At 37.6% G+C, this 144,179-nt stretch overlaps 3 protein-coding genes, 1 long non-coding RNA gene and 1 pseudogene across 13 annotated transcripts; 1 reads left to right on the top strand and 4 right to left on the bottom strand.

Annotated features, from left to right (window-relative positions):
- Window positions 1-34,922: 34,922 nt before the first annotated feature.
- On the bottom strand, window positions 34,923-38,388 carry LOC110876264 (protein FAR1-RELATED SEQUENCE 5-like). The gene is made up of 6 exons (XM_022124442.1): window positions 38,355-38,388; window positions 37,448-37,656; window positions 36,811-37,382; window positions 36,449-36,707; window positions 35,783-36,346; window positions 34,923-35,684 (listed from the first exon to the last, which is right to left on the bottom strand). Exons 1-6 carry the CDS (start codon window positions 38,386-38,388, stop codon window positions 34,923-34,925), a joined length of 2,400 nt encoding a protein of 799 aa, XP_021980134.1.
- A 22,273-nt stretch (window positions 38,389-60,661) lies between these two features.
- Window positions 60,662-61,961, top strand: LOC118481774. Its single transcript, XM_035977023.1, has 7 exons — window positions 60,662-60,701; window positions 60,800-60,887; window positions 60,971-61,092; window positions 61,171-61,258; window positions 61,347-61,455; window positions 61,745-61,785; window positions 61,916-61,961. The coding sequence occupies exons 1-7, from the start codon at window positions 60,662-60,664 to the stop codon at window positions 61,959-61,961; spliced, it is 534 nt and encodes a 177-aa protein (XP_035832916.1).
- Window positions 61,962-66,940: 4,979 nt separating this feature from the next.
- LOC110878505 lies at window positions 66,941-72,775 on the bottom strand. 10 transcript variants are annotated; one of them, XR_004867121.1, is made up of 8 exons: window positions 72,473-72,775; window positions 72,214-72,277; window positions 71,629-72,081; window positions 70,879-71,548; window positions 69,845-70,774; window positions 68,041-68,081; window positions 67,239-67,340; window positions 66,941-67,167 (listed from the first exon to the last, which is right to left on the bottom strand). It is a non-coding gene; the product is annotated as an uncharacterized LOC110878505 (long non-coding RNA). The 10 variants fall into 10 exon arrangements; XR_004867124.1 differs by lacking the exons at window positions 66,941-67,167; window positions 67,239-67,340; window positions 68,041-68,081 and having other exon boundaries at window positions 69,641-70,774; window positions 70,879-70,956; window positions 71,082-71,548; window positions 71,629-71,691; window positions 71,837-72,081; XR_004867122.1 differs by lacking the exons at window positions 66,941-67,167; window positions 67,239-67,340; window positions 68,041-68,081 and having other exon boundaries at window positions 69,641-70,011; window positions 70,138-70,774.
- Window positions 72,776-98,925: 26,150 nt separating this feature from the next.
- LOC110876265 lies at window positions 98,926-101,263 on the bottom strand (annotated as a pseudogene).
- A 13,594-nt stretch (window positions 101,264-114,857) lies between these two features.
- Window positions 114,858-116,371, bottom strand: LOC110878506 (F-box/kelch-repeat protein At3g06240). Its single transcript, XM_022126818.2, has 2 exons — window positions 116,310-116,371; window positions 114,858-116,197 (listed from the first exon to the last, which is right to left on the bottom strand). The coding sequence occupies exon 2, from the start codon at window positions 116,187-116,189 to the stop codon at window positions 115,086-115,088; it is 1,104 nt and encodes a 367-aa protein (XP_021982510.1). The 5' UTR covers window positions 116,190-116,197; window positions 116,310-116,371; the 3' UTR covers window positions 114,858-115,085.
- Between the last annotated feature and the right edge of the window lie 27,808 nt (window positions 116,372-144,179).

Below are 144,179 nucleotides of genomic sequence, written 5' to 3'. Positions count from 1 at the left end.
GCAATGGCCAGAAAACACTTAAAAATGTCTTATTTGTAAAACGCAATGGCCAGAAAACACTTAAAAATGTCTTATTTCTAAAACGCAATGACCTAAAAACACAAAAGAAAGTGTATTTTCTAAAACGCAATGGACTGAAAAAAACACATAAAAATGTGTTTACCTAAAACGCAATGGACTAAAAACACTTCAAAAATGTGTTTTTCTAAAACGCAATGGCCAGAAAACACATAAAACTTTCTTATTTCTAAAACGCAATGGACACATAAAACTGTCAGTGAGTTGTCTGTGCCCCTTGGACCCCGCCAGGGGCTGCCGCCCCTTGGACCCCCGCCAAGATCGTAAAACATAATGACTCAATTCAAAAATCCAGATCGTAAAAATGCAATTCAAAAATTTCTTACATAGATCGAAGCTGATTTCTTCACATTTCTTCAACGATTGACGAAATTTGAATGTTAGAAACACTTATCAGCGATCGAATCGAACGAATCGAGTGATTCGCTTCAAAATCACAGGAAAAAAATGATATATTGTATGAAATTAAACTCGGTTTCTTCAAAAAAGCGGAAAAACACGTTGATCGGGTGTTTGAATCATTGATTGGTGATGAAAATCGCACTATAATGTAGTGATTATTGAGATAGAAAGTGAAGAAATGGTTGAAGATGGTATTATGTAAAATGTCTTAGGAAAGACATTATGTAAATATTAAGACCAAAAAGAAGAGAAAGAAGCAAAGTATGAAGAATAACATTTTAAGCAAGAATCAAGAATGGTCAAAAATATGGTTCCTACTATAGACTAGGTCGAACATGGCAATTCTACCTAATTCCCTATAGTTATGGCTCTAATACCAATCTGCCACACCCCAACCAATGGCTGAATCATCGGAGTGGGACTAGTTCGAGATTGCAAGAGACTTCATAACACTATTTGTGACAATATTTAATTCAACCATTTTCATTTCATAATCAAATTCTCAAACATTACAAGGAAAATTCAAATAACAACATGTCCATAACATAAAAATAACAAAATTGATAAAACACTTTAAACCTAAACGTCTAAGTGAGTATCTAGGCATCATTTCTAATCCATTTCATAGCATCATCAATCCTCAACCTGTAACATGTTTAAAATAAAGTTCAATGCAAAAGCAAAGGCGAGTATACAAGTTTAAGAATAAGTATAAGTATAAGTTTAAAAGTTTAAAACGAATCCACATGGCAACTTAGTTTATACAAGATCATCATACAAGGCATGCAATATTTCTAGTCAACCCTCTGTTTACGCAAAATGATATAATTCAACATGACCTCTCGTTCACGGGTGGTGTGTTACTCCTATAGCGCTATACATGTCAAATGGAGGCTAGTAATAAGCTAATGACTATTGCATCACATAAGAATCACCCAAGTATAAACATCAAGTATAACAAACATAGCATTCATGTATTTGGATTGTTTTGGTGCATTTGCATAAAGAATAAGTTTAAGTGTAATTTAATAATTTAACATGTTACACCCTAAAAGTGGTAAACGTAAAAAGGGGTTACGAGTATACTCACGGTTTTGCAAGTCTTCAACTTGTGAATCCGCGAGTGAGTTGTTGTGGAAGGTTGGAACACCAAGTCCTTCTACACGAAGAAACAAAGGCGTATAAGTATTGGAGTATAATGGTGGAATGAAGATTCGGAGTTTAAAACATAAGAACATAAATATGAAAGTAATCATCTTTTAACACGAAATACTTGTTTGACACTATGAAACCCCAAGGGTTATAATGTTTTCATGAGTAGGACACCCATTAGAATCATAACAAGTTTTAGGTCTTAGATGATGTTAATCTAGTACTTTGACGAATGAACACAAATTCACCATCAAAGGCTCAAATGTTGGATAGTATATGTAAGTATTATATGGGTTATGTATTATACATTAATAAGTCCAATAATTCAAACATGAGATAGGAGGATGAATCCTCCATTTAGGAACCTCTTAAGTGTCATAGAATTCATGTAGGAGGTAGGAAGAACAAGTCTTCCATTTAGGTACTTCTAGATGTTCACCACTACACTTGATGTTATGAACATTTATGGAGGGTCATGAACTTACAAGAAACAAAAGCATATGAACAACTAATCTATAAGAAAACATCAAGCAATGTGTGGATTTACAAGTAGGATAGCCCAAGCTAATCCTAAATCACACTTTCATCAAGTCTTGAGCTTGAACATCACTTGTGGGTTAAACCCTTGAACAAAACAGAAAGTTTGTAAGGTTATACCTCTGATTTTGAATGTCTCAACCTTGTTTTTAAGCCTAACAAACCATAGAAGTGGTTATAAGCATAAGGACATAGGTTTGAGATGAGTTAGACTCAAGTTGAATCATGTTTAGTAAAGGTTGAACCAAAACAGATACAATGAGTGAAATTTGGAGCCTTTTTGGCGACATTCCAGGCTCTGAATTTCCAGGGAAAACCAATGGAAATGAAGCTAAGGTCAATCCAAGCATGTAGGAAAAAGAATCGAGTGAATCAGACAAGTAATGAGTAAGTTATGCTCACTTTAGTGAAGAGGTATGCTTCTGCTCGAACACTGATTTGCAGCTGCGATTAGAGAGTTTTAAAGTGATTTGGAAGTGTTTCCAAAGTGAAAATAGCTTGGACAACACTTGGGTTTTATAGGGGAGGATTAGGGTTGGGTTTGGTGAAGAATTAAATGCATTAGAGGCAAGTTTAAACTCAAAAATCACCAAATCCCGCTCAAAATAGTGAGCTGAACAACTTTTCTTTGGATTAGTGCCCGTGGCGGCCCATGGAGGAATTCTCCTCCACCCGTCACGGGTGGCGACGCCATGCAGCCGAGAAAATGTTGGATTTTTTACCACTTTTGACCCCTAGACTTTGGTATATTGATGTTTTAAGTTGTTTTCAATGTGTTTTAAGTATGAGAAACATATTTAAAGGTTTATAATGTAACAATATCATGAAGCTAATATAAAACGAGTATAAACAAGTATGAATGTCGAGAATAAGTATCGAATTTGCGCAAATTTAGCATATAAGGCACATGTTTACATGTTTGACGTATTTTGCACATATTGTGATTAAAGTGTCGCATGTTTGATAAATTTAAATGTACGAACAAGCATGAAATGTGTGTAACATGAATGTAAAGAAAAGTACGAATTTCATTATGATCCAAGTCTCGGATTTTACAATGATTACAACGAAAGAACGATTACAAGAACACAAGATTTCCAAAAATAGAAATACAAACAAGACTTTCTAATTATGGAAAGTACGAAAGAGCAGGGCGTTACAGTCTCCCCTCCTTTAGAAAATTTCTTCCCGAAATTTAAGAAGAAGTAACGAAAAGATGCGGATGCTTCGTCTTCATATCACTTTCGAGTTCCCAAGTGAATTCAGCGCCACGTTTTCCTTCCCATCGAACCTTGATGATAGGAATTTGACTGCGCCTAATGGCCGTTAAAAACTAACTGAGAACTTAGTACCCAACCTTGAACTTTGGAGAAACCACATGGACTAACCACAAAATTAACTCTAGTAATATATAAAACACAATTATTCTTTTTCTCTTATTATTTAATTAAACCTTTTTAATTATGTAAGTAAACCATTTTTTAAATTATTATACTTAAAGCTATTTTGAAGCCACTTCTGTAATTAGCTTACAAGTAAATTAAAGGGAATATTTCAAAAAATGATAACCAAGTTTTATGAGTGTTTAAGTTAAATTGTTACAAAATCAAAAGTTAAAACCTTAGATTGTTACTTTAAACTATTAGTACCTAAGATTGTTACTTTCCATAAACCACAGGGACTAACGGTGTATTTAACTCATTAATATGAAATAAAATATAAACCTATTTTATCTTTTTTGTGGTCATTTGAGTTAACAGAATGTAGAATTATATAACCCTACAAATACTAACTTGGGGTATGTTTAAGGGTTGCGTCCCTGCTTCATGATTTACGAAAGGATTTGACACCGGTTGGCACTAACATTCACACCCACTGGTTGAAAATGGAACTGACAAACATTCATGCCCACGCGCCTTTAGAAAAATTATATACATTCAACAAATAGTCGCCACTTTACATTTGACAACTGAAACCAGACTCATGCCGCCTTTTGAAAAGAACCCAACTGCCGCGTCAACTCCATCCACCGGTTCCCGTCATTTGCCACTGTTTCATGCACTATAAAACCCCATCCATCCTTTATCTTTGGCCACTCAGTTCCGCCGCCTGCCTTTGAAGCATAGTGGTCGCTTCTCACACCGAAACTCTAGATTCCTTCACATTGTTGCACTGGTGATTTACGTTTTTTCTTCTGTTGTGTATTGATTTTTATGTTGTCTAATTTATGGTGTTCATGTTTATTGTATTTTGTTTTAGAATAATAATAATAATTGTGATTGTTAATCTGTATGCAAATGATTTAGTAAATGTGTAATTTTAATTCTGCATGTTGTAGATACAATTGTTTCAGATACAACAAAGAGCGTCGGAGTATGGTCGGACCACACATAAGGGTTTCCGTCTTCTTAATATCGTGTTTAATGCAGGTTTTGTCTATTCATATTCTCACTTTAAAAAAAGTTGGTGATACAAAGATATGTTGTTAAATTCAAGGGACACAACCCTTTGGTTAATTAAAGGATGATGCAATGACGGTTTTTAGGACGGTGAATGGTTATATACAGTAATCCGGTGAACTGTGACGGCAACGGTTAAGTACAGTCATCCGGTGATCTGTGACGGCAGCGGTTAATGTGTTTCTCGGTTCCATTACTGATCTATAATGGCAGCGGTTAAGTACGGTCGTCCGGTAAACTATGATGGCGTTGGCGGCGGTTAAGGTGTTTGTCGGTTCCATTACGGCGTGTCTACTTCCGGTAGAGGTTTGAGGATAAAAAGGGTGTTTTTGTTGTATGGTTGTGACGGATTGTGGATTTGTTATCCATGGAGATACGGCAGCGACGTCAAACGATGGTTTGGAGATTATCAGTAAAAGAATCCATTGTTTTTTACTCTGTTAATATGTTGAGATGACTCAAATCCGAATTCCGTTCTTTATGTTTCTTCCGATTTCCTTTGATAACGTGGGAGCAGTTTATAGTTTATTAATTATCGTTTTGTAGCCTATTAATATAACATATTTCATTTTAATTTTTTTAATCCGTTCATCGATTGCGTATTTATTTTAATGTTGTTGGCGGTTTGTTTTAATTGACGCATCGCATCGGTTTGGTTAACGTTATACACATATCTTATTCCATTTGAATGTGAACAGGGAAAACCAATGTTTTGACAGTGAAAATTTGAAGATATGGATCGATGCACCTCCTTTTTATTGAATACGGTTAAATGACGATTCTTCATATTTCCTATTTAACGATTCTATTTTTTTAATACTTACCCCCTCGCCCAGCCCCTGTATCAATACCATTCCAATCGTTTGATTATCATTACTATTTACTATCCACCAGTGACGCGCCGTCCAACCGCCACACCAGTATCGTTTACTTTTTGTGGACGCAACGACTACATTTACCCCATTCAACCGTCCTCTTCATTTTTTTCTCCATCTTTCTCTCTGTCTACCGCATCTACAACGCCCCACCGTTTTCCGCCTCCACCCTGAATAGCCATCGAACGAACAAAGATCAATACAGGTTATTTATTGTTTCCCTGTTTTTGTTAGTGTTCAAAGATCTTTTCTAAAACTTTTTCATTGTCTTTAACAGTACATGATTAATTATTTAACTTGGTACAGTATGATGTTGTATAGCATATCCACGAAACAATTTTATAGATTATGTATGGTTTTGATTAAGATTTAGCCAACACATGTTCACATATTGCACATTAAAGCATTAGCCAAACATGTATGCATATCATATCATAAAGTAAATCGATCATATTTTTAAACTGTATCTAATACTATAACCTTGATTAGCATCCCGCTGCAACGCGCGGGTTAGCGTCAACTTGTTACTTTATATGATTTAAGGAAAAAATAAATAAAAATCCGGTTCAACCACATATAAAGTTCAAAAACAATTACAGGAGAACAAACTACAAGTAAATAGATTAACGGATCTTTTATGGCATCGAATAATCGATTAGTTGATGTTCAAACAAAAATAGTTCAGACCAGGTGTTCAAAAGATAACATATAACCAGTTTAATAGGGGAGATTCGGACTTCACTTGGCATTATTCGCGAACATTCTCTTTGTTACTTTCTCTCTCCTTTTGTAGGCGATTAGGGTTTCACTTTTAAGTTAAACAGATTCTTGTTGAATCTGTTATTATGAGTGCTATTCTCGTTTTGTTGTTATTATGACTGTCATATTGATAATGTGTGTGAGAGTTTTAAGTGGGAGGTGTGCGAGTCATATTTGGTTGTAATAAGATCTGGATGATATTGGGAATAAATCATTAAGTTTGGGTATCTCAGGTGTGTTCGTAGATTTGTTTATGATACCTTGTTTTTAACATGGTATCAGAGCTCTAGGAAGCTCTTAGGGTTATGGTTGTTCCACTGCAATTTTAGGGTTAGATCTACATTATATCTGACCAGATTCGTGCTGATCTGGGGAGTCTTGGTGGTACTTTGGATCTGTCGATTCCAAATCTTGTGTTCTTGATATTCTTGGGGTCCGTGCTCAGCGAAAAAGACAGAAACCCTAATTCTAGGGTTTGTGGTACTTCAAGGGGGTTCTTATTGGTCTCTGTAATCCTAGAAGATTACAGGGCAAACTAACAGAATCTTGTTATTGTTCTTCTAATCAAAAACTTGTAGCCCTAAGTGAAGGCTACAAGTATGATTCGCTTGGAGTTATACGCACTCGGTGAGATCATTCCTTGTTTGATCTTTATTTTCTAGTTGTTACACTTGCATAAGTTGAGTCTAGGCATTCTCTATTGCCGAGTTAGTCAGACCGGTGGTTGACCGAGTCCTATCTGCTCTAATTGTTGCATCTTCTCTTGATTTGTGTATATTGTTTGTTATCTGTTGTTTTTTATTGTTGTGTTGATCTCGTTTCTTTACTAGTTATTAAGTCTATTTGAGTTTAGGTCTAGATGGCTCCCTGATATGATATGCGGTGGCACCCTTGAGTGATGAACCACTGATCGAATCCTCTGTGTACGATGCGCCTTATTTGCAGTGTGATCGTTATCTTGTATAGTTGTTATAAATTGTTGTGTGATTTCTTTTTTGGTTTAATGGTGTGTTATGTTGTGGTTAATTGTCTTTTGTGATTGATCATGGTTGATGGTCCTGTTGTTACATCTGGTGGTGGTCCTTCCGATCCACCACCTGAGACTCTTGTTAGAAAATTGGATGCAAGTGATCCACTATACTTGCATCCTTCAGACTCCCTCGTACTATAGTGACAATTAAACTAAAAGGTTCTGAAAATTACACCATTTGGTCTAATGCAATGCAATTAGCTTTACAAGTAAAGAATAAATGGGCTTTTGTTGATAAAACGTGTGTCAAATCTGAAAACAATAAAGTGTTAGCTAAACAATGGGATATGTGTAACTCCATTGTTCCTACTTGGACTTTAAATTCTATTAGTTAGGATCTTTATATGGGTCATATGTTTTCAAAACTTGCTAGTGATGTTTGGTCTAATTTAAAAGAGACATATAACAAAATTGATGGTTCAATGATGTTTGAATTATATCAAAAAATCAATTCTTTTGCACAAAATGGATCAACTGTCTCTAAATATTATCATAAATTGAACATAATGTGGAGACAGTTGGATCAAATTTTGCAATTGCCTTCTTGCACCTGTGATGCTGCTAAGGATTTTAATGGTTTTAATAGTATGATAAAATTAATGCAGTTTCTTATGAGGTCGGATAATGAATATCAAGGGGTTAGGACTAATTTGTTAAAGAAAGAAACCTTACCTGCTGTCAAAGAAGCCTTTGTTGTAGTTTCTAAAATAGAAACTACAGTGGAGCTAATAAGAAAGGACAGTTAGCATTTGTGTAACACCCCGTGTTACGAAAGTCAAAGTCAAGATTGAAGTCAAAGGAAGAAAAGATTGCTAAATGCGATCTGTCACTCCTTGCTTAATTACTGATTTGACTTCTTTGACTTGTAATAGAATCTTTTATTTAAATCGCTTTAGTTGTATTATGTGGAGTATCTGTGAGTAATCGATGTTATCGCATGTTTTATCGCTTATCGCATCGCAATCGCATTCGCAACACGAATTGTGCATTCTGGATATTGTTTTACGTGTGTGTGCTATTTATGTGTTACTTGTGCATGCTTAGTTATGTTTATGTTGTGGTGATTAGTCGAAACGCAATCGCAACTCCATCACAATCGAATCGCAAACGCTAAACGCAAGTTATTTATGAGGATTGTATGTTAGATATAGTATTTGTGTGTTTATTATTCATCCATCGCATCGCATCGCTCAACACGCGAAACGAAACGCCAAAACGCAACTCGTCGGAGCCACTCGATCGAGTGACCGCTCGATCGGATGGCCATCCGATCGAATTACCATCCGATCGGATTCCCATCCGATCGGAGTGTCATCTGATCGAGGTGCATCCTATCCGACCACTTGCCCTCCTTTCCCTTTTTGGCAACCTACAAATACCCCTCCTGTCACATCACTTGATGTGACAGCTCTCTCACTCGACCAGCCGCGTTCCAAGCCTTCTTTCTCTCGATTTCTCGCGATTCTTGTAAGTTTTCAACCTAAATCCTGTACTTCTATGATCTACACACACTTCTTCATCTTTTTCACCTTTGAATCTCAACTTTTAACCGTGAAATCAACGGATTTGAGGTGTTCTAGGGTGATGTCATCATGGAGTTCTTATGAACTTCAAGTTTTGGCCTCATTCCACCAAGAACAACTTAGATATGAAAGATTTCCACATGATTAAACAATGTTTTCGCATAGATATACCCATATTCATGGTTAAAAGGATTGAAAGATGGTTTTTTAACTTTCTTTCAACTCTTTTACACTCAATGCACTCAAAACCAATAGAGTCGGAGCTCGTTCCGATCTTCTAATCATTCTTAGTGATGTGTCGGTTCAATATCCGATTTCTATCTAAGGGGCAACTAATTTCGGGTTAAACATGAACAACCGTCACGAACAGTTAACTGATCGGACTAGGGTGATTCCTGTTCGATCAGATCACTTGGGTCATGATGGGGTTTCTGTTGTTTAGCACATTGTCATACCGTCTCAATCAAACCACATAAACTTTCAAAATAATCAAGTGCCAGGACGATCAGATCGTTGGGACGGATTGTCGTCCGATCGGATTGTCATCCGATCGAACAGCCATCCAATCGGATTGCACTTGGTCTCAACACTTAACAATTTTCAACATGTTCGATACATAGACAGTTCTAACGGATTGCCACTCGATCGGTAGACCATCCGATCGAGTGACAATCCTGCTATGAACTTGTTCTCGAAAGAAATGTCTCGCCGAATGGATCGCCATCCGATCGAACTGCCATTCGATCGAACGACCTGAAAGGTAGAGATACTTCTCTGTTTTCAAAATGCTACAACGAAAACTTCAAAGCCATTATACACAAACACATCCTTACCAAACGAATGTCAATCCAATTGAATGGCCATCCGATCAGGTGACCATCCGAATGGATTGATATCCGATCGAATGGCCAACCAATCGGATAGCCATCCGACATCCGATCGGATTACCATCCGACGCTTAGAGACACTGCACTGTTTATCGCGCCGTTCTTTCGCTTATGCTATCATTAACTGTTCAGGCTAATCTCTCAGCGCTCCCTTCAATCCAAGAGAGTGTTTACTTGTTAAGCACGATCTGTGAGTATACTCTATCCCTTTTGCTTACGCACTTTTGGGTGTTACATACGTTACTTATTCAAATCACAATCAACACACAACGCAAACACTATTTATACGCTGACCGTTATTGCATGTTACGTGTTATTCGATGAATGCTTGTATGTTATGTTAACACAGTGATTGTTGCCTGACACCTTAGCAACGATGGTACTATAGTTTGGACTCAGCACCTGTCGTGGACAGGGGTTGTTAAGGGCTTTACTTCACGTGTCCCAGTGAGGATATGTGTTGCGCATTCTACAACTCGCAGTCACGTCTGTGCATATTTCTCTGTCGATAACCTACTAGCTTTCACTTTGCTACATGTTACATGCTGGTTATGCGTAAACGATTTCGAACTCTACTATACTATTAAACTTGTATGCTCACCTTTACACTATGTGTATTGACCTCTATTTTAACGTATGTGACAGGTGTTTGAATGCTTAGGATGCTTTGCTTGTTATTTGCTGGAATCAAGCTTGGATGGAGTCTAGAAACAAACTAAATAAAATCTGAGTTGTCGGAATGGATATTTGTATTTGTATTTGAGAACATCGTCTGTAATAACTATTTTTATTTTATATGTTCGTGGTATTGGACATGAACCTTTAATATATTATAACAAATAGTTGTTATGGATTCTCCTGGACAATCTGTTTCGCTCAGTACCGCGCCCCGATGTTTCCGTCATCGGTTGGGGTGTCGTGTCAGCGGGTAGGTTCCACACGTAACCGGACACATGGCTGACCAGGGTGTCGCCAGTGTCACTATGTCGCGCCCCGCGACAGACTTAGGGGGTCTGGGTCGCGGCCCGCGACAACCCCATATATTTGTTTTTATTTGATTTTTATAATTATTAAGGTATTTTAGGCTCGTTGCTCGTATACGGTGTATATTTTAGGGTTAAGTTAAGAGGTTTTAGGAGGGTTGTTATAATATTACAATGTTTTTATCTACCAAAACCTCAATCAGTATTTGTCACGTTGGCAGTTACAATGACTGTGGTCATATTACTATTGGCTAACTCTTTGTCCAATAGCAACGCTTGACTAGTAGTGTATACAAAACCCCACATACTGGCAGTAATTGTAGAATACAAAAACTTAACTATTGTAAGTATAATTTAAAAACATTTAGGATTTTGTAAAGTAGGTTGATAAAAAGAAGAATGACTCACTTTGTAAACTTAGGTTTTACTATAAGCTTCCTGAGAATATTTTCTGGTGATTTTCCTGAGTTCCAATTAAAAATATACAATGCACGCGTGTTAGTATAATAACCCAATTCAACTTTATCAATACGTCACGAGATCAGAACCCCAACATAGTTTACAAAGCATAGCCTTTATCAGGCAGCGCCTTGGCATCTATTGCTGGGCTCAAGATCAATCGGACATGGTATCGAACCAGTGATCAGGGGTTAAAATACTTACAACGGGGCAGAGCTTCAAAGTTATTTAGGGTATTATAACTTGAGCAAAAAGTTTGAAAGAAAGAAAAGAATTGAACGAGTTGGAATGTCAAGTGATCGTCCCTTTTATAGCTGAATTCTGACCGACGGGAAGCCCTTATTACCTTCGTGTAGCGCGAAGGCCCTGTCTAGGGCTTAGGTATGATTAGTCACCACCCTAGACCTGCCACGTGGCTGCCACATGGCTGCCAAGTGTCCCGATCATATCTAAGGGGGTTGCGTTGCGCGACGACGATCTTTGTATGCCGTTGCGTAGCTGTAACACCCCAAAAATGAAAAACACAATAAATGATAATAAACTTAATGTGATTAAGGAATGTATAGTAATATGGTACTTGAATGTGGATTTTTTTAGATTAGATTAAGATTTACAAGTCAATAAACCTTGAGGGGGAAAACATGATAATTATCAAACTAGTAAGGTTAATTGTGACTAAACCATAAAACACACACACTGTACGTGTGTGTGGATCGACCTGGAGCAAAGAAAAACAAGGGTTCACCCTTGTTCTCACCAAATTCACCAAATTAACAAGGAAAAATTGATGTTTATCAGTTGCATGTGGTGAAATTTCGATCATTTATCCATACCCAATCAAGTGGTAAGTCGAATTTCTGGATTTGATAAATTGTAGAATTAGGGTTTCAACCCAATCATGAAATTGTGATATGATTCGTGTTGTTTAGATGTTAAGGATACTCCCTAGAGTAGAAATCATGCTTGATTTTGGTTAATTGAAAGAAAACCTCTATAAACCCACTTTGTGAAATTTGTGTTATGAATATGAAGATTATAGGAATGATGAATATATGTAATTTGATATGTAATTCAGCTTATATACCCGAATGCTAGATAAATTGATGTAGATTAAAGGAATTGTAAGAATTAGATTGAGTAGTGATAACATATAGGATGAAATAGCAAGTCATGCTTAAAATGCTTGTATGTTATGCTTTATTAATGTAACGCACACTAGGTGTTCGATGAAATGCTTGAAAGAGTAATTATGTGTAAATTGGAACGTGATGGAATGAAAGTTAGGGTACTAAACGAATGAATGAATATGTTGATCTAGGTGTGAAGGAAGAAGGTTCGAATTCTAAGAAAGCGGAAGGATCACAAGACCGAGGTATGTTCCGTTGCATACGAAAGTTTACTTTTAATTGTTAATAATTATATTGGGCAACTTTTATTATAATGTTTATACTATGTGGTAGTGATTACGGTGCTAGTAAACGAATAGCAAATCCCTTGCGGATTTGTTTACGCTAACGAAGAATTATGCTATGTTATGCTAGTCGACCGGTTCATGTAACTAAGTCGAGTAAGGATATGAGGCCATCCGACTAGAACGGGTGGTCGTGTAAGCAAAAATCGTGATGCATGAAGATCAATCCGTTATATGGATAGAACGAAAGGTTTATGTTGAAAGCAACCAACCCGTCATTACCGGGTTGTAAATGATACGCTTGAATCTCTTTATGAGAATATAAGCTTACCCATTAAAGGGGTAAATCGAATGCGTAGTGATAACCATGAAATCAAACGAATGCGGCTAGTAAGTGGTATTGTAAGCGAAATAAGTAATATGACTAATTTTTTTTAAATTGTTGTTGAACGTAGGTAAATCCTCGATTTAGGCGTATGGACGGCTTGGAACGTGCACACTTGGTTACGCCCGCCTCACGCTTCCGTTATAAATTATTTTTGAAATGGGTTAAGTTTTGGTCATATGTATTTTAAGTCTATGTAGTATGTTGTTATCTTGTCGTTGGGTAAAAACTTAGTAGTTGTAGTCATGTAGTGTCCAATGTAAGATTTGTCCGTTTCGGGATTTATCAAGAATGTTAAACATTGAAGTTTGTTGTGTGAAACAGGTGGTTAATGGTTTTAAACGAATAGGTCATGCCGAAATTTCCAAAAATTTTCCTATTTATTTTACTTGTCGAATTAAGTGGAATATGGGGCGTATCAAGTTGGTATCAGAGCCTAGGTTTGAGGGATTCGAGCTGGAGTAATAGCGCTTGAACTCAAACCAATGGCTCGCTTGAAGGAGTGCTCGTTCCAAGATCGCCAACGAGGTAAAAAGTTAAGTTTCGGTAACCGCGAGTATGCATAGTAAGTTTATGATGTAAATATTGAAGATAAGTATTTGTGTAAAGTGGTAAGGGAAGGCGAAACGATGAATTCCAGGAACCATACGGCTGGAAATGGACCCGAAAAAAGAGTAAAATGCTTAAAATTAAAAGCAGCAGCGTTTCAGCATTTCGACAAGCCGTCGCCGACGCCGTCATTGTGCGTCGCCGACGCCCCCAAATGGCCGACGGCCTAACTCGCTGCCTACGGGCTTTTTCAGCCGACGGGCGTTTACAGTAGCCGTCGCCGACGGACCATCTGGCCGTCGCCGACACCACGCACAAATCCCAGATTTTGTTTTGTTTTGTTCTTCGTATTTTGAGTCTCCGAATTGTCCAAAGACCTATTAAACGCTCATGTAAGGGCCATATAAGGCCTAATAAGATATGTGAGACCACACGTAGTGGTTACAAAGGAAGGAAAATTGTAAAAGATGAAAGTAAGGTGCCAAAAGACACGAACGAATGATAAAGTCTAGAATATAAGAATGTTAATATAGTAAAGTCGGACTAATGAATTATGATGTACTGAAAGCTTGTTGTATTGATGAATGTAAATGCTATTTTATAGATGGCTGATGCAAGAAACGCTAACGAAGATGATGACACGGTTCGTCAAGAAGTGTTTAACAATAGGGTCGCGGAGGTAGCGGAAGAGGTTATGCAAGCTAATCTTCCACGATTAGCTCAAGAAGTAGAGAATCGGGTGTTGGGAGTTGTGGATGCCATGATGGCAAGTAAAATCGAAGAGTTGAAAGAATTAATTGAAGGGTCTAAAGGTAAAGGCAAGGAACAACGATGCACATATAAAGATTTCATGGCATGTAAGCCTACCACGTCGATGGTAAAATCGATCCAATAATGTGCCAAAGATGGATCTTAAGCATGGAGGCGGTGTTTAAACAAAGTCGGTGTGATAAGGAGGATCAAGTGATGTTCGCTACGGGACAACTCACCTTTCAAGCGAAAGATTGGTGGGATGCTTATAGTAAGGAGGTAGGTGAGGACAAACTTCAGACAATGACTTGGCAAGAATTTAAAGAACCCTTCCTGAAGTACCATTGCCCTCAGTCAGCCATTGATAAGATTCAAGAAGATTTCTTACGCCTCCGACAGAAAAGCGAGACGATAAATGAGATATCTAGTATTTTCTTGGATAAGATGAAGTTTTGTACGGAGTTTGTGCAAACCGAAAGAATGAAGATCAATCGCTTTTACGGCATACTGAAGGCAGAATTCAGGGAATTCATCACTCCCTCGAAATGCGAGACCCTTGATGAGCTCATCAACCTAGCGCGGGATAGAGAAATAGAAATCAAGAGGCAAGAAGAACGTGGTGAAAAGAGACTGTCACGGCCCCCGGCCCGGTTTAACCCGTTCCAGGAGCCGCGGGACAGAAATCCTGCGGTATTTAATTTAGACGACAGCGGAAGTCTTTTTAAAACAGGATCTTTCAATATTTAAAACTGCCCGTTTATATAATCTATGGATAAAACTCAATAATTTACAATAAGATGATTTCACGGGGAAATCTTTATTTTACAAAACATGTTTCTTTATTTATTTACATTGAGCCACCTTTCTAAGCTTGTAGTGCTTCATGGCACTTTTTCTTTGCTCACAACAGATTACCTGAAACATGTTTGAAAAAGGTTTGTCAGCGGGGAAATACTGAGTGAATCATTCTATTTACATAAAATGATGCGTAGTTATTAATTACAGCATAAGAGCGATTACAATGGTTTTATATCTTATATTTATCTGGCACTGTCACAATGGTGACAAATCACAATGGTGACGATGGTCATACCACTATTAGATCAATGAACCTAAATAGTGATGATTATCCCTGTAGGTCAATGAACCTAACAGTGATTATCCCAAGTAGGTCAATGAACCTAACTGGGAGAAAATTAGTAATGTGCACAATACCCCACTAACCAATAAAGCAAGATATCCACGACTTAGTCCCTGTAATTATAACTTTTTGAAAATACTTTGAGGTATTGTAAAACAGTTTGAGAAAAAGAGAATGACTCACATTGCAGATTTAACGAGCAGAGTATAAGCCTACTGATTAGCCTTGTTAACCTAATTTTAGATAACCATGCACACAAAACCAGGTTAATAATCAATACAACATTTACGATAACTCACGAGATCAAATTCTCACAACGAACGACAAAGTGCGATACTTAAACATCCATCGATTTAACGACGAACGACAAAGTATAACCCTAATGTGGGCGGCACTTAAACATCCATTGGATATATTGATCAGTCGGAAAATGAATCGTAATAGCGATCGAGTTATTACCCTGATTGTGGCAGCACTTCGTGAATTAGTGTGTGTTGTGGACTGATTTAACTATAACTCGACGTACACAGAACTTATGAGCGTCGTTTCAACTTCCAGATCAAGTCCCAATGTCCTCTATTTATACTAATTTTTTGGGACATGCTTACCTACCTGCTTGACATGCCTACCTACCTGCTTGACATGCCTACCTACCTGCTTGATTGACATGCCTACCTGCCTACTTGATTGACATGCCTACCTACCTGCTTGACATGCCTACCTACCTGCTTGATTGACATGCCTACCTACCTGCTTGACATGCTTGGGTGTCTTAATTAGGGTTTCCTTATTGATTAATTATCATCCTAATTATTGATTTTAATGAGAATTGTTACATCCTCCCCACCTTAAGAAAAATCTCGTCCTCGAGATTTACTGAAATAGATGAGGGTATTTCCGCTTGCCTTTTTGATTGTAAAGATTTGTCTAATGCTAGTTAAAGGTAAGTTAAGATCTTGACAGAATGAAGTATTTATAAAACTTTGGTTTGCACCAGAGTCAAATAATACTTTTGTGTAACCGTTGTAATCTAAGAACGTACCTGCTATCACATCTGGAATGAGCTCTGCTTCCTGAGCAGTCAATTGGAAGGCTCTTACATTCCTCTTTGCTCCTTCTACAGGTTTGGCTTTATTGTCAGATGGTTTGTTCAGTTTTGGACAATCTGGCCTAAGATGTCCAACTTCTCCACAGTTGTAGCAGACTGAAGATCTCTTCCTCCGGCAGTCTTCTTCCTGATGCCCTGGAATTTTGCAAAAATTGCAATATCCCTTGCATCTTCCAAAATGCTTTCTTTTACAAGAATTGCAAAATGGACTAGTGGAAGATTGCCCATTCCCTCCTTCCTTGAAATTGTTATGGTTACCCGAATGGAATACTTGGGTAATCTTTTGGGCTACTTCCTTTCTTCTATTTTCTTCTCTTGTCCGTACTAGTTCGTCAGTCAGAGTATTGGCTAAGTCCACCGCATCATCAATCGTGCGAGGTTTCGCAGCCTTGACGATATTACGGATTTCAGCAATCAATCCCCAAATATAACGAGAAATAAGTACCGGTTCTGGCGAAGCCAGGGTTGGTACTACTCGAGCATACTCGAAGAATGTCGTAGTATACTTTCGACAATCTACATCCACCATCCGGTGGGTTAGAAACTTATTTGTCATTTGTTCCTTTTCATATTCGGGACAGAATTTTCTTTCTACAAGACTCTTAAATTCTTCCCAGTTTAGAGCATACGCCATTCTTCTTCCTTTTGCTTGTAACACCGTATTCCACCATTCTAGTGCCCTTCTTTGAAAAGGTTTGACGCATACATGACTTGATCATCCTGAACACATTTACTTATGGCAATTACTGCCTCAGTTTTCTCTAACCAACGTAGTGCCGCAGTTGCTCCTTCATTGCCTGCAAACTCAGATGGTTTACAAGCAAGAAATTCTTTGTAAGTGCAACCAGGCGTTGCAACTTTCATTTTCTTAGGGAGCGGCGCTTGTTGTGGTTCATGGTCATGATTAACATGATCATTGCCTCTGTTTACACTATTACTGAAGTTATCTTCAGAAATGCGTTTGCTAGGAATGATTTGTTGTGGTTCTATTGGATTTTTAACAGCAGCAACGATTACAGGAATAGCGTTGGCTATCCCTTGAGCAATCATTGTTGGAATAGTGTTGGCGATTCCTTGAGCAACGATATTTTCTATATCCTGCCTAGTCATATATTGATCCCCTGATTGATGTTCAGATTGATTAATCTCGTTAACTGGTTCGTTATTAGCATTTTCCATCTGATAACTAATTTATAGATAAATAATTAGTATACAAGAAATAATCCAAGGTTACACTTAATTGCACATAATCACATAAACGAACAAAATTTGTAAATTTTCTAAAATTTCATTTGTTTTATTGATTATATCATGCTTCTATGTATAGCCGTTTTATTATTTATTTTACACATACTTACTTTTACTATTACATAACCACAGTTCCATATATCCCCTATCATGTGGATGATATTCTAGTAATGGCGTTCCCTCTCATCTGTTCCCCAAATCTCTTGGATTCTATTCCCAGTATCCATTAGTTCTTCAGCAAAGCGAAGTTCATCCGTATTCTTGTTACTTATTGGTGGATTTGGTAAAGGTTCTGAATTGAACTGAGGAAAAAGCTTATAGGGATGGTTTTGTAACTGTATTTTATTAGTCAACCATTCATCTATTTGCGAGTGGATTGAAGAATTTGGAATGGCTGGTTCTAAGTTCATTGGTAGTTGTGTTTCAAGAGAGTGATTAAAAATATTTTCATTAACAGGCTTAATAATATTATGGCTTGCCATTATAAAATCTAGCTCTTCCTGAGATGGTAACTTTTCAATTTGCCTAGAGTTTTCCCCAATTTCTATTTCCTTGGGCTTGGGTTTTTCGAGAGGTAAAGCATCAAATTCTATAGGTTCTTCTATATCTGGTATATATCTATTGAAATCTCTGGAAACTTCTACTCTTACTGGATAGAGATTTAAATTCTGAAGGGCCTCAGACAAATTACTCATGCTGTTTAGCAAAATAGATATAGTCAGAATTCATAAAATTTATAGAAAACTTTTTAAATATTAGTTTCTACTGGGTACTATTAAAATAACTGAAATTTACATTACACGAGGTTTTATTTTGTAAATTTTATTGATTTTCTTGATAAGACTTCTAGATTGTGGACAATAAAGGTTAAATTATTTAAGAATTTGCATTACTTATTACATTGACTAGCATGTAAAGATCTGCTCATACTATATACAATTAGTCAGATAAATAAACAAATAATTACAAAATAGCAATTAATGGAAATTAAGTATTTTCTAAATACTTAATTGGCTTAAATCAGTGGCTTGAGAAGTGGCTCTGATACCACCTTATTTCTGTCACGACCCCCGGCCCGGTTTAACCCGTTCCAGGAGCCGCGGGACAGAAATCCTGCGGTATTTAATTTAGACGACAGCGGAAGTCTTTTTAAAACAGGATCTTTCAATATTTAAAACTGCCCGTTTATATAATCTATGGATAAAACTCAATAATTTACAATAAGATGATTTCACGGGGAAATCTTTATTTTACAAAACATGTTTCTTTATTTATTTACATTGAGCCACCTTTCTAAGCTTGTAGTGCTTCATGGCACTTTTTCTTTACTCACAACAGATTACCTGAAACATGTTTGAAAAAGGTTTGTCAGCGGGGAAATACTGAGTGAATCATTCTATTTACATAAAATGATGCGTAGTTATTAATTACAGCATAAGAGCGATTACAATGGTTTTATATCTTATATTTATCTGGCACTGTCACAATGGTGACGATGGTCATACCACTATTAGATCAATGAACCTAAATAGTGATGATTATCCCTGTAGGTCAATGAACCTAACAGTGATTATCCCAAGTAGGTCAATGAACCTAACTGGGAGAAAATTAGTAATGTGCACAATACCCCACTAACCAATAAAGCAAGATATCCACGACTTAGTCCCTGTAATTATAACTTTTTGAAAATACTTTGAGGTATTGTAAAACAGTTTGAGAAAAAGAGAATGACTCACATTGCAGATTTAACGAGCAGAGTATAAGCCTACTGATTAGCCTTGTTAACCTAATTTTAGATAACCATGCACACAAAACCAGGTTAATAATCAATACAACATTTACGATAACTCACGAGATCAAATTCTCACAACGAACGACAAAGTGCGATACTTAAACATCCATCGATTTAACGACGAACGACAAAGTATAACCCTAATGTGGGCGGCACTTAAACATCCATTGGATATATTGATCAGTCGGAAAATGAATCGTAATAGCGATCGAGTTATTACCCTGATTGTGGCAGCACTTCGTGAATTAGTGTGTGTTGTGGACTGATTTAACTATAACTCGACGTACACAGAACTTATGAGCGTCGTTTCAACTTCCCAGATCAAGTCCCAATGTCCTCTATTTATACTAATTTTTTGGGACATGCTTACCTACCTGCTTGACATGCCTACCTACCTGCTTGATTGACATGCCTACCTGCCTGCTTGATTGACATGCCTACCTACCTGCTTGACATGCCTACCTACCTGCTTGATTGACATGCCTACCTACCTGCTTGACATGCTTGGGTGTCTTAATTAGGGTTTCCTTATTGATTAATTATCATCCTAATTATTGATTTTAATGAGAGTTGTTACAGAGACCAAATGAAAAGAGTGGAAGTTCGACTCCCACTAAAAAGGGGAAGTATCAAGAGCAAGGAAGAAAGGATAAGTCGAAGAGTGGTATCACGCCATGCAAGACTTGTGGAAAACTACATACGGGGGAATGCTTGTTAGGAAAAAAGGGATGCTATAAATGTGGTAAAGAAGGGCATTCGTCTTATCAATGTCCAACTAGCCCGAAGACTTGCTTCCATTGTTTTGAAAAGGGGCACATCAAATCGGAATGCCCAAAGCTCCAGCAAGAGTCAAAAAGGGAAGATAAGAAGCAGGAGGGTTCTAGGGCTAAAGGAAGGATGTTCCAAATTACATCCGAAGAAGCCAAGTCTCACCCGAATGTAGTTTCAGGTATCTTTTTATTAAACTCCATACCGGTTTATGTTCTGTTCGATACTTGAGCTACTATGTCATTTATTTCGAATGAAATTATACAACATCCGTCCTTTAAGATTGAACGAATGCCAATGCCTCTAGAAGTAGAAATAGCCGATAGTAAGATCTATATGCTACACGAGGTGTGTAGACACTGCAAATTCACTATAGAAGATGAGGAATTTGACATCGACCTCATACCTATGGTTTTGGGGGAATTTAAAATGATTGTGGGGATGGATTGGTTGGCGCGACACCACGTGGAGATTGATTGTGAAAATAAGGTAATGCTCATCCAAGCTCCAAGTGGAAGACAACTGAGTATTCAAGGAGAGAGAAACGTAGAAACCAAGTTGTGCACCTTGGTCCAAGCTTTCAAATACGTACTTAACGGGAGTAGAGCATACCTAGCTTATGTAGTAGATGCCCGACAAACCCTCCCGAAGCTTGAAGACGTTGAGATCGTGAATGAATTTTTGGATGTATTTCCGGAAGAATTACCGGGACTCCTACCCGAGAGAGAAATAGAGTTTCGCATCGAAGTAAATCCGGGTGCGAAACCCGTTGCAAAGGCCCCCTATAGACTTGCTCCCACCGAGATGCGCGAATTAATGACACAACTACAAGATCTTCTAGATAAGGGTTTCATATGCCCTAGTGTGTCGCCTTGGGGAGCACCTATCTTATTTGTTAAGAAGAAAGACGGGTCGATGCGCATGTGTATCGACTATAGAGAGCTAAATAAGCTGACCATAAAGAACCGCTACCCTTTACCTAGAATTGACGACCTTTTTGATCAATTACAAGGGGCGAGTTGGTTCTCCAAGATAGACCTGCGTTCGGGGTACCATCAAGTTAGAGTACGGGAAGAAGATATCCCAAAGACTGCATTTAGAACCCGTTATGGGCACTATGAATTTCTAGTCATGTCGTTTGGATTGACGAACGCGCCGGCCGCGTTTATGGATCTTATGAACCGGTGTGCCGACCGATGTTAGACAAATCGGTAATCGTGTTCATAGATGATATCTTAGTCTATTCGCGAAGCAAAGCCGAGCATGCAAAGCATTTGCGTGAAGTACTCGAAATTCTCCGCAAGGAGAAACTTTACGCAAAATTTCCAAAATGCGCCTTCTGGCTCAGGGAGGTACAGTTTCTAGGCCACGTGATCAATGCGGAAGGTGTTTTAGTGGATCCGTCAAAGATTGATGCCGTAATGAAATGGGTTCCCCCGAAGAGTCCGACTGAGATAAGAAGTTTTCTAGGCCTCGCGGGATACTACAGACGGTTCATACAGGATTTCTCGAAGATAGCTCTACCCTTAACCAGACTGACGAGAAAGAAAGAAAAGTTTGTATGGGGTAAGGAACAGAAAGAGGCCTTTCGTATACTGAAGGAGAAATTGTCGAGTCCTCCAGTCCTGACGTTGCCAGATGGGACTGAAGATCTGGTTGTTTATTCAGATGCTTCACAGCAGGGGTTAGGTTGTGTTTTGATGCAAAGGGGAAAGGTTATTGCATATGCTTCGCGACAACTAAAGCCTCACGAGGTAAACTACCCAACACATGATCTGGAATTGGCAGCGGTAGTGTTCGCCTTAAAAATTTGGAGACACTACCTATACGGTACGAAATGTACAATTTACTCGGATCATAAGAGCCTCAAGTACTTCTTTGAACAGAAAGACTTGAATATGAGGCAGCGTAGATGGTTAGAATTGATTAAAGACTATGATTGCGATATCCTTTACCACCCGGGAAAAGCGAATGTGGTGGCGGATGCACTAAGCCGAAAAGGGACTCCACCTTCAATTCGTGTGAGGTCCATGAAAATGATAGTTACTCCACAATTACTTGAGATGATACGGGATTCCCAAAGGAAGTCGCTTGTAGCAGAAGACTTAAAGAAAGAAAGGTTAAAAGGTGTGGCCGATAAGCTGGAAGAAAACGCGACCGGACTTAAGATGAGGTTCGGCCGAGTTTGGATACCGCGTTTCTGTGAAGTCAAGACCGCGTTACTTGAAGAAGCTCATAAATCACGATATTCGGTCCACCCCGGGGCTACAAAGATGTATCGAGATTTGAAGGCCAATTATTGGTGGCCGGGCATGAAACGCAATATCGTAAAGTATGTCGCAAAATGCTTAACGTGCTCTCAAGTAAAAGCGGAACATCAAAAGCCCTACGGGGAATCACAACCTTTGGGGATACCGTTGTGGAAATGGGAGGAACTAACGATGGATTTAGTAACCAAGCTTCCAAGAACGAAAAAGGGGCATGATACAATATGGGTAATCGTAGACCGACTTACGAAAAGCGCCCACTTTCTACCCATTAAAAAAGCTTATTCTTCCGAGAAAATGGCGGAAATTTACATGAACGAGATTGTGTCTCGACACGGGGTGCCCGTGTCAATTGTCTCGGATCGGGACACTAGATTTACCTCTCGTTACTGGCAAAGATTTCACGAGAGTGTGGGGACGAAATTACACATAAGTACCGCCTACCACCCTCAAACCGACGGCCAGTCAGAAAGAACCATTCAAACACTTATTGATATGCTGAGGGCGTGCGCTTTAGATTTTGGGGGAAGTTGGGATGACCATTTACCACTAGTGGAATTTTCTTATAACAATAGTTACCACAGTGGCATTCAAATGGCACCTTACGAACTACTATACGGAAGAAAATGTAGAACTCCCGTATGTTGGGGTGAAGTGGGGCAAAGGGAGCTCGCGCCAAGTGATTTAATAGCAGTGACAAATGAAAAGATTGAATTGATTAGAGCTCGTCTGAAAGCAGCCCAGGATCGACAAAAAGCTTATGCAGACAAGAGAAGGCGCCCTATTGAATTTCAAGTTGGAGATTTCGTTCTATTGAAGGTGTCGCCATGGAAAGGCATAATCCTCTTTCGTAAACGGGGTAAGTTAGGCCCTCGGTATATTGGGCCGTTTAAAATCTTGGCTCGTGTTGGAAGGGTTGCATATCGATTAGAATTACCGCCTATTCTAGACGGAATTCACAATACCTTCCACGTGTCGCAATTGAGAAAGTGTCTTGCGGATGAAACCGCGTTAGTACCTCTCGATGACATTGAGTTAGATGAGGGGTTGAATTATGTCGAAGGACCAATAGCCATTAAAGATGTCAAGGCGAAGAAGCTCCGCAACAAGGCTGTCCGACAAGTGTTGGTACAATGGCAGCACCGAAAGGGGTCAAAACTCACATGGGAAGCGGAAGATGAAATGAGGAAGCACTATCCATTCCTGTTTGGTATGTACACGTTTAAAAATTTTATATGTCCAGGTTTCGGGGACGAAACCTCTTTTAAGGGGGGTAGACTTGTAACACCCCAAAAATGAAAAACACAATAAATGATAATAAACTTAATGTGATTAAGGAATGTATAGTAATATGGTACTTGAATGTGGATTTTTTTTTTTTAGATTAGAGTAAGATTTACAAGTCAATAAACCTTGAGGGGGAAAACATGATAATTATCAAACTAGTAAGGTTAATTGTGACTAAACCACAAAACACACACACTGTACGTGTGTGTGGATCGACCTGGAGCAAAGAAAAACAAGGGTTCACCCTTGTTCTCACCAAATTCACCAAATTAACAAGGAAAAATTGATGTTTATCAGTTGCATGTGGTGAAATTTCGATCATTTATCCATACCCAATCAAGTGGTAAGTCGAATTTCTGGATTTGATAAATTGTAGAATTAGGGTTTCGACCCAATCATGAAATTGTGATATGATTCGTGTTGTTTAGATGTTAAGGATACTCCCTAGAGTAGAAATCATGCTTGATTTTGGTTAATTGAAAGAAAACCTCTATAAACCCACTTTGTGAAATTTGTGTTATGAATGTGAAGATTATAGGAATGATGAATATATGTAATTTGATATGTAATTCAGCTTATATACCCGAATGCTAGATAAATTGATGTAGATTAAAGGAATTGTAAGAATTAGATTGAGTAGTGATAACATATAGGATGAAATAGCAAGTCATGCTTAAAATGCTTGTATGTTATGCTTTATTAATGTAACGCACACTAGGTGTTCGATGAAATGCTTGAAAGAGTAATTATGTGTAAATTGGAACGTGATGGAATGAAAGTTAGGGTACTAAACGAATGAATGAATATGTTGATCTAGGTGTGAAGGAAGAAGGTTCGAATTCTAAGAAATCAGAAGGATCACAAGACCGAGGTATGTTCCGTTGCATACGAAAGTTTACTTTTAATTGTTAATAATTATATTGGACAACTTTTATTATAATGTTTATACTATGTGATAGTGATTACGGTGCTAGTAAACGAATAGCAAATCCCTTGCGGATTTGTTTACGCTAACGAAGAATTATGCTATGTTATGCTAGTCGACCGGTTCATGTAACTAAGTCGAGTAAGGATATGAGGCCATCTGACTAGAACGGGTGGTCGTGTAAGCAAAAATCGTGATGCATGAAGTTCAATCCGTTATACGGATAGAACGAAAGGTTTATGTTGAAAGCAACCAACCCGTCATTACCGGGTTGTAAATGATACGCTTGAATCTCTTTATGAGAATATAAGCTTACCCATTAAAGGGGTAAATCGAATGCGTAGTGATAACCATGAAATCAAACGAATGCAGCTAGTAAGTGGTATTGTAAGCGAAATAAGTAATATGACTAATTTTTTTTTTAAATTGTTGTTGAATGTAGGTAAATCCTCGATTTAGGCGTATGGACGGCTTGGAACGTGCACACTTGGTTACGCCCGCCTCACGCTTCCGTTATAAATTATTTTTGAAATGGGTTAAGTTTTGGTCATATGTATTTTAAGTCTATGTAGTATGTTGTTATCTTGTCGTTGGGTAAAAACTTAGTAGTTGTAGTCATGTAGTGTCCAATGTAAGCTTTGTCCGTTTCGGGATTTATCAAGAATGTTAAACATTGAAGTTTGTTGTGTGAAACAGGTGGTTAATGGTTTTAAACGAATAGGTCATGCCGAAATTTCCAAAAATTTTCCTATTTATTTTACTTGTCGAATTAAGTGGAATATGGGGCGTATCAGTAGCGCGACGAGACAAAAATCAGATTTTTCTTGTTTATCGTATTGGGTCTCGTTTTATGCGTTTAAAGTCTCGTTTATGATTCTTTGTGGTGTTTTTGAGTATTGTTACATCAACAATCCTCAATTAAAAAAACTAAACGAAGTTACGTTATGTTTTTTTTTTCGAATTACAAACTATGTTTTAGGGTTTTGATCTGAACAAGAATACGAGTCGATTTATGTCAAACTTACCTCGAAACGGGGCTCCAAATGAGGAAAATAGTGCTTCAATTTGGGTGTTTAAACTTCCAATTAACAAAAATCAAGCCGTTTGGAGCACTGTTTCGAGGTAAGTTTTACATCAGTTGACTCGTATCATCGTTCTAATCAAAAGCCCTAAAATATCAGTTTGTAATTTGGAAAAAAACTTAACTCCGTTAAGTTTTTTTAACTAAGGACTATTGAAGGCAAAATGATTAAAAGGTGGGACTACAGTAGGAATATTCATACGTGAGATCCGTAATGATGAATGACGTCTACTTAGGATTATCAGAATCCAATTTCTCTATTTTTTTCTCATGTCCGTTAACCATATTACACAATAATTTTACGTGATACGCTTCTTCATCTTATTTATCTTTTTTATTAACACCTTTCTACATCAACATATGTATTTTTTAAGGAATAATGGATTTTAATAATCTCAACTATTGTCCGTTGGCCGACAACGGTCCCAACTTTAAAAATTCCCACTGGCGGTCCCATCTTTTCACATATTGACCTTCAATGGACCCTGACTAGCAGAACCCTAATGTCGTTAGTCTCCGGTCGCCAATAAAACATTTTTGGTCGGAAAAAGGTTCCTAAAGGTCCGATCTATGGTTACAAACAGGTTTGGGATGAAAACTTTGAGTTTTCCGGCTAAAAAGTTGAGTTTGCAAGAGACTTCATAACACTAAATGTGACAAGTATTTAATAAACAATATTTCATTTCATTGTTAACATCAAGTATATTGTTCGAAACAGAATTACAACAAGTTTGAAACAAAACAAATTACAACAAGTATCGAATGACTAAACTAATAAACAGGAATTAAAGTTTGGTGCGTTTCTAGTCCTTCCTACTAGATTCTTTTAAACGCGTCATGATCATCATCAATTTCCTGCAATACGTGTTAAAGTATAGTTCAATACAAAAGTATTGGTGAGTATACAAGTTTGATTACTAGCATAAGTATGAGAGTTTAAACGAATCCACATGGCATAATTGTTATCAAGAATTAACGTATAACTAGCATGCAACTATAAATGTCAACCCAAAGCTTCCCTCTAGCGTAATCTTGTCGTAGCAACGACAAGACCGTTATGATTAACTTAACATGACCTCAAGAATATGGGCGATGTGTTACTACTATAGCGCTATACATGTTAAGGGAGGCTTATACGGAGTTATTGACAAATATAAAGCATAAGAATAGTCTAGCATATATGGACTCAAGCATAACGTATTAAGCATGTATGTTGGATTGTTTGTTTGTGATTTAAGCATAAAGTATGTGATTGTGTGTGCTGAATAGCATAAACGTATTGCACCCAAAAGTGTAAAAGTAAAAAGGGGCCATGTATTCTCACGGTTTTGCAAAGTCTTCCGATTATCCGCGAACTGACGAGTTGGTGAGAATGGGGAAACGAAGGTGTATGCTCATTCAGAGTTTATGGAGTGGTTGGATTCGAGATTTAGAATTCAAGTACAAAAAGTATGTATACACGAAAATATATCCCGTCTAAGTACTCGTTTTGACACTAAGTTTTTATGTGATTTCATGGGTCCTAACATGTCGATTAGAATCATAAACGAGAAACTTAGAACAAAGATAAAATAACCTAAGTTCGTAACACCTAACCACAAACCGGTTAACATCATAAATTTGGAAATATATATATATATATATATATATGTATATATATATATATATATATAGAGAGAGAGAGAGAGAGAGTAGGGTTCCTACGGAAAGTGTGTTTTTCCTAGAAAGTCTAGGAAGCGATCTGGTCCATCACATTGGTGTGTTTAAGGGTTGAGACTAAATCAATGGCAATCTTGTAATATTTAACTATATTTAATAGATTGTTTTAAATGATAAGGGGCAATTTCGTCATAACAGTGTTTTAAATCAATCAAAAATAACCGTCAACAAGTCACATCTCCTTATTACACGCGAATTTCCCTCTCTCTCACTTTATCTCTCTAAACCCACAACGAAATCACTCAAAAATCATACCAAAAATAACTAAAATCATGGATGAAGATAAGAGATTTTCCAACTTCTATATACGTAAGATCAAACGGACATTGTGTTCTGTGTTTTAGTAGGCGATTAGGGTTTAATTGTGTTCTATATTGAAGTGTTTTATGTTTGCAGGGAAGAGATTCAAAAAAGGGGGATTTGAACAAGATGGATGGGAGCAAACTTGAAATCGCCGGTAGAGAAAACACAGTCGCCGGAAGCAACGCCAGAAGCAAAGTTAAAGTCGCCAGAACCGTAGGTATGTGTTTTAAATAACAAATGTGTGTATGATTTCCGTTTGTTGGGGATGACTGTGTTTTCATTGGTTGTGTTTGGTAAAGTGTTTTATGGTCCGGTTATGTAGGTTTTATAGAGTAGTAATTTGGGTGTGTGGGTTGTGTTTTAAAATTTTTATTTGTTAATGGCTTTGCGACCAAATGTGTTTTAAGTGCATGTTTTAAAAGGATGTGTTTTAAGATCAGTTTGTTAGTGGGTTTTCCCTAAACAAATGTGTTTTATGGGCAAGTTTTTAACAAATGTCTTTTATGGGCAGGTTTTAAACAGATGTGTTTTAAGGTCAGGTTGTTAATGGTTTTTCCCTAAACAAATGTCTTTTATGTGCAGTTTCTAAACTCTGTTTGTTAATGGGGTTTTCCCTAAAATGTGATTTAAAAAGATGTGTTTTAAGGTCAGTTTGTCTAGGTTTTAAAGATGAGTAAGTTGGGTTTGTGGATTGTGTTTTAAAAACAAAAATGTCCTACTGTGTTTTATATCATAAATGTGTTTTACCATTAAATGGCACTGGAAGTTTTGAAAGCCTACTGAACTGTGATTTATAAGGGGAATGTGGGATTGGGAATCGTGTTTTATAATTCCTAAACAAGTGTTTTCCAGTCAAACGGAGAAAGAGTGAGAGAATAAAAGGAAAATGGCTTTCAAAAGTGCCCGGAAACAAACCTGACAAACCTATTATGCTGGATGAATCAGACACGGAAGAAGCATCACCTTTACTAGGTGCAGATAGTTGTGGCGGTGAAGGGTGGGGGGTAACTTATATGGCTATCTGTCTGATCAGTTGTGTTTTTTTGTTACTAACAGTTGAACCTGTTAAGAAAACTAAAAAACGGTAGACAACAAAGTAGACTGCGCACAACAACCGTCTGCTGGCACCCTTCTGTCTGACATTGCAAATCTGTTTCTAAACGTAATGGATAAAAATGACGATTTACTGTCGGAACCCAAAGAAAACCGTGAAATGCCCATATGTAAGTTAGATGAACAAACGTGAAACCATATGTTTGATGATGTAAAACACAATGCATAATACTAACAACTTTTATAGGCTTTATGTCAGCCGAGGCAAGCAACAAGGGTATCGATACCGGTAAGAAAAGGAAGGACAAAAAGGCTGGAATTGAACCAAAACAAAAGAAGGGTGCGGTTATACCAACAGTCAATAAGCCTAAAGAACTAGCACACGGTAAATTGAAAATTATGAACTAAATTTCAGTTACTAAAAAGACTGACTTGCTGATCGGCTTCGTGTGTTGGTGTTTTGTCAGGTTCCACAATAGAAGATTCTGATGATGATTTTGACAACCCACCTTGGAAAAAAACGAGGTCGGGTGCTAGCCCACAAGTTGTTGAAAAAACACAACGACCCCCAGATACTAGTTCAAGCAAATACTCAAAAACACGCAAGAGGCCAACAACGGTCAAGAATTACATACCACTTTCGGATGGGAAACTAACTTTGCGATTGGCTCTTAAGCACATGGGGGAGTTGATGGAATCTTTGAACGAAAGTCAACGGGGGGCTGGTAGAAACATAGGTTTCGGGTCAATACTTAGCTTTAGAATGGGTCCGATACCCTCAACTCTGGGTTGGTGGTTGGTAAATAACTACGACACTAAAACACGGGTCTTGAATTGCGGTAGCCAACACATTCAAATAACGGAGGAGTTGGTGCACGATGTGTTCGGCGTACCAAGAGGGAATGAAGAAATAAAGGAAGTAGAGAGAGCAAGGGCCGATTTCCACGAGGTTGTGGTGGAATGGAAAGGACAATTCGAAAACGCTCCTGCATGTTTGACGCCTGTTCAATTCAAAACATACATGCAGGGCCAAAAAGCAAGCGGAAGAATCTTTGTGTTAAACTTTTTGTTGTTCTACAACACACTGCTTGGAGAGACAACTACGAATTCTTCAATTAATATGGAGTTTTTACCAGCCTTGCATCGTGGGAAGGATATCAGAAGTTTTAACTGGTGTGAGTACATGATCAGGTGTCTTGATCGAACGGTGAAAACATGGACACCAAAGGAACCCTTTCTTGGACCAATGCCTTTGCTAGTGGTATGTTCTAAATGCATATATAATTTCCTAAATCACACACTATGATTGTGCTTTAAAACACATCTGTTTGCTGGTAAAACACATTAATATTGTTTCAATATATTAATGCTCCAATATAATCACAACATATTGTGAAAACCATTATGATGAAATATGATCATGAAAAAACACAATGTGAGGTAATGTGGAATAGGAAAAACCATCAACACACATTCGAAGTGTTGTTAAACAACATTAGAAGTAATAAAACACAATCTGATGTATATAAAAACCTTAAAACACATCTGACATCAGTTTGTTCTTCCTTTTTTACAGGCAGCGTTGATACGTGACCAAAAGAAATACAAAGAAGGTGAGCCAAGAGCAACCCATCTCATCGAAGATATCACTGATGACGATATCGAGGCAGTCAGCATAAAGTTGGACTCCGTCAGATTTGATCAAATGTTAGTGGATGCATATGAGTTGCAACCGGAACAAAGCTATCCGTTTGAAAAAAAGTCTGATGAAGAAGTTGAAGCAAAAGAAGTGAAATCAAATAAGAAAGATGTAACCAAGACTGTAAAACACATTAGCAAGTGTGATCCGGAAAAAAGAGAAAAGTCTGTTGTGAAGCCGGCCGGTAAAACGCATGGTAAACCTACGGTCTCAGAGCTACCAAAAAAAACAAATTGAAAAGGAACGGGCTAAAACCGATGAGGTTGGGAAGAAGAAAATTGATGTTGGAGGTGGCCCGGAAACTGCGTCTGTTGTCGAAGAAATTCCGGTTAATGCAGGTTTCCATGCAGAGTTTGAAGAATGCATGAATGTAGATGTTGGCCCGGAAACAGTGCCTTTTGTGGATACATCCGATATAGAGAAATACTACAGAGAAACAGGCGAGTGGGGGCAAACACAACAAAGTCAGCCGGGGATTACCTCACCTATGGTATCTCAATATGAATCGACACCACAAGCGACCCAAAGCGACGAGGTAATCTTATAATTTTCCAATTTATTCTACTAAACACAAACATAAGTGAAAACATTTACATTCAAATAAGAAATTACTTAAAACAAATTTTTTTTGAGATGTGGCACATGCAACACCTTATAACACATTCAGAATACCAAAAAACACATTTTCAGAATGGATGTATTACTATAGCTTTATCGGTGTACTTGGAAATACACATTCTGATTAGTAAAACACACTTCTGATTGGTAAAACACACTTCCGATTGGCAATAATGATTGGTAAGGCTCATTTTCAAACTGGTAAAACACTTTCAGAATGGTAAAACACATTAAAGATTGGGAAATAGCACACTGAACATTTGATACACTTTCTGAAATTTAAAACACAATGCTGATTAGTAAAACACATTAAGCATGGAAAAAAAAGGAAAAACAATAATGATTGGTAAAACACATTTTCAAACTGTTAAAAACAAAATTGCATATTGGGAAATAAGACAATGATAATGTGTGGATGATGTAAATCAGGTACATGCGGGAATGTTGGAAGTGTTCTTGAATCAATTCAACGAATGTGTTAAAAGGATAAACAACACTTTTACAGAAGGTTTCCAATTGTACCCTGAAAGTGAGAAAATAAAAGAGATACACACATTGTGGACTGAGAAGCTGAAAAAGTTTGGATCGACATGTACGCCAACTGCACAACCACAAACTCCTACGGATAAAACACCAGAAAAAGAGGCAAATAAGGAGAATGTGGATATGTCACAGTTGTCGCAGTGGACACCTTCATTGGTAAAAGAGATATGTAAGACAGTTGACAAGACAACCACACCGATGACTCAGCTTACAATAGTGGAGCAGCCCGCATTCGTCGTCACACCGATCTCCCAAAGAACACAGGAGGAATATGAATATTCGATTAGACGTGGGCAGCTTATACACCAGTTGGACCTTGGAAAGCAGAAATTAAGACCGCAAAGGCAACCAGAATTGACCGATGCTCTAAGATCTCCATACGTGAAGCGGGTAGTAGAGATTAGGGCAAAGCTTGGAAACGCTGAGGTCTCGGTCAGCTCATACATGTTTTCAGCCTGGGGTTCAATGTGGTATGTTACAAAAAAATGCCATTTATAATACGAATGTTTCTACAAAATATTTTCACATAATATGATAACACATTGATTAAAACACATTTGTATACATTAGGGATGTTGTGTTTAGAACTAAGAAAGGAGTGCCGGTTATGAGATCTCCGCTCGAATCATTAATGCAGGGAATGGAAGTGCACATATTAGTAATAAGCGCATGGGCGGATTTGTTGAATTATGAAGAAAAATTCAAGCAAAAGGGGAGCATTGCACGCCTGTTCTGTTCAGTAAATATGTTGGTAAGGCTGATCATAATGAACTTGTAATATAAGTTTACAACTTTTGTAATGTTGTTTAACGAAATGACTTTGAAATGCAGAATGAAGAAGACTACATAAAAAATGCAAAAACCAGGGCAAAAATATTCGCAGAAAACATGGAACCGGTTTTAATTTCTGCTGATGTGAAAAAGATACCTGACAGGTCGCTCATCTTTGTACCAGTCTTACACAACGGTCATTTCTATTGCATATGTTTTAATTTAAGGGACATGAAGGTAGAGGTTTTGGACAACAACGCTAAGGATATCTCAATGCAAGCCAAATACAAAAAACGGCCGGAAAAATTGGTACGCCCCTCTATATATAAACTACAAACGACCTTTGTTATAGAAATGCATGCCATTTGATTACAACTTTGTTAAAACACAAAAAACAAAAAGTTTAAAATAGTTCATAAAGTTCTATAAAGTTTGATGTTAAAACACAATTGATACTGAATGATGTTAACTTAAAACACACTTTATCAGAATTTTAAAGTTTGATGTTAAAACACAATTGATACTGAATGATACGTTATCAGCACTATTAATACTTTAAAACACAGTGTAATGTGGCAAATACATAGTAACAAATAATATTAACTTAAAACGCACTTCATCAGAATTTTAAAGTTTGATGTTAAAACAGAATTGATACTAAATGATACGTTATAAGCACTATTAGTACTTTTAAACACAGTGTAATACCGGTATTATGAACTTAAAACACACTGCATCAGAAATTTTAAATTGTTTCCATTTGTTAATTGATACTGAATGATACGTTATAAGCACTATTAGTACTTTTAAACACAGTGTAATACCTGTATTATGAACTTAAAACACACTGCAGCAGAATTTTAAATTGTTTCCCTTTGTTAATAACCGGTATTATGAACTCAAACAATTTAATCAGATTTACAGCAGAATTGATACTGAATGATTTGTTATAAGCACTATCAGTACTTTTAAACACAGTGTAATACCGGTATTATGAACTTAAAACACACTGTAGCAGAATTTTAAATTGTTTCCCTTTGTTAATAACGGTGGTGCATTTACATGAATTTAGTTTAAAACAAAATCTGATTAAATTGTTTATCATGCAGCGTGATGCTTTATCGGTGTACTTGGAACAAATTGGGCATCCAGCGGGCGGTGTGATCGGTAAAGTTGAACCGGTACGATTGGAGATGCCATGGCGTACAAAAAATAATGTAATCGATTGTGGCGTTTTCCTGATGCGCCATCTGGAAACATACAAGGGCGTAGCTGGAAAAGGTTGGGAATGCGGATTCTCAAACGAGTGCACTGATGCGGGTGAGATTTCATACAAGCAGCGCCAAGAAATTGATGATCTCAGGCATAAGTACATTACGAAGAGGCTCCTAAGTGAAGCAAACGAGTACAGAGGTTTTGTTAAAGCTGAGGTTGCTAAATATAACAAGTTGTCGGCCGATGAAAAAAAGAGGCTAGAAGCAAAAGCCTTCGACGCAATCAATGAAAGATTGGATAAGTAACTTAAAATGTGATGTTTTCGTAAAACACTTTTGTTGCCGGTGGTTTGTTGAAGTAATGTTGGATGTTCTACAAAAACAGTTTTAACATTTTGTTCAGTGTATTCAGTTATCTTTTGGAATTTATAAATTAGAATTTGTTTAGTGTGTTCAGTTATCTTTTTTTTTTTTTTTTGTGATTGTTGTCTATAAAAATGTCAAGTATAACAGTTTTTATGTCGATAATGTTACTTTTTTCGATCTACATAAGATATACAGTTTGTATTAATGTATTTCCTCTTAAAACACAGCCTATATACATTATGAAAATACTGTGATCTGGAAACCAACCTATACTATGGGAAAAAACTGCATGCTAAGATAGTAATAACCATGGGAAAAAACAAAAATTAATTTACTGTTAAAACACATCAGTAAAAGTAAACTATAAAAAATACTGACTTCAACCTCAATAACTGATAAAACACATTACATAAAACATGCTGATGTTTTCTCAGGAAGTTAAAACACATTGTAATAATTTAAACAAAGTTGAAATACTGTGATCTGGCAACCAGCCTATCAATTTCATCAACTCTCTATAATTTAAACAAAATTAAAACACTTTTGGAACAACTTAAACTATATACCAAAACCAGGAACAAATCAAGCATCATAGAAAACACATGAGGCTATTAAAAAAAAGGTTAACACTAAAACACAATGCAACAAACACAAATCCAAAATGACGAATCCAACAAGTCTTAAAATCAACAAAAACAAATCCAAAACAAACACACGATAAAAATAAAACAGAAAATTGAATAGTTCAGCAACAGACTTAAAATTTTGATAAAAAAGATCCTACTCTGCCATGTTTTCATCATCCATGTCTGCATCGTTTCCAGATGTGTAAAACACATCATCAACATCGTTTGATCCAGGACCATCACCTTCAACAACTGTAGCATCGTCTCCTTCAGCAATTGTATCTACATTACCTTCAGCATTCCGCGAACCACCTGCCTCAGGCACAACCACGGTGTATTTCCAACACGTTACTCTGTTATGACCATATTTTTTACATAATGAACATTGACGACGTTTACTTCCAGACTGACTTATGGCTCGCTCCTTTTGAGATTTAAGGCGTTTATGAGAACCACAACCCTTGAACCTGGTACCAACTGGAACACGGATAGTGGCCGTGCTCTCTGGAGCAACTCCCAGCAGTTCAGCAAAACGATTACGTCGTGTCTTGGGAGGTGCATTTATTTGAGCTTCATCAGCGACTGACATAAACTGCTTGATATGATCACGAAAATCAGACAACTGATCAAATTTTGAAATCAACTTGTTCACAACATACTCAGTTGCGTGACTAATCTCACGAACACAACGGTTAACCTCCTCGCTACGATCTGGATCTCCACCATCCGTAAGAATGGACCCGGGGGAACTATTTGGAACAGCTTCACGCATCCAACGCCTCAATATATATTGTTTCGGAAACTCCCTTACATCAAGAATCCGTAACACACAAAAAATGTGACTGCACAACAATCCAAACTGCTCAAACCTGTTGCAGTTACACTTAACAGTAACATCCTCCTCGCGTATCATAACCTATAACATTTAGTATCCATAAAACACAGTTCATATAAAAGATGGATAATTTAAAAAAAATAAAAATAATGTATACATAAAGTAAAACAAAATATCACCTCGAAAAACGAAGAACATGGCTGATCGAGATCCTTTATAAAAAACTTAATGAAATCACCGACGTGATCTAATCTGACACTAGTACAACGATGAATAGCATGTTGAATCTCAAGTTGAACATCAAAAAATATAGTTCTGGTATATATCTGAGCTGCTTGCTTCTCGAGAACAAAATCACTCCACTCTCCAGGGTTGGTGTATCGAGTGTCATGATCGTTTTTTCGATGCTCGTGTCTTTGCGCTTCAATAGCTGTGTCGAAGTGGCTAAGAAATTCAACCAAGGTGCACTTTGGATTGCTAATCTTGCCAAAAAAGTGATTCTCGCTTTCAGACCTAGATGATGTCCGCATAAGACCAGATATTTCTTCTTCGCGATAGTAAGCTGGAATCCATGATTCACGTAGCCCGTATATATACGTCAGCCATTCATGGTCAGTTAAACCGAAATCCTTTAAAATAGCAGCCCATTCAGTCTCAAACGCTTCAGGCAATAGAGAATCAGTCCAAACAACTGCAGACAATCTTTTCCTGAAATCTGTATTTGAACACAGGGCATCCCCGACCTAAAGGAACATTATATGCATGTATGTTAAAAAACAAAAATTAAAACACAGTAAAAAATACACTTGTAAAAAAAGAAAAAAACTGTCATATAACAAACAGACCTTTGTAGTGAGTTTATTCATGATGTGCCACATACATAAGCGATGCCTAGACTCAGGCCAAACATCCGCTATAGCCCTTTTCATCGCAGGGTCTTGGTCAGTAACGATTACGGGAGGCGTGTACCCATATGCGTTCTTGATCGCCTTAAGTAACCAGCTATACGTCTCTGCCGTTTCAGAACCGAGAATTGCAGCACCAAGTGTGACGTTCCTATTGTGATTATCAATCCCAGTGAAAGGGACAAACATCATGTTATACCTGCAAAAACAAACAATCAGCGGTTACAATATATCATAATGTATTTATAACACAGTAGGCTTTAAAACACAATGAATATATAAAAAATGAATCTCGTCGTTACTTGTTACGCTTGTAGGTAGCATCGAATGATATAACATCTCCAAACATATAATAATTCCTTTTCATATCCTCGTCGGCCCAAAAAATGCACTTCAACACACCTTCGTCTGTCGTTTCATATTCACACGAGAAGTTCGGTAAAAACTCATTTTTCCTATTCAGTCGCTTGACAAACATTTCAGCATCAAACTCTCCGATAAAAAGATTTAATTCTTTCTTGAAATTTTTAAAATCGACTTTAGTCGCACCGACTTTGTCGAACCCACCATACACTTCCTTCATAATGTTAAATGCACGAACAGGACCAATGTTGAGATGTGACATCTTGTTTATCATCTCTTCGTGTGCACGATTAATACCTCTGTTTTCCTTGAGAAGATGTAAATCTTCTTCGTGCACAAAATCATGGTTGTGCGCCTCTGTAAAATGATACAACAGATACTTCTTTGCATCGATAAGCTTTATTCTGATCGCAACTTGGCATCCGGTCCTTTTGGATGGTACCCTACGTACCCACCTATCAGATGGCTGTTCGACTAAAGTATCGACCGGTCGAAACTCTTTTTGACCCTCCTTTGAACAAAAAAATACTTGTTTATAACAATACCACGGTTCTCGTGCTGTGTGCCCTTCCTAACAGTCCAACCTCCAGCTTCTGCGTAAGTTTTGTAAAAGTTATATGCATCATCAACTGTGTCAAATAACATGCCCTCTGCTGGCGTCAACGAAGAGGGTGAATCTGGAATATATCTCTTTGTTCCGGAGTTTGGAGAGACTTGTTCAACACCACGTAATTGGTAATTGGGTGCATCTACAACACATGACAAAAATTGAGCATATAACACATCTGTAAAAACACAATGAGATGAAAAAAAAACAAAAAACAAAAAAAAAAACAGGGCAAAAGTAAAAAAACATACTGACCATGCTACCACCTAGTGAACTTATATAACACACCAAAACAAAAAAAAATCTGACCTGAATGCTAAGAAAGTAATAACCATGGGAAAGAACAAAATAATGCAAGTTAAAACACACCATTCAATGAAAAAAAAAATAAAAACGTGGACTACAACCTCAAAATCTGTTAAAACACATAACTGGTAAAACATATTACTGTTAAAACACAACATACAAGATGGAACTATAAAAAAAATTCACTTCAAGCTGAATAACTGTTAAAACACATTACTATTTAAAGACACCATTCAATGAAATTATACAAAACGTTGACTACAACCTCAAGATCTGTTAAAATACATAACTGGTAAAACACATTACTGTTAAAACACAAAAACCAATAACAAAGATGCTGGTTTACCACATAAATTACACATATGTATTTTAAAACACACCATGAAATAACTTAAGAAAAACAAAATAATCTTCAGATTACAAAACATCAGTCACCTATATAGAATCATTAAACACTAAAACCTCAACCTCTCTGGCTGTTAAAACACAGCATCAAGAAACAAACTGACGATTTTACAGAAAAAAATGATAATAAACAACACAAAAAACTACAAAAGTAACTGTAATTACCATCTCCACCATCAACAAGAGTGTTCGAATCCATGATTTTTCACACTAAAAAAATATTGAATATGAACGATGCTGGTAAAGAATAGAATGATCGAAATTACAATATATAGATTTTGTTTTGTGTTCGTGATATTTGGAAGAGATTTGGATCTCAAAAAAAAAACTATAATCCCGAAAAATATTGAATGTAATCGGTTACACATATGATCATGCAAAAAATAGTTATTTGAGATAATTACCAAAAATAAAATTAATATATGAAATTACATGTTTGCCCTTCTAGTTAAAATACATCCATGACACATGTCTAATTACTATTGCTTCCTAGATTTTCTAGGAAAAATAGACTTTCCACACAACTCCTACTCTCTCTCTCTCTCTCTCTCTATATATATATATATATATATAGGATTAGGTTCAAACGTGAACAAAATCCTAAGAGTGAACTGCGTGAACTGATCTGGGCCCTTGATTTTTATAATCTTGAGATTAAATTGAGTGGCATGATGGTAATTATTTGTTTTTTTTCATTTAATTAAATACAAAAAGGGTGACGAACCTAAACCTTGTTATACAAACCCACTAGCGAGTGCGGAATCCAAGCTAGCAAGCAAACCGGGATGAGACAAGCATAAACACAAACACACAAGGGTTCACCGATTAACACCACTGTATTAATACGAATGAAGGTTTCGGTTACAAGCACAATGTTTACAAATCTAACTTGCAAACTCTCTAGTGTGTGTGTGTGTTTTGATAGAATGCTCTCAAACTCTCTCTATGTGTGCATCTATCTAACAAGTCTCTCAAGTCTCTTTCCACAACACACTACATGGGTATTTATACCCATACACAGCAGGTCTGGTCGAAGGATTAGACAGATTGTCCGAGGGACCATCTGTCCACCACAATGGCCATCGAAGGATCCATATATACTTCGAAGGATAGCATATCCTTCGAAGTCCATCAGTATCCTTCGTGGTTTATCTTTCGAGCCAATCGAAGGATAGACATAATCCTTCGATTGCTCATCCTTCGACTCAGACACTTCACAAACATATTTACTAACTGTTGGGCCAAGTCAAACCAGGAGGACGGTTGACTTGGTCAACTTACAGGACTGACAAGGACATCGTTTGCATATAGACCGAATACAGACAAAGTACAGACACAAGTGCATCAACAAACTCCCCCTTGGCTGTAGCTTTGTCTTTATCTTCCATAGTTGTAGACTCGTCTCGAACTTCGATGGTCCTTGGTCTTCGAGTTCTCAAAACTCTGATGTCCTTTCGAATCTTCAATGCCGGAGGATCTTCAAAGTCTTCACGTATTGAAAGCAGAGAGTGTATCAACAAACTACCCGTATCATGTAGGAAGTGTGTTAATAAACTCCCCCTTAACATAAGCTCCCCCTTGAGTTATGCTCGTGAAATACTTTATCTTTATGAAGTGAGATCCTTGTGGAGTTGACGATGGCCAGCGGCAACTCGATCATCTTCATCACTTGAGTGCCTTCACGTCGTGTCTTTATTCCAAAGCTTTGTCATCGACCATGTTCTCCTAGCCTTTAGAATCTGCACATGCAAGAAATCTAAACGCGTAATGAGAACAACTGCTTGGAATATAGTTAACATAAACAAATGACACACGTATGACCATGTCACAATCAAACACCGTCCGACAGATTGAAAGTTTTTCAAATTTATCAATTTCAGATTTCAACTTTCAAAGACTTGCAAATTTCAACCGTTTATGAAGATTTTAGTCAATTCGGTTTTCGTTCAGGTTTCAGGCAACGAAGACTCGAGTTCCAACATCGTACGATCGAAAATAAATTAGAAATAAAATCTTTTTGGCTTTTATAAAGTTTATATTAAAACACACCTAAAATCTTTTTGGTATTTTTGACTTTTCTAAAAGTAAGTACTGAAAGCAGTAAACAAATATATACATACATTCTTTTTGCGAGTTTCGAGGGTAAGAGAATCATATCAGTGTACGGTCATGCCAAAGCGCTCTTGTTGTTCAGTTAGTTAACATTAAGATAAGCATCCTATAACAATTATCGGTATTGTTGTCCACTTAAGCTCAACTTATCAGATGTAATCATGGCGAGGGGATACGTTAAGGTATGATTTATACTTACCGACCGGTGTTCATCCACATCACGACACATTCCCGTATCAAGGTATGCACGAGGGTTCATCTTACCGGTGAGTATACCGATTATCATCTGTTTGACCGTATATGATGTGAGATTCTCACTTATTTTGATTTGAAAACAAGCCCTATGTGATATAATCACTTATTTATGAGGAACTTGAGTTTCAATGCATGAGGGCACAGGAGCAAGTCCGTGAACAGGTCAGTACTTCCGTACAGCAGAGAGACGAACTTGACTCCCGGATAATTGTGATAATTTATCACTTATTTTGATGGACATGTGATTGTTTATCACTTATTGAGGTCGAATGCAATATGTATTATGTACACGTATGTATAGTATCATGGAAGATCTAGAGTTGCGTCCCCGTTATTTTTCGGTAAAAGATACAACCATGATACCCAGATGATAAGCAGCATAAAGACCGAATATCTCAGAACCTCGGCAATCTATCAAACGAAATTTCGGTACTAAGACCATATGCCAATGAATGGTTCCCACCTGGTCTTCAGTCGATTAAGATTTATATCACCCTGCACACTTTAAAATGATTGTGAGCCTACCGATACATCTTATATAGAGTTGCTTATCGTTTTTCATTTAAGGTTTAAAGAGGTTTGGATAGACCACTGATGTACTATCATTTTCTCTTTTGCTCGCCAGGAAACTCATTTTTGCTTTTCTATTGTTTTTGTGCTTTTGAATTTTTCGATGTTTTTGGATTTTCAGATTTTTGGATTTACTCCCCCTAAAATCAATAAACGAAGACAAATTTAAAACACAAAGATATTTACAAAAATGATTTTCCGATGTTGGTTTTACTCTTGCTTGACCTTAATGCCGGTTACCCAAATTAAGTTTTTATCAGAAAAGATTTATCGAATTTTTGGGAAAATCAGTTGGCACGTCGGTAAGCGGTGCGGACCATAACAACATTGACGAGTTTCATAAAGAAACAATCACGTGTGAGGTGATATTCGAGATCAACGTGTCAGGCCAAAGAGTGCTGTACGAGACGATATAATTCATATAGCAGCCTAAAAATCAACAAGTATGGGAGAGATTAGAAATTTAAAAACCGTATCCTGCAACTGCTTCGTGCATTGCAAGGAATCGGAGCACTCTCCCAAACTGGACATCCACTGGATGTGGACTTCAAAGTCGATTTTGTAGCTACTGAAAAATCTCTTCATAGCAACACGATCAAAAACCTTTGGTTCCGGCTGGTCTTCCACATTACACCAGCGAAAGGTCTTTGTCTTTCTCTTTCAGAAGCGGTGTGCGGATGTTCAATCTACACCACGGCATCTGCACATCGTTCATTATATTCTTTCCTGAGAACCCGATCAAAAACCATAACAAACATCCGATTTAACAGATTTTGTTTGGATGACCTCCGGTTTTAAAACTTTTTCAACTTCTTTTCTTTGTTCCTTTTTCTGTTTCTTTTCTCGTTGTTTAACAAAACGAGGGTCCTGTTTTGGTGAAACAGGTCTTTTATGGTAATTGTTACCATGGGGGGCATCAACTTTTGACTTTCTCTTGGTGAGATATGGACAATTCTTAATGATGTGTCCATACTCACAGCATTCAAAGCATGATCTCCGCTCAACAAACCTCGGAGTATCATAACTGTAACAGCTGGATGATGAACTTCGTGATCTTGAGGTACTTGGTTCCACATCACAACCGTTTGTTTGTTGTGTATAGTTGTTTTGACTGTTTCTTTTCAAAATTTTACTTTGTTTAACAGAATCCTTGTTGGATTTGTTTTTGAAAGTATCAATTTTATCAGTCCCTCTTGATTTCACGAAGTTTATCTTCCGATCCGTTTTCTTGTTTTCGCCCTGTTTGCCTTTTCTATTCTCTTGGGCGGCATGATGTTGTTCACGGGGATCATCAACCTTTGCTTTCAACTTATGAAGATATGGACAATTTCGAATTATATGTCCAATTGTACCACATTCAAAACAATATCTTCGTTCAATAATCCTCGGAGAAACATGTTGATGACCAGACGGAGAACCAGACACTGAACTTTGTGATCTAGATGTGCTTGGACCTAAGTCACATCCATTTGTGTGTTGGGTATAATTGTTCTGATCATTTCGTTTTAAAATTCTAACTTGTTTTACAAAATCAATGTTAGATTTATTTTGAAATGTTTCAAGTTTGTCCGTACCCTTTGATCCAACAAAGTTCACTTTCTGTTCTCTTTTCTTAGCCTGAGCTCTTTTGTTTTGCACCCTTTGAACCTTAGGTTGCTCAACCTTAGATTGATGAATTTTAGGTTGTGCAGCCTTAGGTTGAGGAGCCTTAGACTGCTCAACTTTAGGTTGTTGAACCCTTGGTTGTTCAGTCTTAGACTGCTGAGCCTTTGGTGCTTGAGCATTCTTGTTCTGAGTCTTCTTTCCCTGTACTTGGCCCTTACCCTTCCCAGAATTGACTTGTTGTTTTCGCTCAACCGGTAGTTTTTGGTTTCCGTATTGTTTTCTAACTTGTTCACACGGAATTGGATCACATTGGGTTACGGTTACTTTGCTACCTTTGTTTCCCAAAAACTTATCAGTACGTCCTTCAAAAATTTGTTCAATTAAATCTTGATTTACATTCTTAATTGAAAAATCTTTGTCAGAGTAGATCTTGCTATCTCCTTTGAGCGTATACAACAAGTTATTCCCTTCAGGGCTAACTACAAGGGATTCCATTGCCTTTGACTTTTCAGTCTTACTCGGTTTCACTGGTGGATCACACAGAATGTGATTCTCGATAGGAATATCTGTTGTAACCGAGTCAGACTGTTGCTTCACAATTTCTTCAGATTCATCGTCCGAAGAATCAGCATCCTCAATAATGGGAGGACTCTGTTCCTTAACACACGATGTATCTGTCACGTTCTCAGATTCTGATTGCCCCGAGGATGATGTACCAGTTGTGAACCCGAGGCCTGCTGCAAAGTCATCTGGACCGAGTGGCACAGTAGGTTCAAAACGGGGCATATCCTCGTCATTAGGCAATTTGGAATAATTGTGATTCATTGGGGGAGGACATGATTTGTAACCAATACATTTGGTATCCCCCTTTTTCCTTTGAACATCAATGATGTGATCCAATACAAAGCGGGAATTGGAATAGCTTTCCAATTTCTGCTTGATTGTCTCACATTCACATCGAGCTGTTGCTAACTCTACCATTTGTTTTTCAATTGTGTCAATAAGATTATTATTAGCATGTTGTTTCCGCAAAACAGCCTTTTGTAATTCAGAAACATCATATTTTAATGACGCAATTGTTTCTTTAAATTCCTTTTCATTTCTGGTTAACAATAAATTAGCTTCGGTTGCTTTAGAAAGGTCCACAATCAATTCTTGATTGTGTTTCTGTGTGATTTCAAACAAACTCTCCTTTTCTGCATATTCTAAACACTTAGCACATTCAACAACAGCAGAAATAGAATCAGGTTTAGAATCACATACCTGACTGGAATCACTCTCAGGTGTTGGCCTTTCTGCATCAGAATTAAAAACCTCCCTTGACGATTCACATTTAGATCCATCCTCGCTCGAACTTGAACTTGAAGTTGTATCACCCTCAACTGAAGTTGAGACATCTTCATCTGAACTTCTGTCATGTTCAGAACTGTCATCATTTCCCGAGGATTCACCATTGCTTGCATCTTTGACAATTTCAGCATACAACGCCGATTTTGTCTGACTACTGTTCTTTGGGTCAAGAGATGATGGTTTTACAGTAGAACGATGGTGTTGTAAACCAACTGGGGGTAATGGATTTCCATTCAAGTCTGTGGTTGGAGCCGGCTTTACAGGAACTTGTATTGGATTGCCAAACCAATCTGTTGTTATTTTCGGTTCACTTTGCCTTTGATTGGTAACTGATCCCCACTGATTTGCAGATATCATGGCAGCTGAAGGTGGGGCAATAGCCTGCATCCAAGCAGTCTTGAAATCTATTTCAGATTGAGAAGCAGATGAATCAGATGATTGCGAGGCTAAGGATGTTGTATTCCACGCGGATGGATCCCATTGACTGTCTGGAGCTGGAGTTCTCCACCAACTCTGATTCATCTTTGATAAGAAAACTAAATTCTATATCAGATCGACGAAAGATCAAATTATCGAAGGATCAACCGAAGGAATCACACGAAAGACAAACACCAAACCGGTCTCGAAAGATGATCTTTCGTAAGTTGATACAAACGAAAAACGGTTTGTAGATCTTGGGCTATTGATATAGAAATTATTGGGCTTACAAATCCAAATTTGTTTGTTACTTGGGTGGTGCACACCAATCAACAAGACATGTTTTTGTATTAAAATTCGAAGAAGTTTAACACTTGTGAACGTGGGCGGTGCCTTGGGTGATGATCACAAACAATAAACAACGAAATTTGTTGGTCACTTGGACGGTGCATTGGGCCGTGAATTTAATTGAAGCATAATTAATCTGATATGATCAATTGGGCGGTGCACATTCAAACAACAAAATGACGGTTCAATTTTTTTTTTCTTGGGCGGTGCTTTGGGCAGTGTACACACTGATCAACAACCCAACAAGCATTTGATTGCCTATACTAAATTGTTATTTTGCAGACGGTGCACATTCAAAACAACAAATGGCGGTGAACAACTATAATATTTAATTGAAGCACATGGCCGTGAACCTGAATTAATTAACACCAACAACAACAAATGGTAGTGCTTTGGGCGGTGCACAACACTCAAACAGAAAGTGGGCCTTTTAAAATTATTTAGTTTCTTGTGGGAGGCGGTGCCTTGGGCCGAGAACCCACTAATTTAATTGAGGCACATGGGCTGTTGGCTTTTTTCTTGAACACCAATCAACAAACAAAATAGTAGTGCTTTGGGCGGTGACTATAATGTGATTGGGTCAATGATCAACAACAATGACCAGCAACCACCAATCAAACCAGTTCAGCCGACATAAACAGACTTTCCACCTCAGCCAAACAACAGACCTATAACTCTTCTTCTTCTGCCAATTCACGAAAGATATATCTTTCGAATGAGGATAATTAATATCCTTCAAAGATATCCTTCGAATAAAGATAATCCTTCGAAAGCTTCTGATCTTTCGATTCTGTTGTGAGAAGTTGATCTTTCGAATTGAAGGACTTTCGAAGTAATTGATCTTTTCAAGTAGATGATCTTTCGAAATCAAGTTGATCTTGATCTTTCGAAGTTGACTGAAAAGTTGACCCTTCGAAATCAAGTTGACCTTTCGAAATTAAATTGATCTTGATCTTTCGAAGTTGAATGCTGATCTTTCAAGAATATCAAGATGACCCTTCGAAATTCAAGATGACCCTTCGAAAAGATATATGATCTTTCGAGGTCAGTAAGGAGAAAAAGATGATCCTTCGAAGTACTGGATGGTCTATCGAAATCTTAAATGATCTTTCGAAATATGAAGATCTGTCACGAACATCAAGAACACATCAAGAACACGGCGACTGGTAGTTTTCCAGATCTGACGAAAACTAACCCAAGACTTGAACAAAAACCCGGTTTTAAACAAGGAAAAGAGCCACGGCTCTGATACCACTTGTAGGTCCCTCTTCGGAGGATGACGAACCTAAACCTTGTTATACAAACCCACTAGCGAGTGCGGAATCCAAGCTAGCAAGCAAACCGGGATGAGACAAGCATAAACACAAACACACAAGGGTTCACCGATTAACACCACTGTATTAATACGAATGAAGGTTTCGGTTACAAGCACAATGTTTACAAATCTAACTTGCAAACTCTCGTGTGTGTGTGTGTGTTTTGATAGAATGCTCTCAAACTCTCTCTATGTGTGCATCTATCTAACAAGTCTCTCAAGTCTCTTTCCACAACACACTACATGGGTATTTATACCCATACACAGCAGGTCTGGTCGAAGGATTAGACAGATTGTCCGAGGGACCATCTGTCCACCACAATGGCCATCGAAGGATCCATATATACTTCGAAGGATAGCATATCCTTCGAAGTCCATCAGTATCCTTCGTGGTTTATCTTTCGAGCCAATCGAAGGATAGACATAATCCTTCGATTGCTCATCCTTCGACTCAGACACTTCACAAACATATTTACTAACTGTTGGGCCAAGTCAAACCAGGAGGACGGTTGACTTGGTCAACTTACAGGACTGACAAGGACATCGTTTGCATATAGACCGAATACAGACAAAGTACAGACACAAGTGCATCAACACACATGTCTAATTACTATTGCTTCCTAGATTTTCTAGGAAAAATAGACTTTCCACACAACTCCTACTCTCTCTCTCTCTCTCTATATATATATATATATATATATATATATATATATATATATATATATATATATATATAGGATTAGGTTCAAACGTGAACAAAATCCTAAGAGTGAACTGCGTGAACTGATCTGGGCCCTTGATTTTTATAATCTTGAGATTAAATTGAGTGGCATGATGGTAATTATTTGTTTTTTTTTTCATTTAATTAAATACAAAAAGGGTATATGTGTAATTTTAATCTTAAATTGATTGCATAAATCTCTCACAAATCAAGTAATCAATTATCCTCTTAAATTGATTGCATAAATCTCTTACAAATCAAATCAAGGATTAGGAAAGATGTAACTTAATTCAATTATTAAAATAATTATTTGTTTAAATGCAATGTACACATGTGTATTCTGATTTTGCCCTCTTTTTAATGCGATGTACACATGTGTATATCGTCTGTTTTTGTGATATCTCAGAATTTTTTTTTTGTATTGAATGTTGATGTACACATATGAATTATTGTACACATATGTACGATGCTGAGTACACATATGTACTGTTCTATTTATATCTAAGTACTAATGTGTATATCGTTGAAATATGAAGGTTACGTGGATCTTAAAAATCAAAATTTGAATTCTCGTGTTGAAATCTGAAACAAAATTTAAAATTGAAATCTGGTGATTTGTTGTTTGTTTTGATAATTATCTAATTAATAAATAAACATAAGGTGGATAATGAATTTAAATTAGGAAAGATGTAACTTATTCAATTATTAAAATAATGATTTAAATCTAATTTTTTATATAATTACAATCCTACCCTTAACAACTAAAAAGGAAATCAAGGGTCCATATATGTTCACGCAGTTCACTCTTGGAAGGTTGTTCACGCTGGAACCCTACCTATATATATATATATATATATATGGCATCAGGAGAAAATGCTCAAAAGTGTGAGAACGGTGAGAACGCATCCTGGCCCAACACGTGTCATGCAGCATAGAAAAGGGCGGAGGGGCTTTTTTGTCCTTTTATCTTCTACTTTTCCAGTTCCGCTTTTCACAATATTGTTTTATTTTTGGGGTTTAAGATTTTAGGCGTTATCCAAATTCAATAATTAATGGCGTTTAATGGTTTCATTGTATTAACATTTTGGCGTTTATGCAAATCGTATGCCATGGGAACCCAGGGGGTCAGGAAATTTATCTGAGTGGCGTTTTTCAAGTCGTTTTAAACAAGATGGCCCATTGTTCTATTATTTTTTATATACATTTTGGCGTTTGTGGTATCTTGGCGTTTTACAATTGTAAGATTATATTACAACCACAGGGAAAAAAATAGAAGCGAAGAAAATAAATTAAAAATCCTAATCGGATCTCTCTTCACAATCTTCACTGTCATCAGTCTCTCTCTTCTTTAATAGTACAAGAACTGTCACCAAATAATGTAAAACTTAACAATCCCATCGATTTGATTATTTTGCATGCTCGTCTGTTGAAGTGGTTTTTTGTGGATGTTTGGGGACATAAATCTATGATGTGTGGGTGGGTTTTTTGCTTTTTCCTCATCTTGATCTTTATCTTTGTAATCATCCCACTCTTCAGAGTCATTGATCTCTTCTCCTCATCCAAGCCTTCTTCAAGAAGAAAGAATACAAAATGACATATGACTGTCGTCAATATCTTTTTCTTGAATTTTTGTCCATCTCATGCAGCAAAATCTTACTGATTTACTCCCCTCAGCTAAGAATTCATTCAGTGAAACTTCCCGAAGAACAATACTGAATATCCAAGAAAGCATTTTAGCAATCTTTGATTTTTTTTAATTTTTTGGTGTTTTACAGTGAGTGGTATTTAGTAGTATTGGCGTTTGTTTTGTTGTTTTGATCAAATGGAAGTTGCTGAGACGTATCATTTTATAGGATGTCTTTTTGGCGTGTAAGTTAGGCGGTGCATTATTATAATAAAGTATTCGTCGTTTCAATTACTATTTGTAATTATTGTTTTTGATAAGCTTTATTTCTGAAGTCTGTAACACGTCCCATCTTTCAAGTTTGGCGTTTTAGATTCTAATATAATAAATTTTCCCTCTCTTCAGTTTTACTGATTTGTAGTTACTGTTTCTAGTTACATTTTCAAGTTTGGTTTCTGTTTATTTTTTTGGGGGTTTTTTATAATACCTGTCCAAAGTAATTTTATTATGGTTTGGTAGTTTTTGGGGTGTTTTATGGCATGTTGGCGTTTTGACAAGCATTTGGCTGTGTGGCGTTTTAATTAGATATGGCGTTGTTATTATATAACAATCAACTGAAAAAATATTAAAAAAATATATATTGATCTTCCAAATCTTCACTGTCACCAGTCTCTTTCTTTTTTGAAGCATCTTCACTGGCTATTTCGACTTTCGTATGATTTTTTTTATTTTTGTTTTTCGAATTAGTTTTTTTGTCGCCGTTTGGAAGCACAAAGTCTGAAATCAGCCTCTTTTTCTATAATATTTGTCCATCTCATGCAGCAAAATGTTATTGAGTTTACACCCTTTCAGCCAACAATCCTTGAATTTCCAATGAACGATGTTTGATTTTTAACTTTTTTGGCGTTTTACCGAGAAATAGAACGCCACTAAATAAACCACCTTAAAACTGTAAATTTGATCATGCTGAAATCAATAATGTTTTGCTGTATGGTGACGGACAACATTGTTAATCCTCAGTTAAGAAAGATGTCTGACAATGTTGTCCATCCTATACAGCTAAACTTTATTGACAAACAAACCTCAATAATGTTTTTGTATATTTTGGCGTCATAAATTGGATGGAAGTTGAGGATAAAGTCAATAAGATTTTACTCAATGAAATGGACAATATCCTTACTTAAGGATTTTGTCCATTACATTGAGCGGAAGCTTACAGACAACCAAACTGAATTTCAAATAAATGTTTTGGTTTAGAAGATATTTGATGTTTGAGTTTTTTGGCGTTTCTAAGACGAATGGTATATATTAAATATGGCGTTTGGGGTTTTGTGTGTGTTTTTAATTAAAAGCCTGAGACGTTGTATATATAGGATTTTTTTGGCGGTTTTTTTTAGGCGTGATTTTATTATAATTAAGTTCGGCGTTTTATATCTAATGGCGTTTTTAGTTAGAATGGTGTGTGATTTTTGTTTGGCGTTTTATTTTCATGAGATGGCATTTTGTGTGGAGAAGTCAAAAGACCCTTTTACCCTTAATGAAGCGCGTCCACGTAATAAAATTGATGTTATTTACGAAAACGCCACCGCGCCAATCTAGTCCATAGATTGTTTTGATTGGACGATTCATAAGCGTTCTCACCGTTCTCACACTTTCCACCGTTTTCTCTAAATCTCGACCCTATATATATATATATATATATAATCTATTATATAGTATATCTTATAATAAGTCCATCATGAATGTCATAGATAACATGTAAGTCAAGCATGGAGGTATGAACACCTCACTGTATGATTCACCAAAGCACAAAGATTACAACTTAGTTGGTAAACCCGGTTGGTCATGAATGAAAGTAAAGTACAACTATTCTATTAACATACTAAGTAGCTAAATAAGAACAACCCAGGTGTGTCATACCCAACATGGTAAATGTTGGAGGCGAGGCGGGGTTAACTTACTTTAGGACTAGGAAACTACTCAGTGAATATGAATAAAACATCAAGTGAGGTGGTGGAACAAGTTAGGATAGCCAAGGCTTCCAAGGTCCACACCTTTACCAAAACACAAGTCTTGTCATATGAACTATGATAAACTTGGATGGTTTCAACACTTGTGGGTTGTCTAAACCCTATCAAAACAAAAAGTTTAGAGGGTGTTTGCACCTCTAAACTCATAAGAATCAACCATACACAAGCTCTCAAACTATGGACTTGATTAGAGGCAATATAGGTACAAGATTGTATAAGTTTAACAAGTTCATAAAGATTTAAATAAAAGTTCTTCCAAAACAGAAAGTTTGGACCTCAAAATGGTGATGTTCCACCTTAGTTTACCATGGTAAACTTGTGGAAACACTCCTAAAGGTGTTCCAAGCTTTGTAGTGGAAGAAAGAATGAAGAAAAGATGAAAAAAATGAGTTTGACTCACTTTTAGCACTTAGATAATTCTGCCAAGAAATTAGAATTTATGGATGATTTGGGAGTGTTTTGGGAGTGATTAAGTATTTGGAAAGTGAAAATGAGGTGTAGGAGGCTCATATTTATAATGAGGTTGATTAGGGTTAGAGTTAAATGAGTTAGAAGGTGTTTGGAGGTGAAAAAGGTGACCAAAATGGACCAACCCGCGAGCTAGCAGCGTGCAGCTGCGGATTGATCCCTCCGGAGCGTCGCAGGGGAAGACCAGGATCCTCCTGCGTGTCGCCTGGGAGTCCTGTCAGCAAATTTTCATTTAGCCCCTGAACTTTGTAATTAGGTTATTTTATGCCGTAAACTTGCATTTTAACCCATTTTAGGTATTCAAAGTGTAATAAAGTATAGTATGAGTGTATGCAAGTATAATTTGAGTGTCGTGAATGTATGTATGAGTACAAGTACGTAAACAAGTGTCGGTTTGCAAGTAAACATGTATTTAAATGGTTGACTGTAAGTATGACATGTATGTATAAATTAAAATTTTCGTTATGATCCAGATCTCGGATTACAAAGTTGGAAATGAAACATGAACATGATACGAATACAAGTTTCCATGAATAAAAATACGATTACACTTTCTAAATAAGGAAAGTACAAAATGGGAAGTGTTACAAATAAGAAGTTTTCCAGTGAAAAAGGAGTTTTTCCGGCGACCTTAATAATTGAGGCTTTTTACTAGAAAAGGTTCCTAAAGATGCGTAATAAGGTTACAAAGAGTTTTAGACGAAAAGATTGAGTTTTCCGGTCAAAATGGAGTTTTCTGGCCAAAAACGTTTTTTCGTTGACCGGAGACTAACGACATTAGCGTTCTGTTAGTCAGAGTCCATTGAAGGCCAATATTTGAAAAGATGGGACCGCTAGTGAGAATTTTTAAAATTAAGACCGTTACCAACCAATAAACAATAATTGATATTATTAAAATCCATTATTCATTTTTTGAAAACATTTATATACGTGGTGTAATGAACCCACATATGTGTGAAAAGAAGATCTCAATCTTCAAGGTTGTAGTGGACATGTCATATGTGTTTATTTCAAGGGTAGTTGGATGGTTGGTTACACTAGCATGTGGCTGAGAAGGAGTGGGTATTTGCACCAATCATTGCGAAAAAGAAAGCATCTCAATCCTTTTTGGTTAAGATATGATTTCATTGTTATTTTTTAAGGGTTATGATATAATAGGAAGTTTATTTGGCTAATAAGGATAGGAAGTAATCTTGACCATCAATTGATTTAATCAAGGGCTAAAATTAAATGAGGGAAATTGAAGGAAAGAAAAGAGGCGCGTGGGTTTGTGTAAGGGCATTGTAGTCAATCCAGGACAATAGTTTCTCTCTCCTCAAATCCTCCCCCCCCCCATTTTTTAAACGTTAATAACTTTTTCATACGACATTATTTTTTTTATAAAAATTGCACCAAAAAACGAGCGTTTTTTATCTTTAAAACGAGTATACTATGGCTATATTTTCGATTTTTTTAAAACCCAGTTGCGTAAAACGCAATGGAAAAAACCCAGTTACGTAAAACGCAATGAAAAAAAAAACGTAAAAAATGACTTTTTCTAAAACGCAATGCACCAAAAATACAAAGAAATGTCTTATTTCTAAAACGCAATAGCCTAAAAACACAAAAGAAAGTGTACTTTCTAAAACGCAATGGACTGAATGTGTTTTACCTAAAACGCAAAGCACCAAAAAACACAAAGAAATGTCTTATTTCTAAAACGCAATGGTCTGAAAACATTTAAAATGTCTTTTTTTTTAAACGCAATAGCCTAAAAACGCAAAAGAAAGTGTAGTTTCTAAAACGCAATGGACTGAAAACACATAAAAATGTGTACTTTCTATAAATGTGTTTACCTAAAACGTAATGCACCAAAAACACAAAGAAATGTCTTATTTCTAAAACGCAATGGCTAGAAAACACTTAAAATGTTTTTTTTCTAAAACGCAATGGCCTGAAAACACATAAAAATGTATTATTTCTAAAACGCAATGGCCTAAAAACACAAAAGAAACTGTTCTCTCTAAAACGCAATGAACTAAAAACACATAAAAATGTATTTACCTAAAACGCAATGACTAAAAACACTTCAAAAATGTTTTATTTATAAAACGCAATAACCAGAAAACACTTAAAAATGTCTTATTTCTAACTCGTAATGGCCTAAAAATACAAAAGAAACTGTTGTTCACAGAACCAGAAACTGTCTACGAAAATGAGGCAATTTCTGGAAAATTAAATTTTCTGATGCATTTTTATTAAAGCAGTTTAATCAAAAGAAAAATGATGCATTTTTAACCAGAAACTAGCTCGACCCCAGCCAGGGGCTCTGCCCCTTGGACCCCGACAGGGACTGCCGCCCCTTGGACCCTGCTCCGAGGAGCCCTGTCCCCGGACCCCCGTCAAGATCGTAAAACGCAATGACTAAATCAAAAACTCAGATCGTAAAAATGAAATTAAAGAATTTCTTACAGGGATCGAAGCCGATTTCTTCAACGATTGACGAAATTTGAATTATAGAAACACTTATCAGCGATCGAATCGAACGGATCGAGTGATTATCTTCAAAATCACGGGAAAAAAATGAGATATTTATGGAATTAAACTGGGTTTCTTCAAAAGAGCTGAAGAACACGTTGATCGGTTGTTTGAATCATTGATTGGTGATGAAAATCGCACTATAATGTAGTGATTATTGAGATAGAAAGTGAAGAAATAGTTGAAGATAGTGGGTTTTGAAAATGGTGGGTTTTGAAGTTACTGGGGAGAAGAAGGAAGAAGAAAGGATACGATTGACTAAAATACCGTTCCTCTTTATTTTAAATTTTGCCATATGTCATAATCCTATTTCTTGTTATGCTTCCTAGCCAAAATAAACTTTCTATATGATCCTCACCCATTTTTTTAATTTAAAATAGTAAACTTCAATTTTATAGAAACTATATTTTTTAAACTTTTTAATTTAAAATAGTAAAGTTCAATTTTATAGAAACTATTTTTTTTAAACAATATCATTGAAACTTTTGAAATGAGTCTGAATTATGAAACTATTTAAATTCTGTATTTAACTTTCAAAAAAAAAATAAATTCTGTATTTACAATTTTTTTTATTTTATTGAAAGTTTTTTTGAATAAGATAAACTAACTAAATTTATCTATTTACTCTAAAAAAGAAAGATAGTTTGATTAAAATAAAGTTAATACGAACGTAGAAAAAAAAAGTTTAACTTGGTGTATAATATTGATGAATAGCATTAGAGCTGAATCTTTTTTATGTAATTTATACTAGGTTAAAACCCCGTGTATTACACGGGTTGTATAATGTATTTTATATAATAGATAATAAAAATATACATCTTTAAAAAAAACTCGTATATTGCACGTGCTGAAAAAAATATAATATCATATGTTAACAAAAATAATCATCAAGATTTATCATTTAAAAAATGAACATTGATGTACTATTTAATTATTATAACATTTACTTTGCTTTTTTATTTTGCATGAATTTAATTTTATATCTATATCTATATATATTCTAAAGTTTAGTTATATGTTCTATTTTAAAACCAAAATTTATGGTTGTTTTAAATGCATCATCCTATAAAAATCCTATTAATTGCATTTAATTTATATTAAATAAATAAGAGATAAGATAAAAAATAAAATAAAATAATTATATATCAATAATCATTAAAATTAATATCATCAATAACACATTATACTAAATAATATATTATAGATAAAGGTAGATTAGTTTAAAGTTAACTTTGATCTTAATTTGTTTTAATAATTGGTTTAAAGATAATTATTCCAAACTTATGATTATTCTATAAAATAATCTTTGACAAGGTAACCATAAATTTAAATTTCGAAGTAACTAATATATTAAAAGTAGCTCAAATATAATTCGTAATAAAAACACAACAATATATTTTCAAAGAAAACATCTATATATATTTAAAAATTTAGTGATATCAACTTTTTTACAACCTTCATTATGAGCCTCTTTAAATATATTTGTGTCTTTCAAGTTGTAATTGTCCATCGTTGATCAATAATTCCCTTTCCCATGCATATAAATACCTTTCAATTGTCTTCTCATATTAGTCTAAACTTTTCATCTTTCTTGCAAAATGAGAAATTTCAGTCTTGCAATTTTATTCATTACTACCATAACATGCATTGTTCTTCCACATTTTCATGGAAGATTAGCCATGGCTACATGCACCCAAGATGGATCAGAGCGTTGGGGTTATGTTCAAGTCAGACCCGGTAAGATTCAAAAATTTATTTATTTATTTTTTAAGAAACTAAAGGCTACCCACTTTTAAAGATTGGATTTTTTAACTTCTTGGGCGAAAACTGGGGCACACATTAGAAGTCCGTACAAAGTTCATGAACCAAAAAAGCCATGACCAATATCTATATATACTTATACTTAAAAATTTAGTTATATCAACTTTTTTACAACCTTCATTATGAGTCTCTTAAATACATTTGTGTCTTTCAAGTTGTAATTGCCTATTAACAAGGGGCCAGAAATAAACAAAATTTGACCCGTTTCTAATTCTCCCCTTCCTGTTTCTCACACCCTAAAATGTAACCCCTAATTTCTCGGTTTCACTCTAATAAAAGTAAACGACTTATCATTTTCCCATAACAATCATCATTTAATTTTGTGTTAATTAATGTTGTCCATTCCAAAAGACCATCTAAATGGCTTTATAACCGTTTTTTATGGTTTATTTTTAAAATTTATTAAAGCTGGCCAACCCACGCGGGCTAGCCATGCCCCGCCATACCGACCTAACACGTCACTCACCAGCGGGGGGCTCGAAGTCCACGTGTCAACCCATGCCCCAAACCCCCGCCCCACCATACCCCATAGTTTAAGATATAAGAGCCACATATACACTTCGCATGTGAATTTATTTTCTTTTGATTATCATAGGTTGATTTTAATTTATATTTTATCTCAAATTGAGTATATCCAAATAAATAACTTACAAATGGGCCAAGTTGGAGTTGACCAAAAGTGGAGTTGCTTTGTGTCCCAGTTCTATCAGTTATTTTGCACATTTGGGTCTTACAACATGAGAAAGTAGTAAGGGCAAAATGGTCAAAGTCATTTTTTTGTTACTGTATGACTAGAAGCAACCCTCCCCTGATTTTTGTACGAACATAACCTTTATAATACTCTAATATTTTTTATTTAAAAAATGCATCATAATGTTTAATAGTTGCAAAATTTTTAAGTAAAAAGGAATAACATGAGAGAATGCGTCTACATAAAGGTTATAATTTCATATATATCATCTTGTGAATTATTCATAACCATCTAAGCATCTTAAGTATCATGATAGAGGGGCTTCGCTTAGGTTACACCATCTTACTATCATATGAATCATTGATAAACATTTACTCAAATAGCACATAGGTTTACATTATGCCTTTTGACTTATCCATGATATCTAATAACAATAATAATACTCTTAATAATTATAACATAAAAGACAATCATAATAATTGTATATGTCACCTAATTTACTATGTGTTCTTAACCATATTTTAAAAATACTCAATAGTTAATGTTACTTAGTGATATATTGTTATACATGTTCCTTACAGTATGTATGGTTTCTAATTTAACATGACATTAAATTATATTCTAACCACACATCAATTAAAGGACATTGATTCCAGACCCTAACTACATATTTACCTTCATAAATATAACTTTAATGATGTTTTTAATTCTACTTTATTATATTAATGTGGCTATAATTGTTATGTCCCTTTGTATGCAAACCCCTAATTTCTCGGTTTCACTCTAATAAAAGTAAGTGACTTATCATTTTCCCATAACAATCATCATTTAATTTTGTGTTAATTAATGTTTTCCATTCCAAAAGACCATCTAAATGGCTTTATAAATCTTTGTCCACATTGCAGCCCATATCCGCCTTCTCTCCAACAACCTATAACCGCTCTGTCTACAAGTGTGGCCATGGCAAGGAACGATTTTGTTGCTGGGTATTCAGAAAAATGGACCACACTAGAAGCCATCTTGACCCACGGTAGAAGAAACAAGCATCACATGGTATGCCTTACAAACTAGATTGTATATATAGAATATTCATTTTAGATTATGTATCTTTATCGAAATCGAAGAGTAAAGGACAATATATCTCTATCTCTACACATAATATTAGGGAGGACTCATGACATGATTCCAGGCTCCGTAATTTGTTATCTCGACCGTCTCTTTTATACAATTATAATGTTAAAGAAATATATACTTTTAAATTTAATATTAACTTAACTATATATGCTAAATATTTAATTATGGATAATTATAATATGATTACCCAAATGAGTTTATATATTTTTTATTTTTATCTTAAGTTAATTAATTTAATTGTGTTAAAAGGATACTTGAAGGATTATTTACAAAGGTAACCCAATAACCAAAAACGCGTTTAGTGGGATCTTGGTGCTAGATTTTCTATCATACATTTTGGGTTAGACAACAAGATTGCCACTAAGTAAATATGGATGTTTTTGATTAGTTAAGACTCAAAAAGAACCATATGTCAATATATATATACATTCATCCTTTTATGGTATTATTATAAATCAAGAAATGACTTCCTGACAGGTTGATTGTTATTACATATGATCATACAATTTTCATATGCATGTATGAGTTGATTGTTATATGAAGGCACAAGCTTATTTTTTAATACATTAAATCAAACATCTATTTGGACTTACATTCGTATGTTAAAACCTAACAGTCAGTTTACGAGTTTGACAGGCAATAACCAAATCCAAATTCGTATAGTTTGTGGCGACCAAGCTGACCCCACACGGTTGTTGGTTGTATCCACATCACATAGGAGGACTATATTGCGGTTGAAAAAAAATAATATTTTTTTTAATACTGAAATCTATTTTTTAATAAGGAATTCACATTTATAGATATTTATAAATATTTTTTAACAGTTATAAATATTTATAAATATTTTTTAATACCGAATTCACATTTTTAATATCGAAAAAAGTACTGTTTTTTTTAATATCGAATTCACGTTTATAAATATTTATTGAAAACACAAAATGTAATTTAAATATTGGGTAGATAAAGTGTGTACGTAATTCGTGGCGAACCAAGAATATGTAAACGTTGGTCGTTTTGGTTAAGGTCAAATCAAGTTTGCATTAGAATGTAATATACACTTAGGATATGTCATTTTGGATAAGCACAATATTGGTTATCATTTTTGAATCAAATGGTTTAAGTTTATAGTTATGCTGGTAATATATGCAGTGTGCTGAATTTACCTGTCGTGTTGAAGTCACACGCATACGCAATAGCCAAGAGTGGTTCAGGCTGACATGTGGCGGTGGGAATTGCATGAAAGGTGTGGGGCGTGAAGATAACGATATGTGGTGTGATGGGTGCGAAAACCCAGTTGTCTTCCCGAGAGGAAGATTTGTTTCTAAAAATGTTTAGTTGGACCGGCCGTGTCAGACGTCTTACCACAAACAAACAATAGCTATTATGCATGCCGTGCATCGCACGGGCTTTCTCCCTAGTATACTTAAAAATTTAGTTATATGAACTATTTTACAACCTTCATTATGAGGCTCTTAAATACATTTGTATACAAGATTGTAATTTTACTATATTTATTTACAAGTTACGAAGCACCATGTACAAGGATGTGTAAGCTATTTAATCCAAAATTTTAAGACACCAAAGGGTAATTTGCCATCTTCTTCTAGAACCCTAATAGTAAAGACACGCCGCTTCACTTCATCTTCCCCTTAACCCCTCCAATCCCATAAAATCCACCACACCCTACATAGCTTCTCTAAAACACCCTAATTCCCAATAAACTCATTTCCATTTCATCTCCATCTTCAATTAACGAATCAAAATCCAGTGCGATGTCATCGGAGATCGAGGTGGTGACGATTAGTGTCCAGTTTTACCAGATCAACCAACGGGTACAGAGCCATCAAGAACAGGCTATTCACAAAAATCCATGGAGAAACAAACGAATGTGAGGAATGAAGTTCGATTTTTATCCGTCAAGGTAGGTTTTGCTGAAGCCGGATCATCACATGCTGTTTCCAGAGTTGAACTACAGGTTTAGGTATTTTACTTTGAGCCGGGACCCATGTGACAATAAATTAAAATTGATATGCGATATATGTAAAATTGTTGTCTTTTTTGTATCAGTTTCCTGAATGTGTAACTTCAAATGATTGCTTCACCATCATCTTCAATCGTTGGTTTCCACAGAAAACGACTGATGGATTCTAGGCGACGACGATGAACACCTGGCGGCGAGGGTGGATCGATTTCTTGACGAACTTGGTTGTGGTGGTGAATGGAAACAACGGTGGATTGAACACCGACGGTGACGGCGAAATAGGATTCCCACGGGTATTTTGGTGACCGAAGTAAGATCACTTCGTCTCTCATCTGTTCCTATTTATGATTTTAAGTTCTTTAGAATTGATCTTAAGGTTTTATATGTAGGATTATGTTTCTTGATTGAATGATGAAAATAGTTTGTTGAAGGAAAAACTTGATGCAGCAAATAACTAATTTGGATCTAAGGTAGGCTTAACGTTATGTAGTTCTTTGATTTCTTTTATTTTGTTACTTTTTTATGGGTTTTGAGTGTCTACAAAATACTAGGTAGTCTGGGGGTTATAAACGTATTGCAGGTATTATCATAGTTGTGTGTAAAGAACACTTTTTCATTTTTGTTAATCTGGGTGATTAGATAATTCGGATGGTGTTGCCTGGTTTTTGTTATAAAAAATGAATTTGAAGATGATGATGGTAGTATAAGTATGGAACTTATATACTTTTCGGTTATTCGGAACCATTCTAAGATACTTTTTACATTAAAAGTTGCAAATTACGTTCCTCATGACCAGCTTTTATCTATGTTGGGTTGTTTAATGACTGGTCGATCTAGAGTTTTATGCATTTAAATGGATCACACTTATATTGACCCAAGAATTTATTTTTGCGGACATTCTTCACATCTATGACACACTGTTAAGTTACCCAGGAGGTCCTCATGTATGTTAGTGCACTGTTTTTACATTGAAAGGGTGAAAAAAATGATATGGGTTTTCAAAACCCCCCATCGCTTCAAAAGGCGCAGTGTTTACATACGGCGCAGCTGAGGTCTACTTTTTGGCAAACATTTTACTAGACGGGGCAATCTTGACCCAAAGCCTTCCAAGTGGGTCACTTTGGGTTGCTTTTTAAATTATATGGGTTGGTTTGGGTAAGATATTTTCACTCAATGGGTCAAAATGGGTTAATTAAAATTCCATCTCATATACTTTCGGGTCAAAACGGGCCGACAACTTCAAAGAAATGGATCAATGTGGGTTGGTGTCTTAAAGAAACGGGACAAGTTTCGGATCGAAACGAGTTCGGTTTAGATTTAGTTTTGGGCAAAAGAAAAAAAAAGCAAAAGGCGGACCGCCGAGTTCAGTAAAAAGAAAAATAGCTACCGAATACCGAGAATTAGTAAATCAGAATTGCAAATAATTTAAAATAATTGAATATATATTTGTGTGAAAATAATCAGTTCATATATACCCGCATTGGTTATTGCTAAAGGATTTTATGTATCCAAGATGGGCAGTGGCGTGTGCACGTTTATTTATAACGGTAGAGGTAATAAATGGAGACGTTACTATATAACCATATCCCCACTAATTTCTTAAAATACCTAGGTTGATTATTTAATGACTCTTTGTCTCATTCCATTTCAGATGTCATCGGATATGTTACTAAGGTAGGTGCGCCATCTGTGAACGCTTCGGGTTCATGCATAGTCGAATTCAGTCTAACGAATGAACGGTTGGTAACACGTTCCTATTGCTTACACAGCCTTCTCTCCCTACGTGACAACTGAGACTTTTATTCTAATCGGTGTTTTGCAGCAAGCGCCAAGTCAGAGTGACATTGTGGGGCCACCTTGGTGATGTTATGATTCAGAGGAAGGGTGAGAACCCACCCGTTTACTCTCTTATCTTGACTTCCATGAGCGCGAAGTTCTACCTCGGTACATTTGTTTCCCGTTACATGTCTGCTTACCATTGAAGTTGTTATATTGTTTTAACTTTTTTCTTGCCTGGCGCAGGCACCCTGTGTTTGTCCAGCTCAACATCGACTATGCTCATCGATTCGGACGAGATACCTACGCTGCAGTCTTTCAGGGCGTCCATCAGGTATTATTACAGCCTCAACAAATTACCCTCTACTTACATGTGTTGCACTGTTCTGTGCTTTGCCTGACTATTTGTATGCGTTTCCCAGCTGTGTTGTCGTCGACGGTACTAGCGAGCCAATTACCGAGGATGTAGCCTGTGTTGGCACCCTAAGTGAGCTTTTGGACAAGGTGCGTGGCGACAAGACTAAAAAGAAGGTACGCTACTAACTTACTTTACAACTTAGACCCCATTTAGGCCTACGTAAGCCATATGAATGAATGAATGAATGTGATTGGAGAATGAATGAATGAATGAATGCGATTGGAGAATACTAACGGCCACATGATACCTTTTCCTTTTGTGGGACCCATTTTCAAAAATGGTCCAATAATCTGCCTTGTGGAAGTTTCACCTATAATTGATTGATTTCCATAAACAATGTAATTATGCATATTTATTTTTAGATAACTGTCTACATAAATGTTTCATGCTTTTCCTTCGCAGGCCTACTTATGCAGATTCGGATTCAGAAGAAACAGTTGTCTGTGACCCACATGAAAGGTATACCGTCTGCACTTAGTGTTAGTAATGAAAACCCGTACTACTTTTCGATGCATATATACGTAAACATAGTAAACAATTTTTAATAGTTTTCTTTTCGTTATTTCACTGCAGTCAGTTGGCTGGTTATGGGATTGGGGATGACGGTGGCATGCGTTAGCTAAAGTTTGGTCTATGTGTTATCCAATAAGATAGGAAAGCGTGCGAGAGTTTATGTGTTTTTCCTTTTTCTGTTTCATGTTTTTTTTCTTGGAAGACATCTTTTTCCACTTCTTTTTGGCCGGCAAGTTTTGCCAAGGAAACAACTTATGGTTCATGGTTTAATAAAGTTTAAGCACGCCCCTTTGTAGGCGTATTGTCTTACATGTTATGCACCGGCCGTGTCAGACGTCTTACCACGAACAAACAATAGCTATTATGCATGCCGTGCATCGCACGGGCTTTCTCCCTAGTAATAAATAATAAAAAAGATATATCTTTAAAAAAACTCGTATATTGCATGTGTTTAGGCTTGTAAACGAACCAAACGAACACGAACACAGGCATATTCGTGTTCGTTCATTTAACTTTAACCGAACATGAACACGAACACAGGCATGTTCGTGTTCGTAAATAAGCGAACGTTTACGAACATAAATGAACGAATGTTCATGAACATAAATGAACGAACACAAGGTGTGTTTATGTTCGTTCATTTAATTAAACGAACAAACTTTTATGTTCGTGTTCGTTCATTTATTAAATAAACGAACATAAACGAACTTCCCGCCGAATAAGTTCATGAGCAGTTCATGAACGTTCGATTCGTTTACAGGCCTACACGTGTTGTATAAAATATAATGTCATATGTTAATATATACAGTCGTCAAGAATTGTCTTTTAAAAATGAACTTTGATGTACAATTTACTTATTATAACATTTTACTTCGCTTTTTTATTTATTATTAGGTTAAAAACACATGTATTACATATTTACATGGGGTTGAATCTCATTTTTATGATACATTCAAATTACGATATACAATTATTTTATTTAGTTTTATGCACCTTCGTGCTTATTTGTTTATTTCATTCGTAAAACACCCGTCTTAAATTTGTATTCAAGGGAGTTTACGGTACAAAAAGGTGGAGATCAATCCCCACGTTTTTATATATTTCATCATTTTTATGAATTATATCGTAAAATCGAGAAATAAATTCTCTTTGAATGAAGTATAGAATTGTTATATTTAAAAATGGTGTTCTTTATACATGTTGATGCAATGTGCGACAAATGATGGGTTTAAAGTTTACAATTATAGTGATGTTCTTTATATCGAAAAAAGATGAGTTAAAATTTTACAATTTAGAAGCATATGCCTACTATTATAGCGACACGTCTAAAAACACTTACAATTTGATAGAAGCATATGCCCGACCTAGAATAATAATTTAATTCTAATGAAAAAAAAAACAATAATACAATTAGTAAGTATATATCAAACGGGAACATTTGATTCCTAATTTACCATAATTTCAATCACCAAACTCCAAAGTTTATATATCTTCTCATAATAAAAACAAACGTTTATACTTATCTAAATTTTTGTTTATAATTATTTATAGAAAAACAAACATTTATTCTTAATTAATTTTTTTGTTTAAAATTATTATTATTATTATTATTATTATTATTATTATTATTATTATTATTATTATTATTATTATTCACTATGATCATAATAAAAATAAACGTTTATACTCTTATCTAACTTTCTGTTTAAATTATTATTATTATTATTATTATTAATTAATATGCTCATAATAAAAACAAACGTTTATCGTTATCTAAATATTTATTCTTATCTAGTATTTTTTTTTTAATTATTATTATTTAATATGAGAGATAAATAGGAAAATAAGGTGAGACACGTGTTCAAAAAAGATTTTTGTTTATTAGTATAGGAAGATAGGAAAATAAGGTGAGAAAGCACCAAAGAGTGACACGTGTCTAAAAAGATTTTTGTTTATTAGTATAGGAAGATTATATAATTTTTATACGAAACAGTGTAAAGTAACAACGCAAACATTATTGAAGGTCCCTTTGATCATGTAGCACTTATTATTTTTATTTTTTTTAAAGCCAGCCGGACAACAAAAGATACACAGCAAATGTAAGATAGCTCAAGGTATAAGGACCTTTTTGTAAGATAGCTCAAGTATAAGGACCTTTTTTGTACTTTGTTAGTACTTTACCATATCTCAAATAAATAAATAAATAATTAGATATCCTAAAAGGAAAATCACGGAATATCCACACTCGTTTCGTGGGTTCACGTCTAATAGGACTAAATTAGTTATTAAGTAGTTTTAAATATTATTTAGAGTTAAATTCAATTTTGCTTCATGAGGTTTGACAAAAACATTAGTTTTCCTCTAAAAGATCTAAAACATCGCTTTACCTCCAAAAGTTTCCTTAGATGTTTCAACTTTATTCACACCTTTAACACCGTCTATTTTCTCATTAAGTTTAACCCATATTTTTGTCATATATGGGTATAGTGTGAAAATACGTAGAACAAAGATGAATTGTTTAACTCATAACAAAAGATAAATTGACAAAATTCCAGATTTGATTCAAATTTCCAAGTGCTGAATTTAACGGTTGTTCACATTTATATGAACTAGCATAATAGAAAACAATGAACAAAGCTTGCTTATATTATTATAATGCCTACGTATGTTTATCTTCTTTAAAATCATATTCGCCTATGTTTTAAAGTTTAACCATCGGGATGATGAGTCAAGTCAACTAATCTACAGAAGCCATGAATATTAGAATAACTAGTTTAATGCCCGTCCGGTGGACGGGTATTTTAATGTCTTAATGACATAAGTATGCATATGACTCTCAACCCGTTCCTTTTTTAACTATTTTTTTTATAACACCTGTTTGAAATAAAACACAACCCGAATTGATCCGTTTGAAATAAAACGCAACCCGAATTGACCTGTTTAAAATAAAATATAACCAAAATTTATTGTTGTCGTTAATGGACTCCATTTTAATATGTTTATATGCAATTAGCAAGTACTTACGGTGCTTAGTTTCCTGTTATACAAATTATTAAGATTTTAAAAAGGGATGAAACCTCACCAAATCTACTCTTTTTGTACATTTAGTTGCACTATTTCTTAAAAAGCAATTGCAATTCATTTAATGCAAGCTCATCCAACTGTTCAAACAAAGCAAACAATGAGAAAGAAGGCGTTTAAAATATATCTTAAAGGTGTGACAAAGTGCAATATTAGCTAACGTGGAAATCTACTACTTGGTGAGTTTATTCATATGTGATTGGCTCACTGAACTTGGTTGTTACTCTTAATAACCTGAATGAACCTATAAACACAAAGAACTGTACAAAACAACATGAGAAACAAAGGTAACATATACTAAACACACAAAAAATTAATCAACGTTACAAACAAAAGCATCATTCTCTAAGTTATCAAAGGCAAATGAAAATTAAATGTTTACAACCTGTTTGGTGATTCTGGTAACTGTACTCAAGATGGAAATGCTATATTTTCTTTGGGCTGCGGGTAAGATCTATGTATTTATGTTTACAGTTTTATAAGAGAGTTGATCCCGGTTGTCTAGTTAAGGATTATATTTTTTTTCTCAATTTTTAGTTAATCTTGGTTGTCTAATTAAGGGTTATATTTTTTTCTCAAGTTTTTTTAAAACTTTTAAATGTTTGTCGGTTTGCTTTTTAGACTTTTTAAATGTGCTTAAAATAATTTTTTTCCAAAATCACATTATGTTGTGTATAACTAAGTTCTTTAGCTACACAATTTGCATCTAAAAGTGCATAATTAGTCAACAATTATGGTGAGTATACATGTTAGTAATCCCAAACATGTCCATTTGCATAAAATTTTCTTTAAATTTATTAGTTAAATATTAATTGATTAACTGTTAATATAATTGTGGGTATGTTAATTAAACTACCCCAACATATATATTATACATATATAGATATAATATGAAAATAAGTTTTACTTGTATTAGTATATGCACACTTTTACTTAATTTCATACTGCCATTTTTTAAATGATTACTTATTGAGAAAACTACTTTTAATTTAAATAAAAACTTTTTACCTCTTCGCTAAATTTTCCATGCATGTGAGAAACGTAAGGGCTAACATGAGGCCCATACGAGACAATCTCCACGCTTCCACTTTGTGTCTGCAATTTATGTAGATATATAACTAAAAACAAATACTTCGTTTAAAGGATGTTAACATAATATAAAACGTTTGTTTTAGTCTAAAAAACTTTTTCATCCTCTTAGCTTGGGCTTCACAGTCTGCTACCGGTTGGTTGTATGTATTTGGACGCATCTCTCAAAGAAAGAATTTATTGATTTAGCGGATTAAGATGTGACACATCACCATAGGTTGCATGCATATACTGCTTGATTGAATTGGTAGTCGGCCTACATGAGTAGCATTTGATTTTTATAAAACCAATAACAAAATGATATTGTTAAACGAAGTTGAAACAGAATGGTGACCTTAACTATATGAATCGAAATAAGATTACCTTACCATGATAAAAATATTATACTCCTCATCCACGAAGTTATTAATCGATGTTCACTGCTTCAAAGTTGTTCTACAATGCTCGAATACGATGATTGATTGTTTAAGGCGTAGGCATGTACAATATATAGAAGGAATCTTCAACTGAAAACCCCATTATCCCCAAGTTTGTAGGATGCTAGAATTGTGGGGATCATGGGCAAGAGTTGTGGAGATCATGGTCAGCAAAAGGTGGAGCTACCAAAACCGTCAAGAACTTCCCCCAACCGCCACAAGAGCGATTATTTTAGTGAGTTCAACGGTGGACGAGTATGTTAATGGTATAATGATATATGTATTTTATTGTTTGTATTCTAAACAAAACATTAGTTGTTTAAAACCAAAGTAAATGTGTAAGATTTCTAATCAAAAGTGTTCATATGTAGATATATATCATACCTAAAAATATAACAAAGTGAAGTTAGCAATTCTAGTTCTTTAAATTAGCCATTGACATACTAAAACATAAGAACATAAATAGGCTGACCTGATAATGTCAATTAACAATCATGTATGCTAAATAACAACTATAATGTGTTAAAGGTAATGAAACACAAAGTTCTCTATGATGTATATCGTTTTGGGTTCCGAAGTAATCTCATAGGACTTAGTCTCTCATGAGATTCAGCTGTGACGCGTTCATCAGCCGATGTGGTTGAAATTTTGGCATCATCAGTATTCACCTCGTGTCCGTTGGCCGGGTTATTTAACTTCACAATGCCACAACTATCTTTCTCTGCACTGCAAACGAAAACAATATTTGTCATTCTCTACACTAAATGGCACCATGTTCTATGTTGTTGGTTGCTCACATGGCCGACGCTTGATGGATTCGAACCTTTGGCATCCTATAATGTTCACCTCACATATCCAGAGATGCGAAAATCTCCTTCATGCTTATTATCAACCGCCGCCTGCAAATGAGGAAAAAACACGTTAATTATCTAAATATGAAGATAATATTTTACAAAATTACCTTATTTTTTTTCAAATATATCCTTAAAACTAAGCATTTCATTCATTTTATGTATTCAATATTGTTACATTTACATATATGCAGAATGTAAAACTTGTAAATTAAGAACGATCCCATATACAGAAAGATACTTATCACTGATCGTTGTATCCAAGAAAACCATTTCATTTCCACGAGTTACAAAACCCTTCATTTTCTCAAATTTTCTTTCCTTTATCTTCAAGATGTCTAATGTTTTTTGCTTCGTGGTCCCTAAACCATTTCATGTAACTGCCATAAATAGTTTTTGTATTAAAAAAATTAAAAAATAAAACATATAGCAATAATAGTATACAAAAGTTAAATCCTTTATTCAAAATAAAAACATTTTATAAACTCTATAATAGCAGAACTTATTAAGTTTGCAATTCTTATTTAATGCACGATTTATGTTAGACTTACAGGTTAGTCTTGGATAGAATTTAAAGATTTATTAACTAAAATTAACTGTATAAATATTTAATATGCTTGTTGATTGCTCTCCGACCTTCCATGTTACATAAAAGAAACCTTGTTACCAATGTACCAAATTAGAAGTTTCAGTAATGTAAAAGTAAAACAACAAACTTTTTAAAATGATGACTACAAATATAGCATACATTGGAAGGTGGCAGGGGCATGCACTTGTTCTGCTGCATATCTGAAAATGTTAACATAGTATAATCATAATTAGAAATGCACGACAGGTTGCCTATTGTAGAGCAATTAACTTGATAAAAAATTTTACAGACAATGTGACTTACAATGGTATAGACGTATAAGTTGCGAGAACTTGAATGAGAAGACATGGGTAAAATGTGTTCTACAGACACTACATACTACATGCTATAGGTTTAAATAGACTAATTTAAGAGGTAACCATATGAAGGTTACCTACAATTTAGGATAGAACGTGGGTGGGGTACATCCTTCCTATAATTTAGGATGAGAAGGTCAAATTTGATATCGAGGTGGAAATAATGGGTCCATAAAATAAGGATATAACCACCATAGAAGTGGAGGTCATGGGCAGAATAATGAGGCGCAAAACCACCAGTGAGAAACTCCCCTAAACCGCCATGGGAGCGGTTATTTAAATAACATGAACTAAGATGAGAGTAACCGTCAACCCACAATCCAGTTTTGTAGGAGCCATATGTGGAGAATATGGGGACGAAATTTGCGGAGGTAACTCCCAACTAAAAAACTGCTCATAACTGTCAAGATAGCAGTTAAAAAAATGGAGTTTAAATGGCCTGGATTTAGTTTCAGCAAGATCTAACGGTGGAGATGGATTTGGCAGGTGGTTAGACTTAATGGGTTCCATAGATATATATAATTAGAACAATTGTATGTGTGCATGGGTTGCTTGATTGGTACCTGGTCTTCTCAATCAAACGGGGTAGTGAATCGGATGGCCAGACATGACCTTGTTTGCTTTCAAAGTAGTGGAGATCGATAATGAGTCAGATTTAATGGTGGTGCGATGGTGGTTCAGGGAGGGTTTGCTTTTAAATGTATTTATCTTCGATTTTAGAAAGGGTTTTGGAGATGATCTCCGTTCTACGTATTTTCATAATACACCCATCAAGTGAGATGCATATTGTTAAACTTATTGAGAAAAATGGTTAAGGTTAGAGGTGTGGATAAAATTGAAACAATTAAGAAAACTATTAGAGGTAAAATGATGTTTTTAATCTTTTGGAGAAAAATTGATGTTTTCGTCAAACCTCAGGGAGCAAAACTGAATTTAACTCTATTATTTAATTAAATATAATAACATTATATGTCAATTTTTAATAAGCTTTTAATTAGCTGGATATTTGATTTTAATATAACAATACTAGTGGGAAACCCGCGCGTTGCGGCGGAGTCGATAATACCGGGCATGAATATATCACCAAGTCGCGAGGGTGAAGGTTAAAAGGATAGTGGGAGTTTGACGAAAGCTTTGCATAACTCACTTGGGTTACCGAGTTGACCAAGTGAAACTAATATTTGACTCAGTTAATTGTCTTAAATAACCCTCGTTAACGACAAGAGATTGTCTTGTGTATTCATATTAACTTCAGTACCTTCTTTGTAAAATATAATGACAAGATAAGACAAATAAGTAATTTTATGTTTCTAACACTTTTATAAAAGTGAATGCTGCATTTTCAATGGCACATGATGTATTATATCTTCTTCTGCACCTGAAGCACTAACTTGCTCATATTGTTTACTTTTCGATGTAATAGATATATCAATATGTAAATGAACATAAAATGGAGGTAGCATCATAATAGCGAAACATATTGATGATAAAAAAAACAGAGGGCACTCTTTTGACCCATTTAGTAGTCTAATCATATCCTATGCATTATGTGCTAATATAAAAGTTTGAAAAGTTTTAGGGCAGAAGGATTTGAAAGACAGCCATACCGCCTTGCAGCCATCAAGACGCTCCAGTGAGCTTCCAGTAGGATCGGATCGGCAAATTTTGGTCTAAACAACTAATATTGTCCTGAAAGAGTGCGAGCTTGTATCTTCATTTTTTTCATCTAAATCTTGTGCAAATGGTGCAACCATGTAATTAGCTTTGACCTGACCTAAAGAACACATGACGATGTGAATCCTAAATTTAAAAAATCACTTCAGTAAATGCTTGCATATAGAAACAACAAAGTAACTCCTCTTGTCTTTGAAGATATTTCTTGCTTAAATTTAATTTTTACCATCAGGTAATGCTTGTTTTATTTCCATGTTTCTTCTTCCCATCTTATAAATTTTCTCTTTTGTTTTCTAATTGTTTGCCTTCGATTAGGCTTCCTAAGATCTTCATCAAAACGAGAGACACAAAAAAAAAACCTGGATAATGAAAAGAAAGTTACGACAACCAGTGACTTTAAGCATATTTCATATATAAAATGGTAATAATAAGTTTCATAACATATTATCTTTAAGGGTGAAAAAGTGTTTTGAGGGTCAACTTGGCCCATTCCAGCTGGTACGAAACAAAGACAACCATAATCCGTGTTGACCCATTACCCAACAAGGGAAGCGACACAAGAGAGAAGGTTCGACACGTTAGTCAACCCAATCCATTTTGGCCCATTTTAAACCTATCCCAAAGAATCTACAATAAAACAGAAAAATACTTCAAATAAGTTGTTTGCAGCTCAACCCCACTTGGACTGACCCGTTTCGATCCGAACCTATCTCGGTTCATTATACAACTAACCCAGACCACCTCTAACGAAAATATAAATTACTAACCGTGTATTTATGTTGAAGCTTCTTTATAAGCAAGGTTATACCAGGCTGAAAACATGAGATAATAATATGTTTTGGGTCTCGTTTTACATTATTCGTCTGTAAATAAATGACCCCAGCATAATCAACTTTATTGAATTTGATCAGAATTAATTTCAAAATAGAAACCAATTTCAAGATTTTCTTGAAAAGAAAGAACCTACCCTTTTTTATCACAACTTCTGATACTAACGTTAGACCTTTAGATTCTATAGCAGTTGGTCTTGTAGAAAGCCTACATTCTGTATTAAAACCAATCAGTTTCGGTAGGCTACGGTTTGGCTCAAGGAGATGGAAGTTGGGTACAGAAAAAAAGAATAAGTGAAACTTTAAGCACCAAGAAAACAAATGCATATAAAAATGATACCTGCATACGGCCCACATCTGAGCTATAGAATATGAGGTCATGTTGGTACGTACTATCGAACAAAGAATGAAAGATAACCCACAGTGCGTATCAGATAAGCCCTTAAAGAAGTATATATAAGAAGCTTGCTAGCGAATCAGTGTTACCACTTATCAGATTGACACGGAACCTACGAATCCATGAAAATATGTTTTATTTTTATATGCTTTAGTTAAGCAAAACGATGTGGTTACCAGATCAACATGAAGCTCTATTTCAACTTCCCTCCTATCCTTCTTTCTAGGCTCACTGAAATCATCATTGTGAAATGTATCATAAGCTGAATCACCAAAAGTATCTTGAAGCGGTATATTTTCGGTAATTTTTCCTTCTTCAAATTCATTAACCAAATTCATTAACGGATTCCTCTATAATGAGTGCTAAAATAGGTTCAAGTTTTTCCCAAAAAGCGCTTGAACATGCTAGATCTACAGAATTTTAAAAGAATTAAACTAAATTGCACTACAAATTTGCACCTAAATTAAAAAAAAGGATGTAATTGTCTTACAGCTAGCATTACGAGCATAATTTGCAGCTGACAACAGTTCTTCACGGTCATCATCAAATTTCCCTAAAAATATCATTAAAAACCTGTTATATTATATAATTTATACAAAATCCTTAAATCCAGTAGCAACATACCTGTACAATTAGAACCATATCCCTAATCCGCCGTCTTTTATAATGAGACTCAATAAAAAAAAACAAACCCATACCTGGTATTTCTTGTCATAACAAGCCTAAGGTTTCTCTGGCCGTAGTGGTTGGTAACAATCATCGGTCTCTCTACCGAAGGTCCAATCCGCCGTTGCTTGTTCACCGCCGTAGAACACCATTGACGGCCGCAAAACCCTAAAGGCATAAACCTTACCCTAATAGCAGAAAACTATTAGCAAAAAACTATTTGCTTTCGAAGGACAGGAAACCTTTGTAGCTCATTAAGCATAAAACTATGACTCATCTGAGATTAAAAAAAACTGAAATCAACATATTTATGAAGTATGTTAATCTTGCAAATCTTGCACATTGAACACTTGGATTTAATAAATTAGCAATTTGCCTTCTAATAAGAACTTCAAACCGAATCTAGGACCTGATGCATCCTTTATGGCGGTTCGAATGTCATCATCAGTCAATTCATGACATGGATCCACTTCCTGCAAGAAAAACCGAATCTTATTGACTTATATTTTAGTTCCCTCCGAAATATCAATAACTACTTATAACTATACCCTATATATTGTCAAAATAACAACCAAAAAGACTCTTAGCATCATGTAATTCCAACAATAGATGACAAAAATTCACTGCACAACCAAACACATACATAAAATGAATGAATTTAAGGTTACCTGTGATGGGATGCAGAGATCACCAAGGTTACCAGTGTTCCGACGACTGTACGACTAACCGGAACCCCACGAAAGCTGAATATAACAAACTGAAGAATCTGTCATACCTTGTTTGCGTAAAGGGTTGCGGGGGGGCTATATAGGGTGAAATCGAAAACGTAAAACGAAATTGAATGCAGGAGTGCAATATTGAAAGGGAAGTCCGACGGTCCCTGAACACCACATCTTCAATTGCATTTAAAATGAAAATTGAATCGATGCTGGTATCAATAAAGCCTAATTGAAAGAAAGGGGATGTAAGGAGAGAGGATAAAATGGGAAGAAAAATGAAAAAAATATAGGTTTTATTTGAGACTTTTAATCTGTCATCTTAAAAAATGGGTGTTAAATTACTTTTATGTCCATAGGAGATGTATTATATAGTTATATAGATATATAGATAATGATAAATGATATGGCAATCTACGTGTTAGAATATTTTAATTAGTTGGACATTCCGTCGTGTAGAATAATATTTTGTGTGATTTTTATTGGACTATTAGCATACATAATCAATCAAACACTTTATGATATTTAGTAATTTATACGTCGTATGAAATCTGAATTCTCGTCGAATCACCAACCCCGTACAGTTATTTTTATTGTACAACTCATCCATCTGATTTAACATTAGGGAAAATTATAAAAGTATAAAGGCTTCATCACATATATTCATGTTACTAGTAGGGTGTTCACGCGATGCAACGGAGGCGACACTTTGTATTGCGCTACTTGTTTTTGTAGTTTTCTTATTCGTATGAGTAAATTGCCATTTTGGTGTTATGACGCAAAAGTGGCTGATGCCATGATTGTTTGCAAAGATAATCAAATTCAAGTTTCAGTGCCTATTGATTTGATGCGATTTGCTAAAGAAGATATTGTTAGAGGAAATTGTCATTTTAGTCCTTGAGATTTGTCTTAAATTAACATTTTAGTCGAAATAGTTTTTTTCTCCACTGGTCTCTGAGTTTTCCATTTTTTTGCCATTTTGATCACAATGTCTAACTCCGTTTAAAAACCCTAGTTATAAACTTTTCAACTTGTCATTTTAGTTCAAAATTTATTTTACATTAAAAAAGTTAAAAAAAATAATGTTATAATAACACACACATCTATCTATACTATATAATAAAAGAAACCATGTTTGGGACACTTGTCATTATATTAGGAATCTACTCTATGGATAATTATCATTTAGTTTAATATTTTCTAATTAGTTATAGATAATCTCTAATCAAATATTATTTAATTTAATCTCTTCTACCTAATTATAGATAACTATTATTTATATCTATATAAATAATAATTAAAATAAAAATATTATACTATTTGAGAATACCATTGAACCGACATGTGATCACAAGTTTGAAAATAAGAAAGTCAAATTGAAATAATTATTTAGACAAATGATTAATTAACTTAACATTAACATATAAAAGTAATAAATAAAAAAATCTCAAGTGATCGAATGAAATATGCTTCCCATACAATAAAAAAATTTTCTGAGTTACTTTCCGGTATTTTCATCTTATTTTTCTATTTATCTCTTATATTAAATAATAATAATAATAATGTTTTTAAACAAAATTACATAAAAATAAATATTTGTTTTTCTATAAATAATTTTAAACAAATATTTAGGTGAGAATAAACGTTTGTTTTTTATATAATTATAAAGTTACATCCCGAGTTTTCTTTTTTTTTTTTGAACGACCAACAGAATCAATCATGAATACTCTCGGGGCACCCACTGGACCAAATAGAGTACTCCGAGAGTAACCCGAGTCCACAATATACTTTGGAGTTCGGTGATTGAAATTATGGTAAACTAGGAATCAAAGGTTCCCATTTGAAACTGAAATATTATAATAAGTGAATAGTACACCAAAGTTCATTTTTAAAAGATAAATCTTGACGACTGTAAGTGTTAACATATGACATTATATTTTATTCAACACGTGCTTATTTACTATATAAAGTTACATTTATATAACCTGCGTAATACACGAAGTTTTTAAAGATATAACTTTTTATCATTTGCTATGTAAAATTAGATTTAATCAACATAAAATTAGATTTAATCAACACGTATAATACACGGGGTTTTAAGGATATCTTTTTTTTTATTATTTGGTGGATTTTTCAACCCGACTATACATGGGTTTTTTAAAGATACAACGTTTTTAGTATCTAATATACAAAATTACATTTATTTATCTGTGTAATACGCATGATTTTTAAAGATATAACTCTTTTTAGATCTATTTAACACGTGTAATATATGAGGTTTTTAAGCAAGTAATTTTTTTATTATTTGGTAGATTTATTCACCCCGATTATAGACGAGTTTTTTAAAGATACGACGTTTTTAGTATTTAGTATACAAAATTGCATTTATTTAATCTGTGTAATACACATGGTTTTTAAAGATTTAACTTTTTTTATTATTTGATATATAAAATTACATTTATTTAATCCGTATAATATACAGGGTTCATAAAGATCTAACTTTTATTGTTTAATATATAAAATTATATTTATTCAACCCGTGTAATACACGGGGTTCTAACCTAGTATATTTATATATATAAACACACACCCACCTCTCTTTCTCTGTTTACTCTCTCTCTCCAACCACCACGGCACCACCTATTCCCACTTACTTTGAAAATTACAAACCAGTTCATAACCACCTTTGGCAGAAATCCCAATTCGTTAAATGATGTTTTCTTTATATACAAAGACGTCTCTGAGAATTCACGTACCCTGTTCGAGTTCGAAAAAAGTGTCTTTCTGTAATGTTTTATTATTATTATTTAAAAAAAAATCAAATTAGTATTGGGCTCAATAAACCTAATGCCAAATGGGCTAATTTTTAAACCATAAAAAATGATTTGTAATGAGCCTATATTGGAATTAGTATGTGTTTACTATTTAAAAAAATAACACACACACACACACACACATATATATATATATATATATATCATTTTTTAAAATTGTGTGCCCTCGAAATCACGGGTCTTGTGCAGAGGTCCTCCCCGTACACTATCAAAGCCGCCACTGTTTATATATATAACTAAATGAACCATTGGCAGAAGTCATAACACCACCACCACCATCACCAACCACCACCACTACCACCAACCACCATCGCCACAACCAACACTACCCGGAATCACCATATGAGCCACCAAGAGTTTCAATCAACACCGGATTCAGTTGTTGGCATTGAGATTATAACTAAATACCGAACTAAATGGCCGAATCGCACCTTACTTTACCGGATTTGGAACATGTAAAAGTAGATCGGTTGAAACCCTAGCGCCGCCACCTCCGTGAATGTGACTGGCGGTGTTTTAAATCACAGTTGTGACTACAACTTCAGGTCACCGCGAAGGTGGTAATCGGTGGATGGCAAAGGTTGGAAACGGCGCTGGTGACGTGGTGGAGGTGGGTTGTAAGCAGGTAGTTGTGGCGGTTGTTGTGATGGTGAATGGATGTGGCAGTGGTGGTGCACCGTGATGGCAGTGGTAGTGGTGGAGAATGGTAGTGGGAGCGGTGGTGCATCGTGGTGGCAGTGGTGTTAATAAATCTAAGATGACAATTTATAAATAAAGTGAAAAAGTAAAGATAAAAAACATACAGGTAAAAATGATTGGACTAAAATGGCAATTTATAAGCCTTTTTTTTTGGTAATGCCAAAAATGCCCCTATTATATCCATGTTTTTAGACGGAGTTAGACAGTGTGATCAAAATGGCAAAAAAATGGAAATCTTAGGGACTCAGAGGAGAAAAAAAAACTATTTGGACTAAAGTGGCAATTTGGACCAAACCTCAGAGACTAAAATGGCAATTTACTCCACAGTGTTATCTAAAAATCAAATTAGATGTGATCCAGATTATGAAGCTATCTCTAAAGATTATACTGTAGCTATTGCAAGTATTATGGCTAGTAAGATTTGGGCAGGAGAGCTAGGACAGATGGAAACACGAATTCAAGGAATGTATCTTGTCAATGATCTATAAAAAGCATAAATCTAGAGGGAGATTGTAAGGTCGTAGTTATAAATTTACGCTTTGTATTGTCAAACGGATAAACAGGCCGTTGGGTTATTTAGTTAAAGCTAGTAGTGGGCCGAACCTAACGCCATGTAGGCCCAGGTCGGTTATAGGATCCCATTAGGGGGCGAACTTAGCTGATTATATGATGGAGTTTCCTCCTTCGATGTGTGGTTAGTGGTTTTGGTTATTTTGCTTTACAAGTTGTATTAGACGAAGAACTCTCAAGGTATCAATATACTTTCGTATGCATGTTTCTATACATTTTTCTTTGTTTTTTTTTTTTTTGTTTTGTTTTTTTTTTTGTTTTATTCTTCATCATCATCAACAATTTGATTCCGCCAAACTGTTGATTATACTTGATATCTTAAGTTTCCGGGCTTACACTATAATATAATAGAAGACCGGTTTACATCAAAATCGAAGGTAAACGGACAAGTTGCGCACTACCCCTTTTTGAATAATAAAAATAAGACTTTTAGGAACTACTTCCATAGATCTCGGGGTCATAACATTACCATGCATGACCCTTTGAACTCGACTAAGTAGGTCCACAACCTCTAGCGCAAGTAAACCAAAAGTATCAAAAACGAATGGGATAAACACGTGTTGGTTGTCAAGGCACGTTTTCTTGTGTTTGGTCACTTTGTCCGAAGCAGCTTTTAAAGCAGTCCGACCCACCATGAAAGCACTACCTCCTAAGCTCACAAGGGGGGAAACCCATGTTAGATCCACACACGCATGTCATTCTCCTATCCATCGAATCGAAAGACCAAAATGTCGGTTGGTCTAAGGGTAGATCTTCATTCCAATGGGTCGGTTAAGAAATTCATTGGTGCCTCTTTCTTAGCAGAAATTCCAGCGTGCCTGAATATGTCAAAAATGACATCCCTAACCAAATCATGTTGGTACTTGAACCCTGGGAGCTCTCTACAATGAACCACATGCTCCTCAAAAGAGTCCAAACCCGCCTCATGACAAACTTTTTAAATAATAAAAACTTGACATGATTGTAAACGGTTTTTTACAAGTTAAAACGACTTTCTCAACATGTAACATGTTATCATATAAACGGAAAGGGACACGTACATATGTATCAGCCTTTTAGGATGCACTTGGCGTTGGAGTCTTGGACTCTTGTAGCATAAACATAGATGAGTTGTCCCAACTACTCCACCACATGTTGATCGACTCAACTCACAAATCTCGTGTTGGCGACCTCTATAATTATTCATTTGAAACTTGAAAAAATCAGAGTCAAGTGAAATGATTTTCTTAAAGAAAAAAAAAAACATAATCCTTTCTTATGTAGCTTGTTATATATATGTAACGACTTGTTATCCCATTGCAAAGTTGTTCTCATGCGGAAATGAAATGCATGAAGACTTGTAGCAAATGCACTAGCATTGTTCTTAAGTATCTAAAAATTGAATTGTAATTACATTGTTGTTTCAAAGAGTTTATTATATAGCATAATAGATTTTGAAATAACTTTTGACAATTAACATAATTATTATTATTATTATTATTATTATTATTATTATTATTATTATTATTATTATTATTATTATTATTATTTTAAAACTAAGAGAAAATCACATACAAATAAACAAGTTGATCAAAAAGGTTTACTAAAATTCGATATTCACCAAAATCATTATTATTTGTTTAATTGCTGACTTTTGGAACCAGTCACTAATTGTCATGTGATGTTGTCATAAGAATATATGGAGTCATGAAGGTAAGGGCGAAGCCTCCACTTTGTTATGTAGGCATCACTAAATTATGTGGGTTTTGCCCTCTACATCAAAAAAGGGAAAGGATGGTGTTGTGGGCAAAGGACAAGGGTAAAACCCAAAAAAAAAGAGGGGCAACGCCCGTGAAGATTCTGCCTTGAAGAGGGGCAACGCCATCACAGTGTGGATGGCCTGGAGAGGCTTTGCCCTCCTCTCTCCACGCCCCATACCGTGTAGTCTAAGTAGGCACAAAAGGCTCGTTTACGCCTTTGAGGTGGATTAAACACAACACAACATGTGTTCACCTTTCGGCTCAGTTACCCCATTTTTCTCCAACGCAAATAGAAATTTGACGCATGTCCTATCTCGGCTAATTTATGCGAACCCATCTACCTAACTCATATACGCCTGATCCACCCCCTCCAAAAAAATGCTCCATGTGTCGTAGAGAAAACACATTTTTATGACCCGCTCATTTATACCAGCTCCATCCGTTCATTTATACCAGCTCCATTCTCCTTCATTTAAAATGTGTCACGTTGATCACAGTCAGTGTTGGATAAAAACATCACAGTCGACGAGCAATCGAACTATGGATCGATCGTAATGATTGATGGGGTTAAATATAATATAATAATCGAAAAAACCGCAATTTATATCATGATTTGCCCGTGAATTGTTTCTTGGCAAATTAATCAAGGCTAACTTCAAATCACAATTCAACAACAATTTACACATCTTTCCGTATACAAACCATCAAGGTAATAATTAAAAATGTGTGTTCAAGGAGTTTAAGATCACTTAAAAATGACAACACTACATTTTCATGAAGTATATAACCATATCTTCAATAAAGTCCAAAGTTTTATAAAATAAATAAAGTCTTATAAAAGATTGGCTTAACAAGCAAATGGCTTAATACACCCAAAATAAAAATATCACTAAAACAAGTTTTTTATAAAATCAAAAGACTTAATAAAAATGAATATTTTATAAAAGGGCTTAAAAACTTATGTGTATATGTTGTGTATATTTTCATGTAAAATACCCTAAATTGAGAACAACGAATAGTTGAACAATGGATTGATCACGTTGTTAGTTTAGTAGCTCGCTTTTGAGCTACACCTCTGTTTCAAGTTTCAACTTATACATGTTAATTATGTTTGTAATTATCAGGTTTTTTTTTCTTTTTTTTTTTTTTAAATCAGGCTTGGAGTTTCAATATATTACTTGAATGATAACGTAAATTTTCTTTACAACTTTCACTATGTTTTACAATTTGTAAAAAACAAGATCGTTTTGTAAAAGATAATAATAAAAATTAATAATATTGTTAGTAAAATTTACTAAATGTGGATGTTAAATCGATATATAACGACATTTGAGGTACCTTATGCACATCATTGTGGCACGAATGGAGTGACACCATCTGCAGTAATTAATCTACATACCTCCTTATAGGCTTATATGTGTTCCATGAGCTTTATATCCTTATTTTTTATAGAGTAAACTTCTATTTTGCTTCCTGTGGTTTGGTCACTTTAACGGTTTTGCCCCAAACCTTTAAAAATAGCCATTTTCTTCCAATAGTTTGCTATGGTTTTTCCATTTTGCTCCTTGCAGAGAGCAAAATGAAAAAACAGACAATTTGGATGGAGGTAGAGGCGGGGAACAAAATGGAAAAACCATAGCAAACTATTAGAGGAAAATGACTATTTTTAAAGGTTTGGGGCAAAACCGTTAAAGCGACCAAACCACAGGGAGCAAAACGGAAGTTTACTCTTTTTTATATCAAGAGACATGATTATTGATAATAGGATATTATGTTATGGTGGATGGGGTATGGCATCTGAAAGAGTATAAACTTCCTTGCCTTCTCATTCATGATTACAATGTATAAATAATGTACATAGAATCTCCTAACATTGAGAAGATATTCACATAACAAATATAACAAATTTGGTTGTGATTTCCTAAATTATACAATTGTCTATTACACCCCCGCAGTCGAAGCGAGAGGAGGTCGAATGCTTAGACTGGACCAGAAATCGTCAAATAGCACCTTAGGCAAGCCTTTCGTGAAGATGTCAGCTACTTGAAAACGCGTAGGGATGTGAAGAACCCGAACCGAACCGCGTTGATGCTGAACTGGGTTACCCGACAAGTAAATCGCACTGATATTACCACAGTACACAAGGCTAGCGGTAGTTAGAGGCCTGTGTAGCTCTAACAAAAGATTACGAAGCCAACATATTTCAGCAACTACATTAGCAACGCCCCGACATTCTGCTTCAGCAATAGATCGAGAAATAACGGATTGACGTTTGGACGACCATGATATGATGTTCGGACCCAAGTAGACACAATATCCTGAAGTGGAACGCCGCGTATCTGTAACACCTCGAAATTTTGTGTCCAATAATATGTTGACACGTGTCATGAGTTTACACGTGGTATTAAACATTAAATAAAGGACTAAAGTTGACAAACCTTGAAAGTATGTAAATTCGAGGGTTAAAAATGTCAACGAGGGGTAAATATACTGTATAGTAACCCTAAATGATGCTCGTACCTTCAAACGAATAAATCATGGATCGTACGGAGCGAAATGCGGAAGAAAGTGAGAGATTACAAACTACAGGGGTCAAATATGTCAACATGTTTAATTTATACCTCTGAGTGACCCTTTGACGAACCCGAGACTTTGTAACAGTAAAATACGCTCACTAGAATATACGATATAAATTTCGCGAAGTTCCGTTTTAAAACGAGAAAGTTATGATCGATTCGTATGCGAGGGGTTAAAAGCGTCAACAATAAAAGTTAAGGCTTTTCGGATAGTAATTAAACTAACCGGGGGCTTAACGGCACGGGTAAAAGTCACGAGGCCCTTATTCGTAAATAATCGAGGGCCAAATCGCAAAGTTACCCCTTCGAAACCGAAAGTCAGGTTAATGATTACAAAAGATATTAAAATCTTGAAAATCAAGTCTAATGCGGGCCGCGTTAAAGATATGCATGAGTTAATGCGGGCCGCGTGCCACCTGCAGATTCGTTTACTGACTTAAGGATTCAGGCGGCCCGCGTCTGAGTTGCTTAATCCTTAATGCGGGCCGCGTGAGAGTCCCAGATGCAGTAAACATGGGCAGATTCACTGTTTGAGCTTGTGAACGATCTTGGATGCATTAATTGAAGCATGGGCGCCCCCTACATGTCCCCTAGCACTCAGGGACACCTGCTGATCATCCATGAACAATTGTAGGATGAGTTGTAATGATCTTGTGCATCATTTTTCACTATAAAAGGCAATGTAATGCACCAATGTTCAACACACCTCAAACCTGCCTTCTAGTTCACTTCTGGAGCTCTAAAGCATTCTTCTAACATCTCTAGTCGTGCACCAAGCTTCTGTAAGTTTGCTTAACCCTTTGTGGCTTAGTTTTCCATAGTTTTAGCTTAAAAGTCAATCCGTCGTAATTAACGATTGACTTTGCGATAAATCACAAATGGTCCAGTGGTTGTCGAATCAAAGATAGTTATATGTTGGTAATCATGTGGGCTTTAAACCCCTAAAAGGGCACCCTCTGATTCCCACTCTAACTAGTCCAAATGTCGAGTCAAACTTGCATAGAAAAAGTCAACAGAAATGCTATTTTGCGATTTAATGCATAATCAGTAATGTAGATGGCGTGTAACCTGTTTTGACACTCATAAAACATGATAATAAGTATATTAACTAGTCTAAGCTTGTTTGATCCGACCATTTATTGTTTTGACCCGGTTCGGAGCCGAAAGTCACAAAACTTTGACTTTTGCTTTGACTTCAGTTCTGACCCGTTATGGTATGATATAGATATGCCTTAGGACTCTCTTAGGACCAGGTTACATGATGGTATAACCCTCTGTGACCGGTTCGTTGTTTGTCCGGGTCTTTTACACCTTTCCTTTAAGTGCTTAAAAGTTGACCGTAACGCCCTTTTTAATTTAAAAATAGAATTTCGGACATGTGAAAGGACCATAACCTTAGTCACTGATTTCTAAGCATGTCCCTAAAATTTCACGTCAATCCGAGGTCCAGAATATGAGTTATGCTTAATAGCGCAAATTACGGAAACTTTAGTAATTAAATAGCGCAATTAGCATAACGCCTATCTAAACCCAGATTTCGACACCAAACCTTTTACACACTGATGTAAAATAATATTTTGTGATTTTTAAAGATTTTTAATTCTTTTTAACCTGCTCATAACCTGCGGTTATGGCAACGGTTCGGTAATTACCGAATATACCCTTTTCAACCATAACATGAGTTCTACAAGGTCTTTTGACCCGATTCCAGTTGCTACTGATTTTGAATAATAAATAAAGTATTTTGAACTTTATAAACTGTTCGGAAAACTCAGATTTTCTGTAGAACTCAGAAACCTCTTTTATAAATCTTTAAAATGACCGAAATACCCCTACGGGGCATAAAATGGATTTAAACTCGTTACGGGCATTATGGAAGCTATCCTACTGATACCACAACCTCTTTAAAGCATATTGACTTAGGAAACCAGTGTAGGACTCTTACGGTTACCCGTTGCGCCTTTTGCGCGCACGGTCCAGTTTATGTAACTAGTTTACATAAACTAGCCGAAACGGGTCAAACCATATTGTTTTGACCCCAAAATCCAGAGTATGGTTATTATACCCATATAAAACAAGTCTTCAAGCTTGTTGGGTCCAAATCACATTCCATTCCCGGTTTTCGCCTTTCACGCGATTAAACCGTAATTATCCTTGAAACTGACCGGTCTAAAGCTACGGCTAAATTAAAGACCCGTTAGGATTCTAATAGGTTATTTTAAACCTTCGTTCCAGAATAGGAGACCAGTAAAAGCTATTTGCAATTTATTCGATTAAGGATTTATACTTGCAAAGGTAAATACTTTTAACTTATTTTCCGTTATACGGGCTTGGGTTACGGTATTTAAAATATCGCTTGGTCGGGCAATTGACCCCAACTCATTAGTAGTTGGGTATTATCAATGTGACCCGTTTAAAAATTGTTTTGTTGGCTTTACGCCTTTGGGAGCTTAATGACCATGTCCCGGATATCCTTGGCAGCATCTTACGAAATGGCCACGACCTTGACATCCGGGTGTAGGCGTACACCCGGCATTATGTCCATGATTATAAAGGTATAGCCGTTGGTTTTCCCGCCATGGTTTTATGCTATATGGTGTGTCTGTTAATCTTTAACCCGACATGACCCGGGCGACCGAACGCATAGTAAACATGTAATACTTTACAAGATTTAATTATAAATTATCCCAAGTTATAAAGAGTTTGTGCCTTGTGCATTCAAATAAATTTTATTAAACATTTTACAAAAGTGTCGGTTGAATGTATTTACCAGTGTAAACTGACGTATTTTCCCAAAAAGACTAAATGCAGGTACTAAGCGTAATTGGCTGGATATTTCTCCTTAGCATCAATAAAGAGTCTCGCAAGCTTAAGATGCCTACGTCTGTTGAACAACTACTTTTATCTTATTATTGATCTCCTGTGGATTTTATTTCAACAATGGTGATACTTTGATATTACATTCAATGTTGAAATATATTTATCTTTATGCTTCCGCTGTGCATTCATATAATTGTGTGGTTTGACTATATTGTTGCCAACTACGTCACGGTAATCCCCCACCGGGCCCACCGGTGAGACACGTGGAAATCGGGGTGTGACAGGTTGGTATCAGAGCCAACATTGAGTGAATTAAACGCTATCCCTATGTGTTTAATCTCAATAACACAATTGCACATACTTGAGTCTAGACAAGAACATAGGACAAATTCGAACTTGTTATTCCAGTTTGTCTTTTTTTGTTTATTGTGATTTAAAGTTTTGAAAGCAGGAAATATGCCACCAGCAATTAGAAGAGGAAGAGGCAAAGGGGCGATCACTACTCACAATGATCACGAGGCCGCACCTTCGAACATGCGAGCTCCTTCCAGTACAAGGAGTGAAGAACCTCAGAGACGTAGAAGAAACCTCTTTGAGCCTGCAAGACATTCTACCTCGCACAGTTCGACACCTTCATACCGTCACTCTTTTGGACCAAACTCGGAAAACGATCCCAGTAACCCTCAACCTTCGTTTATACCTCTCTAGCGATCTGCTTCGCACCGTTCCTATGGCGATCCTACTCCTTTCTTTCAACGCCGATTTAACCCGGCTGATTATGTCCAAGAACCGATAGGTTATAACCCATTAGGACCTGAAGACCATTTCTCCGAAGATAATGCGGTAGATATGGATGAAGACACGGATCCCATAGAACCTGCAAGAGGTACTCCCAACCATCCAATCGAGATCTCTGATGAGTCATCCTTTCATGGAACACCCTATCAAGGTCCCGACAGTTATCAGGCGAGGTTTGACCAATGTAATTGGTACTTCACCCCTTCCCATCATTTCTCGCCTCATGAGCAGCAACAACAACAGGATCCTTCTGAGGATTCGCGGTTCGTGGCAGTTACGCCACCGCCACCAGTTCAACCAGTACTTCCAGATCCGCCAAGGCGTAGAAGATCAGGCGCGCGGATGTCCACCCGAGGAGGGGAATTCCATTTCAGCACCCCTCGCCACTCGAGTGCGAGTCACTTTCCGCTAGTGCCTGAAGAACCACAACTAGGGGAACCTTCGGGTCACCCTGCAGAGGTGAATTCTGCACCAGTTGCACCACCTCTGCCACCTTTCGGATATGACAATCCAATACCAGCATACGGCGGTTCCACCGCGTACAACCCGTTTGAGCAGCCGACTCACACGCACAACAACTATAATTACGATGCCGATCCATACGTGGTAGCGGCTAATTACAATGCCCTCCATGGAACCTCTTGGAGACCAGATTACTCAGCTCATGGGTATCCAATACCTCCGGTTCAGCAACTGTCGCAGCAGCCACGTTTTTCTCCACCGGAGCAAGAAGAAATCCTCCACCGTCTAAACCGAGTGCAACGAGACTTCGAACAAGAACGTAAGAGTAATCGTGGATTCCTTAAAGGCCTAGCAAACCTACTAAAAGGAAGGAAGGAACGAGATCATTAGTCTCTTTATGTATTACAGTATTTACTATTACAAGCAAAATCCCTGCGAGGACATTTGTTTAGAGTATTTTAGTCCCTGCGTGGACATTTATCGTGTTTAGTCCCTACGCGGACAATTACTTTCAGTCCCTGCGTGGACTTATCTTTTAGTCCCTGCGCGGACATCTATCTATGTATTTGGTCCCTGCGTGGACTTGTTTTCTGTAAACCTCTGCGTAGGTATTTATTTATTTAAAAAGTCTCGTTTAGGGCAGCGTGTAATCATTATTATAATTAATGGAATGTTATGTTATAAATTTCATTTTTGTTATTATATATGAAATAAATCAAAAATCATTCCTTTTTAAATAAATCTGCCTAAACAAAGAATCTTAATGGTGAAACCTAGCCAGGTGTCATTATAAGACCCGGCCAAGATGGTAAGACCTAATTAAAATATTCAGATTTCCAGTTAACCGCTGTAAATATGATAACATTCTTGGCAGATGTGATTCGTTAAAATCGCACGTGTCATTCTTATATGAGAATCCTTCTAAGGATTCCAAAGCCCAAATTAATGATTTATAAATCATGGGTTAAGTCGTCAATAAAGATGATCATTACTAAACATCCATTAGCGATGTAGTGCCTACGGGCCAAACCTATTAAACATCCATTAGTGATGTAATGCCTACGGGCCATACTTATTGTCATATAAGACAAAGGACAGTGGTAGTCTATGACTCCCTGTCCAAAAAGGTAAAAGGACTACGATTCAAACCTTCATGCCTTGATTCTCTGTAATCCCGGCTTATATTATAAAAACGTCCTTGTGACTAGGCTTTTGTGCCACTAACAATATTGTTTGTAATTAGGATAAGTTATATTCAAATCCTAAATAAAAGTGAGTAACAAATTAACCAGATATGGTCTATGTTACCATGGTTAATGAATTGCCATAAGAGATAATTCCATAATAAACTCCTAAATAAAACTTTGTCATTATCTTCTGTAGCAGATTCAAGTTACAATGGCTGATCCAAATGAAGCGAATAGTCATTCGAAAGAAGATGAAAATGATAACGCCCAGATTCATCTAACGGGCGCGGAATTCAAAGCTCTTGTCGACGGTGCTGTTAAGGCAGCCTTGGATTGACAGTATGAAGAATACACTGAGTCCCGGAGCAGAACCATATCTAAACCACACTCAAAGCCGAAAACCCACTCAAAATCTCATAGCAAACCATACTCGACTCCGTCTAAACCTAAAAAGGACGATGATAAGCACTCATCTAATGAAAACAGTGTCCGTCCTAAGGAAAAAGTGTTTACAGATGCATCTCGCGCCAGGGGTTGCACCTATAAGTATTTCGTATCTTGCAAACCCCGAGATTTCACTGGGGAGAAGGGTGCTGTAGATTGTATGACTTGGTTAGACGAGATGGACACCGTGGTGGACATCAGTGGTTGTGCAGAGAAAGATGTGGTGAAGTTTGTTTCACAGTCATTCAAAGGTGAAGCCCTTGCATGGTGGAGATCTTTGGTTCAGGCCTCGGGGAAGGCTGTGTTGTATGGCATGACGTGGGAGGAATTTATTTCTCCCATCAAGGAAAATTACTGCCTTCAACACGAGGTTGAAAAGATCGAGTCCGACTTCCTATCGTTGGTTATGACGAACCTTGACTGTCAAGCTTACCTCACTAGCTTCAACACAATGTCCCGGTTGGTTCCGTATCTGGTAACCCCGAAGCCAAAAAGAATAACTCGTTTTATCGGTGGTTTAGCCCCCGAGATAAAGGCAAGCGTAAAGGCCTCTCGGCCAGCTACCTTTAGATCTGTAGCTGACATATCTTTGTCCCTCACTCTTGATGCGGTCAGACAAAGATCGCTGAGGAACAAAGAAGCTGAGAAGAGAAAACGTGAAGATGATAGTTCACGAAGGTCGAGCAAGAAGCACCGTGGAAATGGTGACAGCAAGAAGGGGTCTGAGTCAAGGAGAGATGGGCAACAATCTGGTGAGAAGCCCAAGTGCAAGAATTGCAAGAAACAACACTTTGGAAAGTGTAGACTCGAATCGAACTCGCAGACTCAGTCAAAGTCATTCGCTTGCGGGATATGCAAGTCCAAGGACCACAAGACCTTGGATTGCAAAAAGCTGAAGGATGCAACTTGCTACAGTTGCAATGAGAAAGGGCACATTAAAACCAACTGCCCTAAATACGCCAAGAAGCCTGAAGAGGCCAAGAAGACCAATGCAAGAGTCTTCAGGATGGATGCGAAAGAAGCCGTGCTAGACGATAACGTGATCACAGATACTTTTCTTGTAAATGATGTCTTTGTAAGAGTACTTTTTGATTCAGGCGCTGATAAGTCTTTCGAAGATCATAAATTTTGCAAATTGCTGAATATGCCTGTCAAAACCTTGAGTATAAACTATGAGGTAGAGTTAGCAGATGGCACCATAGAAACCGTCTCAACTGTGTTAGATGGATGTGTGATATCCATTAAGAACCACTTTTTTCCTCTGTCTCTACTTCCCTTTAAATTGGCCGGTTTTGACATAGTATTGGGTATGGACTGGTTATCTCACAACCAGGCCCAAATCGTCTGCAACAGAAAGCAAGTGGTGATAAAAACTCCGTCTGGTGAATCGCTTACCATTCAGGGAGATACCCAGTATGGGCTGCCTGAGCAAGTGGCTATGCTCAAAGCTTCAAAGTGTTTAAAGAAAGGTAGTGTCATCTACATGGCACACGTGATTATTGATGAGCCTAAACCGAAGATAGAAGACATCCCCGTCATTTCTGAATACCCAGAAGTTTTCCCTGAAGATCTACCTGGTTTGCCACCAAGTAGGCAAGTGGAATTCAGAATTGACATCATCCCTGGAGCAGCACCTGTTGCTAGAGCACCTTACAGGTTAGCACCAACCGAAATGAAGGAGTTAAGGACACAACTGGATGAACTGCTAGCTAAAGGTTTCATTAAACCTAGTTCGTCTCCCTGGGGAGCACCTGTCCTGTTTGTCAAGAAGAAGGACGGATCGATGCGTCTGTGCATCGATTATCGCGAGCTTAACAAAGTCACGATAAAGAATAGGTATCCTTTGCCGAGGATCGACGATTTGTTCGATCAGTTACAAGGGGCAAGTTATTTCTCGAATATTGACTTGAGGTCAGGCTACCATCAACTGAAAGTCAGAGATGAAGACGTACATAAAACCGCATTTAGGATTTGTTATGGTCATTATGAGTTCCTAGTGATGCCTTTTGGGCTCACTAATGCACCGACCGCGTTCATGGATCTCATGAATCGCGTTTGCAAGCCGTACTTAGACAAATTCGTCATCGTTTTCATCGACGACATTCTTATCTACTCTAAGAACCAAGCTGACCATGAGAAACACCTTCGCTGTCTTCTCAAACTCCTGCATCATGAGAAACTCTATGCTAAATTCTCTAAGTGCGAATTCTGGCTTCGAGAAGTCCAATTCCTTGGACATGTTGTCAGCGAGCGTGGTATCCAAGTGGATCCCGCTAAAGTGGAAGTTGTCATGAATTGGCAAGAGCCAAAGACGCCTACAGAGATTCGTAGTTTCCTGGGATTGGCAGGATATTACAGGCGTTTCATTGAAAATTTTTCAAGGATTGCTGCGCCCTTAACTTCCTTGACCAAGAAGAAAGTAAAGTTCATTTGGGGCCCTAAGTAGCAAGAGTCCTTTGATATTTTGAAACAAAAGTTGAGCAACGCTCCTGTGCTGACATTGCCTGAAGGTACCGAAGAATTCGTAGTTTACTGCGATGCATCACACACCGGCATGGGGTGTGTGCTTATGCAGAAAGGCAAGGTTATTGCCTATGCTTCAAGACAGTTAAAGGTGCATGAAAAGAATTACACCACCCATGACTTGGAGTTGGGTGCCGTTGTGTTCGCACTAAAACTGTGGAGGCATTATCTGTATGGTATCAAGTTTGTGATCTATTCTGATCATAAGAGCCTTCAACATCTGTTTAATCAGAAGGAGTTAAACATGAGGCAACGCCGTTGGATGGAGACTTTAAATGATTATGATTGTGAAATCAGATACCATCCCGGCAAGGTGAATGTAGTCGCTGATGCCTTGAGTCGAAAGGAAAGGGTGAAACCCATCTGAATCAATGCCAAGAGCATTGAAGTGAAGAATAATTTTATTGAAAGGTTGTTAGCTGCACAGAGGGAAGCTGTGTTGGAAGCTAACTATCCTAATGAAAAGCTAGGAGTAACTGAGGAGCAGTTAACTCTTAGCAAGGACGGGATTTTACGATTAAATGGACGAATATGGGTTCCAATTTATGGAGGACTTCGAGATGTCATCCTCCAGGAAGCCCATAGTTCTAAATACTCCGTTCATCCTGGAGCTGATAAGATGTACTAGGATCTAAAGGCAAATTATTGGTGGATAGGCTTGAAAAAGTCTGTAGCCGCTTATGTAGCCAAATGCTTGACTTGTGCGCAAGCCAAAGCTGAGCATCAAAAGCCGTCAGGCTTGCTACAATAGCCTGAACTTCCCGAATGGAAGTGGGAAATGGTAACTATGGATTTTATTACCAAGTTACCTAAGACGAGGAAAGGAAATGATACAATATGGGTTATAGTTGATAGACTGACTAAGTCAGCACATTTCTTACCCATCAAGGAGACTTATAGCTCCGACATGTTAGCCCAGTTATACGTTGATAAGATTGTAGCCTTACATGGCATACCTGTGTCTATTATCTCTGGCCGAGATACTAGATACACGTCTCATTTTTGGAAAAGCTTCCAGCAATCTTTGGGCACACGTTTGAATTTTAGTACGGCTTACCATCCTCAGACAGACGGTCAGAGTGAGCGTACTATTCAGACGTTGGAAGACATGCTACATGTATGTGCGATCGATTTGGGTGGTAGTTGGGATAAGAACCTACCACTAATCGAATTCTCCTACAACAATAGCTACCATACCAGCATTAAGGCTGCGCCCTTCGAGGCATTATACGGTAGAAAGTGTAGATCGCCCGTTTGTTGGGCGGAAGTTGGAGATGTCCAATTATCAGGACTAGAGATAGTCTTCGAAACGACGGACAAGATTGTCCAGATTCGAGACCGTCTCAAGGCTGCCCGAGATAGGCAGAAAAGTTACGCAGATCCAAAGCGTAAAGATTTTCACTTCGAAGTAGGTGAAAAAGTGTTACTCAAGGTATCACCCTGGAAAGGGGTGATGCGTTTCGGTAAGAAAGGCAAATTAAGCCCGAGATATATTGGACCATTCGAAGTAATCGAACGTGTCGGATTGGTTGCCTACAAGTTAAACTTACCGGAGGAGCTCAGTGGAATTCACAATGTGTTCCACATCTGCAATTTAAAGAAGTGCTTCGCTGATGAATCACTGGTAATACCACATACAGATGTGCACATAGATGAGAGCTTAAAATTTGTGGAAAAACCTGTGTCGATTGAAGATCGACAGGTAAAGAAGCTTCGAATGAAGCATGTACCTATTGTTAAGGTCAAATGGGATGACCGTAGAGGTCCCGAATTCACGTGGGAGGTTGAATCCACGATGAAAGAAAAATACCCTTATTTGTTTCAGTAAATCTCGGGTCGAGATTTATTTTAAGGGGGTGAGGATATAACACCTCGAAATTTTGTGTCCAATAATGTGTTGACACGTGTCATGAGTTTACACGTGGTATTAAACATTAAATAAAGGACTAAAGTTGACAAACCTTGAAAGTATGTAAATTCGAGGGTTAAAAATGTCAACGAGGGGTAAATATACTGTATAGTAACCCTAAATGATGCTCGTACCTTCAAACGAATAAATCATGGATCGTACGGAGCGAAATGCGGAAGAAAGTGAGAGATTACAAACTACAGGGGTCAAATATGTCAACATGTTTAATTTATACCTCTGAGTGACCCTTTGACGAACCCGAGACTTTGTAACAGTAAAATACGCTCACTAGAATATACGATATAAATTTCGCGAAGTTCCGTTTTAAAACGAGAAAGTTATGATCGATTCGTATGCGAGGGGTTAAAAGCGTCAACAATAAAAGTTAAGGCTTTTCGGATAGTAATTAAACTAACCGGGGGCTTAACGGCACGGGTAAAAGTCACGAGGCCCTTATTCGTAAATAATCGAGGGACAAATCGCAAAGTTACCCCTTCGAAACCGAAAGTCAGGTTAATGATTACAAAAGATATTAAAATCTTGAAAATCAAGTCTAATGCGGGCCGCGTTAAAGATATGCATGAGTTAATGCGGGCCGCGCGCCACCTGCAGATTCGTTTACTGACTTAAGGATTCAGGCGGCCCGCGTCTGAGTTGCTTAATCCTTAATGCGGGCCGCGTGAGAGTCCCAGATGCAGTAAACATGGGCAGATTCACTGTTTGAGCTTGTGAACGATCTTGGATGCATTAATTGAAGCATGGGCGCCCCCTACATGTCCCCTAGCACTCAGGGACACCTGCTGATCATCCATGAACAATTGTAGGATGAGTTGTAATGATCTTGTGCATCATTTTTCACTATAAAAGGCAATGTAATGCACCAATGTTCAACACACCTCAAACCTGCCTTCTAGTTCACTTCTGGAGCTCTAAAGCATTCTTCTAACATCTCTAGTCGTGCACCAAGCTTCTGTAAGTTTGCTTAACCCTTTGTGGCTTAGTTTTCCATAGTTTTAGCTTAAAAGTCAATCCGTCGTAATTAACGATTGACTTTGCGATAAATCACAAATGGTCCAGTGGTTTGTCGAATCAAAGGTAGTTATATGTTGGTAATCATGTGGGCTTTAAACCCCTAAAAGGGCACCCTCTGATTCCCACTCTAACTAGTCCAAATGTCGAGTCAAACTTGCATGGAAAAAGTCAACAAAAATGCTATTTTGCGATTTAATGCATAATCAGTAATGTAGATGGCGTGTAACCTGTTTTGACACTCATAAAACATGATAATAAGTATATTAACTAGTCTAAGCTTGTTTGATCCGACCATTTATTGTTTTGACCCGGTTCGGAGCCGAAAGTCGCAAAACTTTGACTTTTGTTTTGACTTCAGTTCTGACCCGTTATGGTATGATATAGATATGCCTTAGGACTCTCTTAGGACCAGGTTACATGATGGTATAACCCTCTGTGACCGGTTCGTTGTTTGTCCGGGTCTTTTACACCTTTCAGTTAAGTGCTTAAAAGTTGACCGTAACGCCCTTTTTAATTTAAAACGAGAATTTCGGACATGTGAAAGGACCATAACCTTAGTCACTGATTTCTAAGCATGTCCCTAAAATTTCACGTCAATCCGAGGTCCAGAATATGAGTTATGCTTAATAGCGCAAATTACGGAAACTTTAGTAATTAAATAGCGCAATTAGCATAACGCCTATCTAAACCCAGATTTCGACACCAAACCTTTTACACACTGATGTAAAATAATATTTTGGGATTTTTAAAGATTTTTAATTATTTTTAACCTGCTCATAACCTGCGGTTATGGCAACGGTTCGGTAATTACCGAATATACCCTTTTCAACCATAACATGAGTTCTACAAGGTCTTTTGACCCGATTCTAGTTGCTACTGATTTTGAATAATAAATAAAGTATTTTGAACTTTATAAACTATTCGGAAAACTCAGATTTTCTGTAGAACTCAGAAACCTCTTTTATAAATCTTTAAAATGACTGAAATACCCCTACGGGGCATAAAATGGATTTAAACTCGTTACGGGCATTATGGAAGGTATCCTACTGATACCACAACCTCTTTAAAGCATATTGTCTTAGGAAACCAGTGTAGGACTCTTACGGTTACCCGTTGCGCCTTTTGCGCGCACGGTCCGGTTTATGTAACTAGTTTACATAAACTTGCCGAAACGGGTCAAACCATATTGTTTTGACCCCAAAATCCAGAGTGTGGTTATTATACCCATATAAAACAAGTCTTCAAGCTTGTTGGGTCCAAATCACATTCCATTCCCGGTTTTCGCCTTTCACGCGATTAAACCGTAACTATCCTTGAAACTGACCGGTCTAAAGCTACGGCTAAATTAAAGACCCATTAGGATTCTAATAGGTTATTTTAAACCTTCATTCCAGAATAGGAGACCAGTAAAAGCTATTTGCAATTTATTCGATTAAGGATTTATACTTGCAAAGGTAAATACTTTTAACTTATTTTCTGTTATACGGGCTTGGGTTACGGTATTTAAAATACCGCTTGGTCGGGCAATTGACCCCAACTCATTAGTAGTTGGGTATTATCAATGTGACCCGTTTAAAAATTGTTTTGTTGGCTTTACGCCTTTGGGAGCTTAATGAGCATGTCCCGGATATCTTTGGCAGCATTTTACGAAATGGCCACGACCTTGACATCCGGGTGTAGGCGTACACCCGGCATTATGTCCATGATTATAAAGGTATAGCCGTTGGTTTTCCCGCCATGGTTTTATGCTATGTGGTGTGTCTATTAATCTTTAACCCGGCACGACCCGGGCGACCGAACGCATAGTAAACATGTAATACTTTACAAGATTTAATTATAAATTATCCCAAGTTATAAAGAGTTTGTGCCTTGTGCATTCAAATAAATTTTATTAAACATTTTACAAAAGTGTCGGTTGAATGTATTTACCAGTGTAAACTGACGTATTTTCCCAAAAAGACTAAATGCAGGTACTAAGCGTAATTGGCTGGATATTTCTCCTTAGCATCAATAAAGTGTCTCGCAAGCTTAAGATGCCTACGTCTGTTGAACAACTACTTTTATCTTATTATTGATCCCCTGTGGATTTTATTTCAACAATGGTGATACTTTGATATTACATTCAATGTTGAAATATATTTATCTTTATGCTTCCGCTGTGCATTCATATAATTGTGTGGTTTGACTATATTGTTGCCAACTACGTCACGGTAATCCCCCACCGGGCCCACCGGTGAGACACGTGTAAATCGAGGTGTGACAGTATCCGGACACCTTGCCCAATCGGCATCAGTGTATGCTCGTAAAGAGAAATCCGTAGATGCACTGATGGTTAACCCATGAGATGATGTGCCTTGAAGATATCAGATGATCCGTTTAAGCGCATTCCAGTGGTCCACTTTCGGAGCATGCATGTACATACAAACTTGTTGTACTGCGTAACAAATATCAGGTCTCATAAACGTTAAGTATGAAGGGCTCCTGCTAAACTTCGATACAATGTCGGGTCCTCAAAGTCAACCCCCGAGTGAGAACCGAGCTTGGGTTTGGTATCAACGGTGTAGCCGCTGATTTGCAAGAAGACATGCCAGCCCGATCAATGATCTCTTTCGTGTAGACTTGTTGAGAGAGAAACATATGATTACCTTGGCGATGAACATGAATACCCAGAAAATGACTAAGCGGCCCGAGGTCTTTCATAGCAAATTCAGCGGCAAGACTTGACATAAGATGTACTCGGAGAGAGTCTGTGGATGTCGTGAGGATGATGTCATCTACATAAATGAGTAGATAGGCAGTGGCTCCATTGTGACGGTAAGTAAAAAGAGAATTGTCACATCTACTTTGTTGAAATCCCAATGAGAGAACGAAATCCGTAAAGCGTTGATACCACGCACGAGGAGCCTGTTTCAAAATATAGAGGGATTTCTTGAGCAAGTACACATGATCAGGATATTGTTGATGACGAAATCCCATAGGTTGGTACATATACACAGTCTCATTGAGGTTGCCGTGAAGAAATGCGTTGGTGACGTCAAGTTGATGAATCGGCCAAGATTGTGCTAAGGCAAGTGATAAAACAATACGTATAGTAGTGGGTTTCACGACTGGACTAAATGTTTCAACACAGTCCACCCCAATCTGTTGATTGCTCCCATCACAAACAAGACGAGCCTTATATCGCTCTAATGAACCATCGGACCGAAATTTGTGGCGAAAGAGCCACATGCTACGTAACACATGCATATGTGGTTGCTTCGGAACTAGAACCCAGGTCTTATTCTTAATAAGAGCATTAAATTCGGTGGTCATGGCGTTATGCCATTCCGTGCTAGACAAGGCGTCCTTTGGGTTTTTGGGAAGAGGAATAATGGTGGAAGAGTTAAGATTAAAGATATGTTTGGGCTTTAACAATTCCATCCATAGAGCGAGTTCGTATGGTGCGAGTAGGGTGTGGGGGAGGTGGGGGTGGGGGTGGGGGAAGTAGAAGACGAAGACATGATGAGGGGAGGGAGGTATCGACGCAGACAGAAGGGGAAGGGAAACAGGATCGGCTAGGGATTTGATACCATGAAAAAGTATAAACTTCCTTTCCTTCTCATTCATGATTACAATGTATAAATAATCTACATAGAATCTCCTAACATTGAGAAGATATTCACATAACAAATATAACAAATTTGGTTGTGATTTCCTAAATTATACAATTGTCTATTAGCATCAATGTCCCATCTTACACTTATGGTACATTTGGGTTTGCATGTTTGTGTTTCATGTCTCCGTAATTGTGTTATGTTCATGTTCATTTATTTTGTTATGTTAACTCATACTATATTCAGCTATGCTCCTTGATGAACTATTAACGGTTCAAGTTTACGTTTCGTTTCGTTTATGTTATATAATTTAATGTTGCAGTTATGTTTCATTATGTTCTTTTGAACGGCTAACGAGTACTATACAAGCCCGGCTACCTGGGCAAACCCATCAACAAAAGGCCACTCACGCCCTGCAAATGCAGATAAAGCTGGCGACCAGGCCTGCCCAGCATTCCAGGGGAAGGTCCACTATGGTAAAACCTATGGCTCACATGAAGCAAATTGCATCAAGTGAGACTCCAACCCATGACCTTCACATTGAAAGGTCATGAGGTTACCTCCTCCCAAACCAATTGATCTGGGACCTATTGGCTCGTTATGTTCTATGTTATGTAAGGGGTAATAACAGTTTGGTTTAAAACTAAACTGTCCAAATCAATCACTAGCTTGGTTTCGCAATTGGATTTTACAGGAAGTTTTGGTCTGTCAACTTACAAATTTTGAAATTGTAGTGTTCGTTTTATTTTTAATATCAGCCAAAAAAAAAAAACCAAACCATGCTGTAAAATATTGAGCGCTACGTTTTCAGGCTTCTACCTTTTGAACGTGTGCTCTACAATATATACAGGTAACGGAATTAATGTTATATCTTTTTCGTATCATAGTCTTACTTAGACTATGATATTGTTTGTACGGTTAATTTATGAATGGTGGCCTCCCTTTTGTTTAGTTTGTAGGGTTTCTTGAGCATGTTTTAAATTTGGGAAATACTTTTACACGTTTATTGGTCTTCGTCTTCCTTTAATTGGATGAAAAATCAGCTATTAAAGTTTTATGTACATAGTACATTACCTATTTGTATTTTATATGCTCAAGTGAAAGATACTCTTATTTGTTTTATTATTTGTTTGTATGTTGTTTCTTGTTTCAACTTACAAAATAATTAAAGGTGAATTTTGTTTTAGAGGTGGACTTTCACTAAAACACAAATTTTCAATACATAATGTACAATGCTCTTTAAGCATGATTAGTTAGGAAAATATACACTTTTACAAGTTTGGAGAGGGATATATTGCCTATTGCTGTTTGTTTTTATGCCCCATGATACTCTTTTTTGTTTGTACATGCTTTGTTGCATATATACTATTTCTAGTTGCAATTTACAAAAATAAAAATAAAAAAACATGTGAATTTTGTTTTAGAGGTGGACCTTTTATTACTATATTACTATATTTCTTAAATTTTGTTAAGGACGTTGATTGCAACTATTTATTCCAAGTTTTGCCTCACTTCTAGTATTCATTAATTTTAACAAAAAAAAAAGCACTAGAATAAAAAGAATGACTATGATAGCCGTTCTTGGAACTTATCATCATATCCATTTTGAATGGCATATGATGATAGAAATACCTTGACAGGGAAAAGTCTTACGTCCAAATCCCATATACGACAGAGATAAAGAAATTTGTAGTTGATAAAAAGATAATAGAAACATACTTATACTTTCAAATAAATAGAGCTAAAGTAAACAACTGTTAAGAGCAAAACTAAGATTTAATGTACATTTCTCAACGAAAGTGTGAACTCTTTGGTTTATCGGTACTGAATAGGGTTGTAAATGAACACGAACGGGGCCTTGTTCGTGTTCATTCGTTAAGGAATGAGCCTCTTCATGAACTTAAACGGACATATATTCATTTTAGAATAAAATTCGTATTTTTCATCACAAAGATTACGAAAAATCCACAAAAAAATAAATTAGTACTTGACATAATTATTTGGACACAGATAACATAGTTAGCAAATACATGAGTAACACATAATTTAGAAGTTTTTCAAGTTTTAACACAAACTGCAATTGAAATTGTCAAATAAGGGATGTTGGGGGAGCCATAAAGTATAACTAAGGTTTCAAATTTTTAAAAATTGAACGAACATAAATGAACACATTACCGAACGTTCACGAACATAAACAAACGAACATAAACGAACTTCTCGTCGAACAATTCACGAATTGTACGTTGAACATTCAATTTGTTTACAACCCTAGTACTCAACATGTATAAAGGAGGAGGGTTGTTAGGTTAAGAGTTAACTTTAAGTTTTGCTATGCAAGTTTAGAACAAAGACCCTGATTTTAAAGTTCACTTTAGACTCGAAAAAATGTTGAGCCTTGCCCTTATTTGATTTGGTGGTTCTTAGTGATTGTAATTGTGGTTTAGGCTAGTGTTAATGTATTATGTAATGAAGGTTGGTTGGTTGCATTAGCATGTGGCTGAGAAGGAACGTTTATTTGCATCAATCACTGTTGTAAATGATAATCAGAGATGAGAAAAAATAATCAAAAGGAACTGATTTTATTGATATATTTCTCTCATACAAAAACATAAAAAAATAGCCTTTATTTATAGGCTTTACAAGAAGAATAAAAAAGGAAAGACTTTGATAAATATGGAGAGATCTTGAGGAATCCATAAATTTTTCTAAATTATTTTTTCCTTATCTAACACTCCCCCTCAAGTTGAATTGTGGGATTGCCATGGTTCAACTTGATTGGTTTTGATTTTGGGTTTTGATTTTTGGTTTTTGGTTTGACTACCGTCTCCTTGACATTGTAGTTTGAGCTATTGAGTTACCGCCTTTAGACATGGTAACTTTTGGTTTGATTTGAGCTACCGCCTTTCGACATGGCAACTTTTGGTTTAATTGAGGTTACCGCCTTTCGATATGGCAGCCTATTTTGGGTTTTGGTTTCCCCTCAAATTGAAAAAATTCAACTTGGCCATTTGGGTCTTGGCATTGGTTTTGATTTGGGTTTTTTGGGTTTTTGGGTTTTGGGTTTTTTTTTTCCGGTTTTGGGTTTTTGAATTTTTGGGTTTTGGTTTTAGGTTCTGTTTTTTTTTTGGCTTTGAAAAAAGATTTTTTTATGTTTTAAAAGGATTTTGTTTTTTTTTTTATTTTATTTTTTTTTAAAAGGTTTTTTTTAAGGCATTGAAGTCAACAATGGATATTCAAATCAATAGCCTGTTCAGACCTCTCAATCCAAAGCTTTGCATGCTCGATACACCCCTGCACCGCATTCGCATGCGATAAACTCGAATCAACCGGTCTCGAAATCAACAATGAACTCATAACCGAAATCAAATCCAAATCACTTACTCCTAACATAATCTGCGCTTCCATATCAAATATACTCCCGAAATAAATCGATTTCAACAAATCCTCAATAACCACCGGTACGACGTCGTTTTCGGTACTTGCTCTAACGCCGTCAGATTCGTTCTCATTGTTCTCTGCAACAACTTGACGATGTTTGATCGCTTATCTGATTTCTTCTTCGACGGCGACGGTTAACAGCTGCCGGAGCTTCTCGAGCCGTCAATGGCGAAGAGGATTGACGGTTTTGATTTCAAGAGATCTTCTTGTTCTTTATTTTTTAAGGATTTTCCTTGAGAGATGGAGTCTTCGTGGGGACTGTTCGTCGGACGGTTATGTGACGGTTATGGTTCGTTGAAAGGTTTGACTGAATCTTCGTTAGGGGTTTTGAACGAAGATTGGCTCTTCGTTGGAGAGTTTGACAAAGATCAATTTGTTTGAGGTTGAGGTTTGTTGAACGATTTTGGTTTGAGATTGATGAACAGAGTTTTCACGGATCATAACTCTGCTCTGATACCATGTTGTAAATGATAATCAGAGATGAGAAAGAATAATCAAAAGGAACATATTTTATTGATATATTTCTCTCATACAAAAACATAAAAAACTAGCCTTTATTTATAGGCTTTACAAGAAGAATAAAAAAGGAAAGACTTTGATAAATATGGAGAGATCTTAAGGAATCCATAAATTTTTTCTAAATTATTTTTTCCTTTTCTAACAATCACTGGGAAAAAAACATCGCAATCACTTTAGGTTAAGATGGTGACTTCATTATTAATATTTTTTATATAAAAACTAAATTTTAGTTTTATAAAATCTGTATCTTTAAAATAATCTCTGAAATGAGTCTTAATTAAACGAAAATTTTAAATTTGTATTTATAAAAGTAAACTTATATTTATTAAAAATAAATTTGTAAATAAAATCAGTTCGTTAACTACATTTTATCAAAAGCCAGCTGACAAATAAAGCAAACGAATGTATATAAATTCTTAACAAGGACTAATTCGTGAAAGACCTCAAGGTATAAGTGCCTTTTTGTACTTGCCATATTTCATTTGAATAACTAGAGATCCCTTAGGGCATGTGTAGTCATAAAGCCCAAAACACCTCTCGATGTCCTTTCTCGAAGACTCTTGTAATTTTTTAAAATACTTTCTTTTTTCATCGAAAGTTTCAGAAAACGTTTTAACAATAATCGAATACTCGGGGTAGATACCATCGCCCAAGTAGTAGCCATGCTCGTAATCGTTCCCGTTTGCATGGAAACCGGCCTTTGGTATAGTTCCAGAAATGTAGCCCTCGATTAATGGTGAAGCCTCTAACGTATTAATATCGTTAAAACACCCGGCTACACCAAAGAAGGCCGACCAAACCCAAAGGTCGTATGACGCAACACCTTGTAATACCAAAGTTGGCCCTTTTTGATCACCTCGCGTATGTTGACCTCGCCATGCGGTTGGACAATTATACCAACGCCATTGGCGACAATCCAAGCTACCAATCATGCCGGGTATTCCATGCTTTTCTAGATGCACCTCATATATTTTTTGAAGGTCGTTCCAAGTGGGGTTTCTCAAATAACGTTTTCCATATAACTGGCATATTCCTAAAATATAATTTAAAAGTTACGAAAAAATAAATGTATAAAAGTAAATAAATAAAAGACAATTAAAAAATTACCATAGCAAAAATGTTCCAAGGTATCTCGGGTTGTTTTCTCCGCCATCTTCAAATACTCGTCGTTGATGTCGTACGTGTTTCCGTATGCTAATACGCGTAAGGCGGATGTGACCTTTTGAATTGAGGTGAAGCCTAGATATCCTCGTGCGTCCATTCTTTGCTTAAAGAAATCGTACGTATTTTCCAAGTCATTGTTAATGCGCAAAAATAACCTTTGGCTCATACGAAAACGTCGTCTAAAAACATTCGGTCCGTGAACCGGTGCCGCGTCAAAATAGTCTTTCATCAAACGCTCGTTCGCGGCTTCACGATCTCGCAAGATATAGGTGCGTCGCAAGATGGGTCGTGGAGGGGGAGGTGGCCGAATGTGCGCAAATGTTTGTAGCACAAAAGTACATACACTCGTAACCGCTTCTTCCTCGGCCGCGTCTTCGTCGGGCGAAAAATATCTCCGGTAAATTTCGGTGAAAGACTCTTCCGACGGGGAACCCATTTTTTATAAAGTGAGACTAGCTTTTTTAAAAATATATGAAGAATGAGAATGAGAATGGTATGAGTTGTATAAAAAAGTGGAAGAATATGAGGTTTTATAGTGTGAAAAATAAGAAAAATTGAATTTTTTTTTTTTTTTTTTAACATATGACCGTTTGGTAACGGTCAAAAATTGAATTTTTCTTCTTCCTCGCGCCGCGAAAATTATCACGCTTTTCTTTTTTTTTTTTGTCATAACGCCGGGGGGGGCGGTGTGGGCGGCGCCATAGCGGCGCTATGGCCCTTAGTCGCGCCCCACTACATATTGCCTTAGAAAAGAGAATCACATTGGATTCGAAAAAGGAGAAAGATGACAGACGTGACACTCGTGGGTTCATTTTAATAGGACCAGATTAGTTATTGAGTTCTTTTTTTAATTAGAGTTAATTGCCCGGATGATTCTTGTGGTTTTACGTTTTTTCACGTTTAGTCCTCACCTTTTGAAAATAGCATGTATGCTCCATATGGTTTGTTATTTTGTTACTCGGATAGGCCCTGGGTAGATATCAGTTAGTTTGGAAATAGTTAGTTTGGAAATAGTTAGTTTGGAAATAGTTAGTTTGGAAATAGCTGGTATGCTCTCTATGGTTTGTCATTTTGTTACTCGGATAGTCCCCAGAGTAAATGTCAGGGGACTATCCGAGTAACAAAATGACAAACCATAGGAAGCATACCTGCTATTTTCAAAAGGTGGGGACTAAACGTGAAAAATGTGAAACCATAGGGACCATCCGAGCAATTAACTCTTTTAATTATTTTCAATCTTTTACAAACTAGGGTGGCAACCCTTCAAAAATACGAATAATGGATTTTAATAATTCAAACTATTCGTCATTGGCTACAAACGGTCTCAATTTCAAAAATTTCCACTGGTTGTCCCATCTGTTCATATATTTGCCTTCAATGGACCCTGACTAACAGAACCCTAAAATCGTTAGTCTCCGATCGCCGGAAAAACGTTTTTGGTCGGAAAAAAGGTTCCTAAAAGTCCGATCTATGGTTACAAACAGGTTTGGGATGAAAACTTTGAGTTTTCCGGCTAAAAATAAGTTTTCCGGCGACCTTAATAATTGAGGTTTTTTTATTAGAAGAGGTTCCTAAAGGTGCGTAATGATGTTACAAAGAGGTTGAGACGAAAAAGGTTGAGTTTTGCGGCCAAAAACGCTTTTCCGGCGACCGGAGACTAACGGCGTTAGCGTTCTACCAGTCAAGGTCCATTGTGTCACACCCTCAAATTCCACGTGGGGGGTTTTACCGCAAGGCGTGCGACTGACCAGTAATTGGAAAAGTTTGTATGGTTTATATATCTTTAACTTGAAAACCATTTGTATGTGTAATGTATATAAACCAATTGTCCTTGATTTGTGTAAACCAAATTGTTCGTGTCATGTATAAACCAATTGTCTTGCTGTGTGTAAACCAAATTGTTCGTGTCATGTATAAACCAATTGTCCTTGTTTTGTGTAAACCAAATCGTTTGTGTCTTGTATAAACCAATTGTCTTGTTTTGTGTAAACCAAATTGTTCGCGTCATGTTTAAAGCAATTGTCTTGTTTTGTGTAAACCAAATTGTCTTATCTAGTATGAACCAAATTAGTTGGCGGTGGAAGATATTGTAAAAAAGTATTATGATTAGTTTTCCACTTTCCCACAAGATCCCATCATGGTGTGTGAGCAATGTTATGATAACGATTATATAGAGGTTTGATTATTTGTTAAATGAGATTCATATCCAAGAAGTTGCCCCTGTCTAGATGACGCTTACTTCTCTGAGTGGAACGGACGGGTTGCTCAAAACTTCTATGCGCACATCCTTTGCTAGGAGTTGAAAACTTGTTGATGCGAGTTTACTCAGCGCGTCTGCTGGCTTGTTCTCGCTTCTGTTTATGTGGTGCACCTTGTAGGAATAGAAGGTTTGTAGCAACGTTTTTGCTTGGCTGAGATAGAGTGCCATAACATCCCCTTTGGCTTCGTATTGCCCGTTGATTTGCCCCGCTACTAGCATGGAGTCCACATGTGCTTCGATGTGTCGGACCCCCATTTTGATCGCCAATCGTAAGCCAGCCAGGAAAGCTTCATACTCGGCTTCGTTGTTCGTGCTTTTAAAATCTAGGCGTATGGCATATGTGAATTCATGTTTGTCGGGGCTTACCAGCCTAAGCCCTGCGCCTGCTCCGTCTTCGTTAGACGCGCCGTCTGTGTATAACAACCATGACTCTTCTACTTGCTTTTTCTCAGCTTTTTCCATTGCTTTACATTCTCGGTCTTTGTCATTTAGAACTTCCGTCATAAAGTCTGCCAAGACTTGGCCTTTGATTGATGGTTGTGGTCTGAAAACCACATTGTGACCTCCTAGCTCTATTGCCCATTTGGCTAGTCTTCCTGATATTTCTGGCCTTGCGAGGATGTTGCCAATGTTGTAATTTGTTAGCACATGGATAACGTGGTTGGCGAAGTACCTGCGCAGCCGTCTTGAAGCATGAATCAGCGCGAGGACTAGTTTCTCCATGATGGCATATCGAGTTTCTGGGTCGGTCAAGGTTCGCGACACATAGTAGACTGGTGTTTGAGTACCTTGACGATCGACAAGTAACACTGCTCCAACTGCCCTATCAGAAGCTGATAGCTACAGTACCAAGGGTTCTCCTTTGTTTGGTGCGGTTAATGTTGGCAGCTTGATGAGGCAATCTTTCATCTCGCGGAATGCACTCTCTGCTTCCGGAGTCCATTGAAATTGGCTTTTCTTCATGCAGTTGCGCAATGTCTTGATGAAGGGAAAGGATTTTGCAGCGTGATTAGCTAGGAAACGATTGAGTGCAGCTAAACGTCCTGTTAATTTTTGCATTTCTTTGATGTTTGATGGGGAAGGCATCCTTTCAATTGCTTTGACTTTTTCTGGATTCACCTTGAAACCATCTTTTGTGACAATGAAGCCTAAGAATTTCCCTTCTTCCATACCGAATGAGCACTTTGCTGGATTCAATTTGATACTTATGCTGCGCAGCGTGTTGAAAGTCTTTTGGATGTTAACCAGCATCGTGCCTTCTTCTTTGCTCATAATCACCAGATCGTCCATATACACTTCTATGTACTTGCCGATGGCATCGCTGAACGTTTCGTTCATCAATCTTTGGTAGGTCGCACCCGCATTCTTTAAGCCAAAAGGCATCTTGGTGTAACAGTACCGCCCTGTCGGCGTGCGGAATGCGGTTTTATCCTCGTCTTGGACAGCCATTTGGACCTGGTGATATCCCTTGTAGCAGTCGAGGAAACATTTCCATCTGAAGGTGGCCAGAGAATCGATTTTTTCGTCTATGTCCGGTAAGGCGTAGCAGTCGCGCGGACATGCCTTGTTTAGGTCTTTGTAGTCGACACACATTCTCCAACTGCCATTTGGTTTCTTTACCATCACTGGGCTTGCCACCCATGTTTGGTATCTGACTTCTCTAATGATGCCTGCATTCAGTAATCCCAGTACTTGCTCTTTCATGGCGTCGTGCTTTATATCGCCCAGGTGGCGCTTGGCGTGTACCACTGGCTTTGCGTCCTCTGAGACGTTTAAACGGTGTTCTGCTATGTGCCGTGGAACACCAACCATGTCAGCTGGTGTCCAGGCAAACACGTCAATGTTCTCGTGTAACAATTTCTTGAGCGCTGCTCGTGTTAAGTCGGACATTGCCGGTCCTAGGGTAACTGTTTGCTCTGGGTGAGCGCTGTTCAACACCCATTTTTCTGCCTCTGCGCGTGACGTTGGTTTACTTGCTTTTGCAGGCCTTACTTCATCTGTTGCTAAAACTTCCTTGCTTGCGTATATCAGTGTGATGCCTGTTTCTGTTGGGAATCCAACGACTGAATGTGGTGCAGAGCAAATCATGCTGAAGTCTTCTTGGGATTCTCTTCCTAGGAGGATGTCGTGTCTTGAGTGTGCGGGTAGCACCATGAACGTGACCTCTTCTGTTCTTGAATTTCTTCCATCCGAAAGTAACACCGGGAATGATATCTGCCCCAGGGGAAAGACAGCTTCGTTGCAGAAACCAGTTAATGGGTAGTCAACTGGCTCCAAGCGCGCCTTGTCCTCCTGATCAAATTGATTGAAGCATTGTTCATATATGATATCCGCGGTGCTCCCCGGATCGATGAAGATGTAGTCTGTCTGGTAGTGACCAATCACTCCTGGAATAACTATTGGTCGCTTTTCCCTCGGGCCCCCTCTAACAACTGGGAAAATAACTTGCTTCTCGCGCCATGAATCATCTTGTGCGCGCTTGTTGTAGTTCTTCCTTGGTCTTCGTGGACCTCCCTGAACCATGTGGGTTTCCAACTTCCTCAGTTTTTTGTTATCTGGTCCTTCTTCTCGTCTTTGGATTTGGCGGTAGTCGCGCTTTCCGCCTTTGACCAGGTGAGTGAGCTTTCCATCTCTCAGGGCTCTTTCAATTTCTTGCTTCAGGCTAAAACAGTCATCGGTTAGGTGACCCGTGTCTTTATGGAATTCACAGTAGAGCTTGGGATCTTGACCCCTTTTGTTGCGCATCTGCAGGGGTGGTTTGAATTGGTGATTTTCAGTGGCCAAGACCTCTGAATGGGTCTTTGTCAATGGCGTCCACTGTTTCTCTCTGTTTTCTCTTTTTGCTTCTTTTCGGTGGGCTATCTAATTGATTGTGTGTCGCGCATCTTCTCTTGGTGGGCTTCTTTTGTAACACCCCAACCAGCACAGGCTGATGTGTCACTCATACAGATATCAAAACTAAACCAATCCGTAATGTTGAAAACAAAAGATCCTAATTACATTTTCATTACATGACCGAAATAAAAAAAAATCTTTATCTTCAATACACTCTTCACTTATTCCCCACGTTTCCCAAATTACCTGTCAAACAAATAAGACAAACACAAGAAAGAAACTACGGCTGAGCCAAAAAGTTGCTCAATAACGGAGAAATCAATAGTACATATTAAGACGAGTAAATGAGAACGAAACACCGCATACGGAAACTAAACTGAGACTAACATTGAAACCACATTTGAAACTTTGAAAATATATATTTAATAAAAAAAATAATTTAGATAACCCACGTTTTGAAAACAGAGTCATTTAATACTTATAAAATTTTGTAAACCAATACCGGAAACAAATCAGTTTTAAAGACAATAAACTGAGGCTGACACCGGAACAAAAGCTGAAACATATATTGGCGAGATACTGACAAAACCGATATAGATATTGAGTCGAAAGAACTATAACTAAAACAAAACAAAACTAAATACTGAACATAACAACATGCATACAGAAAGAAACATCAAATGGTACTAACACTAAACAAATCTAAATTCTGGCACTGAAACAGATACTTTTATAACTTGAATCCCAAACCTTATAGTGAACAGATGACAGATACTGAACATAATCTGATGCATATAAACATATCAAACATATCATAACAGAGACAAGACATACGTGACAACATATAACAGTAAAACAAGTCACGTAATATAGAAGCATCCACGAGCCTAAACAGAGGGGTACATAGCTAGCTAGTCCATGCACCGAGACGGTGTGTGTAGGCGTACACACATTATTCCATCTCAACAGGAGTCAGGAGTCAGGAGTCAGAGCTAAGATCGATCTATTCGCCTCTAGGGGCCAGGTGCTACACAAGCACAAACTAGAGACGCCGTGAACTTTAGTTACGCACCGTCACGATGAGTGCCATGTCGTTGACGCCCCAACGACAAGTCTAAACATATAATTGCTCGGGTGACAGAGTACAAAGCGTATTAGAAATAAAAGTATCTTGCCATAAGTCTAAAGGAAACATGCAATAATGAGCACAAGGTCTAAGGTCTATTGCATGCTACAATACATACTAGTCTTATATTAATACGAAACAGAGACAAGTAGCGAAAACATCCGTACTACAAAGTAACGGACTTGAATAAAATACTATAATGACAAGGACAGAGACCGTACCAACGAGTAACGAAAAATAAAAGTATACTACGATGAAAAGAAAACAGAATCCGTACCTTATAAGCAAGCCAAAACCAAATCGAGTCGTCCACAAAAAGTACGAGATCCTTAAATGTCGAACTGAAACAAATCCGATAGTGAAACAAGATCTGCGAAACACGAGTAACTTCCGGTGGCTGAACGGAATGCAAATGGTGCGGTGTCGGTCACGGTGGCGAACGAAGGTGCTACGGTAGTTGATACCGGTCCAACAGCGGCAACAGTGATGACGAGAAGAACACGGCGGCAGCGGCGGTTTAAATCAGAGAGTGCGGCGAGGCTGGTAGTTTATGTTTTGCGACTGCCGGTACACGTAGCGTGGCTGTGAACTGGTTGGATCCCGGACCAATGGTGGCGGCGATGATTATAGCCGGCAATGAAAAGAGATTGTTGCGGTTCGTGAGTCGGAGATGCTAATCAAAAGCTTCGAACCAGGTGTGGCGGTTATTGCGGTGGTTACGGTGGCAATCGCGGTGGTTGTGCGGAGGCTTAGTGGAAGAACGATCAGATTTGGAAGCGGTTCACAAGAAGGGCTTTTAAAGATACAAGTTTGGTTAAACGTGATCTTGAATTGGGATATATCTCATCATATTATTCGCTAAACTTGTTCAACATGGAAGCTTAGGAGATAGCAAAATAATTTTGAACGTATGAAACCTTGGGGAGTCAAAACTAATAAATATATAAATATTATATAATCGTTTCTTTATATACTTAAAAGTCAACATACAAAAATATCAAATTTCTTGTTTTCCCTCTTGAACGAGAAACTCAGATATAGTAAATACTTTGATGTATATGTCCCATTTAATAATTTAGAAGGCTATAACTCTTTCATTAACTCAATTTATTTAGATTAAAAGAACTATTATATAACCTTTATTTATTTACTTACACTATAAAATTTCTGAATATTACATCTTTCTCTGTGACTGGAAGTCTTCCATGACTGGCCTCTGCCTTTTCTGCCATGTCGGTCATTAGAGTTATGTGCGCGTTGACGGTGGTCGTCACCGGTCAACTGTTTGTCTGTCTGCGCTATTGTTTTGGCGGCCTCAATGAAGGTTTCCCAATCTTTGGGTCCTCCGTCTCTTCCTTTCACGCGCTTGATTAGATCATCACACTTGACTGCCCTCATTAAGTGCGCGCGCATCATCTTTTCACCTACGTCTCCGATCTCCAGACATTCCTTGTTATATGTTATGATAAAATCTTCCACGCTTTCGTGGTCTTGGCGCCATATGTTCAGACAATCGGCTGGGTCTCTGGCGTGTCTCCGCTGTTGAGAAAAGTGTGCTAGGAACTTCTTTCTGAAGTCGACCCATGATTTAATTTTTCCTGCTGGTAAGCTGTCGAACCAGACGTGCGCTGCGCCCACGAACGTTTGTGCGAATAGATGACACCAAGTTGGTCTGTTCCACCCACCTGTTTCTCCTGCGCCTTTGAAAACCTGGAGGTGGTCATCTGGATCTGTCAGGCCATTGTATTTGCCAACGTTGTGCGGCAGCTTGCTTTTGTCTATAGCGGCTGTGGCAATCTCCCTGATGAATTTTGAATCTTCAGCCATGTCGTCTGGACGATAGCTTAAGGTATAATCATGCTCTGCCTTTGGGTTGTACCCTGCGCGCTTAGCGGGCTTGTATGACGCGTGTTCCGGATGTAACCTGCTGAACACTGTGCTTTCCTTGTACGTTGGGTCTTCCTCTTCGTCTTCCCACTCATTGTTCATATTGCGCACGCCCAGACGGCTTTGAATCGGCTTTCGTTGTAAGTTGGAGTGCTGCACATAGTTGCTTTCTGTTTCGCCATAAGTGTCGCGCGTGTCGTGCGCGCTGGGCTTTCTAATGTTTGTTGCAGGTCCTTTTTCTGGGCGCAAAGTCCACGCATTGACCTGCTGAGTCGTATGTGTGCTCAGAGACCGTTGCGGTGGAGTAGCGAACGCCGACTGGTTAGCCTGTGCTTGGAGTAGGGCTTGTTGCACGCTCAGTTGTGTGTAAACCAGGTTTATAGATGCCATTTGCTCGGCGTACCAGGAAGCCAGAGTTTTTCCTTCGGGTAGCCCTAATAGTGCAGAGAAATTTAACTGTGCCTGTTCCGATGGAGCTGAGGGGCCAGCTCCATGGCTTGATGTGTGCACCGGTGGAGGTGTTTGAACCAACCAGGATGGGGGTATTTGCTGGACTACCCCCTGTGGAGGTTGGAAAGTGGCTCCGTTTGTGGTTTGGGTGATTATCCTGGTGGGTGTTTGGAAAATGGGTCCAGTTGTGGTTTGGCTAGCGACCCTGGACGCACTTCCGAAAATGCTAGGAAAATCGTTATTTGTTTGCCCTTCCTGGATGATTTCGTTCCTTTGACCCCTTTGGACGTGTGCTGAGTCCGAAACGAGTTCAAAGGAAGAAACTTCTCCATCTACATGGTGTGAAGGGTTTTGCTCAGCCATTTTTACGAGTGTTTCTTGAAAAGAAAAGAGATGAGTTTGGTTTTGCAAAAAAGCGGATGGCGTCAATGATGAAACACAGATTAACACTAGGGTTAATCTGTGGGGTTATTTCTTTCTGTGGGTTCAACCTCTTTCTTGACTCGTAACAATAGCTTGAATCCTGCAAAACAGCAAGCCGTTAGTCTCGTTAAGAGGGGGAGATGGGGGTTTTCCCTCTTAACCAGGCTCCGGCGTGAGAATAAGTACTGTCCTGAGAGAATAAAGCAGTGTGTGTATATAGTGAGTGAGGAGAGTAAAGATCCTGAACCTGAATGATGAAGGGTCCTATTTATAGCCGGAGGGTGAGGGAAGGAGGAGCAGCTGTGCCAGCTGTGGGCGCGTGCCAGCTGTCCGACCAAGGGGAATATCCTCTTGGTCTGCTCTGTCATGGCAGGTGTAGTGATACACGTGGCATTCTTTCATTTGCCCATGCTGGAGACCTCGTACCAGTGTTGTCAGCTCTGGTCTACGTGGCCTTCTGCGAGTGGTGACACGTGTTGTCCTTTTTGTCTGGTAGAGCGTCTTTGGTGCCACCTACAAGTCTTCCAAAAGCTTCTAGAAGCTTCTGGATTGCTTTGCTGATGTGGTTGCCATGTATGCTCAAAAGTGGTGTGGTCCCTGCCATGTAGGCAGGGAATTGGGACCATACCTCTTCAACTCTTGATTCATCACTCATGTAGAGACGCGAGCGTGTGAGTAACTCAAACAATAAGATGGATGTAGATGTAGTAGATTTTCATTAATCATCACATATTCTTCCTGCATACAACATTTAAGCACCATGCCAACCCAAAGATTTGCAGATGTTGATCACAAACTTTTTATTTACAAATATAGGAATGATACGACTTACATCTTACTATACACTGATGACATATTACTAGTCACCTCATTTGCTTCTCTTCGGCACAAATTCATGAAACTATTATCAGTAGAATTTGCCAAGATCGACTTAGATCTATTAATTTAGTTCCTTGCAATTTCAGTGACTCGCCACCAACAATCCCTCTTTCTATCTCAGAATCAATATACATGCGACATACTAGAACGCGTTGGGATGTCTTCGTGTCACCCAGCTATTACTCTGATCGACACTAAGGCCAAGCACTCTTCCACTTCAAGTACACTTTCAGATTATGGAACTAAATACATACAACTCGTTGGTTCCTTGCAATACCTCACTTTCACTTGTCCAGACATGCTTCGATACACCACATCCAGTGCAAAAGTCCAGTATCACGGGTCGCAAATGTTGTTTTAGAATCTTGTTGTATCAAGAATTTGCTACTATACCTGCATCATGCGCTTCATCATGCCACATTAATCTATTGTGGCATCAGTGCTATTTATCTCTCTGGTAACCCACTTTAGCATCAATGCACAAAACACAATGAAACAAATATTCACTTTGTGCAAGAAAAAGGTTGCCCATGGTGATGCTCGACTTCTACGTGTAACTTCTCGTTATCAGATTCCTGGCAAATTTTCAAAGCGCTTATCACATATCTTATTTGAAGATTCTTGAAAAAGTCTAAACATCCGTCAACCTCCCGGTTTGACTGCGAAGTTATATTAGATTAGCATATACGATAGTATTTGTAGATAAATATTGGGTATTACAACTGTTATCCTATCCGTATAGAGATTAGGTCAAATTGTAATCCGTTATACGTAATTGTGATAAGACTCAACACTATGAGCCAACGGCCCTTGCCACATGGTAGGGGGCTTTACGTGGTTGGGGCGGGGTACACCGCAAGACAAGGCGTGGCAGGGGGCAGGGTGGGAGTGGCGTGAGTGGTGGAACAACGTGCAAGTTGGTTGTAGTGGTGGGTCCCATGCATTCCAACCAATCAGGGTTTTTCCTTTTTTTTAGCTTTTTAATATTTTTTTAGTTAGTATGATTTTAGTGAAAAAGTGAAGGAAAGTGGGGTTGTGATGTGTCGATAATATGGCAAGTTACTTTATGACGTAGAGTGAAAGGGAGTGAGCCGAAAGTCTAATGGAAAGATCAAGAAATTTTTATAACCACTTTTGGTTTTTTAAAAGGTTCGTGTTGTGAATGGTTATTTCACAACTCAGAAAGTAATACAAACTCAACAAGTAATACAAATAGGTATAAATGTGATGGATGGGAAGCTTAGTCTTGATATGAGAAGAAGAAGCCAACATCATTCTAAAATATTCATTCATGTCTTTTCCATGCCCTCGTTGTGCTTATAACCTATGCTGGTCCTTCCCAAACACACAGGCCTTTAAGCCTTTTACTAACACTGAACTGGGCTGGTTGCGTCTACTTGGGTTAGGCCACTATCATTCACAACAGTTTGTGTATTAGGTGTATCATGAATTGGTTTGTCATTGCATGTTCTATAAAACACATAGTCAATTCCACCTAATAATCATATTGTATCTTAACAATTATATTAATTTAGTAATCTAATAACCCAACTTTCATTTGTTGCATCCAGATGAGTAAAATTTCCAAATAAAATGTTCATATTTACTAATAATACATTTACCATTGAGGAGAATAGTGTCACGTAGCTGTCTGACACTTCTCCATTGGTCCAGCAAAATTATGATTTAACCCGTTTAAATTTACAGTTATGCCACTAATTTTGTTTTTTTCTTCTCCTAACCAAATTATGGTTTTGTCCTCAGCTCAAATTTATAGTTTTGCCATTGTTTTTGTTTTTTTCTCTGTAAAATTACGATTTTGCCCCCCAGTGTAAAATTACAAACATGCCATCGTTTTAGTGTTTATTTTTTGACAAAACTATGGTAGTGTTTTGTTTTAATTTGTTGGTTCGGTGTAATTTTTATTCGTGCCAAATGGTAAGTTTTCCATCGTTTTAGTTTCTTTTTTAGCAAAAGTATGGTAGTGTTTTGTTTTAATTGGTTGAAGTGTTTGTATTTTTTTTTTTTTTTTTTGAGATCATGTTAAGAGTAGTATGTACAGGTAACTGAAACATAGACGTACATGTGAGAGATAAATATTCGACTTAGTGCCCCGCAACGTGTACGGGGCAAAAAGTCAAAAACTAGTTACTTTACAAAATGTATATTGAAGATTCTTAGCCAAACTTTATACAACGAAATGTTTTCTAATTTATTTAACAGAACAGATATTTTTCTAAAAAACATGTATACAACCTATTACTATTGAGGAGAATAGTGTCACGCAGTTGTCTGACACTTCTCCATTGGTCCAACAAAATTATGATTTTACCCCATTTAAATTTATAGTTATGCCATTAATTTTGTTTTTTTCTTCTCCTAACCAAATTATGGTTTTTCCCTCAGCTCAAATTTATAGTTTTGCCATGGTTTTTGTTTTTTTCTCTGTCAAATTACGATTTTGCCCCCAGTGTAAAATTACAGACATGCCATCGTTTTAGTGTTTATTTTTTGACAAAACTATGGTAGTGTTTTGTTTTAATTTGTTGGTTCGGTGTAATTTTTATTCGTGCCAAACGGTAAGTTTTCCATCGTTTTAGTTTCTTTTTTAGCAAAAGTATGGTAGTGTTTTGTTTTAATTGGTTGAAGTGTTTGTATTTTTTTTTAGATCATGTTATGAGTGATATGTACAGGTAACTGAAACATAGACGTACATGTGAGAGATCCGCAACGCGGACGGGGCAAAAAGTCAAAAACTAGTTACTTTACAAAATGTATATTGAAGATTCTTAACCAAACTTTATACAACGAAATGTTTTCTAATTTATTTAACAGAACAGATATTTTTCTAAAAAACATATATACAAACTTGTTCACAAACACGAAACGATCAAGAAAAGTTGATGCTTATTCTTATAATTTATCACACATGAATTCATGTTTAGTAATTAACGAATAAAATGAATTTCTCACGAGTTGATTTGTTTACAGTAATACATACACCTTTTTCTTGTTGTATGTATCGAACTACCAAAATTAACTTTTGATGCATTATGTTAGCTTTCGATATGCTATAATAAAATGTCACCTTCTGAACCATCATTAATCAATATATTGATTGCTCATGTTATTTGAAAGTATTTTGATATGATCTTAGCTGTTTAATTACCAAACACTTGTACTTCATTTCACAATACATCCTACATTGTTAGTTGTTCATTCGTACTTTAGATGAGGTCATCTAACAAAGACGATACTAATCAAGTATTTGAGTCGCTACTGCTTTTGTCTCCACAAAAACCGAGTCTATTACAGCATACCAGTATCAAGCACAAAAACTTAGTCCTTAACAAAATCAATATTGAACCATCACTAGTGCTCTAGTGGTGGCCACGAGTATTTAAGTTCTACCTATGGTGGGTCCGGATGAGTTTTCCTCTCCAGGTCTCAAGTTCGAGTCTGGGTGATACGGGTTTCTCATTGACGGGTTTAAATTAGGGATCTATTGTGCGAAGGGGCTCTTTAGCACGGACCCGGCTAAGACAACGTATGCTAGACCCCCGACATTCGCGAATAATTCACACCTTAAAAAAAAACAAAATCAATATTGGCAATTTCTTAAAAGGTGGCAAGCATCCTTTTCCTCCTGAATAGTCATAAAATCAAAAGAATAGGCGGTGATAGGGTCCGTTGCGGACCATTATCGCGGTCGGTAGCGGTTTGCTACTGCCCTTGTTCTCGCGGGTCAGAAAACACGTTGCCCTCTCTGGTTCATCATTTTCTCTAGATCCGTAGCAGACATTTTTGACTGGCATAGCGGTCCGCCATATGTCTAGTTCATCGGACACGTGTCAAATGGTGTGATATGCTTGCAGTATAGTGTCTCATTTCGTGTTCTGGGTGGGTGATAGTTATGCTCAGGTGACACACAACGGTTATGGTGATAATTAAAGATGGAAGTACAAAAGTTGACCAAGTTTTATTAGTGATAACTGTGGTCAGTTTGACATGTTGCTCCAAGAGAGAAGTTCAGGCGCAGGATGTACTAAAGGCAAGATTTCACGGCTTAATTGAATTGGTTATCTAATATGTAAGGAAGCAAAGTCTTCGTTTGGTTTCTTTAATTCAGCCAGCATCTTGCTGGGCTGGTACATCTGTAACTTTTTAGAATAATGGAAGTTGGTTTTTATATTAGATAACCATATCATATCTTAAAGAGTCAAAAGAACAATTACAAGAGAATCAGCGAACCAAACCAAACCACACTAAACAATATCATGAAAATTTTGTCCGCTTGATTCCAACACAGCTAGCTACATATGGATCTAAAGTCTTCCTTCTTAGCATAATATAATATAAGTAGTTACTAAATAGATTTTATAAAAGGTTAAGATGCTATCATGACGCGTTAGGTGATTCTAGGCTTTCAACAAACGTACCTGGAAATACATTGACATTACCACCCGGGCCACCCACGATCCTTACGTCTCTGCGTCTTCTTTCATCTATATTGTACACAACCATTCCACCTTCTCTTCGCTGAAACACAATTTCCCGATTTCTTCCTTGTAGCAAACACACTGGCCAAACTCTATTTTCCTCAATTCCATGAATACGCACCTTGGACCAAGAGTCAGCAACACCATACTCCTCCATCACACAACACTCAAAACCCGCCTCCTCGCTCCTCATAAACACACCAAGTTTCCCGCCAACATCAACCATGGTGCTAAACAAACTTATGCCAAATCTAACTGAAACACCAGGAAATTTCATTTGCTTGAATTCTTCACTTGCTAAATTAAACCCAGCGATCTCGAATTGTCTTCCTGACCAGTGAAGACACTGGTTGATGACAACACCGTTGATAACATCATCCACCACGGTGTAATCGTGTTCATAGTAATTACAATCAGGCAATTTTCTCCATGAGTTGTTACGCAAGCTATAAACGCATACAAATGTCTCCTTGGAATCATGATAGCTGTAGGGGTTCCAAAACGATATCGAGACTATTTTATAATCGTCCGTGGATAAATCGTAACCGAATCCGTACCTAACATAAACCTCTTCAAATTCTTCATATACGGGTGCAAAAGGGCAAAGAGGAACTTTCCAGAGGTCTTGTGTCATTGGATTCATCACGAATATCGTATCGTTTTCGTCTTTCGCTAGAAGGAGTCCGTTGCAGGATCCCAAGATCTGTTTCCACCGGAGGGGAGGTGACCGAATACGCAGTTCATTTGCGGTTGCGGGTATACAATCGCTGTCGAGGGTTTCGGTTATGTCGATTGAGTAGAGTGAACCTGTAGTGGAAAGGGCAATCAATTTTGGGGTATGATGGTTTAGAAGGAGGTGGGTTTTGATGAATTGGGGGCTGGAAATGAGTGAGTTCCATTTTTTTGAAACCGACTTGAAGCGGCACAGTGAATTCGGGGGCAACAGAGGAAGTATTTCTTCGATGATCTCCGGGGGCAGGTTGTTGTGGGCAGAGGGATACATCGCCCTAACTAAAGAAACGAAAATACAAAACCTAGAGATTTGATTCAACAATATGCATGTATATATACAACAAAATTATGTAAGGAGAATGCAAAATTGATTCTGGGGTTACAAACTTGCCTGGTAATCGGAGAAACCCTGATTCAAGAAACCTGGAGAAGATGACAGGATTGTTAGAGAAAAATGCAGGGTAATTTTAAGCATCTTTAATCTTTTACTTTCTAAAATTATACTTATAGTCTTTAACTTTTGTAATTTCATTTTCGGATAGTCCTTGATACAAATGAATGTTAGTTTTCTCAGTTAAGTAAGTATGAAATGACAAATTTACCCTTAATGTAAAACAAAACAAATTAATTAAATACATATATATAATATATATTATATAAATATAGGACCCACTAGTTATAAAAAAAAAAATCTCACCCCCACCCTCTTCCCTCTCTACTCTCTCTCTCCTTTAGAAAAATCACCACCACAACCACCTCCACCTCCACTACCGGCATCACCACTCAACCACCTTCACCACTGCCACAACCACCACCGCCGCCATCATCACCATTCAACCTTTTAATGAAACCCCCACTTAAAACCCTCTTATTTCTGATAATGTTCCAATAACAGATTGTTCTGAAATTGATGAACTGATTTTGGTGTTGAATGTATGCAGGTTCTTTTATGATTTTAGTATGACTTAGATAGGAGCCGGAATGATATGTTCACATCTTGTGAACTTATCATTGCTTGCAGGAGTCGTGCTCTCGTAGGGTGTTATGTGGCCTCTTATTGAAGACCTAAAAGGGGGTTGGTTTCCTTCAAGTTTACCTCAAAACAGCATGAAGAGTTTAAACGGTTACAAGGTTTGATAGCACTTTTAAAGTCGAATTAACATTTTTTGTAAACAGTCGTATGATAAATTGAAACATCTGCAGCTTTTCGTATCTATCGCGTGCTCTCGTAGGGTGTTATGTGGCCTCTTATTGAAGACCTAAAAGGGGGTTGGTTTCCTTCAAGTTTACCTCAAAACAGCATGAAGAGTTTAAAAGGTTACAAGGTTTGATAGCACTTTTAAAGTCGAATTAACATTTTTTTGTAAACAGTCGTATGATAAATTGAAACATCTGCAGCTTTTCGTATCTATCGCGCTTATGTATCAGCAAGTGTCACACCCTAACCGATAGCGGAATCATCGGGGCGCGGCACTAGGCGAATCAGATTGCTCAAGAGAATCCATAACAACTATATTGCGACAGTATTTGTTACATTTGTTATCCCATACTAACAATCAGTACAATCACATAAGTTATCACAGATTTCTTGTCCTCTCGAACAATACAAATCCGACAACCTAGATTTTTGGTGAGTTTCTAGACTTCCTAGCTTGGTTCGATGTAGACTGCGACTAAACCTGCAACATACGTTAAAATAATGTCAATACAAAAGTATTGGCGAGTATACAGGTTTGATATGTAATAGCATAACAGAAAAGTGTTGCGAATTTCCTACATACATAAACGGAATACACGGCAAATATACTCACAAAACTGATACTACCAGCTAAGTCCTCGATGCTCGATTCTTCAATGGCATAACTAGACCCCGTCGGGCGCAATAGTACTATACTAGTCGTGGTGGGACATCGCGAGTATAAGTCCTAGCACATATGCAACTAGCATCGCGTGTAACTATGCACGTATGTCATTCGCAAGTGATAAATAGTTTTAGTGTTTGATGTGATTTTCGATAGAAAGTATGTTACACCCAAAAGTGCGATAAGCAAAAAGGGTTCAAGTATACTCACAGTGCGTATTTGGCAAGTAAACACAACTTGATTTGGATCAGTTGAGAGTGCGTCTGAGTTACCCTGGTTACAGATTGTTAAGCGGTGAATAGCTCGTTAAATGGCGGCGAAAGGACCAAGGTTTGGAGGCTGATCCGATCGGTTATCATGCTATCCGATCGGTTAACATGCTATCTGATCGGCTGGTCTGGACCTGCTCGATCGGTTTGGCATTTGATGGATGGATGGGCTGACCGATCGGACGGTTGGAACTTGTTGCTGTTCGATCGGACAGCAGTCCGATCGGACGGCAATTCGTTCCAACGTCCTGATCGAGTCACACTTTGATGGTTTTGGAAAGATTACAGGTGATTCGACTGAGATAGTGTGCCTTCGTGTTAAACAACTGAAGTCCCATCAAAGCCAACCCGTTCTAACGGTCGGGAACCACCTCGTTCCATCAGATCTGGCCGTTCTTGATGGTGTTTCCCATGTTTATCCCAAATTCACACACACCTTGGCCAGGTAACGTAGATTTAGGCGAGATTTGTTATAAAAACAGGTGAAATCACTTGGTTTTGAGTTGTTTATGGTAAAAATGAGGTCACACCTTTGAAGTTCATATGAACTTATGATGACATCATCTTTGAAACACCTCGAATCCATAGAAATCACATAACTCCTTGATTAGGAAACATAGATTTAGGCGACATTTATGTAAAAACGTATGGAAATCACTCAGATCCGAGCCGTTCTTCATGGGATGACATCACCCTTGTAGTTCATAAGAACTCCATGGTGACATCACCCTAGAATGCCCAAAATCCAGAGATTTCACGATTAAAAGTTGAGATTTAGAAGGTAGAAGGGTGTAGATTTGAATGTAGATCTTAGAAGTACAAGATTTAGGCTAGAAACTTACAAGAATCACGAGAAATCGAGAGATGAAGGGGTTGGAACGTCTGGTCGAACAGCAACAGTCACATCAAGTGTGCTTGATGTGACAATGGGGTATTTATAGGCAAAGAGGAGGAGGAGAGGAAGTGGTTCGGATCGGATAGCCCGTCCGATCGATTGGCTCGTCCGATCGGCTGGCCCAGCCGTTCGGCCGGCCCAGCCGTTCTGTAACGCCCAGAATTCACATTCCAAAAAGTGATATTATCATACTATTATTTATCAAAAATCGGGCATGACCCGTTCGTATTACGAACAATTCCCTGTAAGTTTAACTTGTACATACTTAAAAATACGACACAGTGGAAAATATGAGCCCAAAATTTCGTTCTTTATTAGACACGATACTTACATGAAGGTTCAAATACAAAATTTCATACATTCATTGAAAAGGATTTACTACGTTCCATTTTATTAATGCTTCAAGACTTATATTTGTCAAACTAGGTGACCGATCCTCCCCGTACAACCCTTACTCTTAACTCGATCTTCAATCCTTCTTTTCTTCATAACGATACTAAGTCCACGCCACCTACATTCACTACATATATGAGCATTGGTTAGATTTAATGACATCATTCCTAAACTAGACTTAAGTAATCCATAACCCGTCCGCGTTCCTTCTTCCCAAACAAATCCTCAAGAATATGTTTTCCGTGTACATTCGTGTATTGCAAATTCTTTAACCTTGGAACGACATTAACAGAATGTAACAACTGTCACTAAAACCCGTAATTAGGATAATAATTATCCAATAAGAAAACCCTAATTGAGACACCCAAGTAATTTGGCATAAACCCTGAAATTTCCGGAACAATCGGAATCAGGATCAGGGCCCCTAAAACTCGAGGGGGGCAAACCCTAATTGATAATTATCTAATTAAAATCGTTGCTAAAGGCTGATTGGCTGAATTTTTGACTCACCAAAGCTAAGACCCGAACTCAGCTAGGCTAGGAAATAGGTTGCACCCTTTACGGACCGTAAAGGTTAAGCCTTACGGACCGTAAGCCTACCGGTCAGCCTTACGGACCGTAAGGGTTAGGTCATACGGTCCGTAAGCGAGTCGAATTTCTGGCTATAAATAGCCGACCTTGGCACTTAAACTGTGAACTTAAAACGACGTAAAACTTCTGTGTGTACGTCGAGTTACATGCAATACAGTTCACAACACACACACACGATCACGAGGTGCTGCCGCAATCAGGGTAATAACTCGATCGCTATTACGATTCAACGTCCGATCGATTATAACTATCCAACGATAGTCCAGGTGCTGCTCAAATTGAGCTTGTACTTTGATTATTCGTCGTGATTTCGACTTGAATATTAGAGTGCTGTTCGAACTCGGACTATGCTCTGTTATTCGTTGTGAATCCGATTGAATTATCGAGTATTGCACTGATTAATCGTTGTGAGGGTTTAATCTCGTGAATTGACGTAACTGCTGTATTAGTTACTAACCTGCCTGTGTGTGCATTGTGTTAAATTAGGTTTAATCAAGGCTAATCAGTAGGCTTATATCTTGCTCGTTAATCTGCAATGTGAGTCATTCTTCTTTTAAACTGTTTTCTTACAATTTGTGAGTAAAGTTTACAAAACTCCAAGTTATTTTCAAAGGTTATAATTACAGGGATTAAGTCTATGTAATCACCATATTACAGCCGGTATGTGGGGTTTTGTATACATTACTTATTTCCCGTCACACTTGGACAAACGGGTGTCCAAGGGGTGATCTGACCACAGTAACAGACACCATTGGACAAATGGGCTAGCCAATGGTTGGTCGAGTGACAAATACTGTGGGTAGTTGGTTTGATATCAGAAACATTGTAATTCCCCTTAATACTGTAATTTATAACTAACGGGTCATTTTAGAAAATGGAATGATTCACTCAGTATTTCCCCGCTGATAAAACCTTTTCCAAACATGTTTCAGGTGATCTGTGTGATCCAGGAAAAGTGCAGTAAAGCACTACAAGCTCAGAAAAGTGGCTCATTGTGAATAAATAAATAAAACATGTTTTGGCAAATAATGATTTCTGTGTGGAATCAATGTATTGTAAATTATGGGAATTTATCCCTAAAACTTTGTATAATATACGAGCATTTTACGGTGAAAAGATCCTGTAATAAAAGACTTCCGCTGCCGCATAAATCAGATACCACGGGTACCACTGGACTGCTCGCGGCTCCCGATTCCGTCCAGGGTGGGTCGGGGGTCGTGACAGAAGGTGGTATCAGAGCTAATAATTAATAACTATTGAGCCACTGATCGAGCCACTGATTTAAGCCTATTACGGAATTAAGTATTTGACAAAATACTTAATCCTACTAGTTATCATTCTGTGATTATTTGTTGTATTAACTGATTATTTGTTAGTTACAGTATGGGTAAACAAAAGCTGTCTGCTATCTACCACAAATTAGATATTGCATCTTCTTCTAAAAACCCAGTAAACCTAGAAGAAGGAATCTTTGTCCGCAAGGCAAACTATGAGAATCCTCTTTCCCCAGAGAAAAGGGATTCGATACTTAAAAAGAGTCAGGAGAAAAAGAAACCCCGAACCAAGAGAGTTAGGTTTAACCCAGAAGTCCAAGAGTTGGGTAATAGTACACCTTGGGAAGATAAAATAGACAAGAAATGGGCAAATCTCTATATGCTAGCTACTGTAGCAGAAAATGCCAACCTCTAAATATCCGATAAGTTGGGTCTAGTAAGAGAAATCACAATCCAGTAAGTAAATAAAATCCTAGTGTGTTTATTCCTGTTGTCCTTTGTATAAATTAGTATGCAATAAAACTTCAGTGTTTGTTTGTTAAACTTTGTTCCAAAGCTTTAACATTGCATTCTTATATTTTGCATATATACTATGCAGCATGAATGAGATATCGGAAGCATTCCAGAATCTCAACTTATATCCAGTGCCTATCGAAGTCTCTTACGACTTTACTGGTTACATTGCTGACATAGAAGAACCTGTGGAATTCAAAGCTCCACCGCTGGAAAAAGCCAAACCTAAAAAGAAAAGAAGATACGTAGGGTGGAGGAAAGTACGCCGTAGGAAACCAGCCACTAGGAGACTTCCTAAAATAGAAAATCCTGTGAGCATGAACAAGGGAAAGGAAATAGAAACTGGAGAAAGTTCGAAACCACCAGAAAAGGAATTAGGAATAGACCTAAAGCAAAAGGGAATAGAGATCGGAGAAAGCTCTAAACAGTCTGAGGAAATCACGTTCCAGGACAAAATAGACCGCCTACTGGATAATTGTGATGTTCTAGAGCCTATCAACGATAATCTCTTCTCTTACCCTGCTACAGCCCAATTCCCACTAAACCTAGGACCAGCTATTCCAGATCCACTAGTTCACACCAGACCATTAGGCCAAATGGAGGAATGGTGGACTAATGACTGGCAATTCCAAAATATAGTTAACAGTCCCTCTAGTTTTCTCCCACAGTTTGATCCAGAACCTATCCCTAATCCGCCAATGAGCTATGAAAATTTAGCTGAGTTACGTCAGTTTGGTGAAGAACTGATAGGCACCGGGAATAGGATCCGGGAAATGGGGGAGCAGATCTCTTGGAAGTACGACGAGAGGGAGCGTCGTTACTGAAACTGCCAGTGGACCAAAAGATAGGAAGGGCTGGAAAAAGTTTGTCTGTATTATAACTAATGTAGTAAAACTGATTCTGTAAAATGGGCAATAAAACCTTGTAAGATATGGTGTGTACGGAGGCATATACAATATACAATAACAAAATGAAAGTCGAGAAATCGACAATTTTGGTTATGTTTGTATGTTGTAGTAATTTATGTATTCATCTGTGCTAAATTTGTTATTAATAAGTTAGACACTAATAAATTCCTACTAATTAGCAGATGGAAAACGCTAACAATGAACCAATTAATGAAGTAAATCAATCTGAGCAAGAACCGGAAGATCAATATATAACCCGACAAGATATTGAGCACTTTATCGCCCAAGGGATAGCCCATGCTATTCCAGAAATTGTGGCTGCTGTTCAAAAACCTGCCAAACCACAACCATTACATCCTAGTAAACGTACTCTGGAAGATAACGGCAGTAACAGCATAAATGGAGGCGGCAATCATAACGATCATGATCCGCAACAAGTCCCACTTCTAAAAAGAATAAAAGCTGCAACATCCGGTTGCACTTACAAAGAGTTTCTTGCTTGCAAACCCACTGAATTTGCAGGTAACGAAGGGGCAACTGCAACACTGCGCTGGTTAGAGAAAACCGAAGCAGTAATTGCAATAAGCAAATGTGCCGAAGAGGATCAAGTGATGTATGCATCAAATCTGTTCAAAGAAGGAGCACTAGAATGGTGGAACACGGTCCTCCAGGCAAAAGGAAGAAGGATAGCCTATGCCATGAGTTGGGAAGAATTTAAGAATCTTGTAGAAAGAAAATTCTGTCCCGAATATGAAAAAGATCAAATGGCAAACAAATTCCTAAGTCACCGCATGACAGGGGTAGATTGTCGGGGCTATACTTCGACATTCTTTGAATACGCAAGGGTGGTGCCAACACTGGCTTCGCCAGAACCGGTACTCATTTCCCGTTACATCTGGGGGTTAATTAGTGAAATCCGAAACATCGTTAAAGCTGCGAGACCTCGTACCATTGACGATGCGGTAGAATTAGCTAACACCCTAATGGATGAATTAGTACGCACAAGAGAGGAAGATCGTAAGAAGGAAATAGCTCAGAAGATTACCCAAGGGTTTCGTATGGGTAATATCAAGAAAAGAGGAACAGGGCAATCCTCATCACCTCCTTTCTGCAGAAATTGCAAAAAGAAGCATTATGGACAATGCAATATAGTTTGCAATTTTTGCAAGGCAAAAGGACATCGTGAGGAAGACTGCCGGAAGAAAACAAGAATTTGTTATAACTGCAGAGAAAGGGGACATTTTCAATCCGAATGTCCTAAGCTAGCTAAACCAGTAGACAACAAAGCTAAACCCGCTGAAGGAGCAACCAAGAAAAATGTACGCGCATTCCAGCTGACCACTCAAGAGGCCGAACTCATTCCAGATGTGATAGCTGGTACGTTCCTAGTACATGACGTATTTGCAAAAGTATTATTTGACTCTGGTGCGAACCAAAGTTTTATTAATACTTCATTTTGTCAAGCTCTTAAGTTACCTTTAACCACTCTTAGGCAAATTTTCACAGTTGAAACCGCAGAAGGAAATTCTGTGAAAATAGATAAAGTTTGGCAAGAAGGAAAAATAGAACTATTAGGCCATAAATTTTCTGCAAATCTGTTACCAATGAATTTAGCTGGATTCGATGTAGTATTAGGAATGGATTGGTTAATAGCCAACCATGCACGAATCCTATGTGATAAAAATGCAGTAGAAATTCAAACCCCTTTAGGAGAGGTGATTGTAATTACTGGAAATAAACCTCGAAAGCCACTGAAATTTATTTCAGTAATGAAATTGGCAAGCTATTCGAGAAAGCAGGAAATGGTGTATATGATTTCAGTAATCATTAACACTAAAGATAAGGAACTTCAGGATATTCCAATAGTCTCAGAATACCCAGACGTTTTTCCAGAAGAATTACCTGGATTACCACCTGATAGAGAAGTAGAATTTAGAATTCATTTAATTCCAGGTACTACACCAATAGCCAAAACACCATATAGATTAGCACCTACCGAAATGCTAGAATTGAAAAAGCAATTAGATGAATTATTAAGCAAAGGATTCATACAACCGAGTTCATCCCCTTGGGGTGCACCAGTGTTGTTTGTGAAAAAGAAAGATGGATCAATGAGAATGTGTATCGATTATAGGGAATTGAATAAAGTCACAATTAAGAACCGATACCCATTACCTAGGATTGATGATCTTTTTGATCAATTGCAAGGAGCTAGGTATTTCTCTAAGATAGATTTAAGATCTGGATATCATCAGTTGAAGGTACAAGAAGAAGACATACCTAAAACTGCCTTCAGAACTAGGTATGGTCATTATGAGTTTACAGTCATGCCCTTTGGTTTAACAAATGCCCCAGCAGCATTCATGGACATGATGAATCGAATCTGTAAACCATACTTGGATAAATTTGTGATCGTTTTGATGTGTGTAAAATGCAACATATAAATCACATCAATTAAGGCATAAAACTAACCCTTTTTAAGTACTAATGTTGGAAAAAGAGTGTTTTTGTCTTTCTTTTGTATTTTCAGGATGAAATGAGCTCAAAATCACAAAAGAAGCAAAAAAGACAACTAATTCTAGCATAAATACAAGAAAAGGAATAAAAGTAGACTGCCCGGACCCTCAACGGCACCCCCTAAGGCAAAGAAGAGAAAACAGAAGACTGAACACGCCCCGTGTCCAGCGAACACGGGGCCGTGCCCAAGAAGCAGCAGAAAAGACAAACTAGTAGAAGCTTCCATTGCCCACCACGGGGCCGTGTCCAGCGGGCACGGGGGCGTGGTGAAAGTACAGCAGGCGCATTAATTGTAATTGCGAATTACAATTAATGAAGAGAGAGAGTGTCAGACGGGCACGGGGGCGTGTCCAGCGGACACGGGGCCGTGCCCAGCCTTCTGTTCAGCCTATAAATAGGGGTGCTTGGTTTCATTCCATCTCATCCCTTGGCACACCATCTCTCTCACACTTCATCCACCACCCACCACCACCATAACACCATCATCCACCACCATCATCCATTGTCCATCATAGAGTGTGTGAGTCGTCTCGGGATCCAAGATTGATCGTAAGAGTTCTTGACAATCAAGGCCATGTTTGCCTAAGTCTCTTACATCACTTGGTGAAGACAAGTGTTTAGTATAATACTTTTTATTTTTAATCTTTTGCACTTTTTATTTGGTTTTGTATTAATGACTTTAATAACTAGTTACTTATGTTGAAGGTGATCTTTCCTTATCGTTTGTCCGTGGTGTCTTGGCGTTATTTTACTGTCTATATAAAATAAAAGATTTTCACCATTCATATCTCCACGGTCTATATGGAGGTATGTTGGCTACCTGGTCGGGGGTTAAGGGAACGGTTTGGTAAGGGTCTTGCCCTTGTTCAGCGTTTAGAGGTCCTGCTTGGGACCTGGGTCAAATTTAGTAGGATCTCCTTCAATACCCATAGGTATTGGATGGCAGGGATCCAAACTCTTTGACCCCCTCATAAGTTAACTACTATTAATACTATAACCCGGCTATTTAGGACTGTATCCCTGCTGACTCAGACTACTTAGCCGAGGGTAACGTCACCGCCGAAAGCGGGGCCTACCACAATTTGCATTAATAACTTAATTCATTATCTTTCAATAATCCGACCCTTTAGGATTGTATCCTTGCTGACTCAAACTACTGGGTTGAGGGTAACGTCGCCTTCAAAAGAGGGGCCTACTACAATAACTAAGATAATATCTTAAACAAGTGCAAAAGCGCGAAAATAATCAAAGGTTATACTAACACACGTGTCGGATCCAAGTGATTCATCTTGTCTATCTGTTTTTTATTTTATTTTATTTTTCAGCATTTAGTTAGTTTTTATTTTTCTTAGTTTAAAACATTTTTCTCACTTTTTGATTTGATTAGACGTTGAGGATAAACCGGTATTAAAAGCTCTTGTGTCCTTGGACGACCTCGGTATCTTACCAACACTATACTACGTCCACGATGGGTGCACTTGCCCATATGTGTGTTTAGTGTTAGTAAATATCGTGTTTTATAAATTTAAAACTTGGCTAAAAGTGTAAAAAGGGTTTAAATATACATCTAAAATATAACACACTTCACGCACATCAAGTTTTTGGCGCCGTTGCCGGGGACACAAGGATTTTAAGAAAGTTAGGAATCAACGGCCTAATCATATTTTTATTTTTATTTTTTTTTCTTTAATTTTTAGGATTTTTCGTAGATTTTCAGCTTCTGCAGAGCTCACCACGGGGTCGTGCCTGCTGAACACGCCCCCGTGCTCAATCATTGGAACTGGCAATCCTGTTTTAAGTCAGACAGTAAGCTGAACACGGGGCCGTGTCCACTCAACACGCCCCCGTGCCCAAGATTCTCTTACTGAAAACAGAACCGTTAGATCCCGGCGGTTGGTAATTTCTGACACAAACATGAGTGATAGTAATTCTTTTTACTTTCGGCACTCTTATGGTATGTTGTGTCGATTATGTGGAGGCGAACATGAGGAATTAAAATGTTATTTTCTCAATTATAGGCCCCACTATATAGACCCACCGATTCCTTGTAACCTTAAGAGGGGCGAAAGTAAAAATAAGCACTATCTCTCCCTCGAATGCGCCCAGCCAGATATTCTAGGAGAAATGCTCCTTGACGAGTTATTTCAACTAGAAGAGCTAATTCTCAATTGGTCAAGAGAACTTAGGAAGGATTTTATAGATCCATCCCAAGATGATGACCATGAGGAAATGTTGGAACCGCATTCCGACAACCTCGTTGCTCCCGAAAATACCTTCATACCTAGAAAAGACTTGGACGATAGTCGTCCCTGTGTCGATTGTGCCGTGAAGGACTCCCCATCGACTTCGTTCGATGCATACATAGACCTGAGCGATTCGGCATACACCTTCTTTAACGAGAGCCCGGAAAAGGGTTGGACTTGTCCACCTAGAATGAAAATAGGAATTACCCTCACCGATAACCTCTTGCGTTCTCGCCTTAGTATAGGACAATTAAGGTATCTTAGGCACTTTGGGGTTGTTCCAACAAATCAAGAACCACCCGATATAAATAAACTCCTTAGTAGCGACAAACTTCATAAAACAGCTTCCCGACACGGGGCCGTGCCCGGCCAACACGCCCCCGTGTCCACCAAAAGATTCCCTTCTGATCAGAACGTCAGAATACGGACAAACTGTGTCAGAATTTCATCTGCACACGGGGCCGTGTCCAGCGAACACGGGGCCGTGTCCAGAAGGCTGTCGTTTTCTATAAATGCAGCCAAAAATCCTGCACATTTGGACCAACTTGGGACAGAGATTTGAAGGAATCTTCTCTCAAACAATCCTAGGTAAGTCTAAAAGAAGGTTCCAACAACCCATCTTGTCCCTTCCTCTTCTAGACATTTCCTTCTTTTCATATTTCTCCAAGAACTACCATGAAAAGTTTGAATTCTTCAACCTTTGTGGTAGGAAACAATGAGTTTTGATCATGGAATCTTGGTGAAAACATGTTGTATAACATTGTTTAAAGTTATTTATGACCAAAAAGTCTACATAAATTCAGAAAATAACTTAAAAACCCAAGATTCCTTGCTTCGAAATTCTGCAGAAAGATGAACACGGGGCCGTGCTCAATGAGCACGGGGCCGTGTCCAGAAACTGTTTCGTCATATAAACTGCTTTTGGTTTATTTTTCGTAGAATGGCGAGTGAAAACAGCGAAACATCATCCGTTCATTCCTCAGACAGCCGAAGGGGAAGAAGGCCCTCCGTTGAAGCTACACTTGTGCACTATGTGATAGCATTGAGGGAAGCTCTCGACGAGATGACGTCAGTAGAGGAGGTCCTAATTGACCGTATTAACGATCTTACGATGGGATTTGAAAGTAACTTCCAAGAAATTAACCTTTTGCACCAAAGGTTAAACATTTTGGTAGCACCTCCTATGGAACCAGTCCTTCCACAACAGGACTGGAACTTGGCACTCGGGGTTAACAACCCTACCGGGTGGGAAGACTTTTCCGCAGAACCTCCCATGGAACAACCACAAGAAATTCCAGCGGAAGTCGAAACTCCTCAAACTAATACAAATGAGCCCTCTTTTCTCCTTCCAAGGGAGGTAGAGGAGTGGCTCGCCGACATATGAGGAGGACCACACCCGGAAGAAGGAGTTCTAAATAGCCTTATCTAACCGAGATTAGTAGCTTCTTAGAAATTTTGCTAAATTAGAATAAAACATAGGGCTAGAACTCCATGGTTTAATATTTATGTACTTTCATCTTTAACTTTATGTAATATCTCTCTATGTTGCAATGATATGATGGTTTTTAAGATTGATGGTTGTTTAGAGAATAAAACACACTCATGGTGGTAATGGATGAAAAGGAGAACGAGAAAAATGGACCCATGCACGAAGAACAGAGCAACCCGACACAAATCTCCATCACAGAAGGCTCAACACGGGTCGTGCCCAACCAACACGACCCCGTGCTGAGCCACCTGCAGAAAAACACCCAGTTCAGGTAACTGGACACGGGCCGTGTTCAGCGGACACGCCCCCGTGTCCAGGCTTCTGTTTTAATTCTTTAATTTTTGTTACTGGCACCTGACCACGGGGCCGTGCCCGGTCACCACGGGGCCGTGTCCAGGATGCCAGTAACATAAATCTTTGCTTTTTAACCTACTTTTACACATTCTAATCAACCAAAAACATTATTTTTGGACACATTGAGGACAATGTGTAATTTAAGTGTGGGGGGGGATGCTAAAACCTTGAATTTTGCAAATCCTAAATACAAGCCTTACACAAAACTCTATTGGAACCGCTAAACACCCCAAATTTTTTCAAAAACTTTTTCATTTTTTTCATTTACTTGTCTTAGTTTAATTTGGGAATAACAAGTTCTAAAAAGGTTATATTTTTACAAATTTACAACCGATAGCGTCGTGATAACAAAGAACCAACATAAGAAAATTACGAAACGGCATAACAAGTCTAGTTAAAAATTCGATTATATATACTTGATCACATTAAAAACCCATTCCCACAAAAGTGAGTTTTGAGCCTTTATTGAGCATAAAAATATACATATTTAGACTAAATGCTCATTTTTCATTTCTTGTGTGAATAGCCGCTTGGTTCTTACAACTCTAGAACTTGCCACGACGATACATTCCCGGTCCTTACCAACTTAAACCCGAGTAAGTAAGTGATGGAGGCATTAGGACTAACCATATTTTTTTTTCTAAACCATTATTTTTCATTTTTTTTAAACCACCTACCCAAAATCCCCCTAGATAGCCCCTTTGAGCCTAAACCTTTCATTTCATTACCCCAAAACTCTTTTTACCCACCAAAAAACCCTTTTTTATTTTTCACCCTTTATTTTAGTAACAAGCTCGGTTTTTCATCCCCTTGGGGTGCACCAGTGTTGTTTGTGAAAAAGAAAGATGGATCAATGAGAATGTGTATCGATTATAGGGAATTGAATAAAGTCACAATTAAGAACCGATACCCATTACCTAGGATTGATGATCTTTTTGATCAATTGCAAGGAGCTAGGTATTTCTCTAAGATAGATTTAAGATCTGGATATCATCAGTTGAAGGTACAAGAAGAAGACATACCTAAAACTGCCTTCAGAACTAGGTATGGTCATTATGAGTTTACAGTCATGCCCTTTGGTTTAACAAATGCCCCAGCAGCATTCATGGACATGATGAATCGAATCTGTAAACCATACTTGGATAAATTTGTGATCGTTTTGATGTGTGTAAAATGCAACATATAAATCACATCAATTAAGGCATAAAACTAACCCTTTTTAAGTACTAATGTTGGAAAAAGAGTGTTTTTGTCTTTCTTTTGTATTTTCAGGATGAAATGAGCTCAAAATCACAAAAGAAGCAAAAAAGACAACTAATTCTAGCATAAATACAAGAAAAGGAATAAAAGTAGACTGCCCGGACCCTCAACGGCACCCCCTAAGGCAAAGAAGAGAAAACAGAAGACTGAACACGCCCCGTGTCCAGCGAACACGGGGCCGTGCCCAAGAAGCAGCAGAAAAGACAAACTAGTAGAAGCTTCCATTGCCCACCACGGGGCCGTGTCCAGCGGGCACGGGGGCGTGGTGAAAGTACAGCAGGCATTAATTGTAATTGCGAATTACAATTAATGAAGAGAGAGAGTGTCAGACGGGCACGGGGGCGTGTCCAGCGGACACGGGGCCGTGCCCAGCCTTCTGTTCAGCCTATAAATAGGGGTGCTTGGTTTCATTCCATCTCATCCCTTGGCACACCATCTCTCTCACACTTCATCCACCACCCACCACCACCATAACACCATCATCCACCACCATCATCCATTGTCCATCATAGAGTGTGTGAGTCGTCTCGGGATCCAAGATTGATCGTAAGAGTTCTTGACAATCAAGGCCATGTTTGCCTAAGTCTCTTACATCACTTGGTGAAGACAAGTGTTTAGTATAATACTTTTTATTTTTAATCTTTTGCACTTTTTATTTGGTTTTGTATTAATGACTTTAATAACTAGTTACTTATGTTGAAGGTGATCTTTCCTTATCGTTTGTCCGTGGTGTCTTGGCGTTATTTTACTGTCTATATAAAATAAAAGATTTTCACCATTCATATCTCCACGGTCTATATGGAGGTATGTTGGCTACCTGGTCGGGGGTTAAGGGAACGGTTTGGTAAGGGTCTTGCCCTTGTTCAGCGTTTAGAGGTCCTGCTTGGGACCTGGGTCAAATTTAGTAGGATCTCCTTCAATACCCATAGGTATTGGATGGCGGGGATCCAAACTCTTTGACCCCCTCATAAGTTAACTACTATTAATACTATAACCCGGCTATTTAGGACTGTATCCCTGCTGACTCAGACTACTTAGCCGAGGGTAACGTCACCGCCGAAAGCGGGGCCTACCACAATTTTCATTAATAACTTAATTCATTATCTTTCAATAATCCGACCCTTTAGGATTGTATCCTTGCTGACTCAAACTACTGGGTTGAGGGTAACGTCGCCTTCAAAAGAGGGGCCTACTACAATAACTAAGATAATCTCTTAAACAAGTGCAAAAGTGCGAAAATAATCAAAGGTTATACTAACACACGTGTCAGATCCAAGTGATTCATCTTGTCTATCTGTTTTTTATTTTATTTTATTTTTCAGCATTTAGTTAGTTTTTATTTTTCTTAGTTTAAAACATTTTTCTCACTTTTTGATTTGATTAGATGTTGAGGATAAACCGGTATTAAAAGCTCTTGTGTCCTTGGACGACCTCGGTATCTTACCAACACTATACTACGTCCACGATGGGTGCACTTGCCCATATGTGTGTTTAGTGTTAGTAAATATCGTGTTTTATAAATTTAAAACTTGGCTAAAAGTGTAAAAAGGGTTTAAATATACATCTAAAATATAACACACTTCACGCACATTACGTTTTCATCGACGACATACTTATTTATTCCAAAAGCCAAAAAGAACATTGTGAACACTTACACGTTCTCTTAACTTTGTTAAGAAAAGAAAGGCTTTATGCCAAATTCTCGAAATGTGAATTTTGGCTACAAGAAGTACAATTCTTAGGTCATGTGGTAAATCATGAAGGTATCCATGTAGATCCTGCTAAGATAGAAGCTATTACAAAGTGGAAAGTCCCACAAACAGCTATGGAGATAAGAAGTTTTCTAGGCTTAGCTGGATACTATAGACGATTTATCAAAGATTTTTCTAAAATAGCCGTACCTTTAACTAAGTTAACCTGTAAAGCTGCTAAGTTTGAATGGGGACCTAGACAAGAAGAAGCCTTTAAGATTTTAAAGCATCGATTGACGAATGCACCAATCCTAGCTTTACCAGAAGGAACCGAAGATTTCGAAGTATATTGTGATGCTTCAAAATTAGGATACGGATGTGTGTTAATGCAACGCAAGAAGGTAATTGCGTATGCTTCTAGACAATTGAAAAAGCACGAAGAAAATTATACGACTCATGACCTAGAACTAGGAGCCATAATTTTTGCCCTTAAGATATGGAGACATTATCTGTATGGAAGTAAGTTTACTGTTTATACAGATCATAAGAGTTTAAGATATATATTTGGGCAAAAAGAATTAAACATGAGGCAAAGAAGATGGATGGAGATGCTAAGCGATTACGACTGTGATATCCAATATCACGAAGGAAAGGCAAATGTAGTTGCAGATGCCTTAAGTCGTAAGTACCATGAGAAACAGAAACGAGTCCGTGCTCTGAGGTTAAATCTACAAGTAGATTTAATGGCACAAATCAAAGAAGTTCAGAAAACAGCAATCAAAGATGATGCTGAAGGAATGAAAGGTTACCTAAAAGAACTAGAACAAGGAAATGATGGAATTTGGAAATTCCATAAGAAACAAATTTGGGTACCTAAGCGAGGAGAGTTAAGAAATAAGATTTTAGAAGAAGCTCATAAATCTAGGTATACCATGCACCCAGGAAATAATAAGATGTACCAAGATTTAAGAAATAATTTCTGGTGGATAGGAATGAAAAAGGATATAGCCGAATACGTATCTAAGTGTTTAACTTGTTCACAAGTTAAGGCTGAACATCAGAAACCTTCAGGATTACTGCAACAGCTAGAAATGCCTATATGGAAATGGGAACTCATAACAATGGATTTTGTTACAAAGTTACCCAAAACCAGAAGAGGTAATGATGCGATTTGGGTAATTGTAGACCGATTAACCAAGTCAGCTCATTTCTTACCAATGAAAGAAACCTTTAGCATGGAAAGGTTAGCACAACTGTACGTGGACGAAGTAGTATCCCTACATGGAGTTCCGCTCTCCATTATATCGGATAGAGATAGTCGTTTTACTTCTCATTTTTGGAAAAGTTTTCAGAAAGCAATGGGAACTCGACTAAATCTAAGTACTGCTTATCATCCACAAACAGACGGACAGAGTGAAAGGACAATACAAACTCTAGAAGACATGCTCCGAGCATGTGTAATTGACTTTGGTGGTAATTGGGATAGCCATTTGCCATTAATTGAATTCTCCTATAACAATAGTTATCATTCAAGCATCGAAGCTGCACCATTCGAAGCACTGTACGGACGTAAGTGCAGAACTCCAGTATGTTGGGCAGAAATCGGAGAAAGCCAATTATCAGGTCCTGAAATTGTACAAGAAACTACTGACAAGATAACTCAGATTAAGGAAAGATTGAAAACGGCTCGAGACCGTCAGAAGAGCTATGCAGACAATCGTCGCAAGCCTTTAGAATTTCAAATCGGGGACAAAGTACTTTTAAAAGTTTCTCCTTGGAAAGGAGTAGTACGATTCGGTAAGAAAGGAAAGCTAAGTCCAAGGTACGTTGGACCATTCCCCGTGATTCAACGAATAGGACCAGTAGCTTATCGTTTACAACTACCAGAAGAATTAGCTGGAGTACATGATGTATTTCATGTATCCAATCTCAAGAAATATTTATCAGACGAATCACTGGTAGTCCCTCTTCAAGATGTAGAAGTAAACGAAAAACTAAAATTCATAGAGAAACCATTAGAAATCGAAGATCGAAAAGTCAAATTCCTCAAGCATAAACGACTGGTATTGGTCAAAGTCAAGTGGAATTCAAAGAGAGGACCAGAATACACTTGGGAGCTGGAATCAGAAATGAAGCGAAAATATCCTCATCTCTTCCAATAAATCTCGAGGACGAGATTTTTCTTAAGGTGGGGAGGATGTAACAACTGTCACTAAAACCCGTAATTAGGATAATAATTATCCAATAAGAAAACCCTAATTGAGACACCCAAGTAATTTGGCATAAACCCTGAAATTTCCGGAACAATCGGAATCAGGATCAGGGCCCCTAAAACTCGAGGGGGGCAAACCCTAATTGATAATTATCTAATTAAAATCGTTGCTAAAGGCTGATTGGCTGAATTTTTTACTCACCAAAGCTAAGACCCGAACTCAGCTAGGCTAGGAAATAGGTTGCACCCTTTACGGACCGTAAAGGTTAAGCCTTACGGACCGTAAGCCTACCGGTCAGCCTTACGGACCGTAAGGGTTAGGTCATACGGTCCGTAAGCGAGTCGAATTTCTGGCTATAAATAGCCGACCTTGGCACTTAAACTGTGAACTTAAAACGACGTAAAACTTCTGTATGTACGTCGAGTTACATGCAATACAGTTCACAACACACACACACGATCACGAGGTGCTGCCGCAATCAGGGTAATAACTCGATCGCTATTACGATTCAACGTCCGATCGATTATAACTATCCAACGATAGTCCAGGTGCTGCTCAAATTGAGCTTGTACTTTGATTATTCGTCGTGATTTCGACTTGAATATTAGAGTGCTGTTCGAATTCGGACTATGCTCTGTTATTCGTTGTGAATCCGATTGAATTATCGAGTATTGCACTGATTAATCGTTGTGAGGGTTTAATCTCGTGAATTGACGTAACTGCTGTATTAGTTACTAACCTGCCTGTGTGTGCATTGTGTTAAATTAGGTTTAATCAAGGCTAATCAGTAGGCTTATATCTTGCTCGTTAATCTGCAATGTGAGTCATTCTTCTTTTAAACTGTTTTCTCACAATTTGTGAGTAAAGTTTACAAAACTCCAAGTTATTTTCAAAGGTTATAATTATAGGGATTAAGTCTATGTAATCACCATATTACAGCCGGTATGTGGGGTTTTGTATACATTACTTATTTCCCGTCACACTTGGACAAACGGGTGGCCAAGGGGTGATCTGACCACAGTCACAGACACCATTGGACAAATGGGCTAGCCAATGGTTGGTCGAGTGACAAATACTGTGGGTAGTTGGTTTGATATCAGAAACATTGTAATTCCCCTTAATACTGTAATTTATAACTAACGGGTCATTTTAGAAAACGGAATGATTCACTCAGTATTTCCCCGCTGATAAAACCTTTTCCAAACATGTTTCAGGTGATCTGTGTGATCCAGGAAAAGTGCAGTAAAGCACTACAAGCTCAGAAAAGTGGCTCATTGTGAATAAATAAATAAAACATGTTTTGGCAAATAATGATTTCTGTGTGGAATCAATGTATTGTAAATTATGGGAATTTATCCCTAAAACTTTGTATAATATACGAGCATTTTACGGTGAAAAGATCCTGTAATAAAAGACTTCCGCTGCCGCATAAATCAGATACCACGGGTACCACTGGACTGCTCGCGGCTCCCGATTCCGTCCAGGGTGGGTCGGGGGTCGTGACACAGAATACCTGCATTCTCATTTCATACTCAAGGCAATGGTTTAGTAACTTAACATTTCGACTTATTTAAACTGTACAAACACTTACACAAGTTCCGTTCACTCATAAGCAATGAATCCTACTTCAAACACAGGCACGAACACAAATGTATACATAAACATGAACCTCCACACATGATTATGTACCCCCATACAAACTTACAACTCCTTTATAACACTAAAATTATCACTAGGTTTATTAAGGTATGCAAATTACGAGTTCCATACAGATAGGTCACGAACATACGACCTAACGTGCATTCTTACTTCTAATCATAAATACCTATGAGTTCCAACTACTGGATGGTAATTTATTTCATATGCATAAATGTGCATATATATATATATATATATATATATATATATATAAATAACTCCAAACTTGGTCCATTCCTTTACCTTCTTACTCACTCATTATAGTCGTGATCACGCTTTCTAAACACATCTCAATTGGGTTAGAGTACCTTGTGGAGGATCGGAGGCCCGTAACGATTACTTTATATAAAACTAGCATAAACGTTAATTAAGGGGCCCTGGATAGCATTTACAACTAATTCCACGTACAAAGCAAACAAACACAATTAATTTGCCATTTGTAAGATTTGTCGCGGGCCGCGACAACCATGTCTGCATCCTACGCGGGGCGCCAGGGCTCTACCGTAAGTTACGGTGACTACCGTAACTTACGATAGTCTCGAAAAGGCTTACGGTAGCTAGATACTGCCTTACGGCAGAAAAGAAAAGGCCAGCACCCACCGTAAGCTACGGTGGGCACCGTAACTTACGGTGGTGCCCAGACCTGCATCCCTTTTTGAGCCTTAAAACTCCCTTAACTCATCCGTTTTGCATCCGAATCACTTGATACTTAATTCTAATCGTTCGTAAAGTCATTCCTTACATAACTAATTAAAAATCCCTGCCCCGGTTTCAAATCTATCCGAATTCTTTAACAATACGTTACTTATGCACATTTATTCGACCCATTCGTGACTTTGACAAGCATCTCCTTTCCTTGTCTTTGGCAACTTGGTGATGAAATCCATCGTCACCATTTCCCACTTCCACTTGGGAAGTTCAGACTGTTGTTGCAAACCTGACGGCTTCTGATGTTCAGCTTTGACTTGCGCACATGTCAAACATTTAGCTACATAGGTAGCTATAGACTTCTTCAAGCCTATCCACCAAAAGTTTGCCTTCAAATCCTGGTACATCTTGTCAGCTCCAGGATGAACGGAGTATTTGGAACTGTGTGATAAATCTTTTGTAGATAATAAGTTTTGCAAATTGCTGAGTTTACCTGTTAAAACCTTAAGTGTGAAGTATGAGGTGGAATTTGCAGATGGCACCTTAGAAACCGCCTCAACGATATTAGATGGATGTTCCATATCCATTAAGAACCACTTTTTTCCGTTATCCCTACTTCCTTTGAAGTTAGCCGGTTTTGACATAGTTTTAGGCATGGACTGGTTATCTCATAACCAGGCCCAGATTGTCTGTAATAAGAAGCAAGTGGTGATCAAGACTCCGTCTGGTGAATCACTTACCATTTAGGGAGATACCCAGTATGGACTGCCTGAGCAAGTGACTATGCTCAAGGCCTCTAGGTGTTTGAAAAAGGGTTGTGTCATTTACATGGCACAAGTGACTATTGATGAGCCGAAACCCAGGATTGAGGATATCCCCGTCATTTCTGAATACCCTGAAGTTTTTTCCTGAAGAACTACCTGGTTTACCACCAGATAGACAAGTAGAATTCAGAATCGACATTATCCCTGGAGCAGCACCTGTTGCTAGAGCTCCTTATAGGTTGGCACCAACAGAGATGAAAGAATTGAGAACACAACTGGATGAATTGCTAGCCAAAGGTTTCATTAGGCCTAGTTCGTCTCCTTGGGGAGCACCAATCTTATTTGTCAAGAAGAAGGATGGATCGAAGCGTCTGTGCATCGATTACCGTGAGCTTAACAAGGTCACTATCAAGAATAGGTATCCATTACCCAGGATCGACGATCTGTTCGATCAATATCAAGGGGCAAGCTACTTCTCTAAGATTGACTTAAGGTCAGGTTATCACCAACTGAAGGTTAGAGATGAAGACGTTCACAAGACGGCATTTAGGACCCGTTATGGTCACTACGAGTTCCTAGTGATGCCTTTTGGGCTCACTAATGCACCAGCGGCATTCATGGATCTCATGAACCGTGTCTGTAAGCCATACTTGGACAAATTTGTTATCGTCTTCATTGACGACATTCTGATTTATTCAAAGAATCAAGCTGATCATGAGAAGCATCTTCGATGTATTCTTTCACTACTTCAACAGGAGAAGCTTTACGCCAAATTTTTGAAGTGTGAGTTCTAGCTTCGAGAAGTCCAATTCCTTGGACATATGGTTAGTGAGCGTGGTATCCAAGTGGATCCCGCTAAGGTGGAAGTTGTCATGAATTGGCAAGAGCCGAAGACGCCCACAGAAATTCGCAGCTTCTTGGGATTGGCAGGATATTACAGGCGTTTTATTGAAAATTTTTCAAGGATTGCTGCACCCCTAACTTCTCTGACTAGGAAGAAAATTAAGTTCGACTGGGAACCGAAGCAACAAGAAGCCTTTGATATCCTTAAACAGAAGTTAAGCAATGCACCGGTGTTGACATTGCCTGATGGAATAGAAGAGTTTGTGGTATATTGTGATGCATCACACTCCGGGATGGGATGTGTGCTTATGCAGAAAGGCAAGGTTATTGCCTATGTTTCTCGACAGTTAAAGGTTCATGAAAAGAATTACACCACCCACGACTTGGAGTTGGGTGCCGTTGTATTCGCACTAAGCTATGGAGGCACTATTTATATGGCATCAAGTGTGTGATCTACTCTGATCATAAGAGCCTCCAGCATCTGTTTAACCAAAAGGACTTAAACATGAGGCAGCGACGATGGATGGAAACTTTGAATGATTATGATTGTGAGATAAGATACCATCCTGGCAAGGCGAATGTAGTCGCCGATGCCTTGAGTCGAAAGGAAAGGGTGAAGCCTATAAGAATCAATGCCAAGAGCATTGAGATAAAGAATAATTTGAACGAAAGGTTGTTAGCTGCACAGAAGGAAGCTGTGCTGGAAGCTAAATACCCTAATGAAAAGCTAGGAGTAACTGAAGAACAGTTATCCAATGGAATCTACATAACGTTAATACTTTAACACTTTTACATTATCTGAATAAAATATTACCCTCGACATTATGTGTACAAGTGTTTCGTAATGAAACATACCCTTATTTGACCCGTTCGGTCTTCTTAACAAACACCATTACCCAATAACCAAATCCCAAGTAGACTTAGATTACCATCCTTAAGTGACTAGCATAAGGCCCTCCTAAAATGGTCTAGGAATTCGGAAATCACTTCCTTAGAACTTCTTACTTCTTCCAGTGACAATAAAGCATTTCACATATTTCCTGACATTTATCATACAAATAACCTCTATTTAATACTAAGGAGAGAGTCGGGGAGTTTACTTACCTTGTGCGTCCGAATTTACACGTAGCTTCCGTGTTTACCTTCAACTCGTGGCGCTTCCATATTTGTGCCCCTATTGACATGACTCCTATCCATACATGTCATCATATTTGTAACACGGTTAGCTTACAATCATTCGTTCATTCGGCTTTCAAAACATGCAACGTTTGACTTTCGTTAGCTTATTAACGCATATAAGGGATATGTATCATCATAATTCACTACTACCGTACATAACACATCAACTAACGAGTTCATAACGTAATAGTTTCTTGCATACAAACTTTTACCCCTTTAACTTCAATTCTATACGTAATCCGCTCTCGTTTATAGACTATATCATTCACTTACATAACTATTGCATTCACATATAGTATGCATTCCATAACACTTTTTTATATAAAAGGCCAATTCCATAATTTTCTACATGCAACACAAGACTTCTTAACTCATTCAAATTTATATTATTACCCATTCAAGCATTTAATTGAACACTTGGCGTGCATATAACATTGTAAGCTCTATGTACAAGTATACAATGCACACTTTCACTAGTAGTCTTCATGAATCATATAATCAACTAAATCCACCTCACTTATTCATTCTACAACCTAATAATCTGTCTATAACTTGCACACAAACAATCACCCATCTGAATTTCTTGATTAATTCACTACTAGTTCACTATTCAACTAAACCAAATGGGTTTTTATTCAAACTTTCAAACAAATCAGTATTATTCATAAAACATCCTCTATTTGATGATTCTAACTCACAAGCAAGTTCAATTTCAAATTATCTCATGGATTAATCAAAACCCTTATCATCATCTAGCTTAATTCACAAAATTCGACTTACCCGATGATGGAAAATCCTTAGATAACCGAGGAATTGATCACATGCATTTGGTTATCCATGAGATTTCTGTCCAATTTGATGAAATTGGTGAAACTAGGGTTTCACCTTGTTCTCCTGCCTCTGATGGATCGTACTACACACACACGCATATGTGTGTGTTTTTAATTTTTATTTTCTTTTAATGTTTCAAGTTTTACCACTTTACATGTTTGGCCCCTCAAGAATACTATTTATATTAATATAACCAAAACTATCCTTACTTATTTATAATTAACTTGAATTAACAACCTCATGGAATTTGGGGTGTTACACGTTCGGCTGGCCCATCCGTCCGGACAGCCTGCCCATTCGGAGGCGTTTCGATCCACGTGTTGTGCGTTGCGATAGTTTTGGTCACTTTATTCATTATTTATTTGTTTATTACAATTAATCACGAAAGGGTCGTATATACGTATTCACATTATACATTTGATTATCCAAAGTCGCGATACAATAACTGGGTTTCGTTTTGAGTATTCGATTTCTTTTCGACGCTTCACGGTCATCGAGGAGGGTAGAATAGGTCCTCTCTCAATGCCATCGTGAACGTTAGATGTATTTTAAGTAAGGAGTTGCACCGCGACACATCACGGCTATCAAGGAGGGTAGAATTGGTCCTCACTTGACATCTTTGTGGTTGTCAGCAAGTGTAACGTGATGTGATAGTGATGGAAATATGCGAAAATATTGCGATATAGTGATGTAACTGATGAGAGTACATTATGATCCGAATCTCTGGTGCTAGGCGTAACGAGTATATCGAGTAGTAACAACGCACGAAAGTGCGGGTTGTTACAGTCTCCCCTGCTTTAGGAAATTTCGTCCCGAAATTATTCCACCAGTAAGGTTGTAAGAGTTGATGCAAATAAGAGTAGTGATTAAAAGCGTCTAGATAAGCGAGCGATTGGTTAAGATTCAGCGAGCGAGGGTGTTGCGATAGCCGGCAATAGCAGCGAGTAGGGTGAGTTGCAGGACAAAAGATGATAACACAAACCGAAAGTGATTAGAGAGTGTTTTAAATTCCCGAAAAGTCGATTAATTAGGAAAAACTAGCTTATGAAAATCTTCTCACGGTGCGGCATTAACTGTAGCGTTGTTCACCTCAGCACGATGAGAAAGGTTTGTTAGGTTACTAAAAGATCTTTAAGTGACTAAACTCATTTTACGAAATTTTTCTCGCCTCACGGCGGTGACTTGAGTCGATTGTCACACTGATGTCAAAACAAAATCTCGTTTTGTACAGAGGTTTTGGAAAAAGTTTTATAGGAAAAGTCTTGTAAGAAAAATAAGTTTAAAATTTGTGTAAACAAAGCCTTGTAATTATACCAAAAATTTTATTTTAAGGTCGGCCCCGCATGGTACTTTCCCACGAAAGTTCTACAATATGGCTAAAACACATATATATAGGAAGCACCAGCAACGTATCCACCATGTTTTACTCATATGGTTTCCGTCTCGTGAGGCGATGGCATACGTGTCGACATAGCACAGACAGAATTGCGATGACTCGACCTAACGAGAAGGGTTGGATCAAGTCCTAAAAGGGCGAACTGAGCGATGAGGTCGTTTTCGAACTCGGTTCAACGATCCAAGTGAGGTAGTTAATCGATTGATAGCACAACATACCCAATAGTCGAAAGCGGTGACGATAAGTTAAAGGCGATAAGCGATAAGCGAAAACGATGAGCGATAGCGTCGATCGATAGCGACAACCGTCGAGCGATAAGCGTCAGTCGTTGCGTTGCAAGCGATGGAGACATTTGATTCGATTAGATTTAGCGACACCATAATTTTAACTACCATCAACCCTCACGGCCTTTTTCCACGAAAGTCTGCTGATACGGCTAAATCACCACCGTGTCTTAGCCCTATTAGTTTCGTCCCGTGAAGCGAGGTCATGAGTGCTAACATAACACAGCTAATACAGATAACACGAATAACGATAAGCGTGGGAAATATCGAAGCGATGAGATAGGCGCGAGAAGCGTTACAGCGAGATGCGACGAGTGACGTGCGATACTCGTCGAGTGATTCACGATACACGATTCTCGGCAAGCGATACACAGTAGCGGTAGAGGTTACGAGTTACGTACAATATATGATTGCTATTTCGAGCCACATAATAAATGTTTGAGATTAAGACACACAATAAGTGTTTGATAGACACCTAATATAAGATTTCGATTTGCGAGATAGATTCTAGCGATAATGCGATTGCGAGCGTGTTGGCTTACGAAAAGTCTTGCGAGTACACGCTTTGGTTTGCAATTGAGATTGTTACGCCTTGCGATGTATAGTTTAGAGTGTTGAAAATAACCACAATAGTATAATAGGTCTACGTTCCAACTCCACATGGCACTTTCTTCACAAAACTTCGGGTGGCACAACGAAACACCGCCATGTTCCAACCATGCGCCTCTGTTCCGTGAATAGGTGTCACATTTCGTCTGACATGGTCAAGACGCTTATATATAGGAAGTACCAGCGGCGTATCCACCACGCTTAACCATGCTCTGAACGTAAGGGCATCATTGAGATTCATTACGATCTCCGTGCACTAACCAAAATAATCCCGTGTGCACCCGTGATTAACTTGATCCTTGCACGTTTATCGTACCTCACCTCAAGAACGCATGATAGGGGTAAAGTATATTATATAGTACATAGTGCTAGCATTTAGATGGTGCGCGAGCATAAGAGAGAAATAGAATTAATATGTGACGATAGATAAAATAAGTTCCACACGTAAAAGAGATTGACGGCGATAAGTCGTACTATTACAACAAGATTAGGAGCAAAATAACGTTGTTGGGGAGTACTTTTGCGGAGACTTCGGTTGTTGTTGAAATTCCTCAAAGCTGCGGTCCCGTGCGACAGTGTTGCGTAAAATGACCATACTAGTTGCAATTCGCGCAGTAGCGACAGTTAGCTTCTGGCGGGTGATGATATGTGCACTTGAAACACAGGGGATGGGGTCCATTGTAAGCACATTTCAGTTGAACTGGGCTGCTCGGAGGGGTTCTGGTTGTGACAGTCCAGTTGTTGAAGAGTCTGGGCTCACGGTCTTTCGTTTTCGGCTGTGCTGAGCTTCCTGAGATGATGCAGTGTCGTCGGCGGATTCGTCTGATGTTTTGCTAGAGACATCGTCAGTGGAATCTTCGGAAGGATCATCGGTTGATTCTCTGGAAGAATCGTCAGAAGAGTTGATGATAATTGCTTGATGAGCTTGTTTGACAAGCTTCTTAGAGGAGAATCGATCCAACACTCGTTTGTCATTGATCTTTGCGGCCAAGCGATAGCTTTCTTCGAGGGTAGTAGGTCTGGCAGCTTCGACGAAATCACCCACACACTCATGCAAGCCGCGAATGTACTTTGGAATGGCTTTTTCTGAAGTGTTGACTTGACTTGGGCAGATTACGCTAAGCTGTTTGAACCTTGCGGTGTAGGCAGCATTGTCACCTTCGACTTGCTTGATTTCCCAAAATTCATTTTCTAACTTCTGGACTTCGTGGGGAGGGCAGTACTCTTCCTTCATGAGCTCCTTCAGCTCATCCCAGGAGAGAGCGTAAGCTGCGGAGATCCCACGTTTGTTGCGTTCGGCATTCCACCATTCGAGTGCTCGTGATTGAAATACTCCGGTAGCGCAAGTGGTACGGAAGCTATCGGGACACCCACTTTGACGAAGGGTAACTTCGATAGAATCGAACCACTAGAGTAGTTGGGTCACACCTCCTTCACCCATGAATTCCATCAGACCACAGGCTTTGAAGTGTTTGTAGAGAAAAGCGGATTGCGGCGCTTCCGTCTTAGAGTCTTCCGAGGCTCGAGAGTTGCTGAG

The sequence above is a fragment of the Helianthus annuus genome, chromosome 9 (assembly GCF_002127325.2).
Source record: "Helianthus annuus cultivar XRQ/B chromosome 9, HanXRQr2.0-SUNRISE, whole genome shotgun sequence".
NCBI classification, from domain to species: Eukaryota; Viridiplantae; Streptophyta; class Magnoliopsida; order Asterales; family Asteraceae; genus Helianthus; species Helianthus annuus.
Note: the sequence above shows the minus strand (reverse complement) of the source record. Positions and strands in the feature narration are given on the sequence as shown.

Excerpts from the sequence above, each read along its gene's own strand:
- LOC110876264 (XM_022124442.1), bottom strand. The coding sequence starts at position 38,388 with ATGGATTCGAACACTCTTGTTGATGGTGGAGATG. Across the intron at positions 37,657-38,354 it reads TCTTGTTGATGGTGGAGATG|ATGTGTTATATGCTCAATTT; the intron begins GTAATTACAGTT and ends GTGTTTTTACAG. Across the intron at positions 37,383-37,447 it reads CAGAAGCTGGAGGTTGGACT|GAGGGTCAAAAAGAGTTTCG; the intron begins GTTAGGAAGGGC and ends TTTTGTTCAAAG.
- LOC118481774 (XM_035977023.1), top strand. The coding sequence starts at position 60,662 with ATGGGCAGTGGCGTGTGCACGTTTATTTATAACGGTAGAG. Across the intron at positions 60,888-60,970 it reads TTCAGTCTAACGAATGAACG|CAAGCGCCAAGTCAGAGTGA; the intron begins GTTGGTAACACG and ends GGTGTTTTGCAG. Across the intron at positions 61,456-61,744 it reads GCGACAAGACTAAAAAGAAG|GCCTACTTATGCAGATTCGG; the intron begins GTACGCTACTAA and ends TTTCCTTCGCAG.
- LOC110878506 (XM_022126818.2), bottom strand. The coding sequence starts at position 116,189 with ATGTATCCCTCTGCCCACAACAACCTGCCCCCGGAGATCATCGAAGAA.